We start from the raw sequence: 144,179 nt of genomic DNA, 5'->3' as shown, positions 1-144,179 counted from the left end.
ACCAGGACCAGATGGTATTCACCCAAGAATTCTGAAGGAACTCAAAAGCGAAATTGCAGAACTACTAATTGTAGTTTGTAACCTGTCTTTAAATAAGCTTCTGTTCCAGATGACTGGAGGATAATTAATGTGATGCCAATCTTAAAAAGGGCTCGAGAGGTGATCCTGGCAATTATACGCCAGTCAGTCCGACTTCACTACTGTGCAAACTGGTTGAAACTCTAGGAAAGAACAGAATTGGCAGACACATTGATGAACATAATTTGTTGTGGAAGAGTCAACACGGCTTTTGTAAAGGGAAGTCATACCTCACCAATCTATTAGAATTTTTTAAAAGGGTCAACAAGCATGTGCACAAGTGGTGTCCCCTAGGGGTCTGTACAGGGACCAGTACTATTCAACATATTTATAAGTGATCTGGAAAAAGGGATAAACAGTGGGGTGGCAAAATTTGCAGATGAGACAAAACTACTCCAAATAGTTAAGTCCCAAGCAGACTGTGAAGAGCTACAAAAGGATCTTAATAAATTGGATGACTGGGCAACAAAATGGCAATGAAATTCAATGTTGATAAATGCAAAGTAATGCACTTTGGAAAATATAATCCCCACTATACATATAAAATGATGGGGTCCGAGTTGGCTGTTACCACTCAAGAAAGATCTTGGTGTCATTATGGATAGTTCTCTGAAAACATCCACTCAATATGCAGCAGCAGTCAAAAAACGCTAACAAAGTGTTGGGAATCATTAAGAAAGGAGTAGATAATAAGACAGAAAATGTCATATTACCTTTATATAAATCCATGGTATGTCCACATCTGAAATACTGTGTACAGATGTGGTCACTCCACCTCAAAAAAGATATATTGGAATTGGAAAAGGTTCAGAAAAGGGCAACAAAAGTGATTAAGGGTATGGAACATCTGCCATATGAGCAGAGATTAATAAGACTGGGACTTTTTAGCTTGGAAAAAAGATGATTAAGCAGATGATTAAGCAGATTAAGATGATAGAGGTATATAAAATCATGACTGGTATAGAGAAAATAAATAAGGAATTGTTATTTACTCCTCACAGCACAAAAACGAGGGGTCACCAAATTAAATTAATAGGCAGCAGGTTTAAAAACAAACAATAGGAAATATTTTTTCCACACAATGCGCAGCTAACCTGAGGAACTCCTTTCTGGAGAATGTTTTGAAGACCAAGACTATAGTAGAATTTAAGAAAATATCTAGATAAATTCATGGGGGGGAATAGGTCCATCAATGGCTATTAGCCAAGATGGGCATGGACGGTGTCCCTAGCCTCTGTTTGCAAGAGGCTGGAAATGAACAATGGGGAATTGATCACTTGATGATTACCTGTTCTGTTCATTCCCTCTGGGCACCTGGCATTGGCCCCGTCAGAAGACAGGATACTGGGCTTGATGAACCTATGATCTGATCCAGCATGGCTGTTCTTATGAGAAGGATATCTTCCAGGTAGTTGAAATTAATCCCATAAATATCCTGATTGTCTCAAGATCAGCCATAGAAATGTAAGTAAAAATAAATAATACTAATTGGAGATACTCATCTCCTAGAACCGGAAGGGACCTCAGGAGGTTATCTCGTCCTGTCCTCTTGGCAGGACCAAGCATCATCCCTGACATCTATTTGCCTCAATCCCTAAACGGCCTCCACAAGGATTGAACTCTCCACCCTAGGTTTAGGGGGCCAATACTTACACTGAGCTATCCCTCCCTGCTAAAGAGGGAAATGTATAGTTAGATGGGATCAGGTTATGGTTATTTTGAATTTGGGTGGACTGGCTATGCCATTTGCTCGTTACTTTGGTTTGTTGCTCTGCTTCTTTTTTTTGTTGTTTTATCTTGGTGTTTTTTCCCCTGTAACTTTTAAGCCAAATCACAGGGAAATGTTTCTCTGCATACAACCCATGATTCAATTTTCTCTTATGAATAAATCACTGTTTTTAAGCAATTGATCTGATAATTGTGTCCTACAAAGAGTCTATAGCTGTGTCTACATGTGCACACTGCTTCGAAGTAGCGGCACTAACTTCGAAATAGCGCCCGTCGCGGCTACACACGTCGGGCGCTATTTCGAAGTTAACTTCGACGTTAGGCGGCGAGACGTCGAAGTCGCTAACCTCATGAGGAGATAAGAATAGCGCCCTACTTCGACGTTCAACGTCGAAGTAGGGACCGTGTAGACGATCCGCGTCCCGCAACGTCGAAATTGCCGGGTCCTCCATGGTGGCCATCAGCTGGGGGGTTGAGAGATGCTCTCTCTCCAGCCCCTGCGGGGCTCTATGGTCACCGTGGGCAGCAGCCCTTAGCCCAGGGCTTCTGGCTGCTGCTGCGGCAGCTGGGGATCCATGCTGCAGGCACAGGGTCTGCAACCAGTTGTCAGCTCTGTGTATCTTGTGTTGTTTAGTGCAACTGTGTCTGGGAGGGGCCCTTTAAGGGAGCGGCTTGCTGTTGAGTCTGCCCTGTGACCCTGTCTGCAGCTGTGCCTGGCACCCTTATTTCGATGTGTGCTACTTTGGCATGTAGACGTACCCTCGCAGCACCTATTTCGATGTGGTGCCGCGCAACGTCGAAGTTGAACATCGACGCTGCCAGCCCTGGAGGACGTGTAGACGTTATTCATCGAAATAGCCTATTTCGATGTTGCTACATCGAAATAAGCTATTTCGATGTTGGCTTCACGTGTAGACGTAGCCTATATGTTCATGCCTTAGACTAAAAGGTGAGCTACTAAATTACATTTTTTTTTAATCTAAGCTCTCTTCTGAGAGAGGGTTAAGAGTGTGGGGTACCCCACAGGAAGAGAGAGTCTCTCTGGGATTAGGAGCGGGAGGGTCTCTTCCCATTTGGATGGTGGCACCCCTACTCCTCAGGGTCTAAGGGATCTCTGACCTTGGGAAGTTTTAAAGTGAGGCTTGTGTACAGGCAAGGTGTTTTAAGTTTTTGTGTGGGCCCTCACTTTCTGCACTCAATGTCAGAGTGGGGACAAATCCTTGACAGTGGCAATTCATTAATTCCCAACTGAAATGGAAAGGAGGCTCTTTGAAGATCTTTGAAGGACTCTCCACATCACTCTCCTCTGAAGGTGCCTGCTTTCAAATGGTCAACAATAGTCCACTGGTAAAACAGTGTTTTGTCTTCCATCTGTGGCTATCAGAATACTGTTTCCACTCTACTCAGGATCTAATTTGGCCATTTGCAATGTGTTATTTATGAATGAAGCTGCCAAGCCTGGAAATATACAAACCCCCTCCTCTCATTGGCTTAGAGCGTAGCCTTTTCCTGTCTCAGAGAGACAGGCTGGTGAGAGCATATCAGCTCACTACATCTTTCACTGCCCTGACCCTTCAGGGAACTAAACCATAAATTCAGTATTTTTATCCCTCCACAGGACTGACCCCAGTTATTTGTGTGGGATCATGATCGATGACAGCTACATCTCATCAGAATAAAAGATCTGTCAATCACTAGCATGCCCGGAACATAGAGGGCAAAGTTTTCTTAGGTGCTGGAGCACAACCATAGCTCACTTCAAAAACACATCAGAAAGATCACACGTCTTGTCACCTTCAGAAACCATAGATTCATGTCCTACCAAATTAGACTGTGATAGTCAAAACAGATTGAACTTTCACTAACCTGCATGCAACTACAACATTTTGTATATGAAGTACCCATTGTGATATCTTCTCTCTCACAAGGTTTTGAAAATGTTCCATGGGATGAGGATAACAGAATAAGAATCAAAAGGAGAACCATCACATAAGGTACGCGAAAAAGTAGGCATTGTTTACAGATCTCTGGTCATGTGAAGTGTCACAAATCTGCATTATATTACTTGAAGGCTTGATTTTATAGTTGAATCTCTCATTCGGCTGGAATCATAACTAAGGGTAGAGTGATGGGCCATAAAAAGAATAGCAGACAGAGGATGCAATTAATATGTTTTTCCCTTAAAGGCAAGCTGAAGGGTTAAAATTAAACCATCTGATTGTACCCTCTTCCTGCCCTATTCAGCCATTTAAAATGTTGATGATTTAATAAAACCTGCAAAATCCTGTTCTAATTCCTCCCCCCCCCACTTTTTAAACAGCTATACACATGATTTTGCAATTAGCCCCATGCCCACTGAGTCCTGTGAGCATGAAGCACCCCAGTAAATTCACTCATATGCCATGCAGGGCCTGTATGGAGCCAATTACAGGACTGGGACTTCAGTTATAAATACTTTGAAAATTCCACTGTCATAATTATGACCATTCTTAGGTGAAGCAACATTGTGCTGACTCCTATTGTAAAGTTATGCTTCTTTAAATTTAAGACTAATTATTGAAACCAAACTGAACAGTGCTGTAGTCAAAGCAGAATTTAGCCCACTGTGTTCATTTTTCTCGATTGTAGGAAAAGTTAGACTGTAAATTTTCCCTTAAGTGGCACTACTCATATTTAGCAAAAGGCAAAATTTCATGTTACTGGAAATTATATATTTTTCTTTCCTACATATGGTACCAAAGTACTTACAGCAAATCCAGAGATACTTTGATGAAGGACTGAGAAAATATTATAACTAACACAATTAACATTGAACATTTTATTGGATGCTTTTTTTCTGCCTTTAACTCAATTATTAAATTATCCATGTACTTTTGAAGAAGTGTATAATCCAGAAGTCAACAGAAGAATTAACTGATGTTAATTTAATGATTACAAACTGACAATGAAGATTAAGAACATGACAGCCTTAGGAGCACATCAACTGAATTCTAATAAGGGATAAGATATTTCATAATAATCTTCATGCATAGACAAGAAATCAAGGGGAATACATTAACATTCCCCAGTTGTTCAGAAAAAAAATTCAGCTCTTTAAAGAGAAGGCAGACATTCAAAACACAATCATAAACGAACTCAGAGAAGGAAGAAAGTCAGAAACTCATATTTACCAAAATGTCCATTGACAAATTAATAGTCAGAGCATTTTACCTTTTAATGCTTACTTCTAGGAAAAAGACTGCAATATACATGTTAACATGTTCTTAAATGGTTAGTGAGACAAGCTGTTTCAAGGTTCTTGCTGCCTAAGCCCATTTCCCCATGCAGGAGCAGCGTGCCCCCTAACAATCACTGAAATCCACAATACCAGCTGAGAAGTAAATCCTACCCCTTTGAAATAAGGTTCACCTACTGTGCATTGTCTCCATTCAGAATTCAATACATGGTTAACAATTAAAGCAGATGTTACCTAGTAATATATTTTACACAGCTGATTAAAAGGCAACCAGATTTTAAAGTGGTATCAAAGTAATGGAATGCAAAAGCTCTTTTATAAACAATTTATAACTACAGCAACTTTGACTCAAGATCACAGAGCTCCTGTGTTTGCCATGATGTGACAGTTTCTATCAACTTGGTAGGATTATTGGCCTGTTTTAGGATTGCCCTTCATTGAGACTTTAATGTGCGAATGATAGTAACAAGCATATACACCCTCAATTCTCAACCAAGCTCTGATTTTAATCAATGAGAGTTATGCTCAAAGATCACGGACCTCAAACAGACCTATGTTTACAAGCTTCTCTTACAGCTACCAAGCCAGATAGAAATGACAGGACAAATCAGTGAAGGTTTAAACAAAAGAAAACTGAAATTAGTTATACAGAGGCTACGTCTACACGTGCCCCAAACTTCGAAATGGCCATGCAAATGGCCATTTCGAAGTTTACTAATGAAGCGCTGAAATGCATATTCAGCGCTTCATTAGCATGCGGGCGGCAGCGGCGCTTCGAAATTGATGCGCCTTGCCGCCGTGCGGCGCGTCCAGACGGGGCTCCTTTTCGAAAGGACGCCACCTTCTTCGAAGTCCCCTTATTCCCATGAGCTCATGGGAATAAGGGGACTTCGAAGTAGGCGGGGCCCTTTCGAAAAGGAACCCCGTCTGGACGCGCCGCGCGGTGGCAAGGCGCGTCAATTTCGAAGCGCCGCTGCCGCCCGCATGCTAATGAAGCGCTGAATATGCATTTCAGCGCTTCATTCATAAACTTCGAAATGGCCATTTGCATGGCCATTTCGAAGTTTGGGGCACGTGTAGACACGGCCAATATACTCAAGGGTTTTACACAGATTTACTGGACTTTACTAACAGACAATAATTTGTTTAACAGATTAAACTAAGGGAAATTTATACTATGTTATAATCCACTATCAGCATGACAAAACAAACAAACCAAGCCAATGCAGCATGCTTACTGAAAGGCACAACAAATGTTCTCACTTCTTAGCCACATTCAGCCTGATTGTATTAAGTCTGATGAAACACTCCCATCTCTGTATCCCTACCATCTGTTTCTTTTTCATTCCCCTTCATTTGATGAAGCGAGTTGTAATTCACAAAAGCATATGGTATAAGGAAATTGTTAGATTTTAAGGTGTCACTGGACTCCTTGTTGTCTTTGCTGAAACAGACAAATAGCTACCTCAGAAGCCCCACTGTAATGGTAGAATTTTCACGTTCAGGAGTCAGCAGGAAGAGCTCACTTTTTTCCCCCTCCTTCTCAACTTCTTATCCTCCCTCCTAATTTCATGTTCCCTTGACAGCAGGTCTAGCTGCCATCCTTTCCTTTTCCTGGTTTGCTCATTAGCAACAGCATGTGACTCAAAAACATTCAGATTTTGACAGTAGAGAGAATCACAGCTGAGGAGAAAAAGTCATACATAAATTAAATGATACTGAGAAATTTTATATTCTTAGCATGTGTGGTAGGGTATCCCCAGGTCTTGCCAGGGTCCTGTGTTTCTCCCTTTTGTTGGAGGAGTTCAGTCACACCCACCTCTGCTAGTCTGTGCTGGGTAGTTAGTCCTCTAGTCCTTCCCCCACTTTGCAATGAGCAGGACTTCAGTCTCATTGGGAGAGGGGAACCCAGGCACAATCCCATTGAACTGCTCCCTGTCCTGTTGATGTTGATGTTTCTTGGTGTTTTTGTATTTTTTTTTTGTTCTTCTCTACCTTGGTCATCTCCCACCCCCCTTACCTTCTCCCTGTCCCTTGGCTGGGGCTCCTTTTTAAGCCCCTCCAGCACTCTGGCAGTGAGGTCAGCTGGCCCTCAGTGATTACCTGATTACTCCCTATTGCCTCCACATGGAAGCTTAACTAACTCTTTCTTTTCTTCCCCTACTCAATGCTGTGTCTTTAACTGCCTTTCACCCTTCTAGATGGAGTCTGCTGGCCTGATCCTGTTACGCATAGCATGACAAAAGTATTCAGAAAATGGACTAAGTTGAAACAGATCATCACAATTTCTAAGTGTACACTTTTTTTTTGTCTTTGAATCACCCCCTCAATTTTATTGTTAGCATCATATTCCAAGCTAATATTCTCATGAAGAACTAAAATCTGATGGGTAGATCATTTCCAGTTTATGAATGGGATTCTGAGCTTTCAGGCAGTACACAGCATCAGATCTAGTTTTAATACTTCTCAATATGACAGGCATTGAAACTGATCAGAACAGAAAAGGAGGAGATTGAAATCAAAATATTGGTATTATAATTATGCAGTTCTCAAGTCTGATGTCTAATGAATATCTACAGTAATGGAGAAAAAGGGCTGTATGTCTCTGGAAAGCTGAGATATTCTGTGTATAGCTCTATTTCCTATCCCTGGTCATCTTAAAAGGTACAAAGTAAAAGGAAAAGTACACACCATTTACCAACCAGACCAGGAATTTCAGAATCATAAATATCCAGAGCAAGTCTATCCATAAGCCAGAAAATACCTGATAGGGCTGTTAAAATAAAGTACATACTGAGACAAGTAAAAAGCTAGAGTGTAAATTAGACACAGTATTAGGATTCTGAGCCAGTTTTTGGACATTTGCAGAGGTTTTCAGAATGCCCTTTGGTTAGGTCTTACTGTTAAAGGGAGTAGCAAACGACACAGGCAGTAATAGGCTTGTGTAAGTACTGTGCTTCATTGTATTGTATGAATTTATTTTTCTATTTCTCGGTTACTGACATTTTTAATAACAAAACCCTGCTGGTATATAGTTCATTTTTTTTTTAAATGTGAAATTGCAGTCTTAGGCAATTTCTTCTCAACCACCTTATACTGATATATATATATATATATATATATATATCTCAGAATATCAATCTGTCTTTCAACTTACAAGAATATTATAAAACATTTGCATTTTTCACTGTATCCTCTTAATAGCAGAGAGGATCATTCTTGTTAATCAACTTCCCCTGTACCTAGCACACATTATATTCTTTCTTCATCTTTTCTTTGGCTATGTCTAAACTGCAGGCTTCTGTCAGCAGACCAGTGTTGTCTCAGCAGAAGTCTGCCATATCAGGAAAGTTCTGCCGATATCCCCATCTTCCTCATTCCACAAGGAAGAAGGCATGTCTAGGCAGAAGGGTTTTTTTGGGACATTTGGCCTCATGTGTATGGGCCAAATGTTGGGAAAGCCTCTTCTGATGGAACTGTCAGCAGGAGATATGCAACTGCATTGCACAATTTGCGTATCTTTTGCCTACGGTTCTTGGCAATCTAGGCCAGTGTTTCCCAACCTTTTTCGTAGCACGACACAATTCAATGACACAAACAATTCCATGGTACACCCACTTCTTCCTTTGTGTGAAAGCTTGCCATGATAGGAGTAACTGCTGAAAATTTCAGCAGTTACTTGATTACTTGCAGGGGAGGAGGCAGCTCCGGAGAGTGGGTGCCCTTCCCCACCAGCTCCTTCAACCCACGGATGGTCAATTTTCCTCCCCCTACCCACCCCCTGCTCTTTGCAGAGCCACAGGAGGAGAGAGGGAGAATGGATGACCCTGCACCAGCTGGGGGTTCATGCACCAAAGCTGCCTGAGTCCCAGCTGGTACAGGGTCATCAATTTCCCTCCCACTTTGCAAGGCCTCTGTCAGGGGAAATCAACTAATCACATGCCAGCTGGGAATCAGGCAGCCTTGCTGCTTGAACCCCCAACCAACCCTGGGTTGGCTAATTTCCCCTCTCCCACAACTCTTAGCAGAGTGGGAGGAGGAAATTGACCATCCAGTGCCAGCTGGGGGCTCTAGCAACAAGGCTGCCTGATTCCCAGTTGGTGTGGGGATGGTCAATTTCCCATTGTAGAGGGAAATTGACAGCCCATACTAGCTGGGACTCAGGCAGCCTGACAGCTTGATCTCCCACCTGGTGCAGGGTCATCTAAGGCTACGTCTACACGTGCACGCTACATCGAAATAGCTTATTTCGATGTAGCGACATCGAAATAGGCTATGTCGATGAATAATGTCTACACGTCCTCCAGGGCTGGCAACGTCGACGTTCAACATCGACGTTGGGCAGCACCACATCGAAATAGGTGCTGCGAGGGAACATCTACACGCCAAAGCAGCACACATCGAAATAAGGGTGTCAGGAACAGCTGCAGACAGGGTGACAGGGCGGACTAGTGTTTCCAGGGCAATAGCTAGCTGCTCCCTTAAAGGGCCCCTCCCAGACACACAAAGCCTGCACAGCACACGGTCTGCAGAGCCATAGGCATGCACACCTCGAGCGACGCAGTCATGGTGGACCCCCAGCAGCAGCAGCAGCAGCAACCAGAGGTCCACCCAGCTGCCCCTGTAGGAGCAGTGCTCGCCCTGCTCCATGCCATGCAGGAGGCAGCTGAGCACCTCCTTGCCACAGAGGAGGAGCTGCCCTCAGGGGAGGAGGACTCAACCCCCAACCCTGCAGCACCCTCCCCCACCCACCGCACACGCCGCCAGCTGTGGAGCTACCCCACGAGCACCAACTGGTGGGAGAGGCTGGTGCTCGGAGAGTGGGACGACCACCGCTGGCTCCAGAACTTTCTCATGAGCTGGCAGACATTTCTGGAGCTATGCCAGTGGCTCACCCCCGCACTCAGGCACCAGGACACCTTCATGCGGCATGCCCTCAGTGTGGAGAAACAGGTCGGCATCGCTGTCTGGAAGCTGGCCACTCCAGACAGCTACCGATCCGTGGGCCAGCAGTTTGGCGTCGGCAAGGCCACCGTCGGGGCTGTCCTCATGGAGGTAAGAGGACCCATGGGGGGAGGGGGGGGAGGCAGCCCTGGCAGGGGAGGGGGGCCCTGGCAGGGGAGGGCCACACACACCCTGCACACACCTCATTGGTGCTCTCCCATGTGCTTCCCCTGCAGGTCGTGCGCGCCATCAACGCCCTGCTCCTCCACAGGCTTGTGAGGCTTGTGGACCCAGATGCCGCCATCGCGGGCTTTGCCACCCTGGGCTTCCCCAATTTCTTCGGGGCTCTGGATGGGACCCACATCCCCATCCGCGCTCCGGACCACAGTGGAGGAAACTACTCAAACAGGAAGGGCTACCACTCAGTGGTCCTCCAGGCCTTGATGGACAGCCGGGGCCATTTCCTGGACATTTATGTGGGCTGGCCTGGCAGCACCCACGACGCCTGGGTATTCCGGAACTCGGGCCTGTGCCGCCGGCTGGAGGCGGGAACCTACATCCCCCAATGGGAGATCCCTGTGGGGGACACCACCATGCCCCTCTGTGTCATTGCAGATGCGGCATACCCCCTATGGCCCTGGCTCATGCACCCTTACACGGGCCACCTGTCAGCCAGCCAGGAGCGCTTCAACCTGCGCCTGAACCACGCGCGCCAGGTGGTGGAGCGCACATTTGGGTGCCTCAAAGGGCGCTGGAGGTGTCTCCTCACCCGCCTTGATGCGGGCCCCACCAACATCCCCCAGATTGTGAGCGCGTGCAGCGCCCTCCACAACCTGGTGGAGAGCAAGGGGGAGGCCTTCTTTCAGGGCTGGGCTGTGGAGGCTGGCAGGGCCGATGTGCAGCCACCCGCTGCCCCCAGTCGCCAGGTGGACCCCAAAGGGACCCGGTTCCGGGAGGCCCTGCGGGCCCATTTCGATGAGGCCGTGTGGTGAACGCTGGCAGGCCCCCCACTGCCCCCCCCATCCTTCACAACACTCCCTGCCCATACGCCCACACCAGAGAGCACCCAAGAGCACCCCCCCCAACTTTTCTTGTAAATAAAAGCAGACATTTGTTCATCAAATCAAATATCTGTAGAACTCTTATTATTCTTATCAAGACTAACTATTTACAGGCAAAATCAAACTTATATATCTATGTATTATAAATAAGGTTAAGGTGAAAGGGGAAGGCAAGGAAGGGGAGAACTATGTACATGGGGGGGGCAAGGATCAGCATAGCAATAGGGGTCTAATATAAAAACTATTTACAAAATAACAAAACTGGGGGGAATATATACAAAGGGGGAGGGGGGGGCCACGTCCTGGGCCCCACACCCCCTAATGTCCAGCACTGGGGGTGGGCGGCCGCGACCCACGCCTCGGCCTCAGCCCTGGCCGGGGCTGGCTGGGGACCGGGCGGACCAGTAGATATGGCTGGCGGGTGTCAGCTGGCCTCAGGTCCCCCTCGGTGGAAGGGCCCTCGGTGGCAGGTGGCGGTGTGACAGTGGACGGTGCAGCTGGTGGCGCAGCTGGTGGAGCAGCGATTGGAGCAGGCAGGGCGGGTGCAGCGGCAGCCGGCGCGGCATGGGGGGCCAGGTAGTCGGTTGTACGGTCGAAGGTCCGCATGAAGGCCCCCCATGCCTCCTGGCGCCAAGCCAGCGCCTGCTCCTGCAGCTGGAGGCGGCGCTCCTCCACCCGCAGCCGCTGCTCGGCGACCTCCAGCTGCCTATGGTGGATGGCCAGCAGCTGGGGGTCCGTCGCTGTTGGGTGGTGGTCCTGGGTCCGCCGTCTTCCCCGCCGTGGGGCTGGTCAGTCCTCTGCCGAGGGGCTGGCCTGGAGTGATGTCCCCGGTGGGCTGTCCAGGACCACTGACACCTCGCTGGTGCTCTCCAGTCCTTCCGATGGTGCAGCTGCGGAACACAGGAGGAGGGGGGGAAGAAGAATGGAGACAGGCATTAGTGTGGGCCTCGAGCCGTGGCCCTTGTCCCTCCACCCCTCTGCTGCAGGTTCCCCATCCCCGTCCCCGGGAGATGCTGCTGCTGCTGCTGCTGCTGGGTGTCCCACCCCCTCCCCCCGGGGGACCCTAGAGGTTCCGCTCCCCCCAGCCCCGGGGATAGGGCATGGCACTGTCATGCTGGGGGGCAGGGGCTGATGCACTCTTCTGAGGGACATGCCACTGCTGTCCTTGGGGCCATGGTCATCTGGGCATGTGGAGGGCCCTGGTCATATCTATTACCCCCATCCCTCAACCCCTGGGGTGTGCACCGGGGGGGTACATACCTGATGGTCCACTCCCACGGTCAGGGGACACCCGGTGGGCGGACGTCCGGCTGGAGCTCCTCGAGGCCATGATGATGTGCAGCCCCCCGTCACTCGGGGAGGACTCCCCCTCCTGCTCCTCCGGTGCCCCGGGGGTGGGCTCCTGTGGGGGCCCCCGGGGTGCAGGCCTTGCCTCCGGGGCCTGCTGGGGCTCGTTGGCTGATGTATCAAGTGTGGCCGGAGGGGAGGAGGTGTGCCGGGGGCCCAGGATGTCCCTGAGCTCCCTGAAAAAGGGGCAAGTGATGGGGGCGGCCCCACATCAGCCAGCCGCATCCCGGGCCCAGGCGTAACCCTGCCGCAGCTCCTTCACTTTACTCCGGACATGATCCGGAGTGCAGGCAGGGTGACCCCGGGCAGCCAGGCCCTCGGCCAGCCGAGCAAATGCATCCGTGTTCTGCCTCTTGCTCCCCATTACCTGGAGCACCTCCTCCTCACTCCAGAGCCCCAGCGGGTCCCGAAGCTCGGCCTCCGTCCAGGAGGGGCCCCGCTGCCACTTCCTGGCCTGGCTGCTAGCCTGCGAGCCCTGGCTCCCCTTGGGGGGGGTGCCCTGGGGGCGCTTAGGGGGCTGGGGGGCGGCCATCGCAGCTGGGGGGGGGTGTCTGTGGCTGCGGAGGACCGTGCAGGCTAGCCGCGTGGGAATGCGGCTGCCTGCACGCTCTCTCAGCTTCCTGCACAGGAAGGCAGGGGGCAGGGAGCTTTAAGGGGCCGCTGCACGTGGCCACCATTGAGCTCAGGGGCTGGAGAGAGTGTCTCTCAACCCCTCAGCTGATAGCCGCCATGGAGGACTCCGCTATTTTGATGTTGTGGGACACGCAATGACTACACGTTCCCTACTTCAACGTTGAATGTCGAAGTAGGGGGCTATTCCCATCCCCTCATGGGGTTAGCGACTTTGATGCCTCGCCGCCTAACATCGATGTTAACTTTGAAATAGTGCACAACACGTGTAGCTGTGACAGGCGCTATTTCGAAGTTGGCACCGCTACTTCGAAGTAGGCAGCACGTGTAGATGCGGCCTAAGTGTGCTGTGAAATTTCATCCATACCCTCTCCCCTTGGCTCTGCAAAGAGCTGTGGGATGGGGAAATCGATGACATTTCTGCTGCACACTTAGACAGGTATTACCGCACACCAGTGTGCCATGGTACACTTGTTGAAAGCCATGGATCTAGGTACACCCTTTGTAAGCTCTGGGACTTTTTGTTCTGAATTTGTATAGTGCCTAACACAATGGGGTTTTGGTCCATGACAAGACCTCCTAGCTACCTCAATACTAAGAATAAATATCATTACATACAATGTGAAAGAGATCTGCATGTTAATGGCTGCTGAGCAGAGCTGTGTCTACACATGCACGCTACTTTGAAGTAGCGGCACTAACTTCGAAATAGCGCCCGTCGCGGCTACACGCGTCGGGCGTTATTTCGAAGTTAATTTCGACGTTAGGCGGCGAGACGTCGAAGTCGCTAACCTCATGAGGGGATCAGAATAGCGCCCTACTTCGACGTTCAACGTTGAAGTAGGGACCGTGTAGACGATCCGCGTCCCGCAACGTCGAAATTGCTGGGTCCTCCATGGCGGCCATCAGCTGGGGGGTTGAGAGATGCTCTCTCTCCAGCCCCTGCGGGGCTCTATGGTCACCGTGGGCAGCAGCCCTTAGCCCAGGGCTTCTGGCTGCTGCTGCGGCAGCTGGGGATCCATGCTGCAGGCACAGGGTCTGCAACCAGTTGTCAGCTCTGTGTATCTTGTGTTGTTTAGTGCAACTGTGTCTGGGAGGGTCCCTTTAAGGGAGCGGCTTGCTGTTGAGTCCGCCCTGTGACCCTGTCTGCAGCTGTGCCTGGCACCCTTATTTCGATGTGTGCTACTTTGGCGTGTAGACGTACCCTCGCAGCACCTATTTCGATGTGGTGCCGCGCAACGTCGAAGTTGAACATCGACGCTGCCAGCCCTGGAGGACGTGTAGACGTTATTCATCGAAATAGCCTATTTCGATGTTGCTACATCGAAATAAGCTATTTCGATGTTGGCTTCACGTGTAGACGTAGCCCAGATTAGGTAGAAATTTTTGGAAGTTCTGAATTTCTCATGAAAATTTGTTACTCTACATTCTTCATCCAGTTCTCCAGCTGCTTCAGCAGAACAGGTGTAGCTCATTAAACTTCACTTGGAACAAAAAGTCCACTATCAGCTCATTAGTAGAGGAAGCAAGAGTCATATGGGCCCTTAGAAAAGGAGCCCTATGAGCAACCACGCCTAATCAGAAAGCTTAGATTTGGTTTTTATATACTACTATATAGTGTTATTTTGTAATTACCTTTTTGTTAATAAAATCAGGCTGCAGAAAGAATGCCTGTTGACTCTACAGTCAGTAGTTTATATTTGGAGCTAGTTAGGAGCTCCACCATCTCAAATGTGGTTATTCTTTGTTTTAAGAAGGACAGGAGGAGCAAAAGAAAGCTGCTGGCTAGGTTAGGAAGCCATCAAAATACTAGAGAGACCCAGGTTCACTTCCAAGCTTCATCAGGATGTGTCCCTGAGGGGCAAATCTTTAGAGGTATCTAAGTGCCTACTTGAATTTTCAAAAGCCTTTAGGCACCTATTGAAATCAATGAATTTTAGGCACCAGGATTCTTTTGAAAAACCTGACCTTTAATGCATCTCTACACAGAGACTTAATATGCAGCTAGCCAGGTTGTGTATGGATAATACTATAGCTCAGGGCTCAGCAACCGCCAGCATAGGTGCCAAGAATGGCACACAAACTGATTTGTGTTTGCACGTGAAGTGGGAGATCATCCCCATCCTTTCTCCCCCATGCAACTGGGAGCTTGCTCAAAGCCATGCCACCTGTGGATTATCAAAAGACCAGCTAATGCTGCCAAGCATCACCTAAATGGTAAAGCTCTATATCTTTATTGATTAATGAAGCTGTTGTAAATGGGACTATTAGTGACTTTAAAGAGTGTCATCGGCACTCGGATTATACGGAGAGGTCAAAAGATCCAATTTCGGCACGCCGCTTCAGAAAGGTAGCTGACCCCTGCAATAGTCTGATGTGCAGAAAGTCAACACGTGGATTTTGATTCTATACGCTTTCTGTGCTAAATCATAGAAATGCAGGGTTGGAAGGAACCTCGAAAGGTCATCATGTCTACCTCCTGCCTCATGCTAGTTTTATTTGGGGCCAGGACATTTGTTTAAACTGTTCTTAAAAAACACCAATAATAGGGGCTTCCCCATGCATGTCTGGAGGAAAATTGAACTGTCCTTAGAGTTAGAAAGTTTTCCCTCAAAATTGAACTCATCTCCCTCTTGCTACAGGTTAAGCCCATTACTCTTTGACCTACCTACAGTGTAGGACAATTCATCATGCTCGTCTTTATAAAATTCCTTAATATATTTGAATACTGTTGTAGGTTCTCCCTGCCTTTGCTCCCACCCTCTACCCCACGTCTTCTTTTTCAAGACTAAACATGCCCTGATTTTTTTAACCATTCCTCATAGGTTAGGTTTCTGAACTTTGATCATTTTGTTTTTCTTCTTCAGATTCTTTCCAATTTATCCACATTTTTCCCAAAGTATAGCATGCAGTATTGGACACTGTACTTCATCTGAGACCTCATTAGTGTCAACTAGAGTTGGACAATATATAGGCTGATACGCACCAGAATATTTTTTTGCAACCGCTCCACATTGTTGACTTACTACTGTTTCAACCAGAAATATGTTAAAATGCAGAACAGAACTTTAAGTGCACACCAGCCAGGAACACAGCCAGTTATTGAATAGCAAGCTAGTCCACTGTAGATTTGCATCCTGGCTTCCCATATGCTGGGTTTCTGTGTTGACAAGCTATTAGTCTCTCTGTGCTTTTGACTTTCAATGATACGTAGGCTCCTGAGTGCCTACATAACTGAAAATTTTACCTGTAATTTCTTCAGGCATAGGACTGATTTTATTTTCATTAGCCCGTAACATAAAGGATTTTATGAATAATTTGTCTGAGAAAACAGCATGATTTCCATTAAAAAGGATTTGTACATTTCTGGCAAACAATTTGAATTTGTTTATGGAAGGGAACACATAATATAAAAAAAACTTGACCATGAATTTCTTATTAAGGACCCTATCCTGGCAACACTTGTATATAGACTTACTTTAAAATCTATGATGCCACTCACAGTGTATAAAGTTAGGCATGCGTATAAGTCTTTGCAGGATCCTGTCACAATTTATGAACACCCTAGAGGTCAAACCTTGTCTTTGGAAGTCAAAGGAAACAATGCTTATGTATAAGATCAGAACTTGACACGCATTACATGCAATGTCTAACTCCTTGCTCACAAATTCCTCAGAGACATTTTGAAGCAGCATACATCGTAAGAAAATACAGAAAATGAACTGTTTAGTATAAACCACGTGTTACAATATGGGCTTGTCTACGCTACCACCCTCCTTTGAAGAAAGGAGGGTGAGTAGGGTGTTGTTTTGAGGAGTAAAAGGACTTTGAAGTTGCTCGACACTTCAAAGTACCGGCGGGTGAGCCGTGGCTAGACACAAGCCGGTTCTGCAAAGTTTAAAACTTCAAAGTTGCTGTGGTGGTGGGGGGCGGAATTTGCTTAATGAAGTGTTGCGTATGCAGTGCAGCACTTCCTTAGTAAACTCCCAACACTCTACTGACCATCCTTCCCTTGAAGAAGTGTGGTAGTGTAGACACAGCCTATGTATTACAGAATGTAAGGTCTTGTTGGCTGTAGGCCACAAGTGTTATAACACAAAATTTGCTTCTTACATGTGTCTTAAAAGAAGAGCATGACACAGAGGGAGTGATATTTTTACCTCTCTGAGGCTAAGAGCTAGAGCTGTGTTAAGGCTATTTTCCAAGGTAATCTTGGTGTAAGGGCTCAAGGCAGGTCAGGTACCATGTAAGACTTCAGAGATTCCAGGGCAGCTGAAATAAAGAACATAAGAGGCAACAAAGTACAATTTTCACTCTCAGGTTTTTTGCCAAAAAATAAAGTAGCAGTTCAAACAGAGATTTCTAAATTTAGCCCTCAGCAATGCTAAACACAGCTTTAAGCTCATACCTAACATGCCATGTACTTAAGGAATGTATATTTAAAAGTCTATAAGAGATTTAGTTAATCTTGCAAGAAGCCTCTTTTAATGTAGTGATCTTGAGTGGGTGTGTTGTTTCACAATGGAAACAATGCACAGCGTTAGATACTTGTTGGACTTGCTGGTTGAATAAGCAGCTTCTAAATACTAAGACCTCCTGAACTTCCAAAGAAGTAGCACGACGTTGTACCAGATTGCTTTATATTTCTCACAAGAATCATGGCATTACCTTTCTCTCTACGTATTTCTTTCTCTCATCCTCACTTCACAGTGTGGCCCATCAGGCTCTCAATTGTCAGCAGCAGAATCACTGAATTTTATAAGTATATGATGCAAATGAAGAACCACTGAACTACAGAAGAAAGTGCTCTAACCTCGGGTGCTCTCAAATAAACCTGCCTCACTAATACAAAAAAGTGAAGGAACTGTGTTGAGTTTTGAAGCAAACAATATATTCAAACTATTTAATAAGATTTTACCAAAGGAACTTAAGCTTCAACATCATTATATTAATTAAAATTCACAATGTGACAGATTTTTTAAGTTGAGCTAACAGAAATCCCCAGAAATAGTCTCCCACAGGAATCTTGCTTACCACCCATTTTCCCAGACTTCCTACAAGACAAGATTAACTCAGTTTGGCATAGACTTCCCACTGATTACTTTTTCACCAGGACTGTCAGGTACTTAATGGGATGTCAAATGTCAGGATAAGAGCAATGTCTGTCAGGATATTTTATTAAATTATGAGGGAAAAAGACTGTTTCAGATGTAGTGCTTCCTTACCACTTCTACTCCCTTTCTACTCCTAAATTGCATAATCCCCATGCCACCTTCCCATGAAGCTTGTTTTATATACTGTAGTATTTTAAGATATTACAGCCCCAGTCCTATTATCGGATCTATGGGTGCAGATCCATAATTCCATGCCAAAATTCATTTGTCACTCAGGCTCTGCCAAATACCAGGGATTCATCTGCAAGGGTCACAGTGCAGGACCAGTGCCAAAGAAGTAAATTCTGACCTTAATGGGAAGAAGGTGTGAGGGGAGAAAAGGCTGATGCCTACAAGCAGCAGAATAATGCGTTCCTGCTCATTTCTTCTCTTGTCATGATTAGAAATGTGCTATAAGCCAGATTCAAACCCACCCTCTCAACAACCCAAAATGAGACTGGGGTTATGTACTTTGAAACTGAACCCAGAGTTGGGTTCACAATTCACAGATAGCGCTGTCTCTCTAATGGTTGAATGCAAATGCCATACCTAAACCACCCCAGATGCTCAAAGCTTGAAATCTGGATTTTGCATTTCAAACCCATATCTAACAGTGATTCAGCTTAAGGTAGATAGGCTATGTATTCAAAGTACTGCTACTTAAGATTCCAATGGAGAACATTCCAAAGACAACACTTAGCTGAATTAATAGAATGCATCAGGTAGGGAAAAATTTTGGTGGGGAAAAATTAGCAAACTAAGTGATAATACATGGATTCACCTACTACGTTTATTTTTATGACCATTAGTTTCTCAACATGTGGGGAGAGATGGTCTAACGGTAATGTGAAGAGGCTAGCCAGCAGAGATGGGGAAAGTATCCTAAAAGTTACTTGAGTAAAAGTGCAGCTGCTGCGAGGGGTGCATGAAGGGGCTGGGGGGAATGTACTTAAGTAAAAGTTATCAGTGTCCCTCTGGAAAACTACTTAAGCACATGCCTACGCACACACATGCATCTAGTTTGTACTTAAGTATCTAGATATGAAAGAAGCTGTACTTTTACAAAAGTAACTTTTGGGGTACCTTTTCCACCTCTCCTACCTAGCTTAATTTTCCCCTGCTTGACTAACTCTTTCTACTTCACATTCTATATCTCCTATATAAAATATTTAGTGACACCCTTGTGTTAGCATTAGATAGACTTCTCCCATCCTTTGGTTTGCTACTAACTATAACTGTCCGTGTTTCACACCACATGCAATTACCTGATCAAATGTACCTCTTTTTATCTGCCTTTCAACATGGTGTCATCAGAGTTAAACCCAGGATAAATCTAGTCTTCTTCTTTTTGGGCACAATGTTCTTCCTTGTTTTTGTCTATCTAAGACTTTGTTATCCTTCCAGAAAGACATTTAATACAGCAGGTGGCAGAAGGATTATGACAGAACACACAAAAACAAGAAAACCAAGTTACAGCTGAAATTCAGGGTTATGTTTTCTTAGAAATGCATGCAGTCAATTCACATTAGCATTAGGTGGAATTATGGAAGAACTTAAAAGAAAATTACATCCCTTTGGTCTTATCTTAAGCTGTATGCATATAGTCCATACTTTGCCCCCACTTGGAAAATGAGTTAAGTGTGAAGCACATTTCATTCTTCAGAACTTCATCTCATAAATTATTATATCTAAAAAAACCCTACAGTTTGTATTTTAATAGATGGGCAGTTACCCTCATGAGTAGTCCCACTGCATAAATAGCTCATAATCTGCCTCTGTACAACTACAGTTGAAGACTGAAACTCACATTTATTATTTTTCTTGTTACCAAGTTTCCGTTTTTATTAAACTAATGTGGATGTACACCAAGACTTAATGTTGTTTTGTGGTTAAACATAGATTGTTTTTAAACAGTTGTAAGCAAGAAGAGTAAGCTGAGTCTAAATCCTACTTTAAAGATTATTCTGAATAAATAGCAGATAACGATGATTACAGGAAGTTTTCAAAAGATTAATTAGTTGTGTGATTTCTCTTATAGCTTGACTGGTCCACTGCATAGGCAGCCCTATTCAAATACCAGAAGAAAGGGAGAACTAAATGTTTTTCTCATTATTCATAGTTTGTTTCTTGTTTAGGTGGTGAATAAATTGATTTGCAATACACCCAGAAAGCAATAAGATACTATCTTTTATTAGTTCATCTCTTTGGTGACACAATAATTCTATGGGCTGGATACACAAAGGAATTTAGGTGCCTTGGTGCAAATTTCAGTTCCTCAAAACCCCACCCTGAGGCCACCTCTCTCTACAGATGCCTAAATTTAAGTCAATGCACATTTGCACAGATACCTAAGGCCTGAGGCAAGCCACCTAGCTTGTGCCTATCCCCCAATGGGATTCTGAAAGAAGGCATTTTCCTGCCTATCTCACCAGTAGGGAATAATCCAGTGGGCATGCTCTGACACCCTGCAGCACACCTATGAACCTGGGCTCTGCTCGAAACAGAAGAACAGCAGCAGCTTCAGAGACAAGGCATCGGTGTTTAACTCCCCAAAAGGGCGCACAGTTAGATGCGAGATAGGGCACTATGATCCTTTGAAGGCTAGGGCTCAGGATACAGACCTCCCCTCTGCATTTGCTGTTGGCTAGTTTAGAAAGCTCACCATGCAGTGTGCTGACTTTTGTGAATCCCATTCTTAAGGGCTAAGCTCTCCATGTGCATTGAGCAAGGAGTCTAGATTTTTAGCTTGGGGCAGTCAGTGGTCAGCCGGGCACTTAAAGCTAGGCACTCCATTGCCTGGCCTAACCTAGTCTCTTTTTCTGTATACAGCTGCAAGCATTAAAACTAAAATATCATCTATCACATTTATTTACAGAACTAGACAGAATACTACTATTCCATTCCCCAGAATGCAGATCATTTAGGCCATCTAGATCTCCTGTGTTTTTTTTCCCACTTCTGTTGCCATCACGTCTTCCCTTTCTTGTGTATCTGTTTTTTTACCTTCCTCGATGTTTCATGTTGCCAGCAACTGCCAAAGAGTAGCACAGCCCTCCTTTACACGTGGTGCCAACTAAAGGAAATAAACTATGGGTTGTACCACTCTAATTGGGCACCCTTGGGACCTGACCATTGTCGGACCATGGAAGGTCACTATTGTCTAGCAGTGTTAACAACACTTCCACTGTTTACTGGGCTTTTGGAAGACTTTTAGGGGTAAATTAGTGGTAAGCAACAGCACAGAGCACAGAGAGCCAGAACTGGTGGCTGGAAACAAACCATAGCTATGTCTACACGTGCATGCTACATCAAAATAGCTATTTCGATGAATAGCGTCTACACGTCTTCCAGGGCTGGCAACGTCGACGTTGAACGTCGACGTTGGGCAGCACCACATCGAAATAGGCGCTGCAAGGGAACGTCTACACGCCAAAGTAGCACACATCGAAATAAGGGTGCCAGGCACAGCTGCAGACAGGGTGACAGGGCGGACTGGCGCTTCCGGGGCAACAGCTAGCCGCTCCCTTAAAGGGCCCCTCCCAGACACACGCAGCCTGCACAGCACGCGGTCTGCAGAGCCATAGGCACGCACACCTCGAGCGACGCAGTCATGATGGACCCCCAGCAGCAGCAGCAGCAGCCAGAGGTCCACCCAGCCGCTCCTGCAGGAGCAGTGCTTGCCGTGCTGCATGCCATGCAGGAGGCAGCTGAGCACCTCCTTGCCACAGAGGAGGAGCTGCTCGCAGGGGAGGAGGACGCAACCCCCAACCCTGCAGCACCCCAACCCCCTGCCCCGCCTCATACGCCACCAGCTGTGGAGCTACCCCACGAGCACCGACTGGTGGGAGCGGCTGGTGCTCGGAGAGTGGGACAATGACCGCTGGCTCAGGAACTTTCGCATGAGCCGGCAGACATTTCTGGAGCTATGCCAGTGGCTCACCCCCGCACTGAGGCACCAGGACACCGCCATGCGGCGTGCCCTCCCTGTGGAGAAACGGGTCGGCATCACTGTCTGGAAGCTGGCCACTCCAGACAGCTACCGATCCGTGGGCCAGCAGTTTGGCGTCGGCAAGGCCACCGTCGGGGCTGTCCTCATGGAGGTAAGAGGACCCACAGGGGGAGGGGGAGGCAGCTCTGGGAGGGCAGGGGAGGGGAGGGGAGCCCTGGCAGGGGAGGGAGGACCTGGCAGGGGAGGGCCACACACACCCTGCTCACCCCTCATTGGTGCTTTCCCATGTGCTTCCCCTGCAGGTCGTCCGCGCCATCAACGCCATGCTTCTCCACAGGCTTGTGCGGCTTGGGGACCCGGAAGCCGCCATCGCAGGCTTTGCCACCCTGGGCTTCCCCAATTGCTTCGGGGCTCTGGATGGGACTCACATCCCCATCCGCGCCCCGGAGCGCAGTGGAGGACGCTACATAAACAGGAAGGGCTACCACTCAGTGGTCCTCCAGGCCTTGGTGGACAGCTGGGGCCATTTCCTGGACATTTATGTGGGCTGGCCTGGCAGCACCCACGAAGCCCGGGTATTCCAGAACTCGGGCCTGTGCCACTGGCTGGAGGTGAGGACCTACATCCCCCAGTGGGAGATCCCTGTGGGGGACACCACCATGCCCTTCTGCGTCATCGCAGATGCGGCATACCCCCTCCAGCCCTGGCTCATGCACCCGTACAAGGGCCATCTGTCTGCCAGCCAGGAGCACTTCAACCAGCGCCTCAACCACACGCACCACGTGGTGGAGCGTTCATTTGGCCGCCTCAAAGGGCGCTGGAGGTGTCTCCTCACCCGCCTTGATGTGCGCCCCACCAACTTCCCCCAGATTGTGGGTGCGTGCAGCGCCCTCCACAACCTGGTGGAGAGCAAGGGGGAGGCCTTCTTTCAGGGCTGGGCTGTGGAGGCTGGCAGGGCCGATGTGCAGCCACCCGCTGCCCCCAGTCGCCAGGTGGACCCCGAAGGGACCCGGGTCCAGGAGGCCCTGCAGGCCCAGTTCGATGAGGCCGTGGGGTGAACGCTGGCAGGCCCCCCACTGCCCCCCTATCCTCCACAACACTCCCTGCCCCTACGCCCACACCACAGAGCACCCAAGAGCACACCTCCCCCGCCCACTTTTCTTGTAAAAATAAAAGCAGACAGTTGTTTGTCAAATCAAACATCTTTTGAACTCTTATTATTAGGGAAATTCTAACTTATATATGTATATATTATAAAAACAGGGATAACATGAAAGGGGAAGACAAGGAAGGGGAGAACTATTTACATGAGGGTGTAAGGATCAGCATTGGAAAACGGGAGTCACAAATAAAAAATATTTACAGCAAAAAAATAACTTAAAAGTGGGGGGAATACATACAAAGGGGGGCCATGTCCTGGGCCCCACGCCCCTACAGTCCAGTGCTGGAGGTGGGCAGCCAGGATCCCCGCCTCGGCCGCAGCCCTGGGCGGGGCTGGCTGGGGGCTGGGCAGACCAGGAGATACAGCCAGCGAGTGTCAGCTGGCCCCAGGTACCCCTCGGCGGAATGGCCCTTGGTGGCGGTGCGACGGCGGACGGCGCGGTGGATGGCGCAGCAGGTGGTGCAGCGGGTGGAGCAGGCAGGGCGGGCGCAGTGGCAATGAGGTTGAAAGTCTGCATGTAGGACCCCCATGCCTCCTGGCGCCAGGCCAGCGCCCACTCCTGCAGCTGGAGGCGGCGTTGCTCCACCCCAGCCGCTGCTCGGCGACCTCCAGCTGCCGAAAGTGGATGGCCAGCAGCTGGGGGTCTGTCGCTGGCGGGTGGTGGTGCTGGGTCAGCCGTCTTCCCCGCTGTGGGGCTGGTCAGTCCTCCGCCGAGGGGCTGGCCTGGAGTGATGGCCCCGGTGGGCTGTCCGGGACCACTGACACCTCGCCGGCGCTCTCCGGTCTTTCCGATGGTGCAGCTGCGGAACACAGGAGGTGGGGAAGAAGAGTGGAGACAGCCGTTAGTGTGGGCCCCGAGCCGTGGCCCTTGCCCCCCACCCCTCTGCTGCAGGTTCCCCATCACTGTCCCCGGGAGATACTGCTGTGATGGGGTTCAGGGGTCCCCCTGCACTGCACCCCATCTGCTGGCAGGAGTGACTCTCACTCAGCAGGTATGACAGGAGAGGTTTATTAGGCAACAGATGCCCAGTTTCTCCCAGAAGCGACAGTGCAGCAGTCAGAGACAGTCCTTCCAACCCGTCCTGGGGAGAAGATCCCGAGGGGTGCCCCTCTGGGGTGTATCTTTCCCTCTCCTCAGGCTGGCTGCCTTCTAGCTCTCCCTTCCCCTAGCCTTTAACTGCCGCCCCCAATTCAAACCCAGATCGGCTCCTCCCTCTTCTTTGCTCAGGGCAGAGGTGTAACCTGCCAGTTGTAGCCCCAGGATCATCCTTAGCCACTGGGAGCTATTCAGCTTGTTTCTCATATCTAGCCTGAGTCTCGCATTTGCACTCCCCCCACTCCATCACATGCTGCTGCTGCTGCTGCTGCTGCTGGGTGTCCCACCCACTCTCTCCCGGGGGACCCTAGATGTTCCGCTCCCCCCAGCCCCAGGGATGGGGCATGGCACTGTTGTGCTGGGGGGGGCAGGGGTTGATGGGCTCTTCTGAGGGACATGCTACTGCTGTCCTTGGGGCCATGGTCATCTGGGCATGTGGAGGGCCCTGGTCATATCTATTACCCCCGTCCCTTAACCCCAGGGGTGTGCACCGGGGGGGTACATACCTGACGGTCCACTCCCACGGTCGGGGGACACCCGGTGGGCAGATGCCCGGCTGGAGCTCTGGGACAGCATCATTATTTGGAGCCCGATGTCGCTGGAGGAGGAGTCCCCCTCCTCCTCCGGTGCTCCAGGGGTGGGCTCCTGGGGGGGTCCCCGGGGTGCGGGGCTTGCCTCCAGTGCGGACTCCGCCTCTGGGGCCTGCTGGGGCTCCTCAGCCGAGGTGTCAAGAGTGGCCAGAGGGGAGGAGGTGTGCCGGGGGCCCCGGATGTCCCTGAGCTCCCTGTAAAAGGGGCAAGTGACGGGGGCGGCCCCACATCGGCCGGCCGCATCCCGGGCCTGGGCGTATCCCTGCCGCACCTCCTTCACTTTACTCCGGACATGATCCGGAGTGCGGGCAGGGTGACCCTGGGCGGCCAGGCCCTCGGCCAGCCAAGCGAACGCATCTGCATTCTGCCTCTTGCTCCCCATTACCTGGAGCACCTCCTCCTCGCTCCAGAGCCCCAGCAGGTCCCGAAGCTCGGCCTCCGTCCAGGAGGGGCTCTGCTGCCGCTTCCCAGGGTGGCTGCTGGGCTGTGAGCCCTCGCTCCCCTTGGGGGGGGTCCCCTGGGGGCGCTGGGGGGGCTGCCAGGTGGCCATCGAGTCAGCTGGGGGTGTGGGTGGCTGCGGGGGAGCATGCAGGCTAGCTGCATGTTACTGCTGCTGCCTGCATGCTCTCTCAGCTTCCTGCACAGGAAGGGAGGGGGCGGGGAGCTTTAAGGGGCCACTCCACGTGGCCACCATTGAGCTCAGGGGCTGGAGAAAGCGTCTCTCAACCCCTCAGCTGATGGCCGCCATGGAGGACCCCGCAATTTCGATGTTGCGGGACGCACAACGACTACACGTTCCCTACTTCGATGTTGAACGTCGAAGTAGGGTGCTATTCCCTTCCCCTCATGGGTTTAGCAGCTTCGACGTCTCGCCGCCTAAAATCGATGATAACTTCGAAATAGCGCCCCACATGTGTAGCTGTGACGGGCGCTACTTCGAAGTTGGTGCCGCTACTTCGAAGTAGTGTGCACGTGTAGATGCGACTTATATGGGATTGCAGGAAACTTGGCCACACCCATGATAAGTGGTTGTCCAGCTAACTTAAATCATGCCAGATGATTGATGCTGCTGGATGAGAGAGTTCCAGATTAGAGAGGTTCACCCTGTAGTTAATTTCAGAGCAACAGCGTACCACAGACAGACAACTTCAATGAAGGAGCTACTACTTCACTGTTACTTGAAAATGCCAGTGGACAATCATTTGATAAAGAGGTGTTAGTTGTCATACAAATCAAGAGATATTTAAAGAAATTTGATTCATTCATTTCATAGTTTATATATATATTTACATTTCACTCTAAATGCCTTTTCAGTACTACAGTGATAAGAATAAAATTGATCAAGTGATATGCTGCAATATAGTATTGCAAATACAGAGTTTTTGCCAGTCACGAGGGCTCTGTCTTCAATACAGGGTTTTGTTGGCAAAATGGCCACTTTGCTGACAAAACCTGATATTGAGACATTGACCACTACCCATTGGGCCTGACCATCAAGTCAGCTTTCTATCAATCTTACAGTCCATGTATCCAATCCATACTTCCTTACCTTATGGGCAAACATGTTGTGAGAGACTGTATCAAAAGCTTTGCTGAAGTCAAGTTATATCACATCCATTGACTTCCCCATGTCCACAGACCCTGTTACCTCATCATAGAAGCTAATCAGATTGGTCAGGTACAACTTGCCCCTGGTGAATCAATGTTGGCTATTTTGATCACTTTCTCCTCTTCCAAGTGCTCCAAAATGGATTTCTTGAGGATTCCCTCCATTATGTTCCCAGGGACTGAGGTAAGGCTGACGGGTCTATAGTTCCCTGGATTGTCCTTCTTTCCTTTTTCAAAGATGGGCGCTACATTTGCCTTCTTCCAGTCATCCATGATCTCTCCCGATCTCCAAGAGTCTTCAGAGATTATAGCCAAAGGCTCAGCAATGATGCCCACCAATTCCTTGGGTGCATTAAATCCAGACAAATGGATTTGTGTACATCTAGTTTTTCTAAGTATCTCTTAACTCGTTCATTCCCCACCAATGGCTGCCCTGCATCTTCCCGTACTACATTGTCTAGCGCTGTAGTGTGGGAGCTGTCCTTGTCTGTGAAGACTGAGGCAAAAAAAAAGCATTGAGTACTTCAGCTTTTCTTACTTCATCTGCCTCTAGGTATCTCTCTCATCTAGCAACAACCCCACACCTTCCCTGATAACCCTCTTGCTGTTAACATGCCTGTAGAAACCCTTCTTCTTACCCTTCACATCCCTTGCCAGCTGCAATTCCAATTGTGCTTTCACTTTCCTGATTACTGCCAGGCATTCTCCAGCCATATATTTATACTCCTCCTTAGTCAACTGTCCACATTTCCACCTGTTATACACATCCTTTTTGAGTTTAAGATGACCAAGGATTTCCCTGTTAAGCCAAGCTAGTAGTTTACCATATTTGCATGTCTTACTATGCAGCGGGATAGTTTATTCTTGTGCCTTCAGTCAGACTTCTTTAAAATACTGCCAATTCTCCTGAACTCTTTTCCCCTTCATTTTTGTTTCCCAAGGGATCCTGCCCGTCAGTTGTCTCAGGGAGTGAAAGTCTGCTCTTTTGAAACCAAGGGTCTGTATTTTACTGCTCACTTTTCTTCCTTTTGTCAGGATCCTGAAATCTACCATCTCCTGCAGCCTTTACAAAAGCAATTTCTCCACTCTTGATGTTCACACCTCCACATTAGTTAATGATAATGGACCACATTCCCCCTGACTGAACTGACGTGATTTCTTCTCTCTTGACGTTCACAACTCCACATTAACTGCTGATAATGGGCCATATCCTGTATGACTGAATAGACCTTGTCAACTCTGGCCCTCCCCTTGACTGAGACTCCCTCTTTAAATCCTCCTCTGACCCTCCCCTCCCACCAGGCCCCACTCATGCATCTGATGAAGCAGGTCTTTGCGCACAAAAGCTTATGCTCCAAAATATCTGTTAGTCTATAAGGTGCCACAGGACTTCTTGTTGTTTTTGAAGATACCGACTAACTCGGCTACCTTTCTGATTCTAGACACAAATAGTACTGATCTCATTGCACCACCTTCACAACAAGCTACAAAATTTAGCATTAAAGAGGCAATGTTTTTGTGCAGAGCCATCAGTTATTTCCTGTATTTTGTAGTGAAAAATTGCCATTTCCTAGATACTTCTATGTGGTAGTGATGTGTTAACAATGTAGTGATCGTACTTCAGCTACAGTGACTATGCCTTAATTTAGTAATTAATTGACTCAGGAAGTCACCTCTCGCTTTATCTATTTGTGTTTTCTTTATTTTATGAAATCCTCAAATGCAGCAAAATCCAAGGACAGAGAATCAAACTAGTACCCTTTGCAGTATTTGCTTAATTACCTGCCGAATGCTAGGAATGGCATGGTTAACTGATTCCTATGTGGAAATGGGGACGTTTGCAGGGATGTGTATTGCATACACCTCCCCACCACAGCCAGGGCCTGCCAGGGGCTGCCCCCCACAGCCAGCTCCTCACCCATGTCTCTACCTCCAGCCAGATTACTCATGATGCACAAGCCACACTGGAGCTGTGCCAGGGCCCAACCCACCACAGCTGCACAAATTGCGCAGGGCTGGACCAGCACCATGGCTAGAGCTGCCATTGCCGCATGAGCTGCCCAGGGCTGGAGCCATGCCTCAGCTGGAGCCCCTGGGGCTGGAAGAACCACCTTCACCGCTGTGGCAAACGGCGAGCATATTGGACACCACAGGCAGCAGAGCAAGCTGAGACCTAGTAAAATAAAGTTCTATGGATTTCCATCTATGATTTGTCGAATTTTTGCATATGTAAAGTAAAAGGTCAGATTTAAAACGTTCCCTGCTGTGAGTTTAACATTTTCAGTTAATTGTTACCCAGTTTGTAATGAGAGCCTGTAATTTCCATATTTTGATAAGCTCTGAATTGTTTGATTGGTGATTTTGCACAGCTGAAAGACCAACATCTTACTGTAAAATGGATTTTCAAATTTGTAGCTGTGAGATGTAAACTGAACTATAGTTAAAGGACCTCATCTGACATTTCAGCTTTGGCCCTATATGACTATTATACACCTTGTGAATGCCATCATCTGAGCAGCTGAAGATACATACGGGTTGTGTCTCTACGAGCCCCAAACTTCGAAATGGCCACGCAAATGGCCATTTCGAAGTTTACTAATGAAGCACTGAAATGCATATTCAGCGCTTCATTAGCATGCGGGCGGCTGCGGCACTTCGAAATTGATGCAGCTTGCCGCCGCGTGTCTCGTCCCGACGGGGCTTCTTTTCAAAAGCTGATGGGAATAAGGGGACTTCGAAGTAGGCGGGGTCCTTTCGAAAAGGAGCCCCGTCGGGAAGAGACGCGCGGCGGCAAGCCGCATCAATTTCGAAGTGCCGCAGCCGCCTGCATGCTAATGAAGCGCTGAATATGCATTTCAGCGCTTCATTAGTAAACTTCGAAATGGCCATTTGCGTGGCCATTTCGAAGTTTGGGGCTCGTGTAGACGTAGCCGTGGATGGAGATAAGCATCATGCTTTTGGCAGGGTGGAGCTGTGGAAAAGGTAACTGTGCTAGTAAGTTTTGTGTTTGCCCACATTCTTTATGAGGACATGAGGGTGGCAGCTGGAGACGGGAGCAGAGCCCTGTCTGGGAGCAGAGCCCTGAGTCCGAAGCTGGTGGCTTGGCCCCAAATCCTGGGCGCAGAGCCTGGAAGCAGACTCCTGGACATGGGGCACCAAGTGTGGGACTGGGAACAGGACACCAGGCACACAGTCACTGGCACAGGCCCAGCAGTTAGGGAGCAGGGCTGGTGGCTTGGGCACAAACCGCAGGCACAGGGCCAGTGAGTGGAGTCCCTGGTGTGGGGCAACAGAGCCACCAGCTGGAAAGCAGGGCATAAGCCCTGTGCTATGATTCAAGCTGGGGAGTAGAGTCCCAGGCAGTGGGTGCACAGGTAGCAGCTGAGCCCCACATAATCCCACACTCCTAGTTCATGTACGTATGAGGGCTGGCAAAGCAGGAGCATTTGATGTTCGGGTTGGTGGGTCAATGTTGTCTCTTCTTTAGTTGCTTTATCTCTGGAGCCAATACCGCACACCGTTCATGCCAAAGACAGGCTGAGAACATAGAAGCAGCAGAGTGGTAAGTCAGATAGGAGTCAAGCCTGTAATCTTCTCATCCACAGTCAGGTATTTAATTGCTATTGCTCAGGTTTGGCAACTGCCAGTATGTATATATAAGTGTTGCAATTTGCATTATATATTGACCTTCTTTTAACCTTTTTTGATTATTTTTATGGATTAAAAATTACTTGGGGTATATACATTTGCTATTGACAAGAAGTAAAATCCAGTGTAAGGAAAGACAAGACGAGCAGCATCCTGTTTCTAAGTGCCTTTACTGCTAGAGAGGAGGGAAAGGCAATCAGATATCATGGAGACAAAGAAGCCACATTACCTGGCACAGCTTGAACAAGACCGGGACCTCTGCAAAGCCATTTCATTGGAATCCTTAACTGCAAAACTAGAGATGCAGTATTTGAGCTTCTCCCAAAAGCTACTTCTACACATGCCCCGCCCTTTCGGAAGGGGCATGTAAATAAAGTGGGTTGAGCATGCTAATGAGGCACTGGTATGACTATTCAGAGCCTCATTTGCATAATGTCAGCCACCAGGACCATTGAAAGTGCTGCTTTTGAATTGCAAACTAGTTGTGCAGATGGGGTTCCTTTGAAAGGAAACACCAATTTCCAAAGCACCCTTCTTCCCAAACACTAAACACTTCCCCAGTCTCCTGAAACATGTAAAATAGTGTTAGCCGGTGGCCAGGTAATGTGCGGTGAAGTACTCCCCTGGGTCCTAAGCAACCCAGTTTTTTACTGTTAGAGCAGGCAGCTCCTAGCACACTCACCCACGGCCAGGCTGTAGTAACCAAACGGTTAAAGTTCTTTTGTTGTGCCGGCTGTGTTGCAGTGACAAAAGGGTTAACAAAATAGTTAGGCTTGGATCTTAACTAGTTACAAGTTTATTAAAGCTACAGTTATAAGCGTGCGGTTACAAAAGGCTATTGTTTACTTCTTATATGCTAGCAAAGTACAGGTGTTAACAAGTTACGTTACAATCCAATACAAAGATATCTGTGATCATCTAACATAATTATATCTTGGCACAATGACATCTAGTTACAGAGCTCTAACTCTTTAGCTGTGCACAAAAAAAAGTCAGAGACTTAGCATGGGTGTATCTTACCCTCTCTGCGTCTCTCGATACCAGCGTAGCCAAGCCGGATCGGTCACTCAGTTCCGCGGAAAGACGAATGCGAGGTTGGGCGTCCCCAGTAGTGGACCTCGGGAGGCAATCACCTGACCCGACCAGCAGGAAGTTGGTGGAACGCACTCAAAGTTAGAGTTCTGCTGGACCCATCTTTTATACCCCTTTTGGGTTATGTATTCTCTTTCTTATCTATGGTGCCAGATCATACTGGTCTGTCTTTGTGACTCCAGTTTGTTACAAGGGCATTTCTACTTAGTTTGCACTTGTAAGACAAGAGATAAGCAATTTAGGAGTACAGGACATTCTTTTGTGCGGGCGGGGCACGTCCCCTTCTGGGTGATTGTGTGTGCATCATATTGATCAATGCCAGCTGGGGTGATTTCTTGAGGGTTCACCCCCCCTCTTGTTGACAGTCTGGCCTGTTAGCCTTCTAGCTGTACTTTCTGCTTCTCAGGGTCACGATAAGCCAGCATATCTGGGCCTCAATGAGGGCATCAAAGACTGTGCTGTCAGCAGCCATTTCCGTGCCCTGTGTGCTCCTCAGTGGGGCGGGGGGGGGGGGCAATGAGCAAGCTGGCTTGTAAGGGGGAGACTCTGTCTGGCTACAAATAGACACCGGAAGGACAGGGGAAGAAAGTTCAGTCCTGGGGAAAGAAATAGATATTGTGTGCAGAATGTCTGTATTTGTCGAGGAAATTAGGGGAACAATGGATAGTAGCTTCCCATTAAACAAGAGAAAAGGGAAACCCATGGCTTCCTTCAGGGTTGCACAATAACCAATAAGATACTCTTTCTCCTAGCTCTATTCAAGTTATTATCACAACAGAGGTCTCCCTGTCTGAAGGAACACATCACCACATGGATCTGAAGCATGAATAGTAAGTGACCATTAGCATCTCAAGCTATCTCCGGTGGGGTGTGGACCCCGGTGATCAGGATGGGGAGCCTACACTTACCAGTCTTGTAGCATTGTCAGAATGGCCTCTGTGTCTGACTTTGGTACTCAGATGTCAAATGGGAGATCTGTGAAGCTCTGGCTGCGTCTTCTCCTTTTTTTCATATGTGTAACTCATACCTAAAATCAAATGTAGTTTGGTTAGATGGAGGTGATTGCTGTTGTAGGACATTAGAACAGCAGCCAGAGAAAAAGCAAGAGAGACTTGTAATAATACATGGAAATACACATCTCAGAGCTGGAAGGGACCTTAGAAGGTGATTGAATCCAGTCTTCTGCCCTTGTGACAGGGCCAAGCACCATCCCTGACACATTTTTTAAATCTCTTTGCCCCAGACTCCTAAATGGCTTCCTCAAGGACTGAATTCACAACCCTGAATTTAACAGGCTAGTGCTTAGGCCACTGAGCTATCCTTCCCACTAGCCTTAGGTGTCTCCAAATCAACCAAACCAAAGGGTGGAGGAGCTGGTTTAAAAAAAATAAAAAGAAAAGAAAAGCAGCTCTAAGAATAGATGGAGGCTATAGCAGCTCAATCATTTTCTTGGCCAGTATTTTTCACATAACCAATCTGATGTCTATGTAGGGAATGTGGCAGAAAGAATGCAGTGCTGCTGAAAGCTGGGAGGAATGAGTCTCCCAGAGGTCATCTGCATAGGAATGCAAAAGGGGTGCATGTGTGATACCTTTTCAGGCAAAGCCTAATGGGTAGCAAGTAAGCCATGAGATTTGGTCTATTGTAAACATGTAGCTGTAAAATCACAATTTAAGCTGACACTTAATGCGGGAGTTGTGAGATCTCACCAATGCTCTGGGTTGTTGTGGGGGACAGGGCAGTTGCCTTAGCCGTGTAAGACATTGATTACACAGGGCTCCCTGGTTTAAAACATTGTTAGAGAGAAGGGGAGGGGTACTGGTTGAGCCAGCTTGCTGAGTGCTGTGGCCCTGCCTATGCCTTGGCCATATAGCTATAAGCCTGGCTTGACTAACCCTCCCCACCTGTTGAAAGATAGAGCTGGATCCTAGGGTGTTTGTGAAACCCCACACTAGAGATACCAAGAGCTGAAATCACAGAGTAGCAGCTGAGGCCACACAGAGCTGAAATCACTGTGTTCTGCCTTAGGGCAGTCCCAAGCAGTGGGGTTAGGACCGGCGGACAACAGCAGGACCAGTGGGGGGCTGGTAAGAGCGGCGGCAGACCATGGTGGGTGGCCAGTAGGAGCGGCGGTGCTGGTAGACAATGGCGACCGGCAGGCGGCTGGTAGGAGCGGCGGCGGAAGACAGCAAGTGGTGGGCGGCTGGGAGGAGAGGCAGCGGACGACGGTGACTGGCAGACGGCTGGTGACAGCAAGGGGAGGCTACAGACAAGTGAACAGCTAGTATTGCCCTGGTAATGTATCTGCGGGCTTTAAGTTTGGGACTGCACCGCAGAGGGTACACCCTGTAACTGTGTGTGTGTGGAAAAGGGCCAAGAGCCCCAGCAAGAGACTGGGTTCTACTGCATATGGGGATGGTATCTGGGTAAAAGGGGTTTTGTCTCTTCTGTGCTGAGATATACTGCATCTGACGCTGTAACCTTGGGGTAGGTTACGGTCATTAAACAAGCCATTTCTGTCTCAGACTCTGTGCTTGCACGGGGGCAGAGAACCGCCTTACAGGCACCCAGCACGGGGGTGAAATTGTCCCAGGCCACTGGGTGGGGGCTCGAGCCGGTTGGTTGTATCCTTGATAGGAACACCCCACAAGAGTTGAACCCGGTCCTTCTGGCAGGCATCTGGGGTTAACAGAAGGGTTACATAAGTGGGGGCTCATCCGGGATCTCTTTTGCTGGGTAGTACCCCTCGCAAGCACACACATATATATATATAACATTGTAAGAAGCAGTTGTTGTTGCGCGATAAGTTAGAGTTTATACCATGGCTGGCCGTATGCTAGAAGAGTGGTGTGAGGAGTTGGGTATTGACCCTAGAAATTGTCTATTAGTTTTAGGGATACCTAAGGGTATGGAAGATGGCCCAATTGAGGCCCTTCTAACAAAAGTCATTGATTCTCTAACGAGCTGTCGCATACGGGGGCGTGGACCTCAAGTAGACGACAAAGCATTTGTGGTGCTATGTGAATTGCCAGTAGCTGTGGACTCTTTGCAGATCCCAAGTGAGATAAAGATTCCCACTGGCACTTTGAAAGTTGTGATCGCCAAGGCCTTTGCAACAGGCCCTGCTTCACATGCTGTATTTGAGGAGAAGATGACAGCCTTTTTGGCACAGGAAGAAAAGACTATGGCTGACATGTCAAGTCTACTGAGTGCTGAACCATCGGCCCCTGGCCCTTCTATGGATGTATGGGCCAAAGCTTTGGGACAAGCATTGGAGAAGGTCCTGCAACCTCATCATGAATCTAGTTCATACCGTAAGTTATGCTTATTTTCGGGTGGTGCGGTCCCAATACCCGGGGAAGAAGCGTTTGAACCCTGGTTAGAACATACTACTGAAATGCTCCGAGAGTGGGCAGTACCTGAAGCTGAGAAGAGAAGGTGACTGATAGAGAGTCTCTGGGGTCCCGCGCTGGATGTCATTCGCACGTTAAAGCTGGGTAATCCGGAGGCTAGTGCAAATGACTGCTTAAAAGCTCTCAATCATGCCTTTGGGAGGACTGAAAATTCGGAGGAAGTTTATTGCAAATTCTTGAGCACCAGACAACAGAGAGGCGAAAAGTTATCAACCTATGTTCAGAGGTTGGAGAAACTACTGCAGAGAGTTGTCTTGCATGGAGCCATCACAGCGGAGCAAATGGATCGAACTCAAGTGTCCCAAATTGTGAGGGGAGAGCAATACCAGCACCCAATCCTATTCCACCTTTGGTTAAGGGAACGACTGGTGGTCCCACCCAGCTATTCGCAATTGATTAAAGAAATCCGAGAAGAGGAAGAAAGGCAGGCCACCAGTGAGAGCGGGGACACTCAACCATCCAAACATGGCAGCAAGGCCCCCTCGCAACTCCCCAAAACATTGATGGTGAACGGTGGAGAGGAGCTTGCCCAAAGAGTGCAAGACCTGATGGTGCAGGTGGACGAACTGAGGGGTGCTGTAGGTTCAGCCCGGGCACCAGGGAGTGGTGAACAGCTAGCAGCAGCAGTCCATAAGACTGGGCTCAGGACAGCTACTTCTGCAGGCCGGCCAAGTATAGGATCCTTCTCCTGCTACAAATGTGGTCAGGAAGGACACACTGCAGCAAGATGTCGAAATAAGAAAAATCCAACACTGGTGTACCAAAAGCTGAGGGCCACCTGGGAAAAGCCGGGTAATGGCTACAGGGTCTGGGAAAGGAGCCGCTCACACCCTCGGGAAGCAAGGGCTCCCCTAGAAGAGACAGACCCACGGCTTTCCCACGAGGACTAATAGGACCTAGAGCAGAAGTCAATGTAAAAATAGAAGGGGTGGAATGTACAGCCGTCCTTGATACAGGGTCTCAAGTGACGATCATATTCCAGTCATTCTATCAACAAAGGCTTGGGCACCTGCCTATCCAGCCATTGACAGGTCTCGGCCTGTGTGGACTCAGCCTGAATGAATACCCGTATGCGGGGTATATCATCGTGCACCTAGAGTTCCCAGAAGATGTGGTGGGGTAAGAGAGGAGGTGGACACAGTTTTCTTAATATGCCCTGACCCCAAGGGGATCCTCTGACGTGTTGGTGCTCATAGGGACCAACTCCAGTCTCTTTAAAGTACTGGCAAAATATTGCAAACGACAGGCCGGGGACCAATACCTGAGCACCCTGATGATTCATGCACTTTGTGCTGAAGCCTACAAAAAATTTGAGGATTCTAAACAGGAGTTGCCTGAACTACCAATGGGTACCCTGAGGTATGCGGGCACAACTCCCATAGTAGTGCCTGCAAGGACAGAGCAAGAGGTGCTCACTAGGAGTACCTGGCTAAAGAGCAGCGGAGGGACTCTAGCTATGGTAGAGCAACCAGCTGATGGAGGCCTTCCTGAAGGAGTGCTGGGTCCCAGTGGAGTTATAGCCTTACCCGCTGAAGCCCAGGAAGAGGTGACTGTACTAATCGCTAATGAGACGAGTCGTGATATTGTTGTAAAGCGAGGGCAAAAAATAGCAGACCTTTTTGAGCCCGATGCAGTGGTAAAGCCCCAGTGTGGTACTCCGGCCCCAACGATAAATCCAGAAAAATTCGACTTTGGAAATTCACCACTGTCTGAGGGATGGAAGATGCGGTTAAGGGAAAAGCTTTGCAAGAGAACAAAGGTATTCTCACTGCATGAGTGGGATGTGGCATGTGCAAAAGGGGTTGAACATAACATCAGGCTGCATGATTCTTGACCCTTCCGGGAGAGATCTAGGAAGATCGCCCTTTCTGAGATGGAAGATGTGCAACAGCATCTTCAAGAGCTGGCAGAGAATGGCATCATTACAGAGTCCCGCAGCCCATATGCTTCACCCATTGTTGTGGTCCGTAAAAAGAATGGAAAAATCCAGATGTGTATTGATTACCGCACCCTAAACAGCCGTACGGTGACTAACCAGTACACTATGCCTTGGATCCAAGATGCCTTAGACTGCCTGCTAGGAAGCCAGTGGTTCTCAGTTTTAGACCTTTGAAGTGGATACTATCAGATTCTTTTGGGGGCAGAAGATAAAGAGAAGACAGCCTTCATCTGCCCATTAGGGTTCTACCAGTTCGAACGCATGCCGCAAGGGATGTCCGGGGCACCAGCCACATTCCAGCGTCTTATGGAGAAAGTTGTAGGAAACATGAACCTACTGCAAGTCTTGGTTTACTTGAATGACCTGATCGTATTCGGAAGAACATTGAAGGAGCATGAAGAAAGACTTCTTAAGGTCCTCAACCAGTTGGAGGCCTATGGGTTAAAACTTTCTATTGACAAACGCCAGTTTTGTAGAACATCGGTGAAGTATGTGGGTCACATTGTGTCCCAGGAAGGTGTGAGTACTGATCCAAACAAAATAGAGGCACTGGTCACATGGCCACGTCCCAACAATTACCAAGAGCTTAAAACCTTTCTTGGATTTAGTGGATATTACCGTAGATTTGTGAAACATTATGCATCCATTATCAAGCCTTTGAATGATCTCACTCGTGGATACCCGCTCAACAAGAGCAAGGCCAAGACCAAGGGTAAGGGGGGGCCCTCAAGACTGCCAGGGCAAAAGTGCCGTGGCCCTCTAGAGCCTTTTGGATCACAATGGCATAAAAGGTGTAAAAAAGCTTTCCAAGAGATCATTAACTGCCAAACTCATGCTCCAGTCCTTGTGTTTGCTGACCCAAACAAACCCTTTATCTTGCATACGGATGCCAGTTTGGAAGGGTTAGGGGCGGTGTTATACCAAGACGTGGACGGCAAACATAGGCCTGTGGCCTTCGCTAGCCGAGGATTGTCTGACAGTGAGACCTGTTACCCGATCCACAAGCTGGAGTTCTTGGCCTTAAAGTGGGCCATCACTGAAAAGTTTCATGACTACCTATATGGTGCTAAGTTCCAAGTATGGACAGACAACAATCCATTAACATATGTATTGACAAGTGCTAAACTGGACGCCACTGGGCAGAGATGGGTGGCTGCCTTGGCCAGCTATGAGTTCAGCCTACAGTACCGATCGGGCAGAAGCAACATTAACGCCAATGCATTGTCACGACGCCCACAGCCACCAAAGATTGCTGAAATTCCTCTAGATGGAGTAAGAGCCATTTGCAATGGAAGTTATCACAAGCCCCAGGCCCCTGAGAGTTGCATTGCTGAAACTCTAGGTTTACCACCCGAGAGTGTGCCGTCGGCCTCTCTGAACTATATTGCGTTGGATCAATCGCCATTGCCTAGGCTCAATGCAGCGGACTGGCAAAAAGCCCAGGTGCAAAATGCCGACATCCGTGACACCCTAATCACAAAAAGAGAGGGGCAAGACTCTCGAACCATTGTTCCCTCCACTCCGGGAAGTAAAATACTACTAAGGGAGTGGAACAAACTGAGACTGATACAAGGCATGCTGCACCGGGTCACCATAGATCCATTGCAAAATCAACAAACACAACTGGTACTACCGACCGAGTACAGGGTTCTGGCCATGAGGGCTCTGCATGATGATTTCAGACATTTGGGTATAAAAAGAACACTTAAGCTTCTCCTTAATAGGTTCTATTGGCCCCGGATGGCTGAGAATGTACGCAAAAAATGTGAGACGTGTGCTCAATGTGTTCAACGCAAAACTCTGCCCACTAGAGCAGCCTATCTGCAGAGCATCACAACCAGCAAACCCTTGGAACTGGTATGCATTGACTTCTTGTCTCTGGAGCTGGATAGGAAGAATATTGGAAACATCTTAGTGGTAACTGATCACTTTACCCGATACGCTCAGGCCTACCCCACACGGGACCAGAGAGCCACCACTGTGGCACGGGTATTGTGGAAAAAGTACTTCTCAGTGTTTGGACTCCCAACTCGGATACACTCTAACCAAGGGCAAAACTTTGAAAGTCAACTCTTAAAGGAGGTGCTAAGAGTGGCAGGAATAAAGAAGTCCAGGACAACCCCTTACCACCCACAAGGGGACCCTCAGCCAGAACGGTTTAACCAAACCTTATTGGATATGCTGGGGACATTGCGCCCGGAGAAGAAAGCGGCCTGAAGTCAACATGTTGCTTTTTTGGTGCATGCCAACAATGCCACAAAAAATGATGCTATGGGAACCACCCCGTATTTGCTAATGTTTGGACAAGAGCCCAGACTACCAATAGACTTATGTTTCGGGGTGTCAGGGAATGGGAAAGGCTATAAGACACATTTGCAGTATGTTTCCCGACTAAAGGAAAAGCTGCGGGATGCCTACCGTTTGGCTACAGCAGCTGCCCGCAGGAACACAAATCGTAACAAACTCCGGTATAATGCAAAAGTGCACCCTCAGGAGCTCCAACCTGGGGACCAAGTTCTCCTGCAGAATCTAGGGGTTGCTGGTAAACACAAAATTGCTGATAAATGGAAGGCAACACCCTACCTGGTGGTGGAAAGACTTAAGAACCTACCTGTTTACAAGATTAAACCTAAGAGCAGATCAGGGCCAATAAAGACCATACATAGAAATCTCCTACTGCCTGTGGGAAAGTTGGTTGGTGCATCTGCAAAGATGGACTATAACATACAACCAGGTGCAAGGTCACATCCATTACCCAAAACAGGCAGTGGGTGCAGTGGAAATAATCTTCCCTTATACAGCACCTTCGAGAGTGATTCTGAAGAGGATAAAATTCCCATGGAACACCCTAAAGTGGGAACCAGATCCCAGAGTCTATTGCAGGAACCTGGGGAAAGGGCAACACCTTTGGCACTGAATCCCAGAGCAGAAGTGTTTAGGCCCCAGCCTGGGGACCCTCCTTCCACAACAAGACTAGTCTGGGATGATGAACCTGCCCCAACTGCCGACAGTTTGAAGGAGAACCAGGCATGTGCAAATACACCCCCATTAGCTGACGAAAACGTTTTTGTCCAGGATATCCCAGTCTGTAAGCAAGAGACACAAGGACCAACGTGGGTGGAGGGGGAGTCCCCAGGTGGATGCCCCTTGCCCCTGCTGCCAGAGGAGGACCCTACCCCTGTTGTCCCCATCCTCAATAGGCAAAATAGAGCCATAAAGCCCATACACAGACTAACTTATGAGGCACCTGGAGTAGTTGGGGAGGATGTAATACATCTGGCACACAAACTTGTAGAAGCCATAGTGAGCTTTCTCAGGCCATTAGAGGGGAATTCATGTGAATGTTATAATCAAAACAGTGTTTTGCTGGGACGTCAAATTCTCAGCTGGGGGGAGGATGTACATATTGGATGCCGGGGGAGTGGGCAGGCGTAGCCTGCCCACGGCTACAAGGCCCCTCTCACGATGAGAGGGGACCCATTAAAAACAGCCCGGTCCCAAGTAAATACGGGGGACAACGAAAGAAAAACCAGGAGCGGGAGTGAGGGTCAAAGGTTTAAAAGAAGGGAGCCGGAGGGGGACACCGAGCAGAGGACCCCGGACAGCGCCCACCGTTCCTCAAAGGCGTCCAGGGAGTTGGTGGACGCCGCCCAGAGGAACTCTGCTCGGATTCGTGAGCGGAGGGAGGAACGGAAGTAGGCCCCACAGTCGCAGGTCGCCCCCCCGCCAGCCTCCTCTCCCTGGTTTTGTAAATGGCCATTTTGGCCGTGGCCAGGAGGAGGCTAACGAGGAGGTCCCACGACTTTGTGGGGCCACGGATAGGGTGTGAGAGGATGAGAAGGTGTGGGGAGAAATGCAGCCAGAACCTCAAGAGGAGGTTCTGGAGGAGCCGGAAGAGGGGCTTCAGCCTGACGCACTCGATGTAGATGTGCGCCAGGTTCTCCCTCGTGCCGCAAAAGGTACAGGTGTCCGGGATGGGGGTGAACCGCGCCAGGTACACGCCCGTGCTCACCGCTCCGTGGAGGATTCTCCAGCTGATGTCCCCAGCGGGCCGCGGGACCAAGGTGGAGTAGAGGCCGGCCCACCGGGGCTCCCCACCCTCCGATGACGGCAAGAGGTCCCGCCATTTGTGATCGGGGCGGGACACGAGGGTGGGGAAGTGAAGCGTGTGAAGCACGAGCGCGTACAGAAGGTGTCGAGGCGCGGTTCGGAAGGGGACCGGCTGGAAAGTGTGCAGCCGACTGAGGTGATGGGGGGGGCAAGGGGGGCGGGCAGGATGGCGAAGCCGGGGGCCGACGGAGAGGTCCGGAGGGCTAGGAGTGGGAGAGGGGCGGGGTGCACCCTCTCGCAGGACCCGGCTGAGGTAACTGTGAGCGGTGGAGTGCAGGGCAGCCTTCACCTCCCGGAGTACGAGACGGGGGGAGCGTAGGTCGGAGAGCCCCATGCGCCGGGCGAGCGCCGGGGCCTCCATCCAGTCCCCCCGCTCGTAGTCCAGGAGGTCTCCGACCCTGGTGATTCCACCTAGGACCAGCCTCCAGCGCACCGTGCGAGACTCCGCCGCCTGCACACGAAGGTGGGGGTTGTGTAACAGGGGCTCTGCGAGGAGGTCTTCTCCCATGGTGGCCCCTAAGGACCTGGAGGCTGCGAGCAGCCGCCAAGTGCAGAGGAGGTCCTGGTAGAAGGCCGGCAGCTCCGAGAGGCCTCGCGGACGGTCTCTGCAGGATAAATAGAGGAGCTGCCGGTCGTATTGGAGCCCTCGGTAACGGCAGAGGAAAGAGTGCGCCAGCGTGCTCCATGCCGGACTATCTGCACTGTTGGTGTTGAGAAGCCTCTGCAGGGCCCGGAGGCGGAAGACATGGACCTGAGTGCGCGTGCAGGTCAGGCCCTGTCCCCGCTCCTCCGGGGGGAGATGGAGTACCCCTGCAGGGACCCAGTGCAGTCCTGGCCAGAAGAACTCCAGGATTAACCTCTGGAGCTGGTCCAGGAACCCGGGGGGTGGGACCAGGGTGCTGAGGCGGTGCCAGAGCATGGACAGGACGAGTTGGTTCAGCACCAGCGCTCTCCCTCGGAGGGAGAGACACTGGAGTAGCCCTGTCCACCTCCGCAACCGCTCAGCGACCCTGCTCTCTAGGCCTTGCCAGTTTTCCGGTGGAGAGGGATGCGTGGCGGATAGAAAGACGCCTAGATAGAGCAGCGGACCCGCGCTCCACCGGATGGCCTGAAGCGCGGGTGGGAGGCGGCTCGTCTGCCATCCGGTCCCGACCACCAGGCCAGAGCTCTTGACCCAGTTGACCCGGGCGGAGGAGGCTGCCGAGTAGATAGCTTGGCAAGCCTCCAGACGCGCCAGGTCTCCCGGGTCCTGGACCACGAGGAGCACGTCGTCGGCGTATGCCGACAGGACTAGCCGCAGCCCTGCCTCTGGAAGCGCCAACCCTGTCAACCTTCGCCTAAGGAGGCAGAGGAAGGGCTCGATGGCCAGAGCGTACAGCTGTCCTGAGAGCAGGCAGCCTTGTCGTACTCCCCGTCCAAAGCTGACCGGAGCGGTCAGGGTCCAGTTGAGCTTGACCATGCACTCCGAGGCAGCGTAGAGCACCCGGAGAAACCCGACGAAGCGGGGTCCGAAGCCTAAGGCCTGCAGAGTGCCCAGGAGATACCCGTGGTCCACCCTGTCGAATGCCTTCTCCTGGTCCAGGGACAGGAGGGCGAATGACAGGCCGTCCCTACACCCAAGCTCTAAGAGATCCCGGACCAGGGACAAATTATGCAGGATGGTGCGGCCCGGGACGGTGTAGGTCTGGTCGGGGTGGACCACGTCCTGCAGCACGGACCCCAAGCGAAGGGAGATGGCTTTGGCAATGATCTTGTAGTCCGTGCTGAGGAGCGAGATGGGACGCCAGTTCTTGAGGTCACGGGGGTCCCCCTTCTTGGGTAGCAGGCTGAGGACTGCACGCCTGCACGAGAGGGAGAGCACCCCGCTTTGCAGGGCCTTGGCCCAGACGCCGAGCAGGTCTGGGCCAAGGACGTCCCAAAACACGCGGTAAAACTCCACGGTCAGCCCGTCCATGCCCGGGGATTTATTGGTGGGCATGAGACGGAGGGCTTCCGAGAGCTCGGCCAGAGTGAGAGGAAGCTCCAGCCGGTCCCAGTCGCCCATGCTGACCGACGGGAGTTGGTCCCAGAGCGCCCTGCAGGTGTCGGCGTCGGTCAGATCCAGGGAGAAAAGGGCGGCGTAGAAGGCGCGAGCCCTCTCGCGCATCTCCACCGGATCCGTAAGAGGGGTGCCATCCTCCGCCAGAAGGCAGAGGATATGTTTTTTGGCGCCCCTCTTTTTCTCCAGGGCGTAGAAGAAGCGGGAGCCGCGGTCCATCTCCCGGAGGAGTTGGATTCAGGACCTCACCAAGGCCCCCTGTGCCCGATGGGTGTCGAGGGTCCTGAGCTCGTCCCGCTTCTCCTGGTACGTGCCGCAGAGGGATGGATCTCCGGGGCTGGCGGCTAGACGCCTCTCCAGCTCAAGGACCTCCCGTTCCAGCTGCCCTATCAACGCATCCCGCCGCCGGCTGGCCCCCCTAGTATAGTCGCGGCAGAAGAGCCGCGCGCGCACCTTTCCCAGGTCCCACCACCGCCGTGCCGAGGGAAAGGCATGCCGCTGCTCGCGCCAGGCCAGCCAGAACTCCCGGAAGGACGCCACGAAGCCCACGTCCTCCAGCAGGCTGTTGTTAAAATGCCAGTAGGCCGACCCCCGCTTCCCCGGCAAGACGGAAGCCTTCACGGCCACCAGGTGGTGGTCCGAGAAGGGGCCGGCCGTACGCTGGAGGCGTGGGCCTGGGAGAGATGGTGCCACGAGATGTAAATGCGGTCCAACCGGGAGTGTGCAGGTTTGTGGCCCACCACCCGGACGTAGGTGAAACCGGCATCCTCGTCCAGGTGGTGGCTGCGCCAGACGTCCAGCAGGGAGCGACGGTTAATGAGCTCCCTGAGGACGTCCGCAGCGGCCTGGCACTTCTCGGTCCCCGTGTGGTCCCGCTCCTCGAGGGTGCAGTTGAAATCCTCGCCTAGGACCAGGCACTCACGAGGATTGATGGTGTCGAGGAAGGCCGCCGCCTGCCGGAAGAAGGGGGTTCTCTCTGGGCCAAGTGTCGGGGCGTAGATGTTGACAAGGTGAAGAGGCAGCCCCTCCACCCGCACCCGGAGATACAGCAGGCGGCCCGGCACGACCTTGACGCTCCCCAGCACCTCGGGCTGCAGGTCTGGGGAGAACAGGGTTGCTACCCCGGCCCGCTGGGCCGAGAGATGACTAAAGTGGACCCCGTCTCCCCACTCCAGCTGCCACTTGGCTTCGGCGGCCGGAGTAGTGTGGGTCTCCTGTAGAAAGGTGACCAAGTACCCGCCCTCTCGGAGGAAGGAGAGCACTCGGCACCTGCGGAGACCCGACCCGCAGCCCCTGACGTTTAGTGTGGCAAAGATGAACGGCGCCATTTGGAGGGCTGGGGAGGATCCTCGCCAGAGGGAGCGCCGGCGGTTCCCGTGGGGCCACGCAGCAAGCCGTGAGCCACGCCAAAGGTGACGAGGGCGTCACGGAAGCCACGGGCCCGTTGGTAGACCGCGGCGTCCCTCTTCCCAGTCCCCTTGCCCTCCCTCAGAAGGGCCCTCGCGGACTCCAGGGCAGAATGGAAGTCTCCCCAGCACTGGAGGGTGAGAGTAACCTTGTTCTTGGAGCCGCGAACATCCTCCAAGAACTGGCGCATCTCACCCGCCAGCGCATGGGGTGCCGAGGTCTCGGGGTCTTGAGAACCCGTCGGCCTCACGTTCTTTTGGGCCCCCTGGCCAGAGAAGAGGTTGGGGTAGGGACTGGGGCCTGAGTTTGGGAGAGATGAGGGCGGCGGAGGGAAAGCAGCCCCGGAAGTGCTGGGAGAGGGCAGTGCAAGAGGGGCCTCCTGAGGGGTTACGACCTTGGGGGCAGGTATGAGTGGGCAGGGGTAAAAAGGAGGGGGAGGGATGGGGGCAGGGGAGGTAGAGATCAGTGGGGGAAGAGAGGGGTCATGGGGGGGAGGGAAAGGAGGGAGTGGGGGGGGAGGAGGAAGGGGAGGGTTTAGAGTGGGGGGGATTGCGGGTTCTGGAGCGGGGCATTGGCCGGGAAGGGGTATGGCGGGGGTGGCAAGCAGTGAGGCCAAGGTGGGAGCAAGGGCGGAAATACGGGCCAAGGAGGTCTCCAGGAGGGGGGCTTCCTCAGGGAATGGCAGGGTAGAGGTTGAGGTGCCGGCACTCTCAGCGGGAGGCGCCGGCAGGTCGGGGGAGAGGGTATCGGGGTTTTCAGTTGCAGGGATGAAGGGGGGGTGCAAGGGGAGCCCTAATTCCTCTGGGGCGTCCGGAGGCTGGCCGACCTCCGCTGGGGGGTCGTCCCTAGTTGAGGGAGGGGTTGCCCCTTGGGACAGCTCAGGGCAGGAGGAAGTGGCAATTGAGGGATTGCTGGTGGGAGGGGTGGGGGAAAGTGGGAGGGGTGGGGGAGAGTCCATAGGCAGCCCACAGGCCTCTAATAACAGGCCTTCCATGTCCAGGGCCACCGGGGTGAGGCCCAGGGCCTCGACCTCCTGCGAGAGGAGGGCGAGGCCGGGAGCCACCTCCTCCGGGCGCTCCATTACAGCTGCCTGGGTAGCGGCCGGAGGGGTGTCGGAGGAGGGCGCAGGCACAGGGAGGGCCTTCTCGGCCTCTTTTGGCTCTGGCTCCGGGGCCGAGGGGGTGTTAATCTCCTTGGCCGCCGTGGTGGCAACCTCCGTCGCCCCCGGCAGATGGTTGGTAGCCGGGGGTTCGGCGGGTGGAGCGGGGCTGGCGGATCTCTTGGGTGCCTTGCGCAGCACCTCCACCCCGTCCTCCGGCGGGGTGGGGTGCCGGACGCGCGCACCCCCTTTTTTCCTTTTCCCCCCCACCAATACCCAGCCCTCCGAGGAGGCGGGCTGGGCAGTAGAGGAGGAGGGGCCAGGGGATAGGGCCGACAAGGAGGGAGGGAGGGAGGAGGGGGGTGGGGCGGCGAGGGAGGGGGGTGATCCGCCCTGGGGTGGGCCCTCTTTTGGTCCTGCCGCCGGCCCTGCCTCCCTCTCCTCCACGGGCCCAGCTTTTGTGCCCGCTCGGGCGCCGGTGCCCGCTTCTTCTCTCCCGGCACCATGCTGCTGGGCGCCCTCCGACGCCCGAGCGGCGATGGATCCGTCCGGGCCTAAAAGAGGAGGGGCGGTCCCAGGGCCTGTCGCGGTCGGGGCGCCACTGGTCTCGTGGCTGACGCCCCCCGGGTCGGAGGAGGTCCCGGGCTCCTCTTCTTCGTGCCGGGCCAGGGGGCAATCCCTCCGGACATGCCCCACCGCCTGGCACCCGAAGCACCGGGCCTCCCCCAGGGTGTAGAAGACCCGGTACTGGGCCCCTTGATAGGGCACCAGTATAGTCCCCTCCTGGGCCACCCTGCCCTGTGCTGCTGCCGGCGGCAGTTGGACTCGGGCCTGCCGGCGGAATGAGAGCACGTGCCGGACGGCGGGGTCTTTGCAGCCTAGAGGGAGGGGACTCAGGACCGTCAAAGGCCGGCCCAGGGCGGTGAGGAAAGGCAGAAGGGCGGCGTTGGGAAGGAAGGGCGGGACGGACGAGAACACCACCCACACGCCCAGGTCTTCCAGCGGCTCCAGGGGCACGTGCATGCCCCCAACCGCCAGGCCCCTCTCCGCCGCCTCCTGGGCGGCGGCCTCCGAAGCCAGGAAGAAGATGATTTTCCCGAACATCCGGGAGGCCGCCACCACGGCCACGGACCCCACCACCCGTGCCAAAGCCCGCACGTAGGTTTCCACATGGGGCGAGGCAGCCACCAGGAGGCAGCGGTCCCCGTGCCTCCTGGTGAGCGCGGGGAAGGGGCCGCGACCGTCGGGGATGGTAGTCCTGGAGGAGGCGGAAGGAGCAGGGTGCGGGGCGGCGGCCGCCGCCTGGGCATACAACCTGGGGGCCGAGATGTTGGGGCCCCCAGGGGTGGTGGAGGGAGCAGGGGGAAGGGGAGAAGGGGAGGCTGCGGCGAATGCTTGGGCAGCGGGGGGGAGAGTCCCCGCCACGGGGGGTTTAGCCTTCCGGGCGGGGCTCTTGCCCTTCCTTTTCCCCTGGCCCTTCCTGCCCTTTTGGGGGGGTGGGTTCAGGGCCAGGTTGCTGGAGGACGCCGCGGCGGAGGTGGTAGGAGCCCCGGAGCCTGCGCCCGCGCCCGCGCCCTCAGCCAACATGGTGGCAGAGTCTTGGGCAGCCCTGGATGAGTGGGCCACCGTTTCGGGGGTGGGTGGGGTGACAGCGGAAGACAAGGGGAGGAGGGGGTCACCGGATGACCCTCCGGCGGGTGTGGGGGTCATGGTGGTGGGTTTGTAAGATGGGGGAAGTTTGTTGGGCGTGGGGGCCTTTAAGAGAGAGCGGGGGAGGGGAGGAGTGTGGAGTGGAAGGAAGGGTGGAGGTGTGGCTGCCCCTCCCCCACCGGCCAGGCTGAGGACCCAGTCAGGTGGGGGAGGGGCAGAGCAAGGGCAGTGAGGTCAGGGGAAGGTGAAACCTAAGATGGCCGCTGCTCCCAGCACAAGATGGTAAAATGGCTCCTTTTCTGCACTGGGATGTGAGGGATTAAAGTTTATGCGTGTGTGGTGGGGGGGGAGGGGGCTCAGGCGCTTAGGTGAAGTGAAAAATAAAAGGGGGTGGGAGGGGGCGTGGGCACAGCCAACCTGGTGGAAATGGGGGGGTGGGGGTGCCCACGTGCGCCTGGGGGGGGGCCCACAGCAGCTGCTGCAGAGCCTTCAGGAAACCAGGGGGAGAAGGAAGGGGCAGCTGGTTAGAAGGGGGCCTAGGTGGAGGAGGGGCCCCCAGCGGCGGCTGGGTGTGGGTGGGGGGGCAGTAAGGGGGGTGTGGCTGCAGGGGTGGGGCAGGGGCACACCCTAACACCCCACCCCTGGCTATGCAGCCACCCCTCTGGAGTCCCGGTGGAAAAGAAGGGCTCTGCCCAAACTCACCCCTCCCAGGCCACTCCACAGGAGGAGGCCTGTGGAGGGGGCCCAACCGCTGCTTTAAGAAGCCCCTTACCTTTCCTGGGGGGTGAGGATGCAGCAGCTGCTGGATGAGGAGGTGGGCTGCTCAAGTGGGGGGCAGCAGCAGTTCCCCCGTCTTTGGTAGTGTGGGGAATGGGGAGCAGGAGAACGCAGTGCTGCTGAAGGCTGGGAGGAATGAGTCTCCCAGAGGTCATCTGCATGAGAATGCAAAAGGGGTGCATGTGTGATACCTTTTCAGGCAAAGCCTAATGGGGAGCAAGTAAGCCAGGAGATTTGGTCTATTGTAAACATGTAGTTTTAAAATCACAATTTAAACTGACACTTAATGCGGGAGTTGTGAGATCTCACCAATGCTCTGGGCTGTTGTGGGGGACAGGGCAGTCGCCTTAGCTGTGTAAGACATTGATTACACAGGGCTCCCTGGTTTAAAGCATTGTGAGAGAGAAGGGGAGGGGTACTGGTTGAGCCAGCTTGCTGAGTGCTGTGGCCCTGCCTATGCCTTGGCCATATAGCTATAAGCCTGGCTTGACTAACCCTCCCCACCTGCTGAAAGATAGAGCTGGATACTAGGGTGTTTGTGAAACCCCACACTAGAGATACCAAGAGCTGAAATCACAGAGTAGCAGCTGAGGCCACACAGAGCTGAAGTCACTGGGTTCTGCTTTAGGGCAGTCCTAAGCAGTGGGGTTAGGACTGGCAGACAACAGCAGGACCAGCGGGGGGGCTGGTAGGAGCGGCGGTGGACAATGGTGACTGGCAGACGGCTGGTGACAGCAAGGGGAGGCTACAGACAAGTGGACAGCTAGTATTGCCCTGGTAATGTATCTGTGGGCTTTGAGTTTGGGACTGCACCGCAGAGGGTACACCCTGTAACTGTGTGTGTGTGGAAAAGGGCCAAGAGCCCCAGCAAGAGACTGGGTTCTACTGCATATGGGGATGGTATCTGGGTAAAAGGGGTTTTGTCTCTTCTGTGCTGAGATATACTGCATCTGTCGCTGTAACCTTGGGGTAGGTTACGGTCATTAAACAAGCCATTTCTATCTCAGACTCTGTGCTTGCGAGTGGGGGGGAGAACCGCCTTACAGGCACCCAGCACGGGGGTGAAATTGTCCCAGGCCACTGGGTGGGGGCTCGAGCTGGTTGGTTGTATCCTTGATAGGAATACCCCACAAGAGTTGAACCCGGCCCTTCTGGCAGGCATCTGGTGTTAACAGAAGGGTTACGTCTATATTTTATCTGGTTTGCTATACCTGGTACTGATATCTAACACCAGATACATTTGACACGGTATAAATGATAATAGTGAAATTAAGACATGTATATGCTGATAAAATAGATTTTCTGTATAATAAACATTTTGCAAGAACAATGAAATGACTATCAAAACCCACTTGGGTCTGTCCCACGAAAGCTCACCTAATAAACTATTTTGCTTGTCTTTAAAGTGCTACTTGACTGCTTTTTGTTTTGATAGTGTATAGACTAGCACGGCTTCCTCTCTGTTACTAATGAAATGACTGTAGCTCACCCTAGCACTGGTATACTAAGATTGTATCTTAAGATTTACTGTAACAACCTCAGAATCATGAAATACACTTTTAAGGAACAGCCATTTTCACTATATCCTACTGTAAGGTTGATCAAAGAGCTCCCTCAGAAAGATCAATAAAGTAAAATTGTTTTGTTTCTTTAAAGCACCCCCAAAATGTTCTCGAGTTTGCCCTTCAGTTTGGTATGTTGCATTAGTGCAGATACAGGACAAAAAGGTGGAAGGGAGCCCAGATGATGTGGCATAATCTTGACTGCTTTCCTAGGATGTTAGACACTAAGGTAGTACCTTTGCAAAAGAAACAGCACTTCACTCACAAGAGGAATCCACTGAAACAATGGAACTCAGGGCTAGTGAGGACGGTGAGCATATGTTGCTTTGCAGAATTGAGGCATTCAGTTTTAGTGTATTAATGTTCATCCTACACAAAGAGAGGGGAAGATAATCAGCTGGGGTAAATTGTTACAGTTCTGTTGACTTTAAAGGAGCTATGACATCTTACACCTGCTTCGAATCTGTCCCTAGAGCAGGGGTGGGCAAACTGTGACCCTTGGACCATGCCCAGGCTGTCACAGCTGTTAATCCAGCACTTGAGCTCTACTATCCCACTCTGGCACTGGGGACAGAAAGATGAGTCGGGAGCTGGCCCTGCTCTGCCCACCTTGCACTTCTGCCAGGGAGCAGGGTCAGGGGCTTTTCCTGCTCCAGTGCTCCAGGGAACTGGGTCAGGGGCTGACCCTGCTCTGGCACCCCAGCTGAGAAGTTGGGTTGGGGCTTGCCCTGTTTTGCCTGCCCAGTGCACCCACTGTGGCTTGCCCATACAGCGACATGGCTCACTATAAATTTCCATATCGAACTGTGGCCCACCCCTCCCCTAGAGTCTTCAGCAATCTTTATAGAATAATCAGTCACTGTCTCCTATTCAAGACATCTATTAATTCACTGACTGACTCATGATGAAACTCCTGTTTACTACAGTGCTGCCATTGAAAATATACTATACTCATCTAATGAAGACAACTTATTAGAGATGTATCTTTTATTTCAGGCAGTATTATTTGTATTGGAACTCAACAAATCAACTTTCTTTCTAATTGGTGAAAGACAAGATTGTAGCTTGTCATGTTTGCCTGCATAAGGATCCTAAGAGGATGACCTGTATACTCCTTCATTGCCTATTCTCAGTGGGAAGGTTAGTCGCCCACTTACATGCAAGGAGGTCAGGCATGAGTGAAACTTTAGCTCTGCTCACCAGCATTCCCTCTAATTTTTATGTCCGTGTGGGGAATAAATTTTGTCATGTGCACCAATATAGAGATGATGTACTTCCACCACTTCCATATTCATGCACATACCATGATTCATTATGCACGTGGATGCTCTGTGTCAGGAATAAGGCTGAGGGGTTCAGAGTGAGGGAGTTGAGGGGATGAGAGCTCTAGCAGTGGGTGAGGGCTCTGTGGTGAGGCTGGGGCCAAGGGGTTTGGAATGCAGGGGTGGGCTCAGGGCAGAAGGTTGAAGGGTCTGGGTGGGAGTGAGATTGGAGGAGGGGGTTCAGGATTAGGGTGTGAGGTCGAGCAGGTAGCTAGGGTGGTGGAGTGGGTTCAGGGCTGATGCTCTGGGTTTGAGTGCAGGGTGTGGGAAGCAACTCAGGGCTGGGGAAGAGGACTGGGGTGAAGGATTTGGGAGGGAGTTAGGAACTTAGGGATGCAGCAGCACAGTTTAGAAGAAATCCGACCATTAACTCCACTGTGCCTGCCACTTCATCTGAGTTGACACTGAAGGAGCATCATCTGCTACTGATCTAGATCAATAGTGAGTTACTTCCCTTCCTGGAGCAAGGAACATAGCAGCAAGGAGACTGTGCTCCTCAGAGCTGCTATTCCCTTCTTCCGCTACTCATAGTAAATTGCAAATTGACAATGTTGTCTCAAAGGTTTTGGGTTAACACAGAACTGTGGAATGGTGACGTATACAAGAACCTATGCTAATACTCTGTGGTTGCATCTACACTAGCAAATTCTTTCAGAAAATCCAATCTTTTTTCAAAAGAACACATGGAGTGTCTACATACAAAATGCGCTTTTCTGCTCCAAAGTTGTTAGAACGTTGCTCTTCTTCTAGAAGCCCTCTTCCACTCCTGGAGCAGAAAAAGCGCCTTCTTCTGAAACCGTCTAAAAAAAAAAAGAGTGTAGATACTCCATGGGCCCTTCTTTTGAAAGAACAGTTCTCCCCTGTGCCATTCTTTCAAAAGAGCGGTGGCTGCGTGGACACACTCTATCAAAAGAACAGCTTAATCTTTTGATCCAGTTTTTGATGTGTGGATGCACTCTTTTGAAAGATGTTTTTTTGGCAGAGCTCCTCCAGAAGAACTTCTTTCCAAAGATAGCTGTAATGTAGCCTGTGTGAAACAGTATTGGAGAGAGGAGTGTATTATAACTTCTGTATAAGGAGAATTTTCTGGCTCTGTGTTGTATTTCTGATCTTGAGATACTATGTTCTGACTGTTTCATTTTCTTTCTCTGATTGTTCATCTGATTTTGCTTTTGTCCTCTTTCTTACAACATAGACCACTAAATAAATACTGTGTGATGACTATGATGCTATTCAGTGGTAACCAGGGTTGAGAGGTACCTGAGCACTACTTGCCCTTAGAGTGAGGAAATCTTGTTTGGGCCTATGACAGCTCCCTGAAATCACCAGCCTCTAGCAGCAGAAGCATCACCTTCCTGTCCTTCACAGGCCTTGACTTCCCTGTAGAGGCAAGCGACAGACACACACCAACCCTGTGGTTCCCAGACTACTCTTGCAGTGTCCATCCCCTTATCCACTGAATGCTCACAGAATTACGAGGCCCACTGCTCCAAAGGAACAGTTTGTAAATTTCAACTCAGGGCCAGCACTTTGCTTAACATCCCTTCAGTTAGATAAATTCAGACTGAAAGTAAGAATAAGTTTACTATCAAACAATAGAGACTTAAGTGATAGTCAGAATATCTAAAACAAATGGCTGCATATAAAACAAAATAGTGACACTTTCTAGGAACTAAAACATGTAAACCTCACTCAAAATTCTCTCCAGAGTTTTCAGCCAAGACTAGCAGTGACCCTTTTTTCATGAAGTAAATGTAATGTGTGTTTATGTCCAGGATGTAAATCTAATGTTTGTTTGCTCCTCAGTGAGGAATGCCAGGATCTCTCCATTGTCCCTCAATACACTCAAGCAACCTTTGAACCTCAAGTTTGGGTTCTCATTCCTTCTGACAGTGTTTGCTTCTTCCTATCACCTTCCTACTTTTTAAGTTTTTACAATCCTTCATTAACATTCTGTTCAGTCTTGTGATAATTCACAATGGATCTCTTATCCCTTACCTTAGTAAACAGACAGCTAAATAAGCATTTCCTGCCCGACAGTTTTTCACCTTTACTAGTGACCAGTCCCTAGACACAAGAATTTTCAGTGTATATACATAACTCCTTACACAGCATTTCACATTGGTATTCTTGATCTTATTTGACACCAGATTTTATTTACATTCTCAGACAAAGTCAGGTTCTCATTAACAGGTTTTTGAGTCACAGTGATGTGATTCATATAGCTTTACCTTTTACTTACTTTTGTGGTTCTTTCTTATTTCACTAGAGATGTGAACGAGTTTTCCGTAATACAGTAAATATGAAACAATCCACCCTCTCAACATTGCAAAGAAAACATTTGGCATTGCTAGGCCTGATTAAGAGCAAAAACTTTGATTAAAGGTCAAGAAAACATTCCCTATAGGAGCAGATTGAAATAATTAAATAGTAAAAAGAGATAACAGTTTTCTGGAACATACAAACAGGAGGGAGAAAAAATATTCTTCTGAGGATAGGGCAAGAAGCAATGGGCTTAAATTGCAGCAAGGGTGGTTTAGGTTGAACACTAGGAAAGACTTCCTGTCCAGGCAGTTAAGCACTGGAATACATTGCTGAAGGTTGTGTAATCTCCATCAAAGGAGATTTTTTAAGAGCAGGTTAGACAAATACTTGTCGGGTACTTTGTTCTGCCTTAAGTTGAGAGGAAGGACTAGAAAACCTCTTGAGGTCACTTCCAGTCACGTGAATAACTAACAAACTATATGAAGAATAACTCCACTGAAATCAATAAAGTTACACTTCATCTTCTCTTGACAGATTAATTGGGTTTATTGTTGCTAGCCTCTCATTTTAACTGGTTGGTATTAGTGAAACCCTAAATCAGCACATAGTGATGAAAATTCACATCCACAATTTATCCATCCAGGAATAATATCCATGTTTTCATCTAACAGAGTAGTTCTCTCTGAACTTTTCAATGGAATGTAATGCTGAACAGAAAAAAATGTCTCATCTCTGCTGCTTTCATCTCTAGGGGGCAAAAAATCTATACTGAACATGGTGAAATGAAACATCTAATTGATTATTCATAGGTTCAAGCCAGTTACATTTAATGTTTCTCTTTTACGTAGAGATTATGTTCAAAAGTTATAGCTCTGATCCCTCATGCAGAAACTTTTTGAAATTGAAACAAATTGATATTTGTTCAGACTGCTATGCATTTTATATCAAAATTATAATGACCAACCACAGATTTAGCTTATCTCTCTATAGATAGATGTGCATGAATGAGAATGTCAACAAGTGAAAGGCAGAATGATGATCTGACTTTGGGGGGAGGGGGCCTTAAACACCTTTTAGTGTCACAAATTTGGGATGACTGCTTGTGATAGGACTGCGCTTACCAATGGTACTGCCTTGTGGTTGCTTCCTGAATCATAACTCTTCCCTCATCTCTAGAATCCCCAGATAGTGGTTGCTCCTGCATGGTGATGGTCTCTCCTCCAGTAGATAGTAACTTGGTCTTTTTGGCAGTGAAGTCTACTCTTTTTTGGAATGAGAGTCCAAAAACATATAACAGCAATGAAGGGTCCTGTGGCACCTTATGGACTAACAGAAAAGTTTTGAGCATGAGCTTTCGTGAGCACAGACTCACTTCATCAGATGCATCTGATGAAGTGAGTCTGTGCTCACGAAAGCTCATGCTCAAAACTTTTCTGTCAGTCCATAAGGTGCCACAGGACCCTTTGTTGCTGTTACAGATCCAGACTAACACGGCTACCCCTCCGATACAAAAACATATAGAAGTCCAACATCCCCCAAAGGAGTTTCCATCCCAAGTCCAACCTCCACAGGCCTCACCTCCTTACTTCAGGGCTTACAATGTCTTTAACACCATTGTGTCAAGGTGGGATTGTCATGGCAAGTAGAGGAACCTAACCCATCACTCTCTACTAGACTCTGATCATGGCCCTACAAGTGGCAACATACAAAGGAAGTTGGACTGACGTATGAAAAGTGGATTGAAATATGTGTGGTAAGAGCCCTCAAAGTTCACAAGATAGCTGGGCAGACAGCATATCCAGATCCCAAAGAACTGCATATTTGCTAGTGTGACTAGACTTGTCATCAGGCAGATTCAATGAATGAAAGCACATTTATGTGCAAGGTAAAGAAAGCCATTAGGAGAGCAATAGGGGAAAGATGACCACTTAACCATCTCTGCAGAGAATGGAGATGGCACTTCCCCTCAGTCCAGGATGTCTTCCTGCCTCTTTAAAAAGGGTAAATGAACTTTGAGAGCTATGTTTTTCAAAGGTTTACAGGATTTAAAGAGAACAACAGAGTTGTCCATCATATAAAGAACTACAGAGGCTAGGGCCTTTGAGATTACAGAAAGGTGAGTCCAAGCGTGTATGTGGAAATCTCTGGAAACTCATAGGAAACCTGCTTAAGCAAAGTCTGTAACCAGAGAGGCCAACAGACACCACAGGTCCTGGGGAAGGTGGGAGGGGAGGGTAACTCTGCACTCCCAGAAGGGGTGGGGACAAGGAGAGTAGGTGCAGGACCTAGGGCAGTCAGCTCTTAGTGCTGCTCAGACCACAGTGCTAGCCCCCTCAGACCCATGCAGAGCAGTGCCGCCATGGCATTTCAAAGGAGCCAGAGCTCTGGCCATTGCCACTATGTAGTAGCAATGGCAGCATTGGGAGTTCTGGGCCCCTTTAAACACCAGACCCCTATGCAACTCCCCCTCCTGCGGTTGGTGGGACTGTCTGTAACTGTTTAAAATTGTTTGTTTTACAAAGGTATTTTTACTTTTATTTGTTTATCACTTTCTAACCGTTATTCCTTCTTCTTTGTATCACAACCTGTGACATTGGTTTTATCTTTTTATTGTAAACCAGTCAGTGCCTTGATTAAACTATCGGAGGGGTAGCCGTGTTAGTCTGGATCTGTAACAGCAACGAAGGGTCCTGTGGCACCTTATAGACTAACAGAAAAGTTTTGAGCATGAGCTTTTGTGAGCACAGACTCTGATGAGCACAGAGCATCTGATGAAGTGAGTCTGTGCTCACGAAAGCTCATGCTCAAAACTTTTCTGTTAGTCTATAAAGTGCCGCAGGACCCTTCATTGATTAAACTAGTGTTTGCTAATACCAGAAAGGTGGTAAGCTGCTGATGTACTATTTCTTTAAAAGTGAACAGCAAATTTAGTAATTTCTCTGAGTGCATGAGGAGAAGGTTGGCTGTTCCCAGGCAGACACATTTGGTGGAATTTGAAACTGGGAATGGGGAGCTCATTCATTCAGTTTAAAGCGGGACAGACCTGGCTCTGTGGAGCGCTGCCTCTGTCCTCAAGGGATTTAGCATTGGACATGACTTTGTGTGGTGAAAAGGAGGAGAGGAGACCACGGATGAATGAAGATGCCAGTGGGAGTGGCTCAAACGTGCAGAGTGACATTGACAGTGGCAGGCCTTCTCAGGAGGGATGGGACCATGCTCCAGGCCTTTCTGCCATTCAGCATGCACAGCTTGGCCAGCAGCATAGCTCTTCATCCCTGTGATTTTCTGTTTGAGGCTGCAAGTCAGGCAGCCAGCCAATACTTTGACAGGACTAACAGCTGGTTAGACTGTGGTGCAGAGGGCTAAGCTGGCTTGTGCTGCAGTCTGTCAGGGACTGGAAAGCCAACGAAAAGGCGGTTACAGCAATCAAAAGATGAGATTATGATGAGGGTCTAGAGTTTTTCAGGGAGTACAGCATGAAAGGTCAGAGTTTAGACACTAGAGAGAGCAAAACACAGGCTCATGTGGGGGCAGAGGAGAGGGAAGGATCAAAGACTACTCAAAACTTAAAGGTCTGAGACACTGACAGGAAAGATGATGAGGTCTCATCAGTAAAGGACAATGCAGGGAAGGGCTTGTGAGGAAAACAATTCTATTTTTTGGCATGTGAATTTGCAAATGAAGGAAAGACATCAGAGAGCTATCAGGGAAAGAGAGAGGGCGGGGATAAAATACAGGATTGAAATTGAATGGATGGAGACATATCTGAATTAGAAAGGCAATTCAGTCAATGAAGTTGAAGGACAGGGTCCTGGTGGCTGAAGGAGAGGCTGACAGGCTGTTAGAACACAAGGTCTTCTAAACTAAGGCCCGAATATAAAAATGCAATGTCAATGTCCAACACAGGGGTCGGCAACCAAAATAGCAAGAAGAGCCATTTTTTTCCAATTCAGTAAAAATCTCAATAATGCAAAACCCACAATGCATGTGAATATGAGACCGTCCTTAATAAATAATGTCAAACCATGCTTTTTGTAACCCCTGTTTTAAGAACAGTACACACACAATGATTTGTACTGTGATACGTGTTTACTGCAAGATGTTCACAAACTTTTTACATATTCTCTGAAGGTTGCACTTTTCTATTGGTGGTGAATTTCTCATTGCAAATGAGATGTAAAGGGAGCCCACACAGACTTGATATAAATCCAAAGTATTGTGTTCAGGCCATCTGAATTTCTCTGTTTTCATCTTCTATTTTCCTCTTTTTTGTAGCAATTCAAACCCCATTTTATGCCAATTTTACTTCACGTTTAATTTCAGTTTCCTTTCTTAAAATGCACATCACCCTTCACAGCAGGAATGCCACAAGTTTCCTTTTCCTTTTCAAAATCAAGATTTTATTAGCAACATAATCAAAACACAGATACAACATCATATCATTTCCCACAATGCACTGCAAGTATTAATGGGGGAGTTGTCCAACTTTTTGAGGTCATGTATCATTTGCTACTTAGATACAAGTTGTTCATTGTTGGGCTTTGAGATATTTACCATTTATCAAAAATAGCCACATTTTTGTTTTTTGTTTTAAACTTTGCAATTATAGCATCGGGAGCCACAAAGAATTCCTTAAAGAGCCACATGCAACTCTGGAGCCACAGGTTTGCAGACCCCTAGTCTAGCAGGAACCTGTGACTGTCATACTTTTTGTGAACACAACAGTAACAGTGTGCTCAAAGAGTCTTAAACTCAGACTCCAGAGCCTGCCACACTTGATTCTCCCAAGCAAAGCACATGGCTCCATCAGACGCATCACTACTTTGTTTATCAAAGCCATTAGTGATGTTCATGCTCTAAGACTATGTCTGCACTACAGTATGAAGTTGATTTTAAGGGAGTTAGGTCGGTTTTATAACATATCTGTCTTCACTACAAATGTCATTAGGTCAGTTTTAAGGATAGAAGGTCAACTTTTCTATTCCAGATTCTTCATGAGAATAATGTCAAATTCAAATTTACAAGGTCGACATAATGCTAGTGTAGAAACAGTGTTATTTAATTTAATTTTATTGGCCTCCAGAAGTAACCCACAATGTCCCCAGTGTGTCCCTTCTGACCATCGCTTTCACCTCCGCTGCTTTCTAGGGCTACGTCTACACGTGCAGCCAACATCGAAATAGTCTATTTCGATGAATAACGTCTACACGTCCTCCAGGGCCGGCAACGTCGATGTTCAACTTCGACGTTGCTCAGCCCAACATCGAAATAGGCGCAGCGAGGGAACGTCTACACGTCAAAGTAGCACACATCGAAATAGGGATGCCAGGCACAGCTGCAGACAGGGTCACAGGGCGGACTCAACAGCCAGCCGCTCCCTTAAAGGGCCCCTCCCAGACACAGTTGCACTAAACAACACAAGATACACAGAACTGACAACTGGTTGCAGACCCTGTGCCTGCAGCATAGATCCCCAGCTGCCGCAGAAGCAGCCAGAAGCCCTGGGCTAAGGGCTGCTGCCCACGGTGACCATAGAGCCCCGCAGGGGCTGGAGAGAGAGCATCTCTCAACCCCCCAGCTGATGGACGCCATGGAGGACCCGTCAATTTCGACGTTGCGGGACGCGGATCGTCTACACGGTCCCTACTTCGACGTTCAACGTCGAAGTAGGGCGCTATTCCTATCTCCTCATGAGGTTAGCGACTTCGACATCTCACCGCCTAACGTCGAAGTTAACTTCGAAATAGCGCCCGACGCGTGTAGACGCGACGGGCGCTATTTCGAAGTTGGTGCCGCTACTTCGAAGTAGCGTGCATGTGTAGACGCAGCTTAGGTGAGCAGGAAGTAGGAAACAGGAAGCAGAAATCAGCCCTGGCTCTCCAGCTGTCCCCACCATGCGGCTGTCAGGTCAAAATGAAATGAATCAAAATAACACTCTCAAAGGCTGTGTCTAGACTAGCCCTGAACTTCAAAGGGGGCATGGTAATTACAGTGTTGGGAGATTACTAATGAAGTGCTGTGGTGCATATGTAGCACTTCATTTGGCTAAATCTCCTCTGCGGCAACTTCGAAGTGTGAAACTTCAAAGTGCTGGCTTGCATGTAGCCGCAGATCAGCCACGGGTATGTCAAAGTGCCTGTGCTCCTTCGAAGTCCCTTTACTCATCATTAGTAATCTCCCAACACCCTGATTACCATGCCTCTTTTGAAGTTCAGGGCTAGTCAAGACACAGCCAAAATAAAGCACTTCAACACAACTTTTCAATAGCTCCAAATTGAAACTTGTCAGATTTTTATTTCTGCATTTTATATTTCTCAGAACTGTCCCACTAGCCTTGTAATGGCGTGTGCTGGGGCAAGCACTGGAAAAGTGACATGAAAATGCATTTGGCAGATTGTTTTCAATGGGAGCGGGGAGTGAGGGCAATGCAGTCTGGGATGAGTGTTTGCAGTGAATTTTTTTTCCCATAACACACTGGCACAGGAACCCAGAACACAACGGGGGTGCAGGAACTGTGGGATAGGTACCCACAATGCACTGCTGACACAGTCAAACTTAGAAAGGTAATGGGGACACACTAAGCTGACTTTCCAAACGTGTGGACGCTCACCTTTGACTTTATAAATTCTAGTAGTATAGAGCTGACTTTAATAAATTTGACTTTATTTCCCAGTGTAGACAGAGCCTAAGACAATGAAGAGGAGAACTACATAAGGCTTACAGTTGACTGCTGCTCTGGGTAGCCTGCCAACAATGAAACTACCTCTAATGGTGCATGGTGGGAGAAATCCCTTTCCAGCACAACTTCTGCATCTGGTATCAGCACTTGTGTGATGCCATTGCCTCCACAACTAGACACATTATAACACATGGCTTTTTGGCGAGGGCTAAAAGCATGCATGGATCTGTTGGCTAACTGGCTGCATAAATACATTGACAATTAGCACACAGGGATGAAAGCCTACTGCAATGTTGCTCTTCATGGACCATTTTACTCCACAAGCCAGGCTGTGTTTTATGCTTTAATTTTTTGCCAAAAGCAACTTTTGGATGGAAACCTATAAAACAGGCCTGTATTTCAGAATTACCCATTTACCTTAAATGCGCATTACTGAGACCATTCAAAGCAACTGGAATGCCTGGCTCATGTTATGATCACCTCAATGCCTTCCCCGCACGGAGTGTCTTCATTTCAAAAGATGGTAGCAAGTAGCTATACAAACAAAGGCCTATCCCCTAAGGGATGTTAGGTTTGGTAACATCTGCTATTTCATTCAGAGCAGAGGTTCAGATTAAGATCTGGTATAGCCAGGTTTGAATTTCACAGAAGCCAATATTTTGCACACAAGAGTTTAAAAGAAGCTGCTTCTTCGGGCCCTCTTGGGGCTCTAGATATTGCTCTCTTTAGGTTCTCACACAACGCTTGCCCCATCGAACGGGAACACCTACCAGCCTGAGTCATAGGAAGTCTCTGATTCTTTATGAAATTTTGAGGCCCTGGGGAAAAATTTGATCTCTAATCAGAATCACTGCAATGTGAATCAGGAAACTATAGTTTTTCAATTGTAACTGATAAAGGTGATGTCATTTAAGGTTTGTGTTGTTTTTTAGATACAGTCCAAATGCCAAAACCTATTTATTAGGACCCATCCATGGGTAAAGACTTAACTTACAGAAAAAACAAAGCAAAAGCATTGCGGGAGAATATTTAGCCCCATATTCATTTCAGAAGCATTTAGAATTATGTTGTAAATACAATGAACTAAATTTATCTTTGACCACCGATGCTTCAAGTAAGGGAGAAACAATGTGTTTTCATTTAGTCGTATGGTATTTCAGTTTTTCAAAAGGAGTTGTGAAAAGAGGGTGCTCTTTTTCCCTGGATTTTTACAGTAATTGTCAGGAAATTGTCAAGCCAGTGCAACAAAATTATGTGCAAAACTCAAGGCCTTTGACCTCACTCTGGAGAATTCATCAGCAGCTGATAACATCAGTGTAAATTATGGGCAGCATAACAATGTTTCTGAGACACTGAAAAACACCAAAGAGGATAATACAGAAGCCAACTGCTTAGCATACATTCATCATAGTGTAATGGCAACAGGTTCAGAAACAATTGATATTGATGCAGAACATTTAATTTGGAAGACTTATTTCCACATTCTGCTACCAAAACATAATATTTTAAAAGAGATTTGTGACTTGGTTGAGGTAAAAGAATGCAGTCTATTGAGGTAGATCAACAGGTGCTTTTTTAAATTTGCTATAAAATCGACAGATTATTGAACTGCTAGAAAACATAAATCATCAAGAATTTAGGAAAGGAGGTATGTCTAAAAGTAATTTGGAATGTCTTTGGAGATAAGGAATCTGCCAGTATTATGAACTGGATTTTCTTCTTTCTGAGCCATACTTTGAGTCTATTCATTGACTATACTGAGGCTCAAGAAGCCAATAGTTTTAGTGTTCTTTCACCAGATCAGATCATAAATTCAATGAATATGAACCTGGAAAGAAAGATTAGGAACAAGTTCTTCAAAACAAGAACAGTGAATTCTAAGATCAAGGAACATATTCAAGAAATTGCTGGAAGATGCAAAATGATTTCATGATCTTTTATGAAGGAGTAGAGATAACAGGAATGAGTTGTCCAAAGACAGCCAGCCACAGTCCTTCTTAGCCCTGGAAAATCCCATCAGTTTTGAAGAATTTTCTGAAGCAGTTCATGCTTGCTGCATGGAGGAAGTGAAGATCAATGAGTTCTATGAATCTGGCAGTGTAGAAGGCCTAGTATCTTCTCCTGAGTTAAAGCATTGCCAAAATATGGGAAGTACCTGAAAACTTTCACTGACAGGGCAGCTTCAAGAATTTGAAGACATCTTTTCAATGTCATGCAGCAGTGCTAACAAAGAGGGTTTTCTCTCTGATGACTACCACTTGGAACAATGCTGGATGTAGAGAGCATGTAAACAGAGCTCCAGATGTATCAGTTTGAAAGAGGAATGCAAAAATATGTACTCTGAATTCCTTATGTATGAAATACTTCTGAAGGAGGCTCAGGAGGGGCAAAAGTACAAACACAGATAAAGGATTACGGTACTCTTTGAATTAGGCACCTCACAATTTGCTTATTGCTTGAATATTTAAATGTATTTACAAGTGCCTGCTATTTCCCCACCCTGCCAATGCTGGCCTTTTTCTTCTACTGCTGGCTTCTGTGCTTGGGTTGTGCTGATGGAACAGTGTTGTGTGGTCCCATCAGACATAACTAATTGGGTATATGCTTCCTCCCTCAGCAGACCAGCTTGTCCTTGGTTCATACGAGTGACAGGAAAAGAATGGATGGAACTCATTTCTTTAGATGTTCTCCACAGGGCTCAGGAACAGTCCCACTGTAATTCATCAGCTATAACTGTGTGATTGATAAAGATTTTGATTGCTCAGTATTATGGCCCTTCCATCCATTCATACAGACTACTATGTGTATGCAGGTTTCTGGAGCCCCCGGCCACTAGGGATTTCAAAGAGATGGAAAGCACACTGTGAGCTGCTACCAAAAAGGAGAGAGAGAGGGACACAGAAGAGATTTTTTTTAAATGAATAATTTAGTCAATTTGGAGTTTTCGTGGACTGTGTAACCAGCCACAGAGGATTTGTTTTCACTGGCTTCACACCACCTGAGAAGGCCTGCTCAGAAGTCAAGGATTTGTGCAACATTTTGATGCCCTCCTTGCCCAAATGCGAAGGCAGAATTTCCTTATTGGCCGTGTCTACACTAGCTCCAAACTTCGAAATGGCCACGCAAATGGCCATTTCGAAGTTTACTAATGAAGCGCTGAAATGCACATTCAGCGCTTCATTAGCATGTGGGCGGCCGCGGCACTTTGAAATTGACACACCTCGCGGCTCGTCCCCATGGGGCACCTTTTCGAAAGGACTCCGCCTACTTCGAAGTCCCCTTATTCCCATCAGCTCATGAGTCCTTTCGAAAAGGAGTGGAGTCCTTTCAAAAAGGAGCCCCATCGGGACGAGCCGCGAGGCGCGTCAATTTCGAAGTGCCGTGGCCACCCGCATGCTAATGAAGCGCTGAATATGCATTTCAGCGCTTCATTAGTAAACTTCAAAATGGCCATTTGCATGGCCATTTCGAAGTTTGGGGCTAGTGTAGACGTAGCCATTGTGTTCCAATGTGCTTCATAGAAAATGAGCTACTGTAAGATGGTACAACAGAGACACTGTTCATAAACATCTGCACTTAGGAAATGGTGTTTGAAGTGAAAAAAGAAAGTGTCTGTGTGGAAGGGAAGGGGAACCTAGATATCTGCCAGGAAATATTAAGTAGTATGCATTGTCCAGACAGAACCACCATGTCTGTTCCACTGTCTAGCTATATCTATGTAGGACCCAGAGGCACTGAGTCCTCATAGTAGGGTGAGTGAAGTCTCTGCTCTACAGTCTCAGCTGAGAGCCAGCTGACCTTTAGCTCATGTTGTAGACCACAGGACTTTAGCCCCTATGATCTCAGGTTCAATCCCTGATGCTGGTGACCCAGGTCTGTCGGCGTTACATGCAGTGCTTTTGTCAACAGCCGTACCCTGCTCTCCACGAGAAGGAATGTTGCTGTCGACAGAGATCAGTTGACAAATCAACAGTATGGACATTTCATGGGGCCTTCTGTGAACAGAAGAGGCCTTTGGGGCACCCCAGCAGACACCCTGTCCACAGCCAGCAGCACTCCATGGTTCCTGCTTCCAGCCATTCTTAAACTTACAGGGAGCCTGGGAAATCCCACGGCAGGAAGCTGACAGAATGCCAGCAGCAGAGCAACATGCTGCTGCAACCAGCTCCCTCAAAACCACATGATCTCTCCAGCTGTGATGGCAGAGGCCATCCAAGACCCCCTCTGGGCCCTCAAGGGACCAGCCTGAGGGGTTCCAGCAGCCACCCCTGGGCTCCAAGAGGCAGGCCCTCTCCTGGAGTGGGGCCAAGGTCCTGGCCTTTCTGGACCTCTGAAGGGAGAAGGAGACCCTCCAGAACCCCAGGGCCAGATGGTAGAACACCCTAATATATTCCAGGATGGCCACCACCATGGTAGAATGGGGCCACCATGCCCCCACCACACTATCAAGAAGGTCCAGGCAAAAGTCAAGGTGCTGAGGCAAGGCACAGATGGGGTGACTCAGCCAGTCTGGGTGGGGCCTCAGCATCACTCAGCCAGTCTGGGTGGGGCCTTGCACTGCGGTCCCAGAATGTGGAATCATGTGCACTGGGAGTGTGCCCCACTCAGACCTAGTGGACAGCCCCTGGGCACAGGCAGCATCCTGCTGGCAGCCTCACACAGGGGCCCTCCTATCATATGTCATGGCTGGAAGTGGGATAGCCAACACATATTTCCTTGTTTTGGTACAATGCTTATTTATTCATCACACTCACATCCCTCTTTAGTGAGTGGGGAGGGGGGCACAGAGAGGGGATGTGGTGGGGACAGGGTAAGGCTGTGGGACTGAGGCCCCTGTTGGGCATGCCCTGGGGACAGTTACTGGGGACTGTGGGAGAAGCTTTCCCTCAGGGCCTCACAGATCTGCATCCCATCGTGATGGGCCTGGCAGATGGCATCTGTGCCCGACTGCTCATATGCATGGCCCTCACGTCCACCCCCCACCTCTGGGAGGAAGGCCTTCCCCTTCTCCTCTACAACGCTGTGCAGGGCACAACATGCCACCACAGTTAGGGGGATGTTATAATCCCCCACATCCATGTGGGTGAGTAGACACCTAAAGCATGCCTGGAGATGGCTGAAGGTGCACTTGGTCTGCATCCTGGCCCAGTTGAGGCAGGTGTTAAACACTTCTCGGCTGGGGGGCCAGCTGGCTGGTGTAAGGTTTCATGAGCCAGGGCATGAGGGGGTAGACCTCATCTCCCTTTGATAAAGAGTAGCATCTGAACATCCCTAACTGCCAGCTCATGGTGGGTGATGAATGTGCCTGCCTCCAGCACAGGCCAGAGTTGTGGAACATATGGGTGTCGTGTGCCCGGCCTGACCACCTGACATAAATGTCCATGAACTGTCCACGGTGGTTGACCAGGGCCTACAGCATAAATGAAAAGGAGCTCTTGCAGTTTATGCTCTTGGTTGCACTATGCTCTGGGGCATATATTGGGATTTGAGGGAGAGCTGCAGGTGTAGTCATCCTACAGCCATGGTGAGGTCCTCGCAGGTGGTCTTGGACTCACCCTCTGTGAGGAAGAGGAAGATGATCACCAGGAGGTTCAGAAGCTGCTGCAGCATCTCACTGGGGAGTCAGCACAAACCTGGGGATAGCTCCAGCAACTTGGCTTCCTGGAAACAGCTGTCACCCACAAAGACATGAAGCCCTGCTCTAGCTGTTCTGTCCCTTACGGAGGTAGGCACACCTGCAGCATAGGCAGGAAACAGGTGTTTCGTGGGTGGGAGCGTCCCATCTTGCTGGGGCTCCTGGAAGAAAAGTATGACCTGCAACCCTGTCTGCTGTGGTTCCAGGTAGCCATTTTGCCAGTAGAGTGGCCAGGCACTCCAGCCAGTCTGTCGACAGAGTGCATTGCTCTGTCAATCAGCCCTGCAGTCTGGAAAGGATCTGTCAGCAGAAGTTTTGTTGCAAGATATCTTCTGACACAAACTTCTGCTGACAAATCTCTGTAGTCTAGACATAGCCTCAGTGTTACACTTACTTTCAGTGACTGCTCTCCCTTTATGCACCAAAGAGAAGTAAAAACGACTGTGTATATGGACTTGTTCACCCTCTGGACTATGTCAGAGATGCTACAGTTTGCACACATCTTTGAGCAATGGGGGGGGCTCCACAGGGCATGGCCTTGCACTAGCCCCCACTCACAACAGCACTAAATGATCCACATTCTTCTTCATTGTTCTGCAACCCTTTGTTTCACTGGAATAGCCCAAATCTAACCTGTGTTCATGTGACCAATACTAACTGGTGGCTTTCAAAATAAAAATTAGTATTTATATACGTAAAAATTTTATGTATGCCCACAAGTGCGCACACCCCCTGCCTCCTTCAAACCTTCATGCTGCAGGCAGAAGTCTATCATTGCTGGATCAGAAGAGTGCCTGGTTCCCAACAGATATCAATCCACTGCTGAAAGGGCAAGTTGTTAAAGGGGGGAAAAAACACAATAAACAGAAAATCCAGTATGAAACTATAATTCTACAACATTTTGACTCCTGCCTTCTGCAGACTGTCATCATGCTGTGGGTACATAATGATTAAAAAAGAAAGATTTTTCTTTCTTACAACAGATGTTTCAAAGAAGCACAGTACGAGCACAAAGAAAGGCTTAAGGAACTTCAGAGATGATAAATCAAGGCTAATTGGCAGTCACAGGCATTTTCCACCTAAAATTTGTTCAGAAGTCTTCTTTTGTATTGAGGTATTCAGTTTGTGATACTTACTTTATATTTTGAAGCAAAGAGATTTCTGAGAAGGGAGAAAATATCACACAACTCCACTATTTTTATGTGTGTACAGACTAAGTACAAGATCTTATAGCCCTATATCACCTCTATTGAGAATCTTAGAAATCATGCCATGAGCCACGGTATGGAGGAAGAGACGAGGCAACTGAAAAAACCCAATTTGATTAAGGATAGTCAGCATGGACTGAGGCCCAGGAGGTCATGAATAACTAACCAGCTGGAGTTCTTTGAAGATATAATGGCTATAAGGGAAATGACAGATAAGGGAAATTCAGGAAAACTAGTTTACTCAGATTTTCAAAAGGCATTTGACAAACTTCAACTTCAAAGGAAAAGTGAGTAAGGTAAAGGATCAAATAGAATTGTAGGCAGTAGTGCTGGAAAGAAAAGTGGCTTCAAAGTAGTTACATGTAAATTGCCAAAGATTCAGAAGTTTTGGTTAAACCCTGAATATTAAAATACCCAGCTGATTATTATCCAGATTTTTGGTACTAAATATATTTTGGAGAGAAAAAGACTCTTGGAAGGTATAAGTCACTCACATTCGTGAAGATCAAAACCAAAAGCAGTCAAGTAGCACTTTAAAGACTAGCAAAATTATTTATTAGGTGAGCTTTCGTGGGACAGACCCACTTCTTCAGACCATAGCCAGACCAGAACAGACTCAATATTTAAGACACAGAGAACCAAAAACAGTAAGCAAGGAGGACAAATCAGAAAAAAATGATCAAGGTGATTTTTTTTTCATTTTTTTTCCTCATCTTTTTCTGATTTGTCCTCCTTGCTTACTGTTTTTGGTTCTCTGTGCCTTAAATATTGAGTCTGTTCTGGTCTGGCTATGGTCTGAAGAAGTGGGTCTGTCCCACGAAAGCTTACCTAATAAATAATTTTGCTAGTCTTTAAAGTGGTACTTGACTGCTTTTTGTTTTGATAGTATGTAGACTAGCATGGCTCCCTCTCTGTTACTGTTCTTGAAGATAGATGTGGAGGTTGAGATCAGTGAGTATCCTTGCTTCCTCTTTTCCTTCAGATGTGGTTGCTTCAGTTGCCTCTCAACTGAGTAACTTTCTTTGGTTATTTTCCAAAAATGTATTTTCCAGTTTCACAAAACTATTATTGAATGTGGCTCAAATTAAGTGACTAGTTTTAGCCAAAGAAAAAAATTTCATCAAAAATGAAGTGGTTCACTTTGTCATTTAAAATCAAAATGTTTTACCTTTGTGTTTCTGAAACCATGTTTGATTAGAAATGGAGGTGGACATGTTTAAAAGGAGTAAAAAAAGAGTCTATCAGCAATGTAGTAAAACAAAATGAAAAGCTAGAAAAAAAATTGTTTGGGGATTGAGCAAAATATTTTGTTTTGAGCCAAAAATGAATCTTTTCTTCCAGATTTTTGATTTAGTCATTGAAAAAGCAATAATTTCCCCAGCTCTAAGTGCATTCATTGGCATTTAGAGGGTGAAAAAATAACTAACCATTGTTTTCAGTCAAGATTTGTTTGTGCAAGGTGACAATGTAACAAAACCCCAAACAGCAAACCAGAGAGAATTTAGTGTTGCTTTGTTGTCAAGGTTTCATATTGTTGTATGCCAGAAATCCTGGGCAGAATCAATGTCACATAATGACATTGCTAACCTCTCTGCGTGGGTGGTCATTGTTGAAGATAGTATTGTGTAGATGATGTATTCCTCCTGTCACTGGGAGTAGCTGACCCACTGTAAACGTTAAGGCTTCCACCTTATCTGATAAAATTCCCTAGAACACTCTTTATCTGGGGCTGTGTTACCACCAAGGAGATTATCTCAGGAAAGAGGTTAGCACAAACTTTGCTTTTGCCATTGTTTCCAGTGGCAAATAATAGTGGGGAAGAAAGGTTTTGATTTATGAGTCAAAGTCTGAGTTTCCCCTCATCTTCTTCGTCAGCTTGTTAATAAGTGGCCATTCTGTCAAATTTATACAGCTGATAATGATAATTTGCATATAGCAACATAAGCGATGATGATTGGGTGGGGGACACTTATTAATTGCCTAAAATAGCAAGCCAAGGAACATTTTTCATCCTTTAGTTGTTTAATGCCAGAAGGAAATAGTTTCAAAGCAAGCTTGGTTGTGTACTATTTAGATCAGTGCTCAGCAACTTTTATCATCTCGTAGCACACTTCAGCACTTGTTATAATATTACAGCACACCCAGTATATATAACCCAATTCCCCATCCTTCCGCCAGAGCCAGACACCCCCATTTTCCTCCTCCCCCCACTCTACCTTGGTGCCTGCCACTCACTAGGTCACCACCACCTCTGTCCCACAGCTGCTGCCGCTGCTGCCATCAAATGCTTCTCCCAAGCAGTGGGGCACATGCAAAGAGCAGCAGACAGCGCTGCTGGCGCGTTGCTCTGAGGCACGGAAAGCAAGGCTTTGCAGCACACCAGTCTGCCGCAGCACACCTGGTATGGCGCACTGATTTAGATTTTGATCTGGATAAGAACTTCTCAAATATTCTGGGATGTTTCAATGCAAAATTTTAGTCTTAGTTTATTAGTAATTTGAAGACATGAAAAGATGTTCCATTGGGTGCACAGACAACAATATAGATTCTATTAATATCCTCAGACCTAGTTTAAATCCTGGGGTGGGGTAAGGTGGAACAGGCAATAAATCTCAACTCCCTACCCCCCACTCTTTCCAACCTCTGGCCTTATTTGTCTTGCACCTCCCCAGAAGATACTGACCCTCTGGGCTGTGCCTTTCCCCTGCACCATTACAGCAATGTGTGAAACATGAGCGCGTTGGCCTTGTAAATCCAGGGTCATGAGTCCCTGAAAGGGCCTTTCAAGGTTCTGGGGCAGGTTCAATTTTTTTAAAATTTTGATAGGTCCTGCTGTGAGTACAGGGGACTTGACTCTATGACCCCTCAAGGTAACTTCCAGTTTTATGAGATATATGCACATCTCCATGTTTCAACTCTTTAAATTACCAGATACCGGGAGGAGGAAGTGATAAGCACCATCAGTCTGATATTTATAATCCTGATGAATTAGCTAGTGAATTATTTTACTGATAGTCTGCAGAAACTCACAGAATGCAAAATTATAGAACGGTTAAACTTTTGTGATAATTAGTGCTCTCAAGAACCTCTGAACTGCTGCACCACATCCCCAGTGGCCTTGTTCCATGAAATTTTAGTAACAAAAGCAGTTGATTTCATGCAAATTCTCAATATGTCATCTTCGAGTCACTCTGCACTCCTTGAGCTTTTGTTTCTGGAGGGCAAACCTGTTCTACTATTTAATATTTAAAGGGCATTTTTCTAAGAGGAGAGACATTGTCTTATTCATACATACAGAAGCCAATTTAAAGAGCTTCTTTCCCCTGTATAGCAGTTCAAATATACCAAACAGAAAAACCCAAGTAAACCAACACCATTATTTCCACATATCTACATGCATTATAGAGATTATGAAAAAAATGATAAGGGTTTTAAAATGTTCAGATTACAAGCTTTTTCTTTCATTGTATACTGAAAAACACTAACTATAAAGCATCTTTCTTGAAGCTTCTTAGACAGTATTGCTGATTGTAAGTTCCCTTATGAAACAAATCTTTATCAAACCTGATGAAAGACATGCAGGTCAGAATAATGACTAGATGTATCACCAGCTTTGGGAGCTTTCTGTTTTTCGTTGGTTCTGTGTGCATCATCTAAAGAATCCTGTATCTTATTTCCTCCACTTTGAACTTCCCCTTCTTCCCTCCCTAGCATAGCGCTTGCTCTTCTCTAGTAGTAGTAGGCATCCTTCAGTCTACGTAGACTATGGATTGCGCCGTTCGTAGTTCCATTTGGAATCATCATTTGCAGCGTCGACTGTGACTGTGAAGGCCCACATGACAGTGACAGTCCTTGCTGCACCTGTTGCATGTGTAATGGGTGTCTGGCAGGTCCTTACTGTGCTTTCTGTGGGCTCGCTTCTCCTCTGCTAGCTGTCTGATCCTCATCTAACTCTTCTGAAGGCCCTTGTGTAGCTTCTGCCTCCATCTGCTGCGATCGTCTGCCAGCTCCTCCCAGCTGTCCGGCTCGATGTCTACCTCCCTGAGGTCCCTCTTGCAAACATCTTTGTAGTGCAACTGGGGGCATCTAGGAGGTCTTTTGCCAGAGGCTAGCTCACCATACAGGATGTCTTTTGGGATCCTTCCATCATTCATCCTGTGGACGTGGCCAAGCCAGCAGAGCTGTCGCTGCCTGAGGAGGGTGTGCATGGTTGGGATTCCAGCTTGCTCAAGGACGGCAGTGTTGGACACTCTGTCCTTCCATGATATTCTAAGGATGCGCCTGAGGCAGTGCAAGTGGAAGACGTTCAGCCTCTTTTCCTGGCAGGTGTACAGGGTCCAAGACTCACTGCCGTAAAGGAGGGTGCTGAGGATGCAGGCTCTGTAGACTTGCATTTTGGTGTGGGTGTACAACTTGATGTTATTCCACACTCTCTTGCTGAGTCTGGACAGAGTTGTGGCTGCTTTTCTGTTCCTCCTATTTAGCTCAGTCTCCAATGACAGGGTGTCAGTGATGGTGGACCTGAGGTAAAAGAACTTGTGGACAACCTCTAACGTATAGTTGCCAATGGTGATTGATGGAGGTTCAGCAATGTCCTGACCAAGTCCTTTTGTCTTCTTTAGGCTGATGGAAAGCCCGAAGTCCTTGCATGCTTTGGAGAACTGATCCAGCAGTTTCTGAAGCTGGTCTTCTGTGTGTGACACTACAGCATCATCATCTGCGAACAGCATATCTCTGATGAGGATTTCCCACACCTTAGATTTAGCTTTCAGCCTTGCAAGATTAAAGAGTTTCCCATCAGATCTTGTGTGCAAAATGATGCCCTCTGTTGAAGATCCAAAGGCATGCTTCAGGAGGAGTGTGAAGAAGGTCCCAACAATGTCAGAGCAAGGACACATCCTTGTTTGATGCCGCTCCTGATGCTGAAAACATCCGATAATGTGCCATCGTATTGGATGGTTCCTCTCATGTCTTTGTGGAAAGACTGAATCATCTTGAGTAACCGTGGTGGACAGCCTATCTTGTGAAGCAGTTTGAACAGACCATCCCTGCTGACCAAGTCAACGGTCAGATCGATGAAGGCGACATAGAGTGGCTTCCTCTGCTCCCTGCATTTGGCCTGCAGCTGCCTCAGAGAGAAGACCATGTCAACGGTAGATCTCTCTGCACGGAATCCGCACTGTGATTCAGGATACACATGCTCAGCAATCTTCTGGAGTCTGCCAAGGATGACGCAAGCGAACAGTTTACCACTGATGCTTAGGAGGGAGATTCCACTGTAATTGTTGCAGTCGCTTCTGTCTCCTTTGTTCTTAGACAAGGTTACAATGTTAGCATCGCGCATATCCTATGGAACCTCTCCCTCTCTCCAGCACAGGCACAGTAGCACATGTAGGGGTTCCAGGAGGGTGTCCGCGGCACACTTGATTACCTCTGGTGGTATACCATCCTGGCCAGGGGCCTTTCCTACTGCAATGCTGTCGATGGCTTTCTTCAGTTTGTCCACAGTTGGTTCCTGATCCAGTTCGTCCATTACTGGTAGGAGCTCGATGGCATCGAGGGCTGTATCAGCCACAAAGTTCTCGCATGAGTGCAGCTCAGAGTACTGCTCGACCCAGCGCTCCATCTGTTTGGCTTTGTCAGTGATGACTTTACCAGATTTGGATTTCAGAGGTGCCATCTTGTTCTGCGTGGGTCCTAATGCCTTCTTGATGCCCTTGTACATTCCCCTGAGATTACCAGAGTTAGCACTGGTCTGGATGCTGCTGCATAGCTCGAGCAAGTAGTTGTTGGCACAGTGCCTGGCTGTCTGCTGTACTGTTTTTCTGGCTGCTCTGAGTGCTTGGAGAGTATTCTGGCTCGGTGAGTGTTTGTACTCCAGGAGTGCAGCACGCTTCTTTTCGATGGCTGGAATCATCTCATTGGAGTTAGCTTCGAACCAGTCATTTGTGTTTCTAGCTCTTCTTCCAAACACTGACAAGGCCATGTTGTAAATTGTATCCCTCAGATGCTGCCATCGGGATGTCACATCGGCACCCCCAGGGCTGCTGCGCAGATTCTCCTCAAGGGTCTCTCTGAACTTTTCGGCTCTCTCTGATGCCAGAAAGACGGCAAACTCAATGCAGGGCCTTCCAGTTGGTTTAGAGTGGTACAGCTTCTTGGGTCTCACCTTGAGTTTGGAGCAAACTAGCGAGTGATCTGTATCAGTCGGCATTATGATAGCTGCGTGTCAGAAGGACATTTTTGAGGTTATCATGTCTAGTGATGACAACGTCTAGTTGATGCTGATGTTTTGAGCGTGGATGTCTCCATGACATTCTGTGCTGTGGTTTGGTTTGGAAAAATGTGTTTGTGATGCACAGACTGTGGCACGTGCAAAGTTCGAGAAGATGCTGTCCGTTTTCATTCATTTTTCCCACACTGAAGTGGCCTAAGCAGGAAGGCCATGAGTTATGATTGGCTCCAACTCTCGTATTGAAGTCACCCAAAATGTACAGTTGTTCGCGAGCAGGTATTTGCACTATGGCAGCATTAAGCACGTCATAGAACTTGTCTTTTACTTCTGGTGTGTCTACAGCGTTGGAGCGTAAGCGCCGATCAGGTGGACAAGACCGGCGCAAGTTTGAAGTATGATCTGAAGGAGTCTTTCTGATTGGCCAATGACTAATTCCACCATTTGTAGAAGGGTGTTTCTGATGGCAAAGCCAACACCATGCCCCCTGGGTTCATCTTGGGCTTTACCCTGCCAGAAAAATGTGTAGTCCTTTTCCTTTAGAGATCCCAAATCTGCAAGTTGCGTCTCTTGCAGAGCAGCAATGTCAACTTGGAGCCTCTTAAGTTCCTCATTGATGACAGCGGTCTTTTGGGTGTTGCTGATGTCCTGAAGATCTTCAGTCAAACCGGTCAGCATGGTCCGCACATTCCAGCAAGCAAGCTTCAAACTTTGATTGTTTCCTTTTCTTGTTGATTTTCTTATTGGTTTGCCTGGTGCCCAAATTTCAGTCACTTGTCAGGTTTGGGAACCTTAAGCCTCACGCACCCAGTGAGGCAGGTGAACTGTGGCAGGACAGTACCCTTCTGGCTGGGGGCTGCCCAGCTTGAGGCGGGCAGTGACTGTCCAGTGAGATGCGATGATCTCTCCCACCATCGAAGGCAACCCCTGGCGCTCGTTCTCTATGCCAATCGAGCAAGAGCTTATAATCGGTATCTGTTACCTCCCGTGTTGGTTCAACGCTGTTAAGCGATGCTGGAGTACCTCTCCAGGCACGAAGCTGGGCAATTTTTTTGGGACCCTGGGCTGCCCAGATGCCAGTGTCCCCCTCTCGGCTTTACTGCTATAGTCCAAAGGAGAGGATAACCTCTACGTCTGGTACCAGCTCAGCTGCAGGAGTTGCTGGGACAGTGCCAGAAATTGGCACAGAACCGCCTTAGGATTCCCCTCCGGATTTTCTGTCAGGGTTTACTCCCTTAGCCTTGCTCCTTCCCAGGATAACCCACAAGGCAGTGGGGCATGGAGAATGTGGGTAACGATCCCACTACCTCTTCCACCTCCCTGGCACCACGTGTCCCCATAGCTTTCCATGGCCTGACAACCTCCTCCCCTCCCCAGGATGCTCCTCCACACCCATCTGCCTCCCATCAGCTACCATCACCCCCAGATCCCCCCATCCACACCCCCTTGCCCCCATCCACTCCCATGTCCCCCCACCTCACCACACTGCCCCCCATCAGCTCTAATTGCCCCCTGGTCCCCCCTCCCTTGGCCTCTCTGCACCCAGCCACGCGCTGCTGCAGCCCCATGTCCTCCAGGAAGGTGCTGATCTTGTGGCCCAGCCACACCCTGGGTCCCCACCAAAGCTATCAACTCTTCTTCTGGCTGTGGCTGCCGACGGAGCCCCATGAAGCTGCTGTGGGACATGCATGCAGGGATCGCAGGACAGGGCCTGAAAGCCCAGGCAATCTGAGCCGGGCACGCCACCACCACCCTCCGTGGGCACTGCCATCCACACAGCCGTACCACATGCCCCCAAACCGCATGCCCACCACTGATGCCCCCTGGTCTTGCCCCCCGCCCCCAACACTCCCCCAAGGCCACCTGTGTCCCGCAGCCTGCACTGAACCCTGGGGGCAGCGGGTTCCTCGGCTCCAGCCAGCAGTTGGGAACGCTGCCGCCGTCACCATCTTGCCGCCCCTTACTCCTGTAGAAGTAAGTAGCTCCCTCTAAACTCCCCTCTCAAAACTCCCTCCTGTTAGCAACCACCCTGTTTGCAAGCTCCCTGGTTGCTTGCCAGCAGGGTTTAAAAAGCTCTGGCCTTCCTGAGAGGCCCTCCCTCTGCCTATTGCTCAGCCAATTGGCACACAGAGTTTAGATTTCAAACCTAATCAAGGCTAACAGCTTCCAACTGCCAGCCTGAGCACACGGCCTTTCAAACAAAGTAAGTGTTGAGCGGTCTTCTCTACCACTCTACTTTATAGTACAAGGGTTCTATAACTGAGAACAGAAAGAGGCAGTTTAGCCACTAAACCATTTTACCTAGGGCAATATGCTGACGCCAGCTTAAATTGAAATAAAAGAAGGTAAGCCCTAGCAAGCCATATAGTGTAACTAGCTACATAACACCTCAACCTATTTTGAGGAAAGATCAGATGAGGCCAATGGAGGGGTTTAATGCCCTGTGGGTCTCTGCAGAGGTGAGGAGGAGAGGAAGGAATGGCCCAGAAAAATAACATAGGTTGTACCTAGAGTCTGAAAGGATTTAAGAGAACTAGCAGGTGTGAAAGTAGACATGTTTTCATTAATGTTTTTAATCTAGTAAATGACAAGTGCTTACATAAGAAAAAACTTAGCTGAGTAATATAGTCTGAGTAATAGAGTCTGATTTTCATTGTTAAGTCCTCTTATCACTTGAATAATTTGTCTCTCAAGCAACCAAGAGTGATGTATTTTCCCTTTTTGAAAATAAAGGACACCACAGTGCTATGAGCAAAAGCTTTACTGTTATTTAAAAAAAATTAAATCAATCACTAATTTGGTGGGCATAGAGAATCTGTTAGAGATCCTGATCTATTGTTATATAGATCTGGAATAATTCCATTTTAATGGGGTTACTCTGGATATACACTCAAAGAGATCAGAGCCTAACTCCCTGAGACTGAAAAGCTGTTTCATATAGTAAATTGTGTTTGTATTCCCTGTCTTAGTAAAGCATCCTAAACGTAGCTGCTAATGAAATAAACTTAAATGATTATAGACTAGTCAAAATAACCACTCATTTCAATCTCCAATACATTTTATTTGTTGTCAGGATCACAGGTACATTTCAATCAGCAGGAGACACCACATGGATTTAAAAGCATTGCATATAATTGTCATTCCACTCAGTTCTTCTTTGTCTAACTAATGTAAATTTTTGTTTTACAGATTTAGTCTACAGAAGATGCAATGAAAGAAATTGAAAACACAATTTCCCATATGAATTATCACATTTCTGATGATTAAATTTTGGTTGACAATTTTAACGATGTTTTCTGTTTCTTTTGACAAGTCCAATTACCATTGGCACATACACCCAAATAGTATTTCACTTTTCTAAAGAAGCAGCTCATTGTATGATGTGTAAAGTCTCTAGTAAAGGAAGGCCCACAAGAAATATTATATACATTTGTATTTACTATTGGCACCTTTCAGTAAAAATGTAGAATAAGAGTAAATAAGTTGAAAAATAAAAAGTAGGAAGAATGCATTGTTGAACTGGGAGCAAGTTACTTTCCAGCACCTTATCAGAGTAGCTAATGGAGTAGCTGAAGGAGAGAAGGAACCTGCCCCCTCAAAATGCAGCATTGGTCCACAGTTAATCCTGCAGGAATGACGTATTATACAAATAGCTGAAAGCCCTCTAACCCTGCCCTCTGCTTTTTATCTTGTTTATATACGACCTCCCTGCTCCTGAACCCATATACTGGCACTCAGGAAACCTTTGTTGAGCTCAACTCCAGTCTATGTATGGTAGGTGGCCTACCCGGGAATCTCTGAAATGCACTGGTTCTGTTAGTAGGGTCATAGGGCCACAGGCAAGATTTCTCAGAAGATGTTGAGGAAAGTATCAAATTCAGTGTTTCAGTTTATTGGCGTGGCTGTAAAGACTATAGTTAATGTTGAAACTAGCTAAGTTCCACACAGTATTCATATCCTTGACACCATGAATTCCTTACTTACGTACAGCCTGAACCTCTTTAGTCCAGCACTCTTTCATCTAGCAACATCCATAATACAGCATGATTTCAGTTATACAGTTGACAGTTTATGGGTGTGGCTATTTCCCAGGGTCTCAAGAAGTTTGTTTACAGCCACCAATCCTACCTCTCAGTGTTCTCTGCTATTATTCCACTCTAATTTACCCCAAATGTCTTCTAAGAACCCAGTAAGTAATGAAAGCGTTGGTAATGCTACCAGACAATATTAACCTCTGTAAAGTCTCTTGTTCAGCACTGGTCAGGTCCCCAGGGTGCCAGAGTAGTGCAGATTAAGCCTCTCTAATCTTGAACTGGATTGCAATGCTTTATGCAGCCCACACCCCCACCAGCAGATAGTGTTGTAACTTTACTTATATATTGCTGTCTTGAATGCTATGGTGGTTTAGCAAGTTCAGTCCCAACAGTGCATGCAGGAGTTGGTACTTGCAGTGTTTCAGTTAAAATCTGTCATTTTGCAAACAAGTATTACAACAGGTGGCAGCTGTTTCATGGTGCTAAACACAGTTTTCCCTGAAAAGAAGTTTTCTGGTACTGCAGAGGAGGCTAGGACCAGTCTATCAAGTACTCACTATCTGAAAGAGTGGACTTATGAGAGAACTACATAGAACCTAGCAAGGTTGTTTGGATAGTGATGATAAAGCAGTTTCCCAGTGCGGGCTGTTGTTTTTATAGACAGTTAGTCAAACAACCATATGACCATTATGATGGGGGATTGGACCTTTTGAACTACCGGAAGATTTGGCAAGCCAGAAGGAAGCAGGAAGGGTAAGCTCAGCGGTGCAGAATCTGGAACTGGCAATGAAAAGCGGCACCTATGCCCAGTAGTTCTAAATATTTTAGCAGGAGAAATTCAGAATGCTGAAGGAAGGCAGAGTAGATAATCCTCTGGACCAGATTATATGCACAGATACAAATGTGTTTCCTCAAAGGTACGAGTTGTTAATTCTTAGCCCCAGTGTGATTCCTTGGAAGTTCATAAAAAGATTGCTAGGAAAATGGCTAAAAATTAGAGGGCTACTATAAAGGTCCTATGAGAGATACTGAATAGATGATATTTACAGGCAATATTGAGGAAAAGGCCACTGGAGCAGAAAGAAGCCAAACCAAGGGCACCTACAAGTTGTTGATGCAGTAGGGACATCAACTACAGTTAGACTTGTCAGGCTGAAGAGCTGCCCAATGCATATTACTATGTGCCAGAACACAGCAATGACTAAAATCCCTTACAATGCTCTTGTATTCAAGATCTGAAATAAATTCAATTCATAGAGAACACCCAACAAGAAGGAGAAGATTTGTATTGCAAGAGTTAAATTGGTGACAAGTAATCATTGATAGCAGGCGAAATACAGCTTCCACTGAACTTGGGGTCTCTGCATACTAAATAGACTTTGCTATGGTGACCAAGGTGTCTAATGTTGTTTTATTGAGAGAACATTTCATCTGAGGGCATCACAAGTACTCTTAGGGTGTTACCCTGGACAATATTTTGGTACACCTGTTGTGAAAGTGTGGGCCATGGGAGGAGGGTAACTCTTTGGGGCTTTAGAAGTTCCTCCATGATGACAGAGAACTGCTCCCTTTGGTGGCTCAGAATAAAGCTGAGGTGAAGCCAGATCATTAATACTTCTAAGGATGCTGCAGTGAACCTTTGGAATATTTGAAGCTACCAATATCCAGTCAGGATGGTTGGTTGGTAGAACTGACTGACCATGAAGGGGAACTAGTGAAAGATGAGACCATGGCATCAGTGTCCAATGTAGCTGGTCTCAAAGCCTCTCAGAAGTGCAGAAATCAAGAGCTGTAAAGCTTTCAGCAAGACAGGCCAGGATTGAACTTCACAGAAGCAGCTGTAAAAGGTAATTTGGTTTCTTCCATTGCAACAGCTGATGTTGCAATATATTAGTGTATTCTCCACTGTTAGGTTGTTGGCTTGTATGTTGTATCTGATCTAGGAAATTTAGCTGAAAGTCAAGTTCTGCCTAATACTTGCAGTGTTTCAATAAATTTTGGTGATTCTAAAATCAAGTATTACAGTATCCAAACACTGAAGTGTGCAGTTAGAGGGGTCCTGGTTGGCTGAAGGTATTCCAACCTTTACTTGCAGTACTCCTATATGCTGTCAGGATCTCCTAGCTTAGCCTCATGGCTGTCCTCTAGCTGCAAACTGCTGGAGTACAGACAAAGCAGATAATAAAGGCTTCTGGAGAACTATTCTCTTCAAGCTCACAGAGACAGACTTGTGAGCTCTTTAAAGTTTCCCTGTTGCTTGTATTCTATTTCTCTAGTTCAGAGGTCAGCAACCCCTGGCACGAGTAGAGCTCAGCCCCTCCCTTGATCTGCATGCAGCCAGAAGCTTCCACAAAGCCATGCTGCCTATGGATTAATAAAAGACCAGCTAATGCCACCAACCAACTGAATGGTAAAGCTCAGAATCTTAATGTATTGATTCATGAAGCTGTTTTACGTAGGACTTCTAGGCTATGTCTCCACTTGCCCCCAGCTTCAAAGGGGGCATGGTAACCAGGGTAATGGGAGATTATTAATGAAAATTTTGGGTAGTAAAGGCACTTTGAAGTAGTGCGGGCACTTTGAAGCGCCCATGGCTACATGGCATGCCAGCACTTCAAAATTAGACCCTTCGAAGTTCTGCAGGGGGAGAATTTGCCTAATGAAGTGCTGCATATTCATTGCAGCACTTCATTAGTAATCTCCCATCACCCTGATTACCATACCTTCTTTGAAGTTGAGGGCAAGTGAAGACATAGCCCTAGTGACTTTAAAAAGTATCACCAGCACTCGGCCCAAACATAGAGGTCAAAAGATCACATTTCAGCACTTTGCCTTGAAAAGGTTGCTGACCCCTGCTTTACAACCAGTAAAAAACAGGTGTTTGTGAGAAGGGCAGGGGTACTGAGTCTGGGGAATAGGGAACTTCTGAACCTGTTTATTGTGCGGGTCTGGTAGGAAGGAGAGGGTATTTGGAGTCTGGCAGGTTGTGCCACATACATTTGAACCTAAGGTTATCACGTGGAAGAGGTTTCATAGCTGACTGGATGGTTGTGGTGAGCTATGGAGAATTTAGGTAGAAAGGCTTCTTAGCCTGGGACATGGGTCTTCGTGGGATATTTTGAAGTGGATGGAGATTGGGTCAAAGGTTGGAGAACCACTGAGCTGACAGTGGTTCATAATAGATCAGCAAGGATCATGGAGTTGACTGAAAATCAGGATGTCACTAAATTGGTGGGATGTGGATGAACTGAGGGGGAAAGAATGTAGGGACAATGTCAAGGTTAGAGCTCAATTTGGCTTTTGGTGTACCAGATCCTTAAAAACAAAAGCACATTAAGTGGGAAGTGTGTGTGTACAGTGACATTTTGGAACATGCACTGGTATTTTAAGGTTATTTAACAAAAAAAAAAACAAACCCTGAAGCTATTGGTGCTACTGCTGTAGACCAGAAGAACTTAGGTCTTAATATCTTTATAACAAAATAGTAGCCACTCTTGTGTACAGTCACTGAGTGATTCATAGTACAATTCAAAGTGGTGAAGCACAAGAATAATCAGGGAGTTGAAAATGCTTCTCAATGGTAAAAGATTCAGCAAAATTTGGACATTGAGCTACATGTAAAGTTCTTCTGTAAGGAAAACAAGAGTGCCCAACAGGCACGTTTAGTCTCTCCTTCCCACTTGTTGACTATTTGTTCCAGAAAACAAAGTGGCTTGAAATTATATTTGCTTTATTCACAGCACTCTAGAGTTTTACTGCAGCCATCACTGCTGAAGCATTGCCATTAAAATAGCAGACCTCTGAGATTTTATTAAGTGAAGTAATTTGTGCTTTATCTATAGTCTTGCTAGGTGACATTTACTCAAAGGGCAAAAACTGCCATGACTTTGACTCCATTAACTGAGTTAAAAAATACGTTACCTCACTCTGTGTTTTTTAAATATATTGAGAATTGACTGAGCTAGGGAAATAACTGGGAAATAAAAATAACAAAAAACAGTGTTTAATAAAGAGCTAGTCAAAATAATGCATCAGATGGGATAGCAAAAACAAAGAGGGATGATACATTGTTTGATTTGTAAGAAAATGAATTTGTGTGAAGATAGCATATCAGAAAGTTTGTCTAGAAACAAAATACAAATGCAGTCTGAGAAATTTTGACTCTACGTATCTGCAAAATAGAATGGGATTGTTTGAAAGCCACTGAAAGAAGACAAACATTTAATAGAAGGTTTTAATTACTTAGATATTGATTAGGATAACTATGTAAAATATGAAGAGGGGAGTATGTGTCAGACAAAATTGTCTGCATCTGACTGAGTGCTGCCACCACTTCAGTCAAAAGAATTTTTACCACGGGGCTTTAAAGAGAACAGAATTGAGCCCTTGGTTTACTGAAAAGGTAACATGGCTATGTAGGCCATCCAGGAATTCAACCCAGAAAATGAGATGGGTGCGACAAGTAAGGGTGACAACTAGAGAACATTTAGCTGTACCATTATTATTCTGTATGAAATACTGAAATTCTCATGAGAGTGAGAGTAAGTACTATCACAAAGCAACACAATTATTTTATTTTAATACTCTTAGCTTTGAAAGAATGTGAAATGCTCTAAGGAAGTATGATCGGAATTCTGTAACATGGGAATCTAGCAAAACAACATACTTCAGAAAGAACTGGGCAAAATTGAAATTCATCCCAGTTAAGCTTAAGCAGGGAGTAGAATCATAGAATCATAGATTCATAGAACACTAGGACCGGAAGGGGCCTCGAGAGGCCATCGAGTCCAGTCCGCTGCCCCGACGGCAGGACCGACCACTATCTACACCATCCCTGATAGACATCTATCTAATCTGTTCTTAAATATCTCCAGCGAGGGAGATTCCACAACCTCCCTTGGCAACTTATTCCAGTACTTGACCACCCTGACAGTTAGGAATTTTTTCCTAATGTCCAACCTAAACTTCCCTTGCTGCACCTTAAGTCCATTGCCTCTTGTTCTCTCCTCAGAGGCCAAGAAGAACAAGTTTTCTCCCTCCTCCTTATGACACCCTTTAAGATATCTGAAAACCGCTATCATGTCCCCCCTCAATCTTCTTTTTTCCAAGCTAAACAAGCCCAATTCTTTCAGCCTTTCTTCATAAGTCATGTTCTCCAGACCTTTTATCATTCTAGTTGCTCTTCTCTGGACCTTCTCTAATTTCTCCACATCTTTCTTGAATTGGGGTGCCCAGAACTGGACACAATATTCCAGCTGAGGCCTAACCAGCGCAGAGTACAGCGGTAGAATGATTTCTCGTGTCTTGTTCACAACACACCTGCTAATGCATCCCAGAATCATGTTTGCTTTTTTTGCAACAGCATCACACTGTTGACTCATATTTAACTTGTGATCTACTAGAACCCCTAGATCCCTTTCTGCTGTACTCCTTCCTAGACAGTCTTTTCCCATTCTGTATGTGTGAAACAGATTATTCCTTCCTAAGTGCAGCACTTTACATTTATCTTTATTAAACGTCATCCTGTTTACTTCAGATCATTTCTCCAATTTATCTAGATCATTCTGAATTATGATCCTATCCTCCAAGGTAGTTGCAACCCCTCCCAGCTTGGTATCATCTGCAGTAGGACAATAGAGGCAAAAGTCATGGAGGGAGAGCAGAAAGAAATGGATAAAAGGATTTTACAAAAAAAAATCTGTTCAGGAATTGGAGGAGGTATTGGGGACCTCTGAAACAAATTGGAAACAAATTAAGAGGTCATCAGATAAGAAGAAATGTGTTACTACGCTGGTGGGGGGGACAGGAGGGAGAAAAACAACAATAAAAATTCCTCAATTACAGTTTTTGTATATGATTCTTCAACAGAAAAAAAAATTAACCAGATATGGCCCTGCCTCCCCCCAAAGCAGCATATAATAATACTGGCTGCCAGTAGGTCAGCAGATTTATATCCAATACTCTTTCCTTTGTGTATCTCCACTGCTTTATTTTTGTACTCTATTGTTCATCTACATTCATGTATTTCAGAGGTAAAATATCTGTTTATTTTGTGGACCAGTGGGCCTAGAAATGAGCCTTGGGCAAAATTCTGATTATGTATCCATTTTTAAAAGGGAAAATGTAAGTTTTTGCAGAAGATCCTTTTAAAAAAGCATTTAAATGTAACAAATCCTATCCCGTCTCTTTTTTTCCCCCCTATGATCTGAGAAAAACAACAAAACACTCATTTCTGGGCCATATCTTTCCCTGGGTTTTCCTGGTAGAGATTCCTACATATTCTGCCATGGACGGTAGGGAGGGCTGGCTTTTCCATAAGAAAGAATATGGGTCTGCTGAATCCTCAAAGCAAATGGGTTCTGAAGCATCTATTATGATGTGGGTCTCACATAGCGATCTTGTGCCTCTTTTATGGCTCTTGTCCTGTCTGCTGCCTTGTCAAAACAGCAGTGTTTTGAGAGTCTCTGTCACACCAACTACTGGAAATGGAACCATGAGAGCCCTGGAGGGAGTTTCACAGTTGAGGGTGGGAAAAGTATGGTGTTAGTGACAAGAATTTTTTGCCGTCAGAGGACAGCCACTTCTATAACTTTAACCCTGGCTGACATTCCCATGGATCTGAAGTTTGTGAAACGTCTGTGGAAGGGGAATTAGCAGCACTGCCTGCTTTTGTGACTTGTGGAGTCAGTTATTGGATAATCTTTTGAAACCCAGAGTAAGGATGAGTTGCAAATGCAGAACTACAAATCCTTGAATAAAACATTTTAATTGAAGAATTATATTTGCCATTGTTAGTTTATTTTTCTCCTGGGTATTTTAAAACATCTATATATATATTTTTTTTACATCACCTTGCAAAGTAGATAAGCATTATCTTCCTTGATTAAAAGGGGAAACAGGATGAGAGGGTAACATGTCCGAGGCCCACGGCAAGTAATGACAGATTGGCTGCATCTACACTACAAGATAAAAATTAATTTTAAGTTAGTTAGCCTGATTTTTTCAAGTGCCTGTCCTCAATGTAAATTCCATTAGCTTTATTTAAGGACCAGTAAAATTGACATGATATTGAAATCCTAAAATCGTAGTAGCCTGATGGGTGTAGTGTTCAATTCAATTCAATAGTGAGTGTGCAACATGTCTTTAAATTGAATTGATTAGCCTCCAGAGGTGTCCCGTATGTGCCCCACAATGCACCACAGTTTTCTGCTCTGGCCTCTTACATCTCCATGGCTCTCAGTTGCAGAGGAATTAAGTGCAGGAAGACCGTTACAATTTGTGGGGTCTGTGTTTCTGTGAATACCCCTGCTAGCTGCCATGTGTCAGCTAGGCTGTGGGCGGGGGTGACGCTTGTCTGGTAATATGCAACACTTCTTTTCAGCCATTTACATGTTGTCCTGACCCCCCACATCCCCTCTCTTCCCTCCCCCCCAGAGGTGCCACGCAGTCTGGGACATTCCTGTGCCCGGCTTCACCACGTGGCTTGACACCGAACTAGGCAGCTTGTACACCATAAGCATCATGATTTTCAGAGGCTGGTTGTAGCCAGTCGTCTTTTAGCTGCCCAGGGGATGTCTCCCTCAGTGGTCATGATTTTCAGGGGCTGTCTGCAGCCAGGGGTTTTGTAGCCACCCGGGGGACATCTCCCTCAGCGGTCACAATTTTCAGGGGCTAGCTTTAGCAGGGGGTCTGTTAGCCACTGGGGAGACTTCTCCCTTGACAGCAACGATTTTGAGGGGCTGGCTGTAGCTGGGGGTCTTTTAGCCACCCAGGGGACATCTCCTTTGGTGGTCACGATTTTCAGAGGCTGGCTTTAGCACAGGTTTTTAGCCACTTGGAGGTCTTCTCCCTCAGCAGTAATGATTTTCGGGGTCTGGCTGTAGTCAAGGGTCTTTTAGCTGCCTGGGGACATCTCTGTCAGTGGTCATGATTTTCGGGGCCTGGCTTTAGCAGGGGTTCTTTTAGCCACCCAGGGGATTTCTTCCTTGGCAGTAACGATTTTCCGGGACTGGCCATAGCCAAGGTTCTTTTAGCTGCCCCGAGCCATTCATGTTTCAATGAAGGCAATGTATTAGCTGAACAATTACCACAGTTGTCCAAGAAGGCTTGCAGCAGGGAATATTCTTGTTTTTGCACACCTGGCTGTAGTCCGGGGTCTTTTAGCCTGATGAGTCATTTGAGTTTCAGTGGAGCTCCTGTGTCTACTTAAACATAAGGGTCTTCTTTGGTAGGAGGCCTAAATCCAGCTAAAAATTCCTGAAAGGGCCTCTGTGGGTGGTCACAAGTTTCATGTCTGTCAAAAGTGTACTGTCTTGTGGCTGCCCTGACTCATTACTGATGATTCATCTGAGTTTCAGTGTAGCACCCATGTCTACTTAGAGTCCTCTTTCCCAGGAGGTGTAAATCAATATTTAAGTCCAAAATAACGCCTAGGCACACTGTTTCAGTACAGCACCCAAGTCCACTTAAACATACTTAACATGGCAGGGAAAATTCTTTTAAAATGTGTAGGCTATGTCTACACTAGCATCCACTTTTCGAAAGGGGGGTGCTAATGAAACACTTTGGGATATGCTAATGAAGTGCTGCTATGAATATGCAGCACCTCATTAGCATAGCGGCAGCTACAGCACTTTGAAAGTGCTGCTTTTGATTGCGTGTGGCTCATCTACATGGGGTCCTTCTTCAAAGGACCCCACACACTTTGAAATCCCCTTATCCCTCTTTGGTTATAGGGATAAGGGGACTTTGAAGTGTGCGGAGTCTTTTTGAAAAGGATCCTATGTAGACAAGCTGTGAGCGATCAAAAGTGGCACTTTTGAAGTGCCACAGCCGCCATTATGCTAATGAGGTGCTGCATATTCATTGCAGCACTTCATTAGCATATCCCCAAGTGTCTTATTAGCATTGCCCTTTAGAAGGAAGGGTGCTAGTGTAAACACAGTCATAATGTTATAAAGAAGGGAATAAAATGTGGGAAGATGGTGTCATATACCCACATCTACTTGTGGGGCCAGAATGCAATGGGGCTCAAGGAATTGTGGGATAGGGTCCCACAATAAACTGCTGCAGCACTTGATTTAAGCTACTTGTGTGTGGCAGCAGTAAGTCAATTTTGTGAGGAGCATGTGGGAAGGTGAAGATGCCCAAAATCGAATGGATAAAACCCAGCGTTAAGAAATCAATTTTAATAAAAATTGATTTTATCTGGTAGTGTAGATGCAGCCATTGATATTCAGGAATTCCTGGCTACCAGCCATATGTTCATTTTAGAGAAATATATTAAAGAGAGCCACTAATTCCTGTATTTTAGTTCAGGCTACATCCAGTCTGAGTACTGAAGGCAGGAAAAGCATGACTTTGTACATTTTCTTGAAATTTCTCTTTTTGATGGGGCCACTTACCTCAGCTGAGTGTCCCTGTCAGCCACCTGTGTCTGCATCTGCAGGCTCAGCTTTTCTCCTCCTGCAGTGACCCCTGCTGGATGTTAACCTTTTCAGGGAAGCTTCAGAAACTCAGCCTTCTAGCTAAGTCACAAGCAGTTTGTATGAACACAAATGAGAGAGACAGAGTCCCTCCCAGGGTACGCAGTCCAACAGGGCCTATTCCAGAGCCTTCAGTCTCTTTAACCCTCTTTCTGGCTTAGTGATCAAATCAGCACCCCCTACCCCCTCCCCATGCTGGCCTGTAATCCACCTCTTATCTTAGTGGTTCTCAACCAGGGGTGTCTATATAAACTCCTAGGTGTACGCAGAGGTTTTATAGGGTGTACAAGTGTTCATCTAGATTTTTGCCCACTTTTACAACAGGCTACATAAAAAGCAAAATCAGTACCAACTAAAATTGCATATAAAGAATTGGTTTTACTGCCCTATGTACCATAGAGTGACAAGTACAATATTTATATTTATTTTATAATTATATGATAAAAATGGAGTGTTTTTCTCAACAAGTGTACGTTTGTATTTTTATGTCTGATTTGCTAAACAAGTAATTTTTTTCTAGAACTGGGGGTACACCGGACAAAAATCAGACTCCGTCAAGGTGTGCAGTAGGCTGGGATGGTTGAGAGCCACTGCCCAGCCCCCTGGGGGACAGCTCTCAACTATTCCTGGTTCCTGCTCTGAGAGGAGCAGTGCCCTCCTTGGAGGCTCTTGGCATCCCAGCAAGTCCAAGCTGTGTCACCCTCTCAGTTCAGATCCCTTCTAAGACTGATCAAAAGCCAGCAAATGCTGACCCTTTTTGTGAGGTGTTACCTGCTCCCTAGGGCCTGTGGTGAGGAGATGGGAGAGGAGGCCTTGGCCTGTCCCCACTCCAGCTTTCAGTGCAGCGAAACAATGGCTAAGTCTACACTTGCATTCCTCTTTCAAAAGAGGAATGCAAATAAGGGAAATCAAACATGCAGATGAGGCTCTGATTTACTTATCTTGTGTTTCATTTGCATAATCTCTTTTTGGAACAGATTTTTACAAAAGAAAGAAAGCAGTGTAGATAGGGCTTTTTCGACAGTCATTTTCAAAAGAACTCTTCTGTCTATTTTGTTTCAGGAAGACGGGTTCTTTCGAAGGTGGGGTATACTTTCAAGAGCCACCTTTACACTGCTTTCTTTCTTTTGAAAGAATCTCTTCCAAAACATGCAAATCAGTGTCTCATTTACATTTTCAATTTCCTTCATTTGCATTCCTCTTTCTAAAAGATGTAGGTGTAGCCTATAAATAACAGTCACTTGCTGGTTTCTTTTAAGTCTTTATTTTTGCATTTCCCTAATCCACTTCCCTTCCTAACAACAGCAACTTCATCCTTACCTCAGGAGTCAGTCCCCCTTGCTGAATAGCTTCCTTGCTCCTCTGGCTCTAGCTGCTCTGTCCAGGCACTGCAGCTCCTGCATCTTGCCAGGAACCCCTAGTTCCAAAGAGCAACTGAATCTGCCTTGTCCGGCAGCTCCTTTTATATGAACCCGCTGGGCTCTGCTTGGCTGATCCCTTCAGCCTCTCTGATCGGCTGTATCACCCTCCAGTTTCTCTGGCCAATTTGGAGGACTCACATCATCTGCTCTTTTCTAGTACAACAATGAGGTCACCAGCAGGGCCTGGCACATGCCATCATACTTTCCTTATACCTTTCTTTTGCAGAAATGGCTTGATGCAAAGTCCATTGAAATCAATAAGGGGATTTATATTGACTTCACTGAACTTTGGAGCAGGCTGCAGCAAGCAGATGCAGAACATTATGTTCACAGTGCTCCTGTGTGTGCAGACGCTAAACACTTTCTCAGGGACTATCCGCCTTTACAGATAATTCAGAGGGCAAAGGAGTGTAGCAAACAGAAAAACTTTACTTCAGATGGGGAATATATTCGAGCTGGCTTTCAGAACTAAAGAGAACTCTACCCAAGAAAAATTGAAGTATAAAATAAGGTAGCGATTTTCACACACAGAGATGTCAGTTAGGGAACCAGTTCCCAGTGAAATTTGACCATCCCCTGCACCTTTGATAATCTCTCCATGGGACTGCAGAAATTAAATAATAATTCCCATAAAGCATTCCTAGACATATTAAGAACCAGATTCATAATAAGCTTGATTGCCTTGAGATACAAAGCAGCTGTAGCCAACCTTAAATATCCAGGTAGGCCACATTTGTGGCTACTTTGTGTTGCTAGAGTCATGCAAAGCACCCGTAGCATTCTGATGAATCTGAATTTACAAATGCATCTTCATTACCATTACAGCAATAAGTGCACATGTCCCAGAACAAAGCCTGGTATAATGAAATAAGGGTAGGGGAAGAAATCTTCTAGCCCAAGCCACACAGTGCGGAAATTAATGGAGTCCTGAGGGTGCAGCAGCCCTTGTGACAGGATGAAATAGGTGGTGAGTCCTTAAAGGGGTGGTTCCACTGATGCTTGCCTGTAGAATTGTCTGTTTATAGTATGCAGAGAGCACAGATGGAGCACAAACCTTAGTTGCGCACTGGGCGTAAAACTGGCTGTTCTGGGTTTGAAGATGTTTTTGGCAGTATTCCATCCCTGATTAATAAAAACAAAAGCATTCTGAAAACAAAAATTCTAATTTACCACCAAGGTCCATCACTTTTTCTCCATGAAGCCAGCAAATATTCCTGTCTTAGCTTGAAGGCCGGCCAGCCCGAAAAATAAAACTACTAAAAATGCAAATTGGGAATTGGAGGCGCAGATAACAAAAAGGCCATGTATTAAACAATTGCTATATTTTCTGTCTGTCTTTTCAGGAAAAAAGGAAAAGGAAACAAAAAAGAGGATTGATGGAGTGCTGCCTAACACAGGCGCTATTTTCCCAGATAAAACTATATGCATTTTTAGTACACTGATAGCAGTAGAAATGGGTCTGGAAAGGTTAGTAACGCATTAATATAAACAAGGTACTAGGTCTAGGACACAGACTTCTTGGAGACTGATAGGAAATGAAGATTTTAAATCTCACCTATCATATCTGGAGTCTGGAAAATAGCGTTATTCAGAGAAGGGTCATAATGAGGGCTCCAATTACTTTGCCCAAACCTATTCAAAAATACAGTGACACCTCTCTAGACAAGATGCTGGTAAAAGAATAAAACCACTTATGGAATAAACCACTTAAAGAATAATAATAAGTCCTGTGCATCTTATAGACTAGCAGATACTTTGGGGCATAAGCTTTCGTGGGCAAAGACCTGCCGCATCTGACAAAGTAGGTCTTTGCCCGCAAAAGTTCTTGCTCCAAAATGTCTGTTAGTCTTTAACATGCCACAGGATTTCTTGTTGCTTTTCAAGATACCGACTAACTCGGCTACCTCTCTGACACTTCAAGAATAAACTTTCAGTGTACCACAGACTGCCAATTGAAAAGTGATCTGATCAACAAATAGTTCAGATAAAGAAGAAGAAAACTGGTAAAACTCAATGGCTCGTTTCTACCCTGTATAGTCATTTTTTCCTCTTTGAAACTGAAATCAGTGAGACATTTGGGTTTTTAAGGAATACAGGATCAGGACCAGTCATTCAATTCTCCTATCTGTAGAAAGAGGTTAATAGCAACTCATCTCTCTCAAGAGTGGTTTGAGACTTAATCATTTGTAAAATATTTATAAAGCCTCGTTATTAAAATGTTCTCATTTTCTCTTTACCAAAGCAGTATTACCATAGATTTCATAAAACAGCTGAGCCCTAGTGATTAAGCCTAGTTTTGGTGGAGGCTTCTGTTATGCAGCACATAATTATAGACCAGTTAATTTCAGCGGTAGGCAAGAGACTGTACGACAACCAATTTTGTGGCACTTTGTGAGGGAGCACATTGAAAACCATGTTTTGACAAAGGATAACAGTCTCATTAAAATGACCTGTCGGAGAACTTTAAAGTGTTTGCTGTCACTTTAGGCAAGAATAAAACAGTAAAGGTGGTACACCTAGATTTTCAAAAGTATTTGATGACAGCTTAGAGTATACTCTTCAGTGGAGGCTAAGGCAAGAAGCAAATGCCATAAATGTACTTTAAAACAGCGATCCAATTTTGTGGAGAGAAGGTAAAGTTGCCTGTGAATCTGGCTGCATATTGGTGAAAGAAATAAAGGGCCTAAGCAGCCCAACCACTCCTCTGCATACAGGTAGCATCGCCAGATCCTGTACTGGGGTAAGAAGGCAAGGAGTGGGCAGGCAGATGTTGGGAGAAGGTTGAGTTGGGAAGACAGGGAAGAAGGAATCAGCTGCACCGGGAAGAGGGACGGTATAATTTACTGTATCCATGGAGCAAAGGAGAAACAGGGAGTGACTGAGTCACAGACTCATCCCTGCCCTGCTGCAGGGAAAGCAAAGCTATGTACTGTCTAGTTAGCCTTGATTGCAGTGTGATGGTTTAGCCCTAGACAGGAGCCCTAGAAGGGCATGGGTTTGCTGGGCCAAATGGCAATTTCTCAAAGAATTATGTTGCATTATGTCCATTTCTGGCAGCATGTCTGGTGTAATTAATAAATGGTGTGGTAGTGCCTTGATTTAAGGCAGCGGAATCTTCATGTCAGAAAGAAACATGGCAGATATGCTAGCATGGCATCACTTTAAATTCCCTAGGGTTTGTTTGAAAGCAGGGTGAGAAAAAAGTGACTGCACTGAGAGCTGTTATTCACATCTTCCTCACTTCTATATATTGTGAGCTTAATAGTGTCTGTAGGGGGTGGCACTCTTCCCCTGAGGGAGCACCTGGTGACGGTGTTCTTGAGGCATCTATTGACAGGAGCCTGCGGAGTGTGTGCCAGTTTTGATGGGAAGAGCGTAAAGCTCAGACTAAAGTGAGCGAGTATGGAGATGGGGCCCGAGAGAAGTCCCAGACATGAGAGAAACTGGGATGTTGGGATGGGGTGATGGGAGGGTGAGGAGAGACAGGACTGGGCTAAGGGACATGCTGGAGCTAGCAGAGGCAAAAGTGTTTAGGTCACATTCCTCTCTAGAAACTTGAAAGGAGACCAGGATTCCTAAGTCTCATCATTCCTCTGCTTGCAACAAATATCTGTCAAGCCCCACTGGCAAAGTGCATGTCTTATCTCTGTCTAGTGGGTGGTCCACATTGACGATGACAACCTACTATTGCTATCAGCTTTTCTATTGGCTCATGTAGCAGAGACTGGTAGTTAATCTAAAGGTTCCAACTCTTCTGATTTAACATGGGTATCAGTGTCCATATTAGATGATCACAGTTGTTCCTTATGGCTTTAGACTCTATGAATAGGATGCTGCCAGTGTTCTCTGTATGCTGAGTGCTTATGTGGAGACCCAGGAGAGATTCAAATGCCACTCACCCGATTAGCGCATCCACAGCCACCCACAGACAGCAGTGTGTTTCTAATGGTGCGCGTGCACACACACGCACACACACACACATGCACACATGCCTCAGTGCACATAAAAACATTTATTCTGCATCTGGATGGAAGAATGGGGGGAACATTGGATGCCAAATGATGGAGTTTTTATTTCTTTGTTTTCTTTTCTAAAAAAATTAGGAAATTATAAAAATAACTAAATTAAAAGAATATTAAGATTATATATATATATATATATGTATTTGTGTGTGTGTATTTATCTCTCCCTATATATAAATAAATATATAGATAAATATCTATATATCTATATCTATATCTATATCTATATACATATATATTTGTCTGTTTGCCAGCATTGGTATAAGCATTAGCACACAAGGGTTTTAGGCATATATATATATATATATATATATCCTCTCCTACATCCAGTCTAACATAAAGACCATCTTAAACAGGTAAATATGCAGACTTTGATAGTCAGAGAAGTGTGGCATAGGTGAACACTGGCTCCATGTGGCTCCTGGAAGGGCTGGCATATTCCTGCACCCGATGGTGGGCTGGGGGTCTCCAGGCACTGCCCCCACCTGCAGACACAACCCCCCTGCAGCTCCCGTTGGCACTGGGACACTGTGGAATCAGTGCTTGGCTTGAGGTCAGGGCATGGAGACTGACTGCCCTCCTCCTACATCTAAAAGCTGCAGAGCTGTGCCCCTTGCATCCAGGCATGGTGCAGGGCATGTAGGGAGCCTTCCTCGGCCCCACTGCATCACTGGACTTTTAGGTGGATTGGCTTCTGTAGCTTCTGGGAGATTAAGCCTAATTCCTAGAGATTCTGGGAGAAGCCTGTAGGGTTGGCAAACCTAATACCACAGCCAGCCAGGAGCAGAAAAAGGAACACAATTCTGAGCCTATTGTGCGTCCATTCGATCTTTCTTCTTCCCCAAGCAGAATAAAAATTAATTTGCTTTTACATATCACCTTTCATCCCTGAGGATGCCACAAGCTTTAAACGTTATAAGTTTCCTCACAGTAGAGATACAGTACAGCCACTTCTGGTGTGACACACCTTCTTATAGCTCACAGGAACAATATCAAACAGTCCAAAATTTTGCAATAGTATCAAATTTTTAGAAATGTATGGCCTGGTTTATTCTCCCACAATTGCAGCCTGATCAGCATTATCTTACTCATTAAGATGCATGTTGTTTGTAATTGTGTTGTCATTTGCACTACATAAACAGATGGAAACAACTCTTTTCCCTTTATTGAAAACCTGTGAAACCAAAATTAAAAGATAATACCAGGTACATAGCCTATTGGCCAAGGCAAATGTTTTCTTTCATCTCAGCTTTTTCAAATCCACAAGTGGAGACAACAGTTAATATTCGCAAAGTTAGCTAGTTAGTTAAAGCCTATTATGCCCGTTGGAGTGTAGGGCAGCAATGAAGGTCCTTCACTTCTGTCTGTCTTTGGCCATTTTCTCTAGTGTGTTCCACTTGTAGTTCATTCTCTTCATGTCTGCCTCAACAATATGCTGCCATGTTGTCCTGGGCCTCCCATGTTTCTGCCATCCTTCAGGCATCCAGTGAAGTGCTATCTTTACAATGGCATCCGCCTCCATTCTCATCACGTGCCCTATCCATCTCCAACTTCTTCTCATGAAGACAGTGGTCATGTTCTCCTGGTGACATCGCAGGAACACATTGTGGTTGGAGAGTGTCTTGGCCAGAAGATGCTAAGTATCTTGCAAAGGCTAGTGGTGTGAAAGGACAAGAGCTTGCTAAGGTCACCCTCTGTCATTCACCAGCACTCTGAGCTGTATAGTAGTGTCGATATAGCACAGCTCTAGTACAGCTCAAGCTTGGTGTGGACACTGTACTGTGTAGGTCTCCATACATTGTTCATATTTCTGAGGACACTTCTGGCCTTGCTTAGTCTTCTCTAGATGTCATTCTTGGTGGCTCCATCATGGTGCATGATGCTGCCTAGGTACATAAAGCTGCCTGTTCTGGGTAGGTCTGCATCATCTTTCTTGATTGGTGCTGGTGAAGCTATGTTGAGAGTTATAATCTCTGGGTTTTTGGGTTAACTCTTAGTCCCACCTGGCGTCCAAAGGTGCTTAGGCATTGTGTCTTTTCCTGCATATGTTGATGGGTGTGGGAAAGCACGGTAAGGTCCTCAGCAAAGTCAAGGTCTTCCAATATGAAAAAGGTGTCCATCTGATACTCCTTGACACATCTCCTGTTGTTCTCTGCATCACCCAGTCAGTCACCATGTTAAAGAGTAGTGTGAAGTATCAGCAAAGCACTATGCTAAAGTAAATGGCTAAATCCGACAGTCTAAGAACGTTTGGCTGTATGGGCATAGTTAGAACAGTCTTTTCTTATTTACTTAATGCTAAATGTTGACTTGGGAATGTGGAATTCCCAAATGAAAATAGAACTACTGCAGTTCCACTGCATGAAACAGGCAGGCTGTGCATGGATACCCTGCAACACTGCAGCATTCTGCTTTCATAACATGTTAGAGGCAGTCCAACAGCCTCATGGGTCAGTCCAGGGTAGGTGCTGTGGAGGACATGAGTCAGCATAGAGAATACATTAGTGTTTGGCATCATATGCAGTCCATAGGTTACAGTTAAAGTTACTGGGAAACTGTTCTATACCACAATGCTAGATTCCAGGGGTAGATTCCTTTCCCTCTACCAGTTAGGTTCCAAGCTACTCAAGCTTTGCTGGGTGTTGGGGTGAGAGATAAACTGTTTTATCTTTGAACTGTAAAATGTAATTTAAATGTGTAGCTGATTCCAAAAATAAGAATAAACCACGTGAAGAAGTATGAATGAATCACAAGACGGGTTTCTCATAATTGGTTTTAAAATGGTTTTATATTGTTCTTTTTTTAATCTTATTTCTTCATTTTACTTGATATATGCTTGTACACAGTTGTGATTTTTTGTGATTATCTCTTATGTAATCTACACTCTGTAGTAATCTGAAGTGTATAGAAATGGGAAACAAAATATTAGAAATCTTTCAGAGCAATATTCATCATGATTTCATATGCAAAAGCACAGACTAATTTTAGGTACCCAATTAGGCATCTAATGTGCATTTGTCCATTTAAATAGATGGATGTACCCATAGAGAACTCCATTTATTTCTTTACTTTTTTGACGCTGATAAAGGCATGGTAATTTTTTACATGAGCTTTCAAAAACATTAAAATATGTTCACGTGTAATTTAGTGCACATTCAGGTACACAGTTGTCTGTGAAAAGTACACAATTTAGGGACACTTTAAAAAAACATGTTGCCCTAAATAACACGTTATGCTTACAAATCACTTAGCTGATGGAGTGATTTTGTCAAATTTGCTACCACTTATCTTAGTGTTAAATTTAGTCACTCTTAAGGGTTTATAGAAATAAATGGTCAACAGGAAGGGTTGCACTTCAGAAACCAATGGAATAAGTATTCACAATTTTTGCATTTTATTGTTGTTGCAAATAGAAAGCACACTGTAACAAATGTTTGTGCCCTGATAAAAGATTCTAGAAACCTAATTTATGTTCAAGTAAAATTTTGTTTTAATTCCTTTCAAAGTGTCTTCAGCAGTACCTTCAGAATCTTCACATTTCAAGAATGGTCTTGTTTTGAGTATCAACTTTAGGACAGTAATTATTATATGAAAATTACTTTTTCTATTCATTTGAAAGTACGAAGAATTAATTACTAGTGTTTTATAGCTATGTTCCTGGTGTTTCTGAGAAAAGCTATTGGATATTCCTCATGTTATTTTATCTTTTGTTCTGTTGGTCTGAATGTGTATTATTTACTACTGCCACAGCGGGTTACCTCAAAACATTCAAATAGATCTTCAGATGTTCTACATTTGCGCATCACTCAGATCAGTGTATCTCATGCTTAAACCAAGCCAGACCAATATTAACTAAAAAATGACAACTTACATACACCCATACTAATTAAATTAGAAGCAGAGAAAATATTTAGTGATAATCTTAAATTTATATTAAATTAACAATATTAAATTAAATCGTAAGCTATTCGCCATGAGAGAACTTCCCTATTATGTATTAAGAATTGTGTGACATAAATAAGGGTGCCTCTTTCATATGGAAACTAATATTGTGTACTTTAAAAGGAATTCATTGGCATCCAAAGGAGTTTGAAAGGAATAATACAGGATTCTCAAACCTTTGTTAAGTACAATAATGTCAAAATATTCAGGAAAAAAACTCAATAATGATTAACTTCTTAAGAGAAAAGCATGTGCCAAAAAGGAAGCCACATGTGCTTCTGTGATCTTAAACCTCTTGAATACTGTCCCCACGTACCAGATTGTAATCTTCAATATAGCAATGGGTGACGAACAAAGCTAGTCATTTTTTCAAAAAATAGCTCCACACAGAGTTCTCTCGTGGCACATTAAATGTGATAGGCAGAAGTGGCAGGGTGCTAATTACTCTAGTGATGTGATCCGTTTTCTAAACGGTGAGAACATCAATAATTCATCAGAAGTGGCTGCTAAAAAATTTACTGTCTGGCAATGTGAGCCTGGCAAATAGAAAGATAATCTTTTGTGTCTACTAGTTGGCATTCAGAGACTTTCTTTTCATTATAAAATATAAATGCATTGTTCATACTTGAGGCAGTTTGGAATATAAAAGATGGCAGATGTATAATGTGTCTAGTTTTGATTGTTTGAGGTAGTAAGGCAGAGCCCAGCAGAGACAAATGCAGATGTTACATATTTAAAGAAAATGACTTTTGCAAATACTTTTAATAAAGTCTGAATGTTTCCGCTAATAGAAGCAGCCCAATTATGGGAAACTGACAATGGCAATAGAAACATTAAAAAAAAAAAATGAGTAATCAGGTGGTTTCTCTGGCTGCAAAATGCACTTCTGGTCTAAAAAAATAATATCCCACTTATTGAAGAAAATATTTGATTGTATCAAAAATTCTTGAAAAGAACATTAAATTATTAAGAAATTAAAGTATCTTATAAAATTGGGCCAGTTAATATCATACATACTTTTATGAACTCTTATCTTTTGAGTTCCTGCAGTCAGAATGTGGTAGATTGCAATTTGCAGATAACTATTTGAAAATTAAAAGTTAGAGAAGTTTTGCCATCTCTCATGCAAACAAAAGCAATAAACTAGGATGTAGACACAACCTATGTAAACAAAAGCAGTAAGGCTATATCTAGATTAGAGCAATTTGTCAACAGAAGTTTTTGTTGTAAGATATTTTGTGACAAAACTTGTTTTGACAAATTGTGTCCAGACAGCGAAGCAAAATACCCACCCAGAAGCACAGCAGACAGGGTCACAGGTCACCATTGCCTCACTGGGGCTCCCAGAAGACACTCCATTAAAGAGATCCCCCCAGACATGAGTTCCCTGCCTATGTTTCAGGCATGCCTACCCCTCAAGGGACAGCACAGCCGGAGCAGGGCTTTGACTCTTTATGGGAGACACAGCTCATTGCAAGGAGCCACAGTGCTAGAGCAGCACCCAGACTTGTGCTGGCCCCACACAGAGGGGCTTCAGCACCTGCTGCACCTCCTGACAGCTGTCTTCCTCCTCATGGAGGGCAAACCTGAGACCACCTTCGAGGACCTCTCCATGGCTGCAGGCTGGTCACTCCTGCACCCAGCCCCTGGGGTGCATGGGTGCTCCAAGATATGGAGGCACCACACTGGTTCCGACTGGTGGGACTGGCTGGTTGTGGGGCACTGGTATGACCAGCAGTGGCTCCAGAACGTCTGAATGTGGAAGAACTCCTTCTTGGAGCTCTGTGACCTTGGGTGAGAGGCCCATTGCCCCTTTTCCCCATGCAGGGACTGCAGCCAGAGAGTGCATTACCTCCATGAGGAGGGTCCCATTGGTGGACTTTCCCACAAAGAACTGCTTGTCCACTGAGTGGTAGCTGTTGGGGATGGCGAGCTTCCAGAAGGTGACTGTGACCTGCTTCTCCAGGTGGATGGTGGGCTGTAGCCGGATGTCCTGTCTCCAGAGGGCAGGGGAGACCCAGTCACAGAGCCATCCCTGGAGGACCATGCCATCCCACCCCCACACAGCCCTGCTGCTGGCGGGGTGAACTTAGAGGGCGGACTCCCAGAGAGGTCAGTGGGGGAGATGGGAGTGAGACAGGGCCCTCTGGGGCCTAGGGACTCCCTCCCTCCGTCCATGACATGTGTGTTTGGTCCCCTTCCTCTGCAGGTTGGGACAGCCATCAACACTATCCTGATGCAGAGGGTCATCTGTGAACGAGATGTGGATACAGTTATGGCTGGATTCACTGCCCTGAGGTTCCCAAACTGTGTTAGAGCCGATCTGTGCCCCAGAGCATAGCACATCCAAGTGTATCAACTGCAAGGTATATTTTTCAATGGTTCTACAGGCTCTGGTTCATGGACATTTACACTGGGTGCTCGGGCCAGGCACATGATGCCTGTGTGTTCCACAACTCCAGCCTGAGCCAGAGGATAGAAGCAGGCATATTCATCCTCCACCATGAGCTGGTGGTCGGGGATGTGCAGGTGCCACTCTTCATCATGGGAAATGTGGATTACCCCCTCATGCCCTGGCTCATGAAATCTTACACTGGCCAGCTGAGCCCCAGCCAGGAACTATTTAATGTCCGCCTCAACCTGACCAGAATGCAGATCAAGTGTGCCTTTGGCCACCTGAAGGCACACATTGGGTGCCTGCTCACCCTTCTGGATGTGGGGAAGCACAATGCCCTCCAAGTTGTGGTGGCATGTTGTACTCTGCACAACATTGTGGAAGGGAAAGGGAAGGCCTTCCTCCCAGTGTGGCGGGGGGGGGGGGGTGTGGACGCCAGCCACAAGACCCATGAAAATGAGCAGAGAGGTGAAGCTCTGACCCACCAGACCCACCAGGACAGGCTGTGAATCTGTGAGGCCCTGAGGGAAAGCTTCTCCAATGGTCTTCAATAACCCTCCTCAGACCTGCATCCCTGCCCCATCCTTATGATGACCCCACCTTTTCTCACTCATCCTTCCCCAACCTCTGCTCAATAAAGAGGGATGTGGGTATGCTGAACAAATACCTGTTTTACTTCACCAAAGAAAAATGTGGTGAAAAGAAACAGTATAACAAGAAATTATTTTCCTCCTGGACATGCCAATGACCCCTCCAGCTGCGGGCTGGCCCTGGTGATGAAGTGGGGATGGCTTACCCTAGTGGTGAGGTGGGGTGGCCTGGCCCTTGGATGGTGTATGTACAGCTGTAAGGAAGATGAGGAAGAGACATGGTGAGTCATTTATGCAGCACAGCCCCTAGGGCATTGCCCCACACCATGAGCAGCAACCAACACCTACCCTGGGCCAAGTGATGGGAATGTCCATGGAGCAAAGCCATATGTGGCCTGCACAATGGGCTCTGCCACATGGAGGCTCTGTGGTGCCTCCAGGACCAGGCTTACCACAGCAACTCTCCCCACCCTGCTTGATGGGCTCGCTGCCAAGGGGGTGTCTGCCTTAGGATCTTGGAGGGTCTTCTCCTCCATCCACAGGTCCAACAGGGCCTGGAACTCAGCCCCAGTCCAGGAGGGAGCCTGCCTCTTCGTACCCAAGGGAGGATTCTGAGACCCCTCAGGCTGGTCCCTCAAGGGTCCAGGGGGTTGCAGGCTGCCTGCTGCTCAGCCATAGGGCATACTGGCTGCTCAGGACTGGCTGCAAGGGTGTGGAACACAGCTGTGTGTTGTTCACACATTCTCAGCTTCCTGCTACAGGGTATCTTGGACTCCGTGAGGCTTTAGGAAGGGCTGGAGGCAGGGACCATATATACTGACTGCTATACACAGAGTGTCCCCTGGGGCACCTGTGTGGTGCTCTGGAGGCCTTTTCTGTTGACGGAAGACACACTAGAACATCCACACCCTCTGTCGACAGAGGCTTTCTTTCTTGTGGGGAGTGGGATATGGCTGTTGCCAAAAGCACTGCATTCTGTTGACTTACTGTCAACAGAACGCGCTTGGTAATCTGGATGCTCTCTGGTTTTGTAAACAAAACAGCTGTTTTGTAGACAAAACCCTCTAGTCTAGACATAGCCCAAGTGTACAAGCTAGAAGCTTCAAACAGGAAAATAAGAGATCCAACTTGTAGCTAATGGGAGGACCACTAGAAAATGACTTTAGCAAATACTAGTGCTCTCCTTAATGGCTCAAACAAAACTTTAATGAAGGTCTTGTAACACAATCTAAACATGCACAAAAGAGCAGAACACTTTAAACTCTCAAATTGTTAAACCATCAATATTTCAGTCTTCATTATTTTGCTCAGGATAAGCCTACAAAGATCTCTACATTGTTCTGTAAATCCCAGATGCAATCCTTCATTAAAATTTACATAGATCCCTAAAGATGCTACTTCCCATTTTGACCGTTCCTGCTTTTGAGTGCAGTTAATTTTCTTTATATGAATAGTAACAGAGAGGTAGCCGTGTTAGTCTGCATTCTAACAAAACAAAACAATACAGCAGGCATTTAACACTTTAAAGACTAACAAAAGGATTTATTCAGTGATGAGCTTTCATGGGACAGACCCACTTCAGCAGGTCAATGGCCCACTCCACTGTAGTGTTCACTGACTGGCTTATATTTACCAAGATTTCTGATGTCTGTTCTGTGTTCATTCATTCTTTGGTGAAGAATTTGCCCAGTCTCTCCAATGCACATAGTACATTGATGACACATAATGGCATATATAATGTTGGTCGAAGTACATGAGAATGAGCCCTTGATCTTATATTTAACTTGGTTAGGTCCAGTGATGGCATGCCCGGAATAAGTATGTGGACAAAGTTGGCAGCAGGGTATGTTGGCCACCAGTGATTTGTACTGTGGTGTCCAGGAAATGTATCTCTTGTGTGGAATAGTCAAGGCTGAGATTGATGGTTGTTAAAATCTCTGTGGAATTCTTCCATGGGTCCAAATGATAAAGATGTCATTGATGTAGCCACCAAATTGATGTAGCCTGTCTTCTCCTATAGACAACCTCCTAACCTAAGAAAGATTCTCACCAGAAATCACAGGCTACACCACAGTACAATGTCAAGTTGAAAATTGACACACACAATCTTGACACTTCTGAAAATGACATCAAAAGGAGAGTCATGTGATGCTCTGAGAACAGAAGCAAGTTCACTCTACCTGTGACTAAATGGCCGCTCCCTTTTGGAAAGTGCATGCAAATGAGTGAGATTGGAAATGCAAATGAGGCATGGATTAAAATACCTCACATCTCAGCTGCGTCTACACGTGCACGCTACTTCGAAGTAGCGGCACCAACTTCGAAATAGCGCCCGTCGCGTCTACACGCATCAGGCGCTATTTCGAAGTTAACTTCGACGTTAGGCGGCGAGACGTCGAAGTCGCTAACCTCATGAGGAGATAGGAATAGCGCCCTACTTCGACGTTCAACGTCGAAGTAGGGACCGTGTAGACAATCCGCGTCCCGCAACGTCGAAATTGTGCGGTCCTCCATGGCAGCCATCAGCTGGGGGGTTGAGAGATGCTCTCTCTCCAGCCCCTGCGGGGCTCTATGGTCACCGTGGGCAGCAGCCCTTAGCCCAGGGCTTCTGGCTGCTTCTGCAGCAGCTGGGGATCTATGCTGCAGGCACAGGGTCTGCAACCAGTTGTCAGCTCTGTGGATCTTGTGTTGTTTAGTGCAACTGTGTCTGGGAGGGGCCCTTTAAGGGAGTGGCTTGCTGTTGAGTCCGCCGTGTGACCCTGTCTGCAGCTGTGCCTGGCATCCCTATTTCGATGTGTGCTACTTTGACGTGTAGACGTTCCCTCGCTGCGCCTATTTCAATGTTGGGCTGAGCAACGTCGAGGTTGAACATCGACGTTGCTGGCCCTGGAGGACGTGTAGACGTTATTCATCGAAATAGACTATTTCGATGTCGCAACATCGAAATAAGCTATTTTGATGTTGGCTGCACGTGTAGACGTAGCCCTCATGTGCATATTCCCGCATGATCCAGCTTCCTGAAAAGCCAATTCCAGAAGCCAAAGTGGCCATGTGGATGGGGTTCCTTTGACAGGAAACCCCCCTTTCAGAAGCACCCTTCTTCCTATTTTGTTTCAGGCTGATATGGCCCCAGGACCCCAGGGGTGGGGGCCTGCCTGCCCTTAACATGGCTGGGAGAGGGAAAGCCACAAGGGCAAGGGCCCAACCCCAGACACACCACCAGACTTGCCTGCAGGAGACAGGCAGTACCCACACCCACGGACATTGATGTGAATTGCATGTGGGTGGGGCTGAGGGGGGAGTGGGAGGGCCCTGGGGGGATGTAGGGGGAAGGACTTACCATCTTGCCTCCTTGTCTGCACTCCAGCTGGACTGTCGGTGGGCTGGGCTGGCCCCAGCTCTTCACCAGGGCCAGCCAACCCCTGGGAGGAGCTGGAGCTGGAGCTGGAGCTGGAGCTGGAGCTGGAGCTGGAGCTGGAGCTGGGCATGCCTGCAGGACCAGCAATGCAGCTCCATGGTGGTGCGGACAGCCTCATGGACCGAAGGCCCATCGTCGGGTCGAGGAGGACAAGGGGGCCCTCGGGCAGGTCACCAGCATACTGGAGCGGCAGCTGCAGGCTGATGAGGTGCGGTGGGCAAGGGACTGGAATTGGCAGGCATAGGCATGGGACCAGATGATGTCCCATCTGGACAGTGCCACTGTTTTCTGGAGGGCCTAGCTGGCTCAGCCACCTGCACCTGCCACCCGACCGCTCCCCTCACCTCCTCCGCCAGCTCCCCCCACCCCCACTTCTCCAGTTGCCCCCCTCCCCCTGCTCCTGCTGCCCTTTCCCCACCAGACCTCCCCCCGAGCTTTCGTGGACCTTGCCCAACGGATCCTGTTCTCAGCCACCCAACCCCTGCCCCGCAGCATCCCCCATACCCTCAGCTATTCCTAACCCCCGACCTCTGGGCCTCCCACAGCAGAGCCTGACCCTGCTATGGCCTCTCTCCACCCATACATCCACATGCAACTGGCCCTGCCAAGCCCTGACAAGGACCCTGAACCCGCAGCAGGAGGGGATCCCATGGCCACAGCCGCTAGGGGTCCTGCTGTCCTGTGGGGTTGTGGCCCACCAAATCCTTCCTACAGTGAGGCCTGCCACTCCCTGTTCCAAGCCCTGACCACACTGTACATAGTTGGGCACCACTGCACTTTGTAAATAGCTCTTTTCCTCGTTTTTTTTTTTGCACATACTTTCATCTGTAAGGTGTAAAGGTTTATTTGTTCACAATCTTTGCATCTCTAGTTATTGGGGAGGGTCTGTGGAGGGAGGGGGGGCAAAGGGAGAGGCCAGGGTGGAGATAGGGCAGAGAAGTCGGCCTGAAACCCCCATGGGGTCCCCAGAGAGAGACGGGGCTATTGGGGTCCCTGGGAGAATTGCTCCCACAGGGCTTCCCAGATGTGCAGCCCATCTCAGTGGGCCTGGTAAATGGGGGTTGCATCAGGTTCCTCATAGGCCTGGCTGGTGGGCAGGTACCCCAGCAAGAGCAAGGCCTCCCCTCCATCCAGAAGATTGTGGAGGACACAGCAGGCTCCCACAACTTGGGGTGCATTGCCCTCCCCCACATTCAGGCGTGTGAGGAAACAATGGAAATTCTAGGATCTACGTATGAATGCCGTGCCTCAGCTTCTGACTGAATCATCTTTAGATTTTTTTAAAAAAAAATACCCTGTCTTATTGACTAAACGTTGCCATAAAGAGTTGACCAACTTCGATAGTGTTTCCCTAGTGAGAGGCTCTTTCATCTGAGTTACTTGGTTAATATTTAAGGAAAGTCTTGAGAGTTATAGAATTGTCCCTATGTGCTATAATACTGCCAGTCTGAGGCATTAGTGGCAACGCATACAGGATACTTGATGAGCAGCAACACATTATGCCAAACAAAGATACACAGCAGTCTCTGGACATTGCTACACACCTTTATGAGGGTTAAGAAACTTGCCTTCATATGGAAAAGAAATAAAGAGATTAAAAAAAAATAAAGAGAGTACCATACTCACAGTACCTGGTGTTTGATCTTCAGCAAGGTGATGTGAAGTCAGAATTTGTAGCAGAACTCTTCGTATTGTGAGTGGCATTCTTGCTTTTGAGATTTTTAACCAACATGTCTTAGCAGGGTCATAGGGAGAAGTGTTTTTCTGGTGCTGCAGTCATAAAGACACATCACAAAAATAAAGTTCTGATAGGAGCTCGTTACAAACCAGAATTTACATTCCATGCGAAATTCCAACCTTTGAAAATATGGACAACAAAATGCTGAAAAATTTCAGTTTGGGACTCTCATAAGGTTTCTTTTTGACTAAATTGTTTCATTGCCTCCAAGGCCAGCAGGGACTATGGTGATCTTCCGGTCTGATCCATTGTATAAACAGAACTTGTCTCAAAGTCATCAATTCGTTTGGTTCTAGAGAGCCAAGGCAAGTGAGGTGATGTCATCTACTGGACCAACTTCTGTTGGTGAAAGGGACATGCCTTCAAGCCTCAAAGAGCTCATCTTCACTTGGTTTTGACTTTTATATAACATTAAGTACATACACAATGATAAACATATACATAATAGTATTTAAAAATAATATAAAATCAAAATGTAAATGAATTAATGCTTTTACATTGTCAGAACAAAATTATTTGCTTTTTTCTTGTTGATCCTATCAAAACTGACATGTTTCCGTAAAGTGTTTTAAATTTGACTAAAATGTTTTTCTGGAAAGAAAATATGCCACCTGAGCAGTGACCACTGCACCTGGCCCCAGAGCCAGCTGCTTGGGCAGCCCCAGGGCCAACGATGCTTAAGGTTGCAGAAAGTGAAAATAAATGGGTGAAGTTGAGTGATTTCATGCCATCCCTGATATTAACAACCTCTGTCCCATTTAGGGGATGCCCTCCCTTGCTCCTGCTTCCAGTTCTGGCTTGTTAGGGAAGCCAAACTGCAACATCATGACTACATCGCAATCTAACCTTCACAACAGGCACCTGGACTGCTTAGTGGAAGAAGTCAGCTCGTCTGCTAGTGAGGGAAAGTTTCTTTCCTGGCCCCCAAAATGCCCATGTTAGCCTGGTGTCCATGACTCAGCAAGGTTCCCACAAGGTTACACAGTCCTGCTCTTATCCTGAGGCGAGAACTCTTTTTGCTTTGGGCACAGAGGGCACCCTTGGCAGGCTTATAACTCCTCCTCTCAGGTGCACAGGTAATAATAGGCTTCTATCTAGCTGACTAACCAGTGAGCTCCACTTGCCCCCTCTCCAAGTCCACGAGGAAGGCAAGAAAAAGGTAAGTGGCAATCCTTAAATGAGCCTACGAATTTTCTTTCCCTTGTTGGCTCAAATAAATTCTTCCACCACTGAGGGATGGCATGTTGTGCATTAGATCTTTGTCTTCAGTTTCAGTTGGATGTGGTATTCTGTCAGATAAAAGTGTCTGTAAATATGTAGGCATTGTTTTAGTTGTTTGAGGTGTGAAAAGGAAGAAGAAAGAGGAAAGAAAAATGAAAGAAGGGTAACATAAGGAAATGATAAAGAGAGAGGAGACAGCAGACAGAGAGAGAGAGAGGGAAAGGGGAGAATGAGACACAAACATGAAAAACAATGCTTACAGAATGTAAGTCCCCAAACATATGAAGTACTGTGTAAATATTGCATCATGTTTTTCATGTGTTCCATTTCAATTACACTTGCCAGTTCTACCTCCAATAAAATCAATTATTTGCAGAAGGCAGCTTACCTGCATGGGGAATTTTAGGTTGTTTACCAGCTATGACTTCTGTGCTGCCTTTAGCAGTGCTGTATTTGAGTTGGCTCAGTTTTTGTAAATTTTAATTAGTATTTGGCATCAAAGATGTTATCAAGATGAAAACAAGATTTTAAGAAAGAGTTACATTTGGGACAGCACCATTGAAGCATTAGAAATGAAGCACATGATCCTGCACGCATTTAATTTGATGCACGTAAGTTGTCTCCATTGACTTCAATGGCATGTTCACAGGATCAGGGAGTGTTGCTTGAAGGTGACGAATTACCCAACACTGTAAATACCTCCCTGGCTGGGAAAAGAAGGGAGAAAAGTAATCTGTGAAGTGCCTCTTCCTTAATAAGGTCAGTACCTTTTGGAATTTTCACATTCATAGGGCAGAATCTATTTTGAATTGTTTCACAGGGTTCTATTGTATTATTCGTTTGTGCCATTAGGGTTTGCAGTTCTATCTCCATTGAAGCCAGTGTGGATCACATTTCATCAGACTTTTCACATCAAGTCTGGCCGTCTGAGTTTGATACTGTTGGACCAGACAAAGAATGACTATGTCTTGTCTATCACTCCAAGGAATGAGGAATATGATGCATCACCCTTGATTTTGCCCATTCTGCTATTGTTATTTTTCAATTAATGGTTCCTGACCACACTTCCAATCATGTAAGTTGTATCTAGGATCATCATAATATAATTGCAAGTCCTGGATGGGTATCTGTAACAAGGCTCAAATACTACACTCCCCTCTCTATCGTCTTTCTTTTAAAGAGTTTATTATTTTATTTACTGCACACCAACATATCAAAGTTAGATTTAATGAGGTAATTTTAAATAAATGACTAATATACATTGTCTTTCATTAATATAACCTGCAAAGATATCTAAAGCATTTTTACCTTTTATTTTCCTGCTGTGGTTAAGACACTTGCAATGTAAATATCTACCTTTTATTTCTCAGCAGGTGGTTAAAGCTTTGCTTTTGTGGTTTTTTGAAAGGTCATCTTCATCAGGTGACATTAAAGGAAATCATCTTGCACAGATGTCTGTTTCCATAGCACACTGCAGAGAATCAACCAGAATGTTAGTGTTTTTGTTACCTTTTAGGGAGCTTTTATTATTTAGCTGTCATCATTAAAAATTAAAAACACGGATTGGTGAGGCAAGCTTGAATAGTTTTTCACCCATTTATGGCTAAACAGTTGTGTAGGAAAGGGAAAAAAAAGGGTAGGTTGCCCTTAGGAACAATTATCTTTAGGCTATCTAACAGCAGTAGAATTTGATCAAAAAATCACACATGATTGGGATAGTTCTTCTGTCAACTTTATTTGGCAAAACAAAGTAATTATGAGAAATGGAAAAGAGGAAACCACTTCACTAGCATACTAATTAAAAGAGCTCTATTGAGATTGATGGATGATCTTAAACCTCTTAATTGTAGGCTTTAGAAGTACCTCCCAAGAGGGTTAGGTATAAAGCATTGGGATAATTTTGCAGCTATTTCTCTTTTCTTGGATTTCAAGTAACATTTTTTGTATCAGTGAACATTTTCCTCTAGTTACAGAGGTCTTGCAGAAATGGGCCAAATACATCAGACTAATCTCATCAGTTGAGACAATGAACATTTTCTGGAGTTATACACAATATTGATCTGTTATCTCTGTTTTGTTGCCAAAGTTCACACTTTGCTGAAGCAGCTGAAAGAGGTCAGGGGCTAATTTGGTATTTTGTTTCCATTGCATTTTATTCCCCTTTTGCTCTTGGCTTTTGTTCTTACACTTGAAATTTAACTTACATAAACATTTGAAAACAGACAGTCCCTGATTCAATGAACTGCTGTGCTGCATAAGCATTCAGAAGTCCAAAAAAGCCAGAAATCCTGTTTCCAAAGGAAGACAAGCAATTCAACAGAAAAGCCAACACGCTGCATAATAAAGCTCATTGTACCTGCCACTCAATCCTTGTTTCATGTCAGAAATTTCTGAAGATGATTAAATAGTGGCAAGCCCTTTCATATCAACTGTTTAATCACAAGACCAAGTTGAGTAGAATTCTACTATTTTCCCCAAAACTACAGTTCACAGAAAAATTAAGGATAAATTTTAAGGTATTTAGGTGCCTGACTTCTACTGGCCTTAAAAACTTGAAGAGATTCCATGAATATAAAAAAAGAAATAATTCAGGATGAAGTATTCTACCTTCTGGAGAGAATCCATAAATACTCAAACAAACAGAGAAAATACCTAGCTCTCAAATACATGTTAAATATCCAGAAAAATGGATGGATAGGTAGGCTGGGCTGCGTCTCTTTTTTGAGGCATTTCATGGCTTTTGTAGCTTTTCCAGGAGAGACCATCCATTCATGAAGTCTGATAGAGAAAATTTAGTCACTTCAAAAATTTACTTCAGTTACTTCACTGCCTATGTCTCCCAGGGCGTGTTTCAAAATAAAAGTTCCACTTGCTATTTATAGACAGAGTCAACATCAAGGTTGGCAGTGAAATAACTAATAACTAATGCTATGCTGCAATTGCCAAAGCAGAAGATGACGTTTTAATTTGGTTGTTTTGAATGAAGATTAGTCTCTGGGGTCTGAGAGCCCAAGATTCTCCTGGGACTGTTCAACTTCGAAGTAGGGCGCTATTCCCATCCCCTCATGGGGTTAGCGGCTTCGACGTCTCGCCGCCTAATGTCGATGTTAACATCGAAATAGTGCCCAACACGTGTAGCCGTGACGGGCGCTATTTCGAAGTTAGTGCCGCTACTTCGAAGTAGTGTGCACATGTAGACAGAGCTTTAAAAACAGATTAGAGTAAGAAATTTGTGAGTTGGAGTTCATATTCAAATTCGACACATTAACACGTAATATGAACAGAGACATCAATTACCTCATGCATTACAAGGATTGCTTCCCTTCCTTTGATGCATGTAATTATCTCAGGCAGGACAATTAACATCCCCCAGTGTCAATTTCTACTGCAATGTTGTTTTTTTTTTGGTCCTCTGTACTTATAAATGTCAGTCTGTATCAAAAATAAGATTGATCTGATGAAGTGGGTCAGTCCCACAAAATCTCATAACTGCATAAATCATTTTGTTAGTTTTTCAACTGCTACATTTCTGCTGTTTTATTTTGTTGGAGTACAGACTAGCACAGCTACCTTTCTGTTACTATTCAGTAGCTGTATGTCAGTTTCAGCTGCACCACAGCAGGCTGTTGTGGAGGCTCCAGGTGTAGTACATCACATACCTCTCTTGGGATCTGCATCTGAATGACAGAGCTTGTACCAGCGAGTATGGTAGTTTCTCACCAGGATGAGGGATGAGACAGAAATTCCTTGCTGAGGGAGCAATTTGCTTGCTTGAATGTAATGGCATTCAGCATAAGGACAGTCAGTACCCTAGTCCACATAAATCTGCTGGTGAGCTGGTGGCAAGGTGCCTCCCATAGAGCTTTGAAAAGTGGCAGCTGTAGTATTTCCTGGATTGTGTCAAGGATATTCTTTGCTGTAATATAATGCCTAATATCAGAAGGTTGGATATTAGAAAGGACTGGCAACTATTTGGTATTTGTTGGTCTCTTACTCCCCATTATAATTGTTTGATTCATTTACACATCTGGTAACTTTGTATGGGCAGAGTTCAACGAGACAAGAACATAGTATTCTCATGCAAAGAGCTAGCTTTTGGGCTTTAGTGCCATAAGTTGAGCCCGCAACTTTATTTGAGAGACAACTTCGGCTTTTAATATTCTTGAGCTACCTTACAGGAAACTGTATGAGACAGTTATTTTTAAATGTACTGCCTTTGGGTCATGTATCAGTCATTCTCCATTCAAGGAGATAATGAATTCTACCTATGATGCATGAGTAATGAAATTGTGTTAATTATGCAACATTAAATTCTTTTAAAAATAACCATAAATTAAACAAGATACTGGTCAGCTGTCCTGTCTTTAGCTGAGGGATTGAATTCACGAGGAAATTCCCTTTAAACCAGAAATTATGTAATTAAGCCAAAGATAACTGGAGTGAAATCCTGACCCTGCTGAAATCAATGGGAAGGTTGCCTTTGACTTCAATGTGGGGAAAGCTTTGCCCTTCAGCTTTTGGTTGTTTACCCAAACTACATCTCTTAGCCTTTTAAGGGATGGCTATCACAATTAACTGAGTGTCTTCAACAAGTGCTCAAAGTTTGAGAGTCAGGAAATCCTGAATCATCTCTTATTGGTTGTATAGTCACAGAAAAGTCATTTAAAGGAATGCTGTCAATTTGAAAACCAGCCCATTAAAAGTATGAGTCACATATAATCTCATACAACACCTCTCTCTCTATTAATGAGTCCGCCGTTTCTACAACTGAATTTTAATGTTTCTAAAAATGCTTGCCTTTCCCCTGGCGTTGTGTGAAGGGGACACACATACAACACTGAAACTGACCATTACTCATTAGGCCACCGGGGACCAAAATTTTACTTGTCACACTAATTCAATATTTATACTGATGTCAGTGGGAATTCTGCATGAGAAATGGAAATGTGATTTGTCCCTAAGTACTTTAATTGATCTACAACCACCTTAAAAGATATTTTCCGAGGAGACAGAGAGTAGAAGGCAGGGTCATAACTACTCAGAGTACAGAGAAGTCCAAATTATGCTGAATGAGTAATAAATGGTACCTTTCAGGTATGTAATTCAGTCCCGATTCTGCAGTGAACTCTGGGTGAGCCAAAGCACCCACATGAGGCCTCAGTGCAGCTAATAGGAGATTGTGGAGGCTTCCACGTGTGCATCCTGATCATTCAAGGATCAGTGACTAAAATAATACTTTATGTACCCTATGTGCTTTTTCACAGGCAGGAGAAACATTAATGTGGCCTGTGTGAGAACCAGGAGGACTAGTTATCCTGTTGCCTGTTTAAAACTACATTAACAATAAACACATATTTTCTTTTGGAGCACTGAGAATATTTGATAGTGTAGGGCCAAAATTCAAAAAAGTTTGGAAGGCAGTCACTACATGGTACAAAGCTATTTGGTTGATTGTATCGTTTTAACCCCAAGAATGGCACTATTACATCTGGATTGAAACTTCAACAGAAAAAAACACATCTAGCTTTTCAATTCCTTTTCAGACTGGCCAAATTATTATAGCCAGTGACTGGTGCAATCTTCAACAACCTACAGTGCACTGAAAAACAAAAACAAAAAAAAACAAAAAAAACCAAACAAACCATTAATGCCTGGCAAGTTTTGATAAGAGAAAACTCATCAGTCACTAGAAAGACACTGTGACTATCTTTCATCAAATATGCAGAAAAGAACATTGGGTCAAAACCTCTGTCTTCAGAATGTTTCTTTCTATAGATAAGAGTTTAACTCAAGAAACCTTTTCTAGCATTTGTACTTTTAGAGTTAGCAGTAGTATACATACAATGTGCTGAGGGAAGATAGTTTTGTTGTTAAAGAATGTAAAGGGACAGGATCAAATCCCAGATTCAACAGACTTCCTCTATAACCACAGACAGCTCAGTTAACCACTCAGTGTGTCTCAGATGTCTCCATTTATTAAAGGTAGCTGAAATTAATAAATTACAAACCTGATTACCTGAAGATATTGGGGAGAACATTAATAATCTCTATAATTCCAGCACCCTACCTCTCAAAAAGCCTTTAGCTATAATTGAGAGATCATGTCAGGGATAGAGTCAATGGAGCTATGACACTTTATTGGGTACTCCCTCAATAACGTAACAACTCTTGTTCCATGTAGACATACAGTTGTGCTACCAGGCAGTAGCCACAGGTAAAAGCAGTGGAAGGGTACAAAATCAAGAAAAAAACCCACTTCAAACCTGTCTGTTCAAAAGCAGCTGCTGCTCACTTGTTAAGTTTTCCAAGCAGCCCTTTTGTGCTTTTTTCCTTGCTGCCCTACATGAGAGGTGCTGCCTGTGAACAGGCACACAGCTATCTTATTGTCCTCCTTAAGGCTTTCTGTTGCTGTGAGTCCTACAAAAGCTTGACAACAATTAGGCTCCTGAGACTGTGAGAAATTACAACAAGATCTCATAAAACTGAGAAATTGGGCAAATGTATGATTAGAAAACAGAATCCCAAACACAAATACAAATTTGATGGGGTTTAAGTTAGCTATTCCCATTGAAAGAATAGCTCTTGTAGTCATTGTGGATAAATAGGCAGCAGGAGTCTAACAGCAAACACATTGTTAGAAGCCACTAAGCAACAGGGACAATTTTAAATGCTGTAAATTAAAATTTCTCAACTGGTTTCCACAAGCTTCTTGGGGGAAAAAAATCTACCCCCAGGATGAAATGTGCTTTATGAAATGTCAGTGGTATTGGGTTCCTTTTGGAAAGCTGGGAGGTGGGATGAATATTTGTTGCATAATGTGACACTAGATTCAGCCTTAATCCTGGAGTAACAAAAATCCCCTCTATAATATAGTAAATATTTTCATTGAACTCAAATTCTTACAGAAAAATAATACACTGAACAGCTTCTCCATAGTTTCTAGTGGACCCCACTGCACATGTGCACTCTCTCTCTCTCTCTCTCTCATGGTTTCAGGGCTTGTTCTGTTTAGAACATTTTGCACGTAGTTATTTCAATCCAAAGATTTGTGAATGAAAATTCTCAAAACAAATTATAAAGTCAAGAAATTGAAAGCCAGTGTATCAAATACTGAGAGGACTAGGAAACAATTTAAAAAGTATGCAAGTAAAAAGAGCACGACTGGAACCTATGCTGATGTCAATGGGATGCCTCACACAGGTAAAATTCAGCACATCATGCTTGCAGATTCTTGGCTCTAATTTAGTATTCTGGGGTTTGGGGCTTGTTTTCCACCCACAAGAAGCCCTGTAGTACAGAACTATGGAATAACTCCTCGATGAGGAAAATTTCTTCCTTCACCCTGTCAAGGAGGTTGTTTTATGCCTGTAAGTATTAAAGTTTATAGTCTTAAAAAAGTTGAGTGAGTGTTTCAGAAAGCCTGAAAACCCTACCTTTTGGGTTTTAATCCCACCTAGCATATGAGTGAATGTTCTCTTTAGCCATGTGAATGTCTATTCCTTTCTATACTTCTACTAAGCCCTGTCCTCAATGGTATTTTGTTGCAACAAGTCTCATAGGTTTTAAAGTCTCAGAGAGTAACCGTGTTAGTCTGTATCTTCACAAAACACAAAGCAGTCCTGTAGCATGTAGTCTTTAAAGTGCTACATGACTGCTTTTTTGTTTTGCACAGGTTTTCTGGCAGTTTAAATTATAATTTGCTTTTGCCATCCAGCAAAATAGGTAGATTAATAGCAAATTCATGTGTGTGCTGTATCTATGCTTGAATTACAACTTTTTTGACACTAGATAGCTGTAGTATATATATATCCAATTACTTTAATTTGAGAAAGAAATAGAATATATCCTTTCAGGACAAGCTGCTCACTCTGCCCACACAAGGCAAGAAAGATCACCATTCAATGATCTAAATTAAAGATCACCTTATATGAATTATCAGTAAGACACCAGGAACAAGAAAATTTCTCATAATTCTGCTATTTCCCTGCCTGTGCAGTAGGCAGGGAATAAGGATAAAGCCTGTTTTTAACACCCTATGGCTATGTCTACACGTGAACGCTACATCGAAATAGCTTATTTTGATGAATAACGTCTACACATCCTCCAGGGCTGGTGCCGTTGACATTCAACGTCGAAGTTGGGCAGCACCACATCGAAGTAGGCGCTGCAGGGGAACGTCTACACGCCAGAGTAGCACACATCGAAATAAGGGTGCCAGGAACAGCTGCAGACAGGGTCACAGGGAGGACTAGTGCTTCCGGGGCAACAGCTAGCTGTTCCCTTAAAGGGCCCCTCCCAGACACACTCAGCCTGCGCAGCACGTGGTCTGCAGAGCCATAGGCACGCACACCTTGGGCGATGCAGACATGGACCCCCAGCAGCAGCAGCAGCAGCAGCAGCAGCCAGAGGTCCACACAGCTGCCCCTGCAGGAGCAGTGCTCGCCCTGCTCGATGCCATGCATGAGGCAGCTGATCACATCCTAGCCACAGAGGAGGAGCTGCCCGCAGGGGAGGAGGAAGCAACCCCAAACCCTGCAGCCCCCAGCCCCCTCCCCGCCGCACACGCCGCCGGCTGTGGAGCTACCCCACGAGCACCGACTGGTGGGAGCAGCTGGTGCTCGGAGAGTGCGACGACGACCGCTGGCTCCAGAACTTTTGCATGAGCCAGCAGACATTTCTGGAGCTACACCAGTGGCTCACCCCCGCACTGAGGCACCAGGACACCGCCATGCGGCGTGCCCTCAGCATCGAGAAATGGGTCGGCATCACTGTCTGGAAGCTGGCCACTCCAGACAGCTACTGATCTGTGGGCCAGCAGTTTGGCGTCGGCAAGGCCACCGTCGGGGCTGTCCTCATGGAGGTAAGAGGACCCACGGGGGGAGGGGGAGGCAGCCCTGGCAGGGGAGGGGAGGGGAGGGGAGGGGAGCCCTGGCAGGGGAGGGCCACACACACCCTGCACACCCCTCATTGGTGGTCTTCCATGTGCTTCCCCTGCAGGTCTCCTGCACCATCAATGCCCTGCTCCTCCACAGGCTCATGCAGCTTGGGGACCCGGATGCCGCCATCGCGGGCTTTGCCACCCTGGGCTTCCCCAATTGCTTCGGGGCTCTGGATGGGACCCACATCCCCATCCGTGCCCCGGAGCACAGGGGAGGACGCTACTTAAACAGGAAGGGCTACCACTCAGTGGTCCTCCAGGCCTTGATGGACAGCCGGGGCTGCTTCCTGGACATATATGTGGGCTGGGCTGGCAGCACCCACGATGCCCAGGTATTCCGGAATTCGGGCCTATGCTGCCAGCTGGAGGTGGGGACCTTCATCCCCCAGTGGGAGATCCCTGTGGGGGACACCACCATGCCCCTCTGCATCATAGCAGACGCGGCATACCCCCTCTGGCCCTGGCTTATGCACCCTTACACGGGCCACCTGTCAGCCATCCAGGAGTGCTTCAACATGCACCTGAACCACACGCGCCAGGTGGTGGAGCGCACATTTGGGCGCCTCAAAGGGCGCTGGAGGTGCCTCCTCACCCGCCTTGATGCGGGCCCCACCAACATCCCCCAGATTGTGGGTGCATGCAGTGCCCTCCACAACCTCGTCGAGAGCAAGGGGGAGGCATTCTTTCAGGGCTGGGTTGTGGAGGCTGGCAGGGCCGATGTGCAGCCACCCGCTGCCCCCAGTCGCCAGGTGGACCACGAAGGGACCCGGGTCCGGGAGGCCCTGTGGGCCCAGTTCAACGAGGCTGCAGGGTGAACGCTGGCAGGCCCCCCACTGCACCCCCCCACATCCTCCACAACACTCCCTGCCCCTACGCCCACACCACAGAGCACCCAAGAGCACAACCCCGCCACTTTTCTTGCAAATAAAAACAGATGTTTGTTCATCAAACCAGAATATATGTTGAACTTTTATTATTATTATCATAACTAACTATTTACAGGCAAAATAAATATTATATATATATGTGTGTTATAAATAAGATAAGATGAAATTAAAAAGGGGAAGACAAGGAAGGGGAGAACTATTTACATGGGGGGGCAGGTATCAGCATAACAACATAACAACAGGGGTCTAATACAAACTATTTTCAAAAGATGATAACTGAAGGGGATGTATACAAAGGGGGGGGCCACATCCTGGGCCCCACACCCCCTAATGTCCAGCTCTGGGGGTGAGCGGCCGTGACCCGCGCCTCGGCCTCAGCCCTGGCTGGGGCTGGCTGAGGGCCGGGTGGATCGGTAGATATGGCTGGCAGGTGTCAGCTGGCCCCAGGTCCCCCTAGGTGGAACAGCCCTCAGTGGCGGATGTCGGTGCGACGGTGGATGGAGCAGTGGGTGGCGCAGCGGGTGCAGCAGGTGGTGGAGCAGGAAGGGCGGGAAGAGCGGCGGCCAGCACAGCATGGGGGGCCAGGTAGTCCGTGATGCGCTCGAAGGTGCGCATAAAGGTCCCCCCATGCCTCCTGGCGCCAGGCCAGCGCCCGCTTCTGTAGTTGGAGGTGCCACTCCTCCACCTGCATGCGCTGCTCGGAGACCTCCAGGTTCCGATGGAGGATCGCCAGCAGCTGGGGGTCCATCACCGTCCGTGGGTGGTGCTGGCTCCACTGTCGTCCCCACCCTGGGGCCGGTCGATGCTCCGCTGAGGGGCTGGCCTGGATTGATGGCCCTGGTGGGCCCTCCAGGACCACTGACACCTCGCCGGCACTCTCCGGTCCTTCCAATGGTGCAGCTGCGGAACACAGGGGGGGAAGAAGGGTGGAGACAGCTGTTAGTGTGGGCCCCGAGCCGTGGCCCTTGTCCCCCCACCCCTCTGCTGCTGGTTCCCCATCCCCGTCCCCAGGAGATGCTGCTGCTGCTGATGGGTGTCCCACCCTCTCCCCCGGGGGACCCTAGGTTCCACTCCCCCCATCTCCAGGGATGGGGCATGGCACTGTCGTGCTGTGGGGGCAGGGGCTGATGCACTCCTGTGAGGGACATGCCACTGCTGTCCTTGGGGCCATGGTCATCTGGGCATGTGGAGGGCCCTGGTCATGTCTGTTACCCCCGCCCCTCAACCCTGAGGGTGTGCACTGGGGGGGTACATACCTGATGGTCCGCTCCCACGGTCAGGGGACACCCGGTGGGCAGACGCCCTGCTGGAGCTCCATGACAGCAGGATTATTTGGAGCCCCCCATCACTGGAGGAGGACTCCCCCTCCTCCTCCTCCAGCTTCCCAGGGGTGGGCTCCTGGGGGGGGCCCTGGGTTGCAGGGCTTACCTCCGGGGCAGACTCTGCCTCTGGGGCCTGCTGGGGCTCATCGGCCGAGGTATCAAGATGGGCCGGAGGGGAGGAAGTGTGCCGGGGGCCCAGGATGACCCTGAGCTCCCTGTAAAAGGGGCAAGTGATGGGGGCGGCCCCAGATCGTCCGGCCACATCCCGGGCCCGGGCGTAACCCTGCTGCAGCTCCTTCATCTTAGTCCTGACGTGTTCAGGAGTGCGGGCAGGGTGACCCCGGGTGGCCAGGCCCTCGGCCAGCCGAGCGAACACATCCGCGTTCCGCCTCTTGCACCCCATTACCTGGAGCACCTCCTCCTCACTCCAGAGCCCCAGCAGGTCCCGAAGCTCGGCCTCCATCCAGGAGGGACCCCGCTGCCGCTTCCCAGCCTGGCTGCCGGGCTGGGAGCCCTGGCTTCCCTTGGGGGGGTGCCCTGAGGGCGCTTGGGGGGCTGGCAGGCGGCCATTGCAGCAGTGTGTGTGGCTGCAGAGGTGCGTGCAGGCTGGCCACGTGGCTGGGCTGCCACCTGCATGCTCTCTCAGCTTCCTGCACAGAAAGGCAGGGGGCGGGGACCTTTAAGGGGCTGCTGCACGCGGCGAACATTGAGCTCAGGGGCTGGAGAGAGCATCTCTCAACCCCTCAGCTGATGGCTGCCATGGCGGACCCCGCTATTTCGAGGTTGTGGGACGCGCAACGGCTACACGTGCCCTACTTCAACGTTGAACGTCGAAGTAGGGCGCTATTCCCACTCCTGATGGGGATAGCGACTTCGACATCTCGCCGCCTTACATCGATGTCAACTTCGAAATAGCGCCCGCCACGTGTAGCCGTGACAGGCGCTATTTCAAAGTTGGCGTGGCTACTTCGAAGTAGCCGGCACGTGTAGATGCGGCTTATGTATGTCAATAAATTGGATTAGTGTGTTACAGTATCCTGTGTTGGTCCTCACTTAAGGAAGGAAAATCTCTGCTCCTGTAATCCAACCCTTCCTTGACCACTGGAAAGCCATGACTAATTCAGTGACAAAATTCACAGTTACTTCATTGTGACTAAGAGTGAGTTTTCAATATAGGGTCCTTCTTTTCCAACCCCCAACATCAACAAACCTGAGTTTAAAAAATCAAAAGCTAATGTTTTCTCAAAGCAAAACAGGACACATTTTTTTCATATGTTTATAGTACGGAAAGTTGGTCAGGGGTTAGGGTGCTACCTTGACCCATGAAAAACAGAAGTTCAAGTTCTTGTTGTTATGGGCTTGAGCAAGTTTCTTTGCCCTTTGGCTCTCCATCCTGAAATAGGAACAATAGTACTTCCCTACCACAAAGGGACATTATGAGGCAGCTACATTGAAGATTGTGGAGTACTCAGATATTACGGTAATGGACCCATTGTGATGACAATTAATTTTTCAATTAATTTAAAATTATAAATATCTCTTTAAACTCTGCTTGTAACAATCCCAAGAGTTTATTGCTGACTTACTTGTTCTGTTTTTATAGAAGAATTGATTTCCCTGGTGCAAACAAAAGAAAATAAATCAAAAGGTTATCTCTCTGAACACTCTCTCTCCTGTTCTAGCTTTGTTTTGTTTGTAGTTCTCTTCAGCTCCACTTGTCCCATTTGTATTCCATCTAACTGAGTTTCTTCCTTCCAGGTTTCCCCAGCCTCTTCCTCTTCCTTCTGAAGAAATAATTGAAAATGACCCGGTTTTTAAAAACAAAACAAAACAAAACACACCACCTTCTGGTTTGAATAGAGTTTCTCAGCTGTGCTGTTTCTATATTTCAATTAAATTAATTAATTAAAAACACTTTGGAACATTAACTACCTCTCAGTTTAAGTTTTTTTCTAAAATTATAGTTAGAAATATGATGGCCTAAGGTGAAAAAACCTTCAGCCAGACAAGTGTCATCAGCTTTAAAAGCAATTAAAAAAATTCAGTATTCATTTCAGCAAAAACCAAACTTCTTATTCTGACACTTATAATTCATGTGTGTGCTGTATCTGTGCTAGAATTACAACTCTTTTGACACTAGATAGCTGTAGTATATCTAACTACTTTAATTTGAGAAAGGAATAGAATACAACCTTTCAGGACAAGCCGCTCACTGTACCTACATAAGCCAAGAAGGATCACCATTCGAAGATCTAGATCAAAGATCACCTTATATGAATTATCAGTAACACATCAGGAACAAGAAAAGCCTCTGTCATTCTACTACTTCCCTACCTGTGCAGTAGGCAGGGAATATGGATAGAGCCGTAACACCACTCCCTAAATACACCAAGCAGCACAGTGCCAGCAGCACAGAAGAAAAGGTGATCTCCTACTCGTACTTGCCAGTAGCAGATTACTCCAATCTATTGCCAGGATGAAGCCGGGAAGGAATTCTGGGTGGAGAAGTAAACTCTCAGTCTAACCCTTAGGCCTTGTCTGCACTAACCCCCCTGCTCCTCGGCCCCATCAATCAACCCTATGGAACTTCAGCTGCGTAGCTGAAATCAACATACCTACTGTGACACCTTTGACATGTTAAGGTCTGCAGGACTTCTCTCCCACTGAATTCAGGTACTCTTCTTGTCCTGATAGAGATAAATCTACAGCCAGTGGATAGATCTCTGCTGTGTCGATCCTCTGCATAGTGAAGACAAGGCCTTAAATATTTTTTACTCATGATTAACTGCTATGAAAAAGCAAAATCTTATATATTTTCCATTCAGGTCCACCAGTGGGGGTAGGGGACAAAAAGGACAGTTGTCCTGGGGCTGGCATTTCAAAGTAGCCCTTATCTTTGGCTGCTGCCCAGATGGCACTAAGGACTGACAGCCATTGGCCCTGCCCCTTCTGCCCTTGGCCTTCCAAGGGAACAGACTTAGGCTCCACCTCCCACCTTACCCCAGGGGCTGCAGTAGATGTTGACCCCACTGTTTCCAGTGTTTGTGTTAGCACCAGCTTCCCAACACTGCCCCACATATGTGCCTTTGACCTGCCCCACAGGAAAAGAGAGAGAACACAGGGTAACTCAAAATTAAATGCAGCAGCCCGTCCATGGTTCAAGTTCAAGTTCGTAGTTTAAACAATATCAAGGTGAGGGTTGCATGAATAAGGCCTCAGGCCCAAATCTTCCATTCTTCAAGTAGAAATAGCAGAAGTAACAAGAAGTTTGATACATCTTCCTGTTCAAGGAGCAGGGATGTTTGTCCCACCAGGGACTGTAGCTTTAAAAGGGCAGTGGAATGAACTGAATGAATGAATGAATGAAAACAACTCACTGAGAAATCAGCACAAACTTGTAACTGCTGCTGTAGGCAGTCTGGCAGAACAGGAAGGCTATTCCCCAGGAGCCTGTGACCCTATGGCAGCTCAAGGTCTGAGAATGGAGAAGTTCAAAGGTAGTCTTTTGTTTCTCTATAGGGCCAGCTTTGACAAAGGCAATAAATCCCCAGAGATTTGGAGCGGGAGGAATCGCTGCAAGCAGAAATCATCCCTTCGGCCCTTGAATTTTGAAATGTCAGTATACTGACTTTCAGCTCTGCTACAGATTGTTTTAAAATAGTGGATTTTCTTGTTTTATGGAATTCAGTTTTCTGACCACTTCTTGCCCAAACTTCTGACATTTTTCGCCACAAAGGAGAAGCCACTTTCAAGTGATTCTATCTATCCTAGCTACACACAAAAGACGGCTACCCAATTAGTCAATGGACTTGACTGAATAATATTTGTTTTCAACCCTAAAATTAGATGAACATTTTTTACATTCTTCAGCTAGCTCTCAAATCTGATCTAAGGCATTTGTAAAATAATTGGACTCCAATAAAGTTAGTGGGAGTTTTGAATAGGGTCTGCAAAATGAGAAAGCCTCTGACGACTTCACCATGTAAATAAAATCTTTCAGGCCGGCTGGTAATAAAGGCCAAAATTGTGAAATTTGGCTGCCTTAACTAAGACGCCTAAGTCTCTGTTTAGGATCCTAAATAAAATTTAAAATATTAAAGTCCGGATCTGAGAGCCTAATTTAAGTCTCCGAGTTAAAGCCAATTGCTGTTGAGTCCTTAGGGGAACTGACATCTAATACACCCTTGTATTTGTACACTACAGTGTATAAGAAGTGGAGTAGAATCCCTTTAAAGAGTATGTGAGCAGTCTAGTGGCTCTCACTATCACCTGTGACTCAGGAGGCACCAGACCCATGCTAAGAGAGCATTGTATACACATACAGGTTGAACTGCTTTCATTTGGCAGTACCTCATGCTGGACCACAGGAGGTCAGATGATGTAGCAGCATTACCAAGACTTGCACTGTTTACTGGGCGCTTAGAAGACATTTAGGGGTACATTACAGCTACATAACAGCATGGAACACTGAGAGCCAGGGCTGGTGGCTGTAAACAAACTTTATGGGTCTGTGGGAAATTTGACCACACCCATGAGAATTGGTCATCTGGCAAAATAAAATCATTCCAGATTATGAAGTTTTCCAGACAAAAGAGCTCCGATTCAACCTGTAGTATATTTTCCATATGTGTAATTTGGACTCCAGTTTGCCCATGTGACATGCTACATGTGTTGTGTACAGACCAGAAGATAACATATGCATGCTTGTTTCCACTCTGTATTTTAGTCAGCAGTCTGTGTGGTAACATTGTACTAAGAAACTCCAGACACAAATTAGCAAACCAGATAGGGGCAGGCTCTATCAGTGTCCCACATCCTGGACAAGGAGACCCCTTTACTACACCACAGGCTTGGCTCTTCTGTTTCAAAAAGGGCATGAATCACTGCACCAAATTGATGGCTTTATTGGAGTAGTTGGGACAATAATAAATTTCATGGTATTAACAGAACAGCTATAAAGGGCTATTTTTATCTGTGCATTTTTAAGAGGGGAGAAAAGATATGTAATATTTATATGAATTTAAAGGAAGCTAACATCTTCCCTAACAAATAATTTTCCACATTTCATTCTTTTTGTTTCCCCAAGAAGCTTTTTGATATTAGAGGAAAGTTTAGATGTATTTACCTAAGGACTCATTTTAACTCAACTTTAGAGAGATTGATCAAATTCATCTGCCTTCAAGAGACCCAATGATAACTTTAAACATACTCTGGATTTAAATAAGTGAGGAGTTATTGAAGGTGAAGACACGGTTATAAACACACTGACAAGTTGAAGGCAATGATTGATGGTTTCAGAACAAGAAAGCTGACACCACTGTGTTTTTGCAGTACTGAAGGCATATGCTAGTAAATAAATCATTGTGCAGATTAGGTTTTCAGAAGCAATATGATATGGTTTGAACAAATAAAACTATTAAATACCTACAGTGGAAGAAAATAAAAAAGGTAAATCAGCATTCATAATTAGAAAGCACAACAAATTATGTGCGAATAAATGTGCCTGCAAATGTAAGGCTGAGATTTTTAACTAAAATAAAATAAAATAAAATAAAGCAAGGAATTATGAGTCAAAGTTCACACTCTAATTTTAATCAGCTCTCATGAACTATGCCAGGTTAAATACATGATTATACAACATACAATATAAAATACTATATACTTTTGTATAAAACAGTATGGTGAAAGGAACAATTCATTTCTATGACAAATAGTTGAATGATCTGCCAAGTGCTACGGGCTCATTTCTTGGACTTGTTACTTCAGTGGCACAACATAGCCGTTAAACTGAGAGGTCTGGATATACATTGTTTAAAGAAAATCCCTGAGTGACATACATAAGGACTCTGTGCCAACCCACTTCTAGATGCAATGGGAGTTCCTACAGAAAAGGGATCTTGCATCCTAATGAGAGGCGTGGCAAAACATCACTTTGATACTATGGATGTAAGAGAAGATTGTCCTGTAGCTGAAACAACTTTGATTTTGGAAACAGACTCTCACTTTCACCCACCATGCATGTTGATTAGCTACTGAGCAAGGTGAACTTTGTTTACGGTCACAGATAGGCTTCCCTGAGAAATGTACCTGCCACATACACTCTAGGGTGCAGATAGAATGTTTTGTGAGTTTACCATACCTATAGTATTTAAATTTTATTTAACATTACCCTAGTAACAGGTTGAAAAGTTAAGCAAGTTTATTGTTTCATGGAAAGGGAGTTAAACTGGACAATGACATGACACATGGAGAAAATGTATTTTTCATAACTTAAAGGAGAAATAGATTTTTAAGAAATTGTATTAAAAAAGAGGGGATTTATGCACTGGAATTAGTCATGAGACATTTTAACTCAAAAGTCAATTACCAGATAAGGCTAAACCTGATGGGCAAGAGGGTGTTAGAAAGAAAAGTCAAAATCATGATAATTCAAAATGGTCATTTTCATGGACATACAACTAAAATAGAATAAAATTCTAATTCTTCGCTCAGCGACCCTCTGGGTTATATCAGAGGTACGATATTAGATCAGTGCATTCATCCCTAATTACGTCTATGCTGACACATACCAGTCAGTCACACATGTAATAGTATTGTGCCATCTGGCAAAAACTGCTCTTAAAATTTAGCAGTCCAGCTATGTAGACTCAGTTTCTTAGACTCCTTCTAATGCCAGCTATTCCCAACTGCCTCTTTGCTCAGTGGCAAATTGCATAAATTGTCTGCTCAAAACTGTGCCGTGGGACTGGCTGAAGGCACAGCCATTCTGGGATTGCAGAAGCACGATGGTGGTGTAAAGCCTTTTGCAATCTCCAGACCGAGTTGAACAATAAGATCTTCAGACTTAAGGTCAAAAGCCGTAATCTACTTGTACGCTCTTACTATGAAGATGAGGGTTATGAAAAATAACTCCCCTGACAGATAAGCACTGCTCATCCAGTAGCCAAGCAGGATTTTGCAAACCTACTAACAAGTTCCAATCATGGGCAATTGTTTTGTCTTTGTGAAATTTGGTCTGGCTGAACGGGAAACATTAACCAGAGTGAAAGAGAAAATAAAATTGGACGTAACAGAATTATTGCAACAAAATCTCATTTTAGGGAGGGTGTAGATGCCAGTGTTAAAAGCCAGGTTAAAAGGACAGACCTGAGAAAGCACCTGTGCAACTGATCTTGAAAATTTCTTCAGCTATATTGTATCTAAGTTTGTATATTTTCACTTTTTATAAACATGTTATCAGCAAGGGATATTCACAGATTGTAGGGTGAATATTTCGAGTTTGATTTTATTTAATTAAAATATTAAGAAAAAGATTGTTTGGAGAGGAAGTTACATTATATATATCATCAGCTTTTAATTAGAGGTATATTTATTTTGTGTAGAATTTCTGCCATCTCCTCTGTCCACTTCTTGGATCTAGTTTCATGCACTCAGCAAATATCTTATAGATTATCCAAAATATCCTGTAATTAGTTTTGAGAACTGTATTATTATTTAATGTTTTTAGAATAGGTATGGCTACTGAAGAACATTCAACAGCAAATCAGCTTGGATGCCTCTCCTTCAAAGTCTTTAGTGTGAAGCTATTTTTTCAGAACTTGACTCAGCATATGTCCTTATTTCAAATAAATGGAAAATATGACTCAGCAGAAACTATTTTTTTTTAGTACTTTAAACGATATCTTGGTTTTTCAGCTTAGCTAATTTTTCATGATCCCTTTCCTGGAGCTTTGGAAGAAAATGCTGTTATTATTATACTCTTCCCCAGTGACTACATTAACATAACAATGAGTCTGTCCTTCAGACAAAAGATACCTTCTAGAGCACTCTCTGGAGAGGTAAAACAATACTTAAGCATAATCTTCATATTCTAAACAGTTATTGTTCATCATTTTATTTTCAGTATTTCCCATTACATGTTCCCTCAGTCTTTCCTGTGTTATTCACAGAATTAATAAGCATTGAAAGACATGGTATGACTACTACCAAATATATAATAGTCTAGGGGACAATGTATTTGATGTATATTTCAAATGGCTCTACACGTTTGTTCTATGGAAAAAGAATGATAGGAGAGATGCTCTGGCCATTAAGTGTAAATTATTAGAACAAATACTTAACTCTTTCCACATTGGGAATGAGTGTTTTATATGAGAATGTTTTTATCAGTGAGCTTTATGGAAGAAGAGTAGTAGTCCAGTCCTCCTACACTCACCCCATATCTCCTTCCTATACGGAACTGAACAACTGCCCGTGTTAATTCCTTCCCTCTGCTCAGCCTTGCTCCACTCTGGCCTTCTTCGACTCTTAGCAGGTTTCTTCTACAGTCTCTGTTATACTTGCACTCCCACATGACTATCTCCTATCTAGTTTGCTGCCTTATGATTGGGTTGAAAAGTGGCTGTGGGATGGCATCTTGATACAATGGTGTTGTATGTCTAGAAATACATAAAACATACACAATCTATACATATCCAGAGCAGTGAAGATTTCTTCTAGCAATAGAAAACTGGAGTGATATTCTTCAGGCAAGAGATCCAACTTGATCCACTCCCAGAAAAAAGACCCTATTCTCTCTCCACCCCATTAGCATCCAATATCTGACCCTCAAGAATCCAAAGAAGACAGCTCCCAAGAGCTATTGACTTACAAACTAGCCATTGCATTAATGGCTAAATCTAGGGGAGCTGCAGTGACCTGTGAACCACTCCCTCAGACAATGCAATCTCTGAAGGACCCCAGAAATGCAAGTGAAGCTCTGCATCCTGGTGACTGCAGCAATTCACACAGTTGCTTCATCATGTGAGCAGAGTGGGTGATGAATGCCTTCCCAAAGAAATCCTCTTCAGTGGACTGTCTTGTGGGTTGAGAACAAAAGGAAGACCAAAGATAAGATTCAAGGATACATGCAAAAGCACTATGAAAAAATTCAACATCGATCCAAAATCCTGGGAATCTACTCCATCAGATTGAAATACCTAGCAGCAATTGCTATGACAGGGGACATCATCCTTTGATAGTATATATGCAAGCTATGCAAAAGAACTTCATCTTAGAAGGAAAAACTCTCAGACTCAAGAATTTGGAAATAGGCTGACATGTGGGTATTGCAATCGAGCGTGCAAATCCTCCTTGGACAGATAAGCCATGAGAGAAGCTGCAGACTCGAACACTGTCCTTAGATCCTCACCACTGCTGCTAACCACTGTCTCTCAAGATGAAAAGGGGCTGTAGTATAGTTGTCAACACACCTTTTATAAAATCATGTTTCTGTTTTGGCTCTTCTTCAGTCATCAACTACCAGATACTTCATCAATAATCTGTCAATTGAAACCAGTTTACCAATCAACAAGATATATACTGAAATAGGTCTACAGCTCATTCTGGTGTAATGAACAGTACCTGTAGATATCTAATTTATAAGAAACATTGCTTTCCTATTATTTTATTTTATTTTCATATTATTTTATTTTCTCTTTGCCAGTGTTGCTGATTAAAATCCATCCATTCAAAAAAGGAAAAGTGGTACTATGCATTTAAGTTGTCACTGTAAGAGGCATCACTTTAGAGACTGCAGACAGCCAATAATGTTTCCTTTCCTTTTTCTAATGAAGCCATCTGCGAGTGTGATGTCTATTTGAGCAGCATCTCAGATGTGTACAACCTTAGTTCCAGCTGATAATGTAAACTACTGTGGTTTCTTTTTTTCCAAGATACACTATATAATTACTGTCCAATTCACTGGTGTTTTATGAGCAAGCAAAATTTATGCTATCTACTTTTTAAATGTCACATATAAAGAGATATGGTTCTTCAGATTAAAATGTTGCTCAAAAATACATGGTGTTTCTCTTTTTCTCCAATATGTAAACATGTCTCAAAATATAAAATAATGAGCTCCTTCAGGAGACTAATATTACAAGACATGTTTTCTCATAGGCCTTGCCTAAGCCTTTAAGTGTGTTTGTTTTTTGAAAAAGGGAAGAGTTGCCTCAGTCAGTCATTAGGGAAGGAAAGGGTTTTGTTTGTTGTTGGTTCAGTAGAGAAAAATGATGAGTTCAGGAGGAAATAAAACTAGACAGGGGAAAAGAACTCTGGCTCCAGCTTTAGAAATAGGTTAGAGGTTTGCACCAGATCTTCTGACCTGTTCTTTTATTTGACCAAAGCAGAAGATCAAGCTGGTATACAACACAGAAGGGCGGGACAGTAAATACTGGCCTTTCAAGGGGAGCTGTCCTTGATGTAGATTACAACAGTGGCCCTCTCATTTGGAGCTGCTCTTGCTCTGCTGTGGCTTCCATTTCTCAATGTTCATCTTAGTAAATGCCAACAGTTCACTGTCAAGCCTGTGGGAAGCCCCTTGGTGCTCTGTTCTGGGTCAGTAATGTTCAATATTTTCATTCTTGAATTGGGTAGTGGAGTGGGGAGTATGCTTTATGATGCCAAGCTGGAAAGAGCTGGTACCGCTTTAGAAGACAGGATTAGAAATCAAAATAACCTTGACCAATTGGAAAACTGGTCTGAAACCAACAAGATGAAAGCTCCTAGGGACAAGTGCAAAGTCCTATATTTAGGAAGATGAGGGAGGGGAACAAATGCAGAACTACAAAATGGGAAATAACTAGCTAGGCAGAAGCACTTCTGAGAAGGATCTAAGAAAAGGATTATGGTGGATCACAAATTGAACACAAGTTAACAATGTGCTGCATCTGCAAAAAAAAAAAACCTACTATTTTGGAGTGCATTAACTGGAGTGTCATATGTAAAACATGGTAGGTAATTTCCCCCCTTTATTTGGCACTGATAAAGCCTAAGTTGGAATACTTGTATCCAGTTTGGGGTGCCAGGGTGCCACACTTTAAGAGTGAGCAATATGGATAAATGGAGGAGAATCCAGAAAAGAGCAAGAAAAAATTTTCCTGTGAAGAAAAGCTTTTTAAAAAACCCACCCTGGGCATATTTGAAGAGAAGAAAACTCAGGGGGCACCTAGAAACCATCTTCAAATAAATTAAGGGCTGTTATAATGAGGACAATGATCAATTGTTCCCCACATCAACTGGAGTTATGACAAAGAATAATGGGCTTTAATTTGTAGCAGGGGAGATTTAGGTTAGGTATTTATAAGAAAAAAATATCTTTAATTATAGGGATAGGTAAGCACAGGAGTAAGCTTGCAAGGAAGAATGTGAGATCCTCAGCATTTGGTAATTTTAATAACAAGTTAGACAAATGCCTGTCAAGAATGGTGTAAATGTATTTGATTGTGCCTCAGCAAAGGGAGCTGGACTAGCTGATCTCTCAAGGTCCGTCCTAGTCCTATGTGTCCATTAGTAATTTTTTTTGTAATATGTTGGACAATGAACCAGCAGACATGTTAATTAATAATTCAGTAATGGAAATAGCAGCAAATAGAAAAATACAATCAGCTCAATCTCTGAAAGTGTGACCAGAGTCCTGTATGAGCATTTTTCTCTGGGCAAGCTGTGAGAGAAATTAATTTTCCCTAGCTCAACAGATGGATCCTGTTTCAGTTTCATAAAGAATAAAGGCCATTTATTGATTGTGAAAATATTTTTAAATAGGTGGATGAATCTGGTTTGGTTTATCATAGATGGAAGATATGTCTTGCATTTGACTTGAGTCAACTGCTACTTTTTCCACAGTTCAAGAATTGAGCTGCAATATTCAGTAAATATATTAGCAAAACTTAAGAAGGAGTAAGCAAAAGAGAATAAGATAGAGAAGAGTGATGGGCAAAGTGGCTGCTTCAGCCCCTACTGATTAACTGTAAACATTAAGCCTGATCGTGAGTAAGGGCTAGCTGTTTGACCATTAACTTCTCCAATGGATTTACAACAGGTAGAATATTCATGATATTTTTGTTTAGAACTATTCCTTACTGAGGCTAGTTCCACAGATTTTTATTTGGAGTAACACTGCTAGTCCCATTGATTTTTATTTGGTATAACATTGCAATCTAACAAAGTATTCAAGCCTTGTTACAGAAAGTCAATGGAAATTTGCCAATTTGCCAACTGGAAATTGAACAGGGCTCTCAGGTATCAGCAAGTGTACCTGTGTAGTATAGGTTGAACCTCTCTAATCTGGAACCCTCTCATCCTACAAACTCTGTAATCCAACAGGATTTTAGTTAGCCGGATGACCTCTTATCATGGGTGTGACCAAGTTTCCCGCGGTCCCATAAAGTTTTTTTTACAGCCACCAGCCCTGGCTCTCAGTGTCCTGTGCTGTTATTTTGCTGTAATTTACCCCTAAATGTCTTCTAAAACCCAGTAAGCCGTAAGACTGTTGGTAATATGCTAGGAAACATTGACCTCTCATCACCCAGAAAAATCTCTTGTCCAGAACTGGTCAGGTCCTGAAGGTGCCAGATGAGAGAGGTTCAACCTGTGCTGCCTTTTCTTTTTGAACAGCAATTGTATGTTTGTGGCAGTAACCTTTATATGACAGCACTATTCTACAGCATTAGAACAAATTATATGTTAACTCAAATGGATATGTTGCAAATAGGAATGAAGGTGTTGCTAATAAGATTTTCTATATAATGATAAGAAATATGCTTCACAGTTATAAGTAAAAATATGGCATTATTATCACCATTTTCTTTTTTCAGCAACTTTCAGTTTGTTGTTACCACCAATTTGATTTAAGATATCTGACAACTTCACTGTTATGAATTGAAAAAATGTGACTTTTGTGCCTGGAAATGGTAATGAAGGAGATGGAAAGTGATAAGGCTCTCAGATAATATTATGTATTCACATTTACAAACATTTCTGAATTCACAAAATGCAAATTTTAGACCAACATCTATGTATCTGGTCTACCTAAGAACACATATACATACTTCCCATTAACTCTGCAGGATCTGATTGTCTTTGTGGGAAGAACCTGGCCCTTCATTTTGTGATAGGTATCTTTCATAATTTTAATATTTTTTGTACTGTAACTTACAGACACAGGTTGGTATTGAGGCCAAGTTATTATCGGGGTTCAAAAAAGGTTTTCATATTTCTAAAGGTATCAAAAATAGCTTGTTATAATTAATGCTGCTAAATGGTGTAGCTGGGATACTATGTCACATTCAGAGCTTAAACTAGCCTCTAGATAATAATGATCAGGATGAGATATAACATGGGCTTGAGATTTCTCAACATCTACCTACAGGGCTCATACCCTTTCCTCCGAAGAATCTGGTGCTGGACACTGTCTGAGGCAGGATACTGCACTAGACAGAATTTGGTCTGATATAATGTGGCAATTCCTATCTAATTTAGGAGTGCTCATTTCCAAAATTATTCATATCTATAGCAGCTAGTCTTTAAGTGATAAAAAAGAAAGTGTGCTTACTGCATAAGTATATAAATTAATTACATGAATAATTGACCAATTTTTGCCTCATAGTTTAATCTTGTTAGAAACACTTTAGTCCACTTTAAGGTGGTAGCTTCTATGCAAATACTATTCTTGTATCCTGCATTTTCAATTTCCTTTTCCCTAGTTTGCATCTTTTTAATTGTCTAATTTAAATGCACAATCTTTTTTTCATTAAAAAGGATTAAGTAATGATACGGGAAAGGTACTCTTTGGGGCCTTTTTATTTTTGAAGTCTAGTCACCTGTGAATTTAATCCTTGAGTTGAGACCTGCCTTTAGGAAGACTGCAATATACACAACTTGTTATTTGAATACAAATAAAATATAAGCCCATATTTTAAAATTGTCTTGTTAGTAGGCCTCTGAGAAGAGTTAGATCTCAATTTATATTAGATCCCTACAGACTATAAGGATATAATAAATAGCTCTCATTATCTACGTCATGACCACGTTTTATCTATTGCAAGCTTCAGGGCAGGTGGTTACACAATCACTTTATGCATGTCACAAAGAAGGAGAAGTAAGTATACTCCAAGAAATGCTATTATACACTTGACCATATTCAAAGAAAAATGATCAATCTATTTGAATATCATTGATGATACTACTTATGGAAGAATACTAAGGATGATATTCAAAACCAATATTGTTTCCTCCTACCAACTTTCTAAAAGTAATGGAATTAAGATATTCCTGGTCTAATTACCTAGGTACTTTGTGTCTCTCCTCACTGTACCATTTAAATTTTACCATAGTCTGAGTACCCTTCTGTGGAAGATTGGTTGGAGCAGCATAAACAATAAACAGACAGAAGCAATTTGATGAAAATTATCATTTCAGTTTTTTGCTCTCTTTAAAAGGTGTACTGTATTTGCATTTATTCTCCCTCCAAAAACAGCCTCCTTTGCTCAATACGCTTGAGAAAGACAAATGAAATCTTGGCTTGATTTCCATGTCACCCAATATTTCTTTTCTTGTAGTAGCCTCAAGACAGAGCATCTGATCTAATGTAGATCCCTCACTTATTTATTAAGCAGAGTGGGAATTATTTTATGTGCTTGGGAAAGGTCTTTGATTATCTGTATTGTAGTAGGTAGTCCCTTGTGTGCGACGATGACATCTTGAGCTTGCACAGGCTCATCAGTTGTGGACTTGCATGTGGCTGAGGAGTCCAAGCTTTGAACAGCATGGGCGTTCACAGTGGGGGCAAGGGAATTGTCCTGGCTCTGTTGGTGTGGTCGCTGCTGTTGCTTTCTTCCTCTCACGAGCATCAATGAGGCGTACGTGTCGCTGCTCTTCAAAGTTGTCATGCACATGTCATATGAGAGCACGCCAGCATGTTCGGTCGTTTGCATTCTGCTCTAGCTGATCTGGTTTTAAACCAGCATGAGCAATGTTGGCCTTCTTGCAGTCTTTATATCTCTTGCAAGGCCTACCAGTACTGTAGGTGAGGTTTAAATGGGGTTGGCCTGAGCTATTTTGCTGTCTATTTTGGAAAACTACTGAAATGCTCCCCACCCAGAATGTCTGAGCAAAAACCCCTTAATTTCATGACAAAACCAATAAATAAACAAAAAAATGGCTGGCCAACAAAGAAGCAAAACCGGCCAATCCGTGGAGTATGCAAACGAACCCTGACGGAACATGCTAGCTGGGCAAATCCTCTGCTGCCTTACCCCTAAAAATTAGCCCTGTCCTTAAAGTTACCTTTTTTTTTATTTACCACCAAAACAAAGGAAAAACAAATTTAAAAAATGCACCATAAATCCTGTCTCATAAAAACTCTGAGTTTGTCATTAATAGAGTGTGGCCGAGATCTACAAAGGCTGAATGCTGTAACACCTCGTATTTAGGCACCTAGAGGAATCATTAGAACATTTAGATACACAAAACCTGAGTTAGGCACCTGGACTTTTTCTAAGAATTGGTTCCACAAAAGCCAGCATAGCAGACATCAAATGTGTGTTTTTCTTTCCTTAATGACCAGCACATTTTAGCCAAATAGATTGGGCAATAGGCATACCAAGGACACCTCTCTCCAACTCTCACCAAACAAAAAAACCTTGTGATTTTGGTATGGTGAGAAGAGAAGAGGAACAAAGGACACACTGCTAATGTCTGAAACTATAGAAACCAAATTGGAGAGGTGTCAATAAGGCATGACAATAATGATTGGAAGTGAAAAGCCCCTTAGCAGCACATCTCAAAAACTAGTGGAAGGTCTCCTCTTACGCCTAAGAAATGTGTGTGTGGGGAGGGGGTGGTGGTTTTGTTTTGTAAGTGATTCACAGTCTTTAGGCCATACCCATACCTGTAGCTGAGTTTGGTCTGTTCTAGCCCTAGGACCTTAGTAACTCCAGGGCTATGTCTACACTAGAAGCTTCTGTCAACCGAAGTTATAGACAACAGGGTAATCTTGACAGAACCTCTGTCAACAGATTGCATCTACACACAACTTGCTCTGTCGACAGAGAACTGCCAAACTGTTCTGCCCTCTGGTGCCAGAAAGCAGAATGGAAGTTCTGCAAAGAGGTCTGCCCAGGAACAGGAAGCCCTCTCTGTCGACAGAAGAGTCTACACTGCACATTTGTTGATGGTGCTCTATCCAGATATTGTTATGCCTCAAATTTTTGAGGGACAATACTGTAGAGGAAAATGCAGAGTTCTGTCAAGACTTTGTCGACAGAATGCTTTAAGTGTGTAGATGTTCCCTGAGCTATGTCGACAGAAGGCCCCTTCTGTTGAGAAGACTCTCTGAGGTGCGTCTACACTAGCCAGCTACTTCGAAGTAGCTGGCACAATGTCGAAATAGCACGTGTCGTGTCTACATGCGCTGTGCACTATTTCGATGTTGAAATCAGTGTTAGGTAGTGAGAAGTCGAAACCACTATTCCTATCCAAAGATGGGAATAGTGCCCTACTTCGACCTTCAGCGTCAAAGTAGGGTGTGTGTAGATGATCCGCGTCCCGCTACATCAAAATAGTGGGGTCCTCCATGGCGGCCATCAGCTGGGGGGTTAAGAGACACTCTGTCCAGCCCCTGCAGGGCTCTATGATTGCCGTATGCAGCAGCCCTTAGCCCAGGGCTTCTGACTGCTGCTGCTGCTGCTACTGCTGCAGCTGGTGGGTCCATGCTGTGGATTGTCGGCTCTGTGGTCCTTGTGCTGTGCAGGTCAAGTCTGTCTTTAAGGGAGCGGCTTGCTCTTGCCCCAGAAGGGCTAGTCCAGCCTGTGACTCCGTCCGCAGGCTTTACTAGCCCCTTATTTCGACGGAGAGTGCTTGTGTGTGGACGCTCCACATTTCCTTCTGGGACAGCTCCGTTCAATGTTCCCCGTTGCTACTTCGACATTGAACTTTGACGGCACCAGCCCTGGAGGATGTGTAGATGATATGTTTCGAAGTAGGCTATTTCGATGTTCTTACTTCGAAATAGGCTACTTCAATGTAGTGTGCTAGTGTAGACGTAGCCCTCATGTAGACCCAGCCCAGGAGTTATGTGACACCAATGTGAGAAGGGAAGGTTGGTGGGTGGAGCTGGGGAAGACACATGAACATCAAATGGTATGGGCTCATTTGTACAATCGCTACTTGAGGAGTGCGTGCCCGCCAAATTCTTTACTTGTTAGTTTATAATGGCCTGACCTTTCTCCTGAGAGATCAACCTGCTCTAAAACCATCGTCCCAGACTGTTTTGGCAATAGAGTGGTTTGGAAGCCTTCAGTATATTCTTACGCATTGGACAGACAGTATTTTTGCTACTTTCTCTCTATACCAGAAGATATTGCGTTTTCATGGGAACTTTCCATAAGCTATATTACAAACTCTTTGTATTTCTCTGAAGACATTTTTTCTTTTATTCCCCACTGTATTTTCTAATATTTGACTATGGAATGCAGTAGGAAGAGAAAGTAAATATAGCAGTGAGGGAGAAATGAAGAGAAATTGTGCCAGTTCTGAATCCAATAAGATGCCAAAGATGGTTAGCACAGCTGGGTGTGACTTGTGATCTGCTTCTTATTTCAATGACAGTTTTTTTTTATCTGAAATATCTCACAATCAGGAATACTGAAGTTGGAACTTTCATCCTGAGTCAAGAAAGTTGCAAGGAATGTTAGGTGCAGATTAAATGGGAAACATAAACACAGAACGGACAAGAAATTAAGATTACTTCCTGAACCTCTTTTATGTGGATGGGGGTGCAGAGCATATTCTTCTAAACAAAAATGCATAGGAATTTCTTTATCACATTTTCCCCTTGCTATATATTAGAATTCCACATTGCAACCTGTTCGAAGAACACTTTGCAGCCTCAAATCAAGTTCTGCACTAGCCTTCTCAATAGCAATTTGTTCTCCTGAGACCTTTTTTGCTCTCGCTGAGCTACATCTCAATCAGCAGACAATTCGCTGAGGAGATTCAGTTTGAATTCTTGCTTCATCTAGTCACACTCAATTGAACATAGAAGCCTGTGATCATTAAAGGCCACACTTTCCTTCTGGCAGTTTCATGGACAAGGTCCAGAGCTGCTCAACGTCTGAATTTCATATTTCTATAAAACTGAAGGTGCATGCTGAGCATGAGATGACCCTTTCCTGATTTTTTTCTCTACTCTGAAAGTTTACAGTTATAGCAGAAATGGCCTTGCAGAAATAACCAACACAATAAAATACAGATATTCATCTAACATGAATAAGTGCCTATTCATGTGTTCTGCATAGTTAAAATAGTTAATGTGTTTAGAGGTTTGAGAATTTTGAGAACTAATTTTCATCTGAAGAAATGGACTAAAAATATGCCATTAAGTTATAAAATAATCCCATTAATTTACAGTCATGCAGCATCTAAGGCTGTGTTACACATATTAGGGGTGAATCTTGCCCTGTCTTTTGTGGTTTCATGAAATAGCGCTTCCTGGGGTCTTTCTCCCGCACAGAAGGGAGGACTTGAGATGCTCACACAGAAGATTTGTTCTCTGAGCTTTCTAATGGAGTGTGTTTAAGAGGGGGAAACACATGGGCTGTTTCTACAAAGTCCACTTCCTTCGGAAGTGGCATGCTAATACAGGGAGCGAAAGATGCTAATGAGGCGCAGATGCAAATTCCCCACACCTCATTAGCATGCATGATTTGGAGTTCAGAAGACCGTTCTTCTGCACTCCAAAACGCCGTGTAGAAGTGTGGCCACCGGGGGGGGGAGCTTCCGGAAGGAAGTCCTTCTTCCGGAGGCCCCTTCTTCCAGAAGCTCCCCCATCGGGTCGTGCTTCTACACGGCTTTTTGGAGTCTGAAAGAATGGTCTTCCAGACTCCAAATCACGGAACGTTATGCTTATGAGGCATTGGGAATTTGCATCCGTGCCTCATTAGCATCTTTCACTCCCTGTATTAGCATGCCACTTCCAAAGGAAGTGGACTATATAGAAACGGCCATGGATTCCACAGAAAGGAAAGCTGTATGCCCTGCTTTCTCTGAACGCAAAGGACACATCTATATGAGTGAAACAAATAAGCAGTCCAGTAGCACTTTAAAGACTAACAAAATAATTTATTACGTGATGAGCTTTCGTGGGACAGACCCACTTTTTCAGATCATAGCCATACCAGAACAGACTCAATATTTAAGGCACAGAGAACCAAAAACAGTAATCAAGGAGGACAAATCAGAAAAATATTTATCAAGCTGAGCAAATCAGAGCGTAGAGGGGCAGAGGGAGTGGGGGATGAGGAATCAAGAATTAGATAAAGCCAAGTATGCATAAGAGCCCCTACAATGACCTAGAAAATTCCCATCCCGGTTCAAACCATGTGTTAATGTGTCGAATTTGAATATAAAAGAGAGTTCAGCATCCTCTCTTTCCAAACTGTTGTGAAAATTCCTCTTCAGTAAAACAGAGACTTTTAGGTCATTAACAGAATGGCCCTTTCCAGTAAAGTGCTGGCTGACATGTTTGTGAATCAGGAGTGTTTTATGACGAAAGCTCATCTCTTAATAAAATATTTTGTTTGTCTTTAAAGTGCGACTTGACTGCTTTTTTGCTTTGATAGTATATAGACTAGCACGGCTCCCTCTCTGTTACCATATAAGCCGTCAAGTGCCAACAATGCCCAGATGCTTTGTATATTGGAGAGACTTCAAACTCTCTTAGACAAAGAATTAACAGGCATAAAAACACCCCTGATTCACAAACCTGTCAGCCAGTACTTCAATGGAGTGGGCCTTTCTGTCAATTACCTGATAGTTTGTGTTTTACTGAAGAGGAATTTTCACAACAGTTTGGAAAGAGAGTCTGCTGAACTCTCTTTTATATTCAAATTCGACACATTAACACATGGTTTGAACCGGGATGGGAATTTTCTAGGTCATTATAGGGCTGTTATGCATACTTGGCTTTATCTAATTCTTGACTGCCCACCCCCCACTCCCTCTGCCCCTCTGCGCTCTGATTTGCTCAGCTTGATAAATATTTTTCTGATTTGTCCTCCTTGATTACTGTTTTTGGTTCTCTGTGCCTTAAATATTGAGTCTGTTGTGGTATGGCTACGATCTGAAAAAGTGGGTCTGTCCCACGAAAGCTCATCACATAATAAAGTATTTTGTTAGTCTTTAAAGTGCTACTGGACTGCTTTTTTGTTTTGATAGTATATAGACTAGCATGGCTATCTCTCTGTTACCAATCTATATGAGTGGCTTTTGCTGGAAAAAAATGCAGAGCGTCTACATGGTGGATGCACTTTGTCAACTGTTTATCGACAAAACTCTGCACATCCACTGGCAGCATTATATCTCTGTCTGTTCAGACATAACACCTCTCTCAGTAGTTTCCTGTCAACAAAACAGCCATATAGACACTTTGGGGCCCTTCTGTCAACTGACAGGGCTTCTGGTTCACTGGGCAGCCCTGTTACAGAGCTTCCAGTCAGTTGCGCTGTCAAGAGAGGGCCAGGCAGTCTGGCTGCTCTGTTGACCATGCAAATTGCTCTTTCAATCCATTTGTGTGTGTAGATGTGATCCGTCGACAGAAGTTTTTCTGGGAAATCCCTTCCGACAGAAACTTCTGTCAACAGAGGCTTCTTGTGTACACATGGCCAAAGTGAGGAAACCCTAGTGCCACTACACCATGGACAAATTGAAAGAAAATATATGGGACTGTCATGGAGTTGCCTTCCAAGGACCTTCCTCCCATGCATTTTTCTGTAGATGATACAATAGGGCCCATATATATTTGTATGCTTGGGACTAACATTATTAATACAAAGGTCTCTCTCAGTCTTGGCACATTCTTAGAATGTCTGGACCAACACACTAAACACTGAACTTAACCACGTCAGTGCTCTTAAAGCTATTAGTGCAAATAATATCTATAAACTGAAAACAACAAGGCCGTGTCTACACTAGCCCAAAACTTCGAAATGGCCATGCAAATATTCCTAACTACAGATAGGAATAAGGGGATTTCAAAGTTGCAGGGGTCCTTTCGAAAAGGAGCCCCGTCTGGACGAGCCACGTGGCAGTGAGCTGCGTCAATTTCAAAGTGCCGCAGCTGCCAGCATTCTAATGAGGCGCTGAATATGTATTTCAGTGCTTCATTAATCGAAATGGCCATTTGCATGGCCATTTCAAAGTTTTGGGCTAGTGTAGACGTAGCCCAAAACAGATAAATGCATTTATCCAAAGTTCTAGACACTTACTGGTTTTAATGTTAAAAACACACACAAAATTAAAGTGGGCTCATGGAACTCAGTACTTGTAACTAGTCCACTGCCCTCTTGGCCTGCTTCAGCCTAATATGCTACCTTTCAGGTCACAAAGCCTTATGACACAATACAAAGTAAAGTGAAATCCTATGAGACAGCCTTTTCCATAAACCAGGTGTAGGACAAAGGGCTATGGAAGATGTTGCACTGATTTTATTGGAAAACTTTTATATGCTAGGTTTCCCAGAGCCATGAAAGGAGAATAGAAGAGCAATACTCTCTCTTGTCCTTTACAGTTCCAAAATAAGTTGTTAATGGAAATCAGAAACGAGGGGAAAAAACTCGTAAGCCCATGCCATAGCAGGATTTTCTGACTTCTCCTTGAAGTCATTTCGGAAAAAAAAAATCACATTTGGCCTGTTTAAGAGTGTTAGCATTTAAATGGATTTGAAGGAAACACAATCTGAGATGAATAGTATTAAAGCTCAGACATTTGCTTGTGCTGTTATTTGGATGGAGAATGTTTTCTGAAAAGCCAGTTTAGCAAGACAGCAATGCATCAGTTCAGATTGTGAGTACAGCCTTTGCAATGAAAAATGCATGACATTTATTTATTAGTTTGTAAATGAAGGCTCAGTTTTGATTTGGTAGAAACAGTCAGCTATCAGGTGTGGGGACAAGCCATTCTTTGCAGCAAGACCCTGTTGATGGAACCTGTTGACAAGAAGAGATCAGGCTGAGTCCAATCTCTACAGCATTCGTGTTTTCAAGCAAGCTTTTCTTGGGGATCAACAGGGGGTGGGGCAAAGGGGGCCATTTCCCCACGGCCCAGCAATTCAGAAGGGCCTGGGGCTTTCAGCTGCCTCTAGTACCACAGGAGCAGTAGTGGCTGGAGTCCTAGGCCCTTTAGATTGCCACCAGAGTGTTGCACTGGATGGCTGTCCTGGGCTGGCTTGGGGAGTGGAGGGAATGGCACAGTGTGCTTAGGATGGTGCAGAGGGCTGGCTGCCCTAATCCCACCCCCTCTGCCCAAGGACCTGCGTCTTTCAGGAGTGAAGAGCCAGCCCCCACTCACCCCCCAAACACTCACCTTGCCGAGGCACCCCTGAGCATCAGCGCGCATGCACGCTCATGCATCTGCTCTCCTCTCTACCCTGCTGTCCTGAAAGAATGGAGGGAAAAATATGTTGCTCTGGATTTTTGTGCTTCTTAGGGCTTTACCACACTGAGCTTTTGCTCCAGCTACCCATTGATGGCTGAGTACTGATGCAACCCACTAGTGTAGGCTGACAAAGCTCCTGCTGGCACTAGAGGAGATTACCCATGTTTCAGGTAGCAATAAACTGCACCAGTGCACATCATATCTTATCGTATTGGTGCTTCATCCTGCCAAGAGAGTGGGAAACTGGATTCAATGACCTCTTGAGGTCCCTTCCAGTTCTAGTATTCTGTAATTCTATGATTATAGCAGTTTCCCCTGCCCATACCATGGGTTTGTTCCACTTTCTGATTATCAAGGACTTGGACTAAAGCGCATGGCAGTCAGGCCAGGACTGACGGTGGAAAAGCCAGCTGGGGCTGGAATTGAAGCAGCGGTGTGATGCGGGGCTGGGAGCAGGGGACCTCCCTGGATCCAGCAAATCCCGTCATTCGGGACTGGTCAGGTCCCAAGGGTGCCAGACCAGGGAGGTCCAACTAGTATCACTGAAAGAACTCAACATCTTTGTTCTTGTGTTTTTATTGGTACATATCGCTTTGCATGCTAATATTTGCTGTACAATATTACAAAAGCAGGACTTCCAGATCCTGCCCTAAATATCCATCACTCTGAACTAGGCAGAAGAAAGAATACATAATGCACTAAAATCACGGCATGCTTAATAAATAATAGGCCAGTTCTGTTGTAAGATTATGGAGCGTGTGAGGAATATTATGCATAGGTAAAATGCTCAAGTCCATACAAAGGGAAGCTTGTGGAATTGCAAGGAGCATAGCATTTGTATTAGTAGCCTTGCACAGCACATACTCGCTCGTTTGCTCACAGATTATTTATACAGTCTCTGGAACAGGATTGGAAGTGATTGAAGAGGCTGTCAAACACCATACTCTGCCTTCAGGATATATATGATACCTTTAAAATTGGCAAAAGGCTAATTAATCTTGAACTGTTGGTGGATGATACAGCAGACAATATGCCCTACTCTGATAGGACTTTGGGAGGGCAGAAAGACAATTAAAAACTGAGCCACAATTTTCTTGATAAGGCAGCTCAGAGAAAAAGAATTGCCATACAGGCTTGGGAGACTTTAAATAGCACTTGAATTAAACTTTAAATTCAGTCGCCACTGTACACACATTAGCCACAGGATAGCTAAACTAGGGATTTCTGGTGTCTCGTAATTTTAACCAGTGGGGAGGGACTTTTACGTGATTCTCAGCCGTATCACGTCCAAAACAGAAATAGTTTCTATTTCTCTGCTTGGTATGCTTGTGTTGGTAAATCACTATTTTGTAATTTACTTTAATGAGACAATTAAGATGTGTGTGCACCACAACAGAGTAACTGTGTTATGACCATGTAAATCTTGCTTCCTCACTAAATATTGCTAGTGTTAATCTTATTCTCTATCTCATGTGGAATATAAGAGGTCAGACTAGATGATCCCAAAGGTCCTGTCCGTCCTTGGGATCTATGCATATATCTAATACTGGATAAAACACCTTCCAGAGCAGGAACCAGGTCTTTATTTGTTCTGTAAAATGCCTGACACAGCTTTGGGAGCTATATATAATAGAATATCAATAATAGGGGCTGAGATGATCTTAAAGGTTTCTGAAGTCATGTTCCAAAATCCTTATTTGGGTACCTAAATATAGTGCTGAGCACCCAGAAAGATACTAGGTTTACTCAGCACTATAAAAATGGTCTCTTATTAATGCACCTGAATACAGACTTCTGTGTCTACTTTTAAGTGTGCAGGATGGAAAATCTTGCTCTTGGCCAATATGTCTGCACATCATTCTGATAGACATCACATAATGGTTCCATTAGAGTCCTTCCAGAAATTATTGCAGTGTTTGCTATGGGAACAGGAAGGAGGAGATGGATTGCTGACTTGTTTCTTTAGCTTTTTGGCATAAAGGATTCAGTTTATTCCATCATCTTGTATCTCCTTACTCTGGGTTTCATTGTTCCATGTGATACATTACACTACTCAGTGTAACCAAATAAGATCTGGAACAGGTGTTTTCTCTTTTGCATGCAACATTGGGATTGTTACCTTCAAGGTAGCCTGCAAGTAATCAATTTCCCTACTATTCTCCATATGGGTTGTTTCAGGTAGCAGATGTCTCATGCAACTCACACATTCCTAACAACACATCTAATGGAGCTCTTCATCCTTGTTTACAGCACCTAAAGTACATTTTACAATGTGTTGTTTAAGGATATCTGCCTTTCAAGAGAACAATAAAAGTAAATGCACAACTTATTCATACACTAGATGAAAAATACAAAACCAACTATTTTATGTTTATTATGAGTATAATATTTTATAATAGTTTGTCATTGGTGCAGTGTCTTTCTTCCATAACAATTTGACATCACATACCCCCCTATTTTGCTTTTGGTTGTTCATCATGAGACTCTGTTAGTAACATGTATTTTTGCATTTAGATTCTCAAGAATATTTTTTTATTATTACTCACCAGTCTCCAGAGTTGCAGTGTCACTCAAAGTTAATGTACTTCTCTTACATGTTATTTAAGTCTTTGCCGTTCAAGTAACTTATGGCTGAAGCAGACACTAAATAATTTTCAGTGCACATCACCAGTGGGTGACAATAACACTAAGCTAGATCATTCTTTTCTGCTAGATTATTGTTTGTATCTAGAGAGGTGCTTGGGTGCCCAGGACATGTTTGACAGCTAGTATTTCAAGCATGTGGCCAGAAAACAGGGCTTAATTTTCAAAATGCTAATTTAGGATTCTGTAGTGCTCCTCAGCACAGTATTGAATTAAAAATCACTATTTTTCATTATTATTATTATTAGTCTCTTTAAATTGTTTATCTTTAGTTTCCTAGTCTTTCTACCACACCATTTATTTCTGGCACCAGAAATACCTGTGGAGTGTCTACATCTTTTAATGAAGACCCTCACCAAAGATAGTTGACCGAAACAAGCTCCTGAAGCCCTCACTGGCATGCAGAAGCAGTTTAAGCTGCGTCTACACGTGCACGCTACTTCGAAGTAGTGGCACCAACTTCGAAATAGCGCCCGTCGCATCTACACGCGTCGGGCGCTATTTCGAAGTTAACTTCGACGTTAGGCGGCGAGACGTCGAAGTCGCTAACCTCATGAGGAGATAGGAATAGCGCCCTACTTCGACGTTCAACGTCGAAGTAGGGACTGTGTAGACGATCCGCGTCCCGCAACGTCGAAATTGCTGGGTCCTCCATGGCGGCCATCAGCTGTGGGGTTGAGAGATGCTCTCTCTCCAGCCCCTGCGGGGCTCTATGGTCACTGTGGGCAGCAGCCCTTAGCCCAGGGCTTCTGGCTGCTTCTGCGGCAGCTGGGGATCTATGCTGCAGGCACAGGGTCTGCAACCAGTTGTCAGCTCTGTGTATCTTGTGTTGTTTAGTGCAACTGTGTCTGGGAGGGGCCCTTTAAGGGAGCGGCTTGCTGTTGAGTCCGCCGTGTGACCCTGTCTGCAGCTGTGCCTGGCATCCCTATTTCGATGTGTGCTACTTTGACGTGTAGACGTTCCCTCGCTGTGCCTATTTCGATGTTGGGCTGAGCAACGTCGAAGTTGAACATCTACGTTGCCGGCCCTGGAGGACGTGTAGACGTTATTCATCGAAATAGCCTATTTCGATGTCGCAACATCGAAATAAGCTATTTCGATGTTGGCTGCACGTGTAGACGTGGCCTTAATGTGCTCTGTAGTCTGAAAGAGAACCGTATGGTGTTTTACTTACAAAGTCTTTCTTCAAAATTAGGTATGCTTCTAACATACTGGGCAGCAAGCATATGTACCAGTATCCTCTGCTAAATGGAAACAGAACTTCTCTGGTCTGTGGAGACAACTTGGTTTAAAACACTAGTTAGCATTCCTGCATTCTATTTCCAGTTCAGTAATTGCTTATGTCCTGGATGAGTCACATTTTTGTATTTGTAAAATGGGGATAATACTTATCTAACCATAGATGCTAGCACTAATAGCTCTGCCTTCCAGCTTGAAGTGGAGTCCATTATATAGTGTTTACCATTTGGTTCAATGGCTTTCAGTACCCCCACTATCAAATCTTTTCCAGCACCTACGTACCTAACTCACAGCAATATTTTGTGAGGCTTAATTATTGTTTGTAATTCACTTTGCATTTCTTAAATGAAGTGGACCATGTAACAGGCTGAGCATTTGAGATTAATGTGCCCTGCAGCTGATCGGCAAATAGGATGTAATTCCTGATCCAGTGTTGGGGACTAGACCTCTCAACAGCCTGTTGTTATAATGAAGCCACCATGTTATATTTACAAGGGAACACCTGTAACACTTAATTCTTAAGAATTATCTCTGAATTTTTAGGAAGGCCTAAAAATTGAAGAACCAAAATCATGCCAAAAGACCCATTTTCGTAACTGCACTTTGTTGATATGTTTCAGGACACTGCACTATTGCTTTGCACCAGAGCTAAATTTGTTTATCATTGGATGGATTACTGGCAAACTATAAACAGTATACTTGCAAATCACTGGGCATTTTACTATGTCCTGAAAAAGCATAAATCCAGAATGATGCTGAACAAGAGATAAGAAGTTCACTGTTTTCTTCATGTTGGTTTTAGGTTTTGTTCCTTTTGTAGCTGTCCTTTTCTCAGTTTTCCATTCCAAGTCAATAATCTCAGAAGTATAAAACCCCAGGCCATGCTACTTCCTGGGTTTTGCTTCATTCCTCACTTCAATCTTTTCCTTGCTCATCTGATATCACCTCTGGGCCGCCACAGGAGACAAGTGTGCAGAGAATTACAATGAAAACTGAAACTGATGAACGACGCTTTGAAATAGATTTAGAAATCATTATACTGATGTTACAATGATCAAAAGAATTATTTAAAGAAAATAATTTGCTTTTGATTCATGGAGCCTTTATTGAAAACTAAACAAGTGACAAATCCTTTTTATCGTATTTGTCTAACATTGATGTGACAAATCCTTTATTTTTTAATAGATAGTGGAAAGAGGCAGTCAGGAGTGTTTGGGAGGTGAAGGGAGGGTACAGCGAGAGGCTGGTATTTACTTTTTGGCATCATGGACACAGTGGGATCTGAGCACTGTGAGGAATCCTTGGAGGTACAGGGGCCTTTGTTATAAGTCACTTCGCTATAAGTCGTTTCACATATAAGTCAAATATTTCAGGAAAGCAGATTCATTGCAAGTGTCACTGAGCCTCACTGACATAGTGCAGGGGCCAAAGGACCAAAAGCCAGGAACATACAAGAGTTTAGTGGTGGCTGGGCAGCAGACACTGTACTGCGGGAGCCCTGTAAGTGAGCCCTGAAGTCATGGGGAACCGGCGGTGAGCTGACAGGTAGATGGGAGCAGCAAAGAACTGTAGGGAGCTCTCAGGGAGCCGTCTTATCTTTTACATTTATTTATGTTATTGTTATTTATTATCATAGTTATCTTATTATTTATTTCTATTATATTTCTATTTTTTGTGGGTTATAGGTACATTATATGTACCACATGTGTGTGTTGGGAACATATCTCAAGATAATTACATTATTCCTTATGGGTGTTAATTCCCCTTTATAAGTTGTTTCACTATGGCCGTGTCTACACTAGCCAAAAACTTCAAAATGGCCATGCAAATGGCCATTTCGAAGTTTACTAATGAAGCACTGAAATACATATTCAGCGCCTCATTAGCATGCGGGCAGCCGCGGCGCTTCGAAATTGACGCAGCTCACCGCCGCGCGGCTCATCCAGACGGGGCTCCTTTTCGAAAGGACCCTGCCC

The sequence above is a fragment of the Carettochelys insculpta genome, chromosome 4 (genome assembly GCF_033958435.1).
Source record: "Carettochelys insculpta isolate YL-2023 chromosome 4, ASM3395843v1, whole genome shotgun sequence".
Classification (NCBI taxonomy): Eukaryota; Metazoa; Chordata; order Testudines; family Carettochelyidae; genus Carettochelys; species Carettochelys insculpta.
Note: the sequence above shows the minus strand (reverse complement) of the source record.